At 39.8% G+C, this 144,179-nt stretch overlaps 1 protein-coding gene across 3 annotated transcripts; it reads left to right on the top strand.

The window, feature by feature from the left end:
• The first annotated feature begins 58,230 nt into the window (after positions 1-58,230).
• lnx1 (ligand of numb-protein X 1) lies at positions 58,231-143,751 on the top strand. 3 transcript variants are annotated; one of them, XM_057840857.1, is made up of 12 exons: positions 58,231-58,388; positions 73,526-73,883; positions 73,960-74,394; positions 112,981-113,228; positions 116,170-116,301; positions 125,040-125,248; positions 127,950-128,354; positions 134,379-134,513; positions 134,594-134,771; positions 138,231-138,477; positions 142,935-143,093; positions 143,158-143,751. In XM_057840857.1, exons 2-12 carry the CDS (start codon positions 73,600-73,602, stop codon positions 143,291-143,293), a joined length of 2,568 nt encoding a protein of 855 aa, XP_057696840.1. In that variant the 5' UTR covers positions 58,231-58,388; positions 73,526-73,599; the 3' UTR covers positions 143,294-143,751. The 3 variants fall into 3 exon arrangements, with proteins under 3 accessions (XP_057696840.1, XP_057696839.1, XP_057696841.1); XM_057840856.1 differs by having other exon boundaries at positions 112,981-113,234; XM_057840858.1 differs by lacking the exons at positions 58,231-58,388; positions 73,526-73,883; positions 73,960-74,394 and adding an exon at positions 91,901-92,068 and having other exon boundaries at positions 112,981-113,234; positions 143,158-143,738.
• Positions 143,752-144,179: the final 428 nt, after the last annotated feature.

The raw sequence follows: 144,179 nt of genomic DNA, 5'->3' as shown, positions 1-144,179 counted from the left end.
CTGTTAAACACCGAATAAATCATGGAATAGGAATTTACCATTGATCTACAAGATGAGCTAATCAAGCCTTTGATACTTAATGATGTTTTATTAATGAATATATACTGTAGCAGAAAATCCGAAAGGTGAGGGCTTATCTTTTTTAACAATTTTCAAGCCCAAATGTCCTCCAATTCTGGAATGATACATACATACAGTATATGTTTAAGAATAGAATATATCTACTGGGGTGTGAGGATTGAGGTCATGTTTTTGATGCCAGCGTGATAGTGAGACATGAGATTACTGACGTTGTTATCTAAAGCTCAACACCAGCAGCAGCAACAGCAGCTTACTCCTACAGAGCCAGTGGCGCACACTTTTCTCGTGTTTCCGCTTGGATGGGCATGTTTTTTTTTTCTTATAGTCAAGCAAAAGCCGCCAAGCAGTGACTTCAAAATATGGTTGTTGTGTGTCAGGCGTTATCGAACAGTTAGCCGCCTAGAACGTGCAGTGCATGATAGTTGAGTAAACAGCAATGAGGTTTTGGGCATCTAGCTTTTTTTTCTCCAGGAACTGAAAAAGGATGTAAAATCATATTTTCGTTTTTTTTTTGTTTTGTTTTTGTTTTGTTTTTTCTCGAGAAAAAAAGATATATCATCAAAATAACTTAAAAATGCATAAAAATGCTTAGCCCTTTTTATCCTATTATTATTATTTTTATATTATCCCCAATTTCCTTTAAAAAAAATACCAATTTCCTTTAAAAAATAAACACTTATTTTTATTTATTTATTTATTTTTATTTATTTTAAATTATACTAAATTGAACGTTTTCTAATGTATTTTTTTCACTTGATTAAAAAAAAAAAAAATTTTTCAACAAGTAAATTCTTAAAATTACCTTGCCGCATACAAAATTCTTTTCAGAAATGAAACCCTTCCTATATATATGTATATTAAATTATAATCATTTTGCTTGGTACTTTTAGTGATTTTTTTTTTAATATAATCTAATCTAATCCTTTTCCCCTCCCAAAAAAAATTGCATTTATTGCTCCTTTTTTTAAATAAAGAAAACATTTTAAATTGAAAATGTATCCTTTTTCTGAAAAAAATATATATAACTTGTAAATTATTTATTATAACAATAAGTTAATCCTCTTATACATTTATAAAAAAAAAAAATAAATAAAATAAAAAATAAGATTAGATTAAAAAAAAAAACATTTCAATTTACCGTATTTTTCGGACTATAAGTCACACCTGAGTATAAGTCGCACCAGCCATAAAATGCCCAACGAAGAGGAAAAAATATATATATAAGTCACTCCGGAGTATAAGTCGCATTTTTGGGGGAAATTTACTTGATAAAAGCCAACACATAGAACAGATTTGTCATCTTGAGAGGCAATTTAAAATAAAAATACAATAGAGAACATGCTGAATAAGTGTACAGTATGATAATGTTACATGATGCATGAACAACGAAATGCGAATGTAGCCGGTATGTTAACGTAACATAGCTATTAAGAGTTATTCAGCTAACTATAGCATAAAGAACATGCTAACAAGTTTACGAAAGCATCAGTGTCACTCCAAAACACCAAAATAAGATGTGAAATTATATAATAATGTGTTAATAATTTCACACATAAGTCGCTCCAGAGTATAAGTCTCACCCCAGCAAAACTATGAAAAAAACTGCGACTTATAGTCCGAAAAATACGGGATGTTTAAAAATCTACTCCTTGTGAAATTTCTTTGACTCTAATAGAGTGTTTCTTAACTCATTCACTCCCAGTCATTTTGACCGGAGCAATGCCCTTCGCTCCCGGCCGTTTTACTGGATTTTGACTGAATTTGCAAGGCCCACAGAAAATTCTGTTCTATTGCTATATAAACATGGAACCCACCAAAAGAAAGATTAGACTCTCTTCTTTCAGCAGAAAAAAGTTAGTTCATATCTTTTTCCATTCTTTAGGAATCAGCATTACAAAATAGCTTAGATTGAGCAATTTTCCAATTTCTGATGAAAAAAACGGAAAAGTTGAGCTTTTTGTGAAAGCATACATTTCAAACATAACTTTAACTTATACAAAGTTATTTTTTGCTTTAGTTACATCCCAAACATCTGAATAATGTTTTCCTTTCACAAAATAAGATAAACAACAAGACATATAGAGCTTTTGATCGCAAAGTAACAATTTATTTACACATAACTAAACTACTGAACTGTTGAACTATTTGCGCACATAACAACGGGGAAGGCTCTCGGCTGCTCCCGTGGCTAATCTGATGAGTTCGGATCAAGATCGGTCTCACTTTTTCATAATCATCATCTTCATCGTTGGTTTCAACCTCGGGCTAAGGAGTAACGCAACGTGAGCTCCACAGAACGCTTGTGGAACCTGACGCTGTTGTGGACGTCACCATCTGTCTCATCAAGATAGATTTTTTTTTAATCCTTCTTTGACGATGGTTTCGTTTTCTTTTCAAAACACTCCTCCAGTGTCGTTTGCCTTTTTTCCCCGACCGTTCTCCACAGTTTTCTCAAATTCTCTTCTACACAAGATCCCTCCAACTTCTGTTTCCTGACTATTTTTCTTCACTTCCGATCTTGACCCGAGACGAGCTCTTACCAAATGCGCTACTGACCTCCAGTGGCCAGTTTTATTGCTTTAAAATGGGTTTTGAGCTTTGTGCATTGTATTTTAGATAGATCGGAACCCATAGATGCCTCTTGTCAAAAAAACGCAAAAGACGAATAAATACGTTTTTGGGACACTGAAGCAATTAAAAATAGAACGTATTTATACATTTTTGGGAGCAAATGTGTTAACTGGGGTTCGTTGGAGGTTAAGAAACGCATAGCCCTATTTTGTACGCTGACTAATTCTAAGTAAAGTGGCGTTTTAGACTAGGTTTTCGACTGGTTTGCCCTCAATTTACAGGCTTTACTCTATTTCTTTCAACTACTAGCCTGCTATCTAATGGAAGTAGAGATCGATTTGATCAGTGGAAGGTTGACTGGCACATGGTATGAGGAAGTACAGTGGGGCAAATAAGTATTTAGTCAACCACTAATTGTGCAAGTTCTCCCACTTGAAAATATTAGAGAGGCCTGTAATTGTCAACATGGGTAAACCTCAACCATGAGAGACAGGCTGTGGGAAAAAAAAACCCAGAAAATCACATTGTTTGATTTTTAAAGAATTTATTTGCAAATCATGGTGGAAAATTAGTATTTGGACAATCCCAAAAGTTCATCTCAATACTTTGTTATGTACCCTTTGTTGGCAATAACGGAGGCCAAACCTTTTCTCTAACTCTTCACAAGCTTTTCACACACTGTTGCTGGTATTTTGGCCCATTCCTCCATGCAGATCTCCTAAAGAGCAGTGATGTTTTGGGGCTGTCGTTGGCCAACACAGACTTTCAACTCTCTCCTCACCCTGTTGCGCCAAAATGATTACTAGAACGGTGAGCGAAAATATCAGAACTACACGGGGGGGCCTAGTGAATGACCTACAGAGAGCTGGGACCACAGTATCAAAGGCTACTATCGGTAACACAATTAGCCACCAGGGACTCAAATCATGCACTGCCAGACATGTCCCCCTGGTGAAGAAAGTACACGTCCAGGCCCGTCTGCGGTTCGCTAGAGAGCATTTGGATGATCCAGAAGAGGACTGGGAGAATGTGTTATGGTCAGATGACACCAAAATAGAACTTTTTGGTAGAAACACAGATTCTCTTGTTTGGAGGAAAAAGAATACTGAATTGCACCATACCCACTGTGAAGCATGGGGGTGGAAAGATCCTGCCTTGGGGCTGTTTTTCTGCAAAGGGATCAGGACGACTGATTTGTGTAAAAGAAAGAATGAATGGGGTCATGTATCATGAGATTTTGAGTGAAAATCACCTTCCATCAGCAAGGGCATTGAAGATGAGACGTGGCTGGGTCTTTCAGCATGACAATGATTCCAAACACACAGCCAGGGCAACAAAGGAGTGGCTTTGTAAGAAGCATTTCAAGGTCCTGGAGTGGCCTAGCCAGTCTCCAGATCTCAACCCCATAGGAAATCTGCCGAGGGAGTTGAAAGTCCGTGTTGCCCAACGACAGCCTCAAAACATCACTGCTCTAGAGGAGATCTGCATGGAGGAATGGGCCAAAATACCAGCAACAGTGTGTGAAAAGTTTGTGAATAGTTACAGAAAACGTTTGGTCTCCGTTATTGCCAACAAAGGGTACATAACAAAGTATTGAGATGAACTTTTGGTATTGACAAAATACTTATTTTCCACCATGAGTTGAAAAACAATTCTTTAAAAATCTAACAATGTGATTTTCTGGGTTTTTTTCCACATTCTGTCTCTCATGGTTGAGGTTTACCCATGTTGACAATTACAGGCCTCGCTAATATTTTCAAGTTGGAGAACTTGCACAATTAGTGGTTGACTAAATACTTATTTGCCCCACTGTATAACAGACCTATGGACAGCTTGAACTGTGTCGATAAATTGATTTTTAAAAAATAACATTCGCGCCATTTTACGTCATCGTAATAGTGTTTGATGCAAGGATGCGATAATGAAATGAGAATGTAAATATGGGAAAAAAGGAAAACTGTGAAATAAATTAGTTCCTTTAATCAATTCCGAAAGGTTCGGTGAATGCACCTGTGAAACTCGTGGGGTTCGGTACCTTTTGCAAGGTTAAGAACCACTGCTCTAATACAAATATGTTGCAGCGAGCAGTGCAACACTTCAAGGGCCACCATGTTTAATCCTTCCTGATCATCCAATGTTTTGTAAGGTTGCATTTCAACTTGTTTTTGTAGCTTCTCGCAATATGCTCCCTTTTCATCCATGCTTGGCTCCTCCCCTGGCTGTCAAAGTTTGATTGTGGCAATTCCAGAGGTGGCAAAACTGTGTGTGCCCTGAATTAAAAGCCAACACCCAATGAGAACAAAGTGTTCTCTTTCCCCCTTCTCTCTCTCTCCCTCCCGCTCTCGCTCTCTGTCTCAGTGATAAGAAGGCAGGAGATAAACAGCCCTCTGGTGCGTGGCATCGATCGCTTGGGGCTAAAAAGCTTAATGGCAGCCCCCAGAGTAATAACACTGCAGGAGTTCTCTCATGTGATAGAGGTGAGCGGGGTGATCGGTCCGGTAGTGGGGTTGTGTGGGTGCACCTACACAGCAGCGGAGGGTGAAAGCTGGGACGTGAGAATGAGAAACACAAAAGCATTTCACACAGTCAACTCTATAGGTAATATCAGTGGCGGACTTGGCAATTTTGGGGCCTAAGGCGAACATATCCAGGGGCCCTCTTCATGGGTCAGGGGTTAAAAAGGTGAAAGGGTGTGGAGGAAATATGTTCTGGTACATTAGGGCTGTCCTAAACGACCAATTTTCTCCTGATTAGTCAGCCGACTAGTTTTACGATTAGTCGACTAATCTAATAATTTTCTTGTTTTTTTTTTTTTGTTTGTTTTTTTTACTAATTTAGCAATTAAATTTTTGTTGACGCGTATTAATTCACAAAATCATTTTGGAACACTTTCATTCTTTATTAAAGTACAAACAATCATGTAAATAACAATAATTAATCACAAATAAACAATGAGGTTAAATGCTGATAGCATTTACTAGTGCAAAAGAATGGAAAGTAAACAGATTCAGAACACTAATTTTGCCTTTCCAACATTATTCAAAACAATTCTTAAAAAAAAAAAAAATCTAGCATTATTGTTATTATAGTATACTACCAAATATAATAGTAGTGTAATAATTATAAGAATTATTCATTGCCAATCACACTTGTCATAAAGAGTGTCATTTGAAAGCTATTCTTAGTGTAGAATCTGTAGTATTTACTCTACATATTATAATATTAATTCTGAAGTATGCGTAAGTATTAACTCCAGAAATCGTTATTTATATGACGAACATGACGTGCTTTTATTTTGAAATGTTCGCTAAACCGCTAACCGAAAGCTTTACACTCCGTACAAAAACATTCTTCGTCACTGCTGTCACAAATAGATTTTTTTTTTCCGTTAGCAAATGTTGTTAACCAGCTGTTGAGTGTTATTGTATGACTGATTGGAACTGTACTGCATGGTTTCGCCACAGCATGTGCTGTCGTGAATTTTATGTTCGGTGTGAAGAAGAAGAGAGTTAAAAGAGGCATTAGCAACCTGTTCTCAGCTTCTCCCTCACTGCACTTTGGCTCTCATTGAGAGCACGTTTGCTCATGTGTTCGAAATAAACGATAGCCGATGTGCAAAGTAGCAAGTGAGCTGTAAAAATAGCGATCTTAGTGGCGTGAAAAACGCGGGAGAGCTAAGTGAAGCTAACGAACAGCTAAGCGGAGCTAAGCGTTGCTAAATGGAGCTAAGCGAAGCTAAAACGGCGCTAAATGAAGCTAAGCGACTGATACTCAGTCCGTCGTCGTGGAGCAGTCCATTGTAGTACGTGTGTGTGGGAGAGATAATATAAATGCAGCATTCAAATGGCTTTCTTTTTTGTTTTGTTATTTGTTTGTTTGGAATGCTGACATAATTATACATGACGAATAGTTGGGGGTGCTGCTGGCTCCGGTGGCCCAAGCCCTTGCTCGTTGGGGCAAGGGCAGCTGGTTGGGGGCCCCCTTCTGGTTGTTGGCCTAAGGCGATCACCTACTTCGCCTAAATAGTAGATCCGCCTATTGGTAATATTAATGGCAGAATTTAATGAATTGTAATATTTATTGTGATTAAATTGTTGTTTTTATTTATTGATTTTTTTTTTTTTTTTAATAAACCAGAAACAGGATTTGTACTAGAGTATTAGTAACTTAAAAAAAAAAAAAAAGAAAGAAAGAAAGAAAAATGATAACAACCAAAGCAAAAACACCTTAGTACTTCAAAAAACAAAACTGTATGCTCATGGAACTAGATACTGTATATATAGCTTGTTTTTATTTTATTTATTTTATTTTATTTTTTTTAATGATTAGTATTTTTTAAATTGACTTGTAATAAATTTTCACACCAAAATAAAAAAATTACAAGTTTAAACAAATAGAATTTTTTTTTCAAACATGCATTTCATTTAATGTTCATAAATCAAAAATAAATAACAAAAAAATAAAATTATGATCAAATTTATCATTAAAATTTCCACACATTACAATAAAAATGTACTAAATTTTTCACACGCGCACACTTTTGACCAAAAGATCACTGTTTTTACCATAAAGTAGCCGAAAATCCCCAGGAGTTTACCGGCTAACAGAAATGCCATTTTCTGGATGATAAAATTAATTAAGGTGAAACAATTAGGATTTGTTTATAACAGTAATTCATTCAGTCCGATTTCAAATGGCCCCATGCCATTTTTTTTAAAAGACAGTTCTCACTTGTGCACAAGAAAAACTAAAATGTTTTTTATCAGCGTGTCAATGATTTGGCGAAGAGACCCCTTCAACCCTCCTTTTGCTACTGTGGGAACAGGCTCGACCTTTGACCCTAACCCTTGCTGCTGTCCATCTCATTGCTTGACGTGCAGCCCCTTCACAAAAACTCACCTTAAATGCATCGATCCCGTGACTGACGGTAACCCCTATACGCATGTTGCCCTCTCGGGTTGGCCGGCTCCACCACGTAATCTGCTCCATGACCTCCCGTGTTTACATTGATACGTGTCGCTCATAAACAAATGATTACGTCTGCATTTGGCAGGGACTCATTAATTTGTGAAAAGTGAGCACACCCTGATGAATGGTTTCTCTCTTTAATAATCATCAAGCTACCTGATTAAATCTCTTGTCACATGAAGACAGAATATATTATTCTGAGTAAGACTCGTCCATTGACTGAGCAGTTGCATATTGCTTAGCAACCAGACCAGACTGCCAATTTTCCATTTGATGGAAATACACTCTACCCCCCCTTCTCCGTGTGTGTTGGTGCATACATCAATATATAGATTTGTGCAATGAGATATGAAAAAAAAACTCCTATCATGATACGGGCCAATTTATATCATGACATCCAGTGTTTTTAATAACGGTGTTAGAATATAACGGCATTACTAACGGCGTTATTTTCTTCAGTAGTGAGCAATCTAATTAATTACTTTTCTCATCTTGGCAACGCCGTTCCCGTTACTGAGGCGGGAAAGGTATGCGTTACTATGCGTTACGATGTTGGTTGACTGACGCGAGAAAAGTCTGAAAAAGAGGGACTCACGGAGACGAGAGAGCAGAGCAGTAGTGGGGAGGAGGCAAGGGAGTGTGACACCGTTGCAAACGCGATGCTACTATGCTAGGTGGCTCCAATAATACCTGACTGTAGCCAATAACCTTCAAACTACGCCCCCATGATGCTTCGGTAGATATACCATATATACAGAACTAGATGCAAATAACAGACACGGCAGCATTAGCAGCATGTATAATGAAGAACTAGATGCGTTAGTAAACAGCAGCCATCTTAAAGCAGTAGACTTCTCAGGAAGGCTCTGTTGTAGAGAATCTTCCTAGCGAACCTAAGTAACTTTTTATCTAAAATGCTCCTAAATCGGCAATGATGAAATAGTTTTAAAACTTACACATGTCGAAAATAGACAGAAGGGAACTAATACAATTACGGGAGCAATTTGGAAAACTATTGGTTGATTCACAACCTTAAATGTACACATAGCAAAGGTTACTATCTCGTTATCGCAATATCCGCAATACCCCTTTGTCTAGTTAAGTTTAGGGTAAAGAATTGGGTTAGGGCCAATTGTCCCAAAAACCCTTTAAACTTAACATTGTGTGACCTGTTTTTTTTGTTTTTTTTTTCTGAGAAAAAAAAACAACATGAAAATTATCACCAGTTATTTTGCCAAGTAACTAATTACTCTTACATTCAGGTAACTGAGTTACTAACTCAATTACTTTTTAGGAGAAGTAATTTGTATCTGTAATTAATTACTTTTTTAAAGTAAGATTTACAACACTGATGATATCGATATGTCACATCATAATATATTTTTTATTATTTGTGGGAAAATTATAAAACAAACATTACAGCTTTTCTCCGACTTGTGTTATTTTTTAATGTCAATTAAACTGGCCTGTCACAAATTTTAATGCATTCTTTGTTCATATAAACGAGCGATAGAGAGTTATATATCGTACAGCTCTATATACAATACATAGATCAGTGGTTCTTAACCTGAGTTTGATCGAACCCCAGGGGTTCAGTGAGCTAGTCTGAGGGGTCCGGCAAAGGCAAAGAAACGCAGAGTCGTACAGTGCCTTGCAAAAGTATTCGGCCCCCTTGAATCTTGCAACCTTTCGCCACATTTCAGGCTTCAAACATAAAGATATGAAATTTAATTTTTTTGTCAAGAATCAACAACAAGTGAAACACAATCGTGAAGTGGAACAACATTTATTGGATAATTTAAACTTTTTTAACAAATAAAAAACTGAAAAGTGGGGCGTGCAATATTATTCGGCCCCTTTACTTTCAGTGCAGCAAACTCACTCCAGAAGTTCAGTGAGGATCTCTGAATGATCCAATGTTGTCCTAAATGACCGATGATGATAAATAGAATCCTACTGTGTGTAATCAAGTCTCCGTATAAATGCACCTGCTCTGTGATAGTCTCAGGGTTCTGTTTAAAGTGCAGAGAGCATTATGAAAACCAAGGAACACACCAGCCAGGTCTGAGATACTGTTGTGGAGAAGTTTAAAGCCGGATTTGGATACAAAAAGATTTCCCAAGCTTTAAACATCTCAAGGAGCACTGTGCAAGCCATCATATTGAAATGGAAGGAGCATCAGACCACTGCAAATCTACCAAGACCCGGCCGTCCTTCCAAACTTTCTTCTCAAACAAGGAGAAAACTGATCAGAGATGCAGCCAAGAGGCCCATGATCACTCTGGATGAACTGCAGAGATCTACAGCTGAGGTGGGAGAGTCTGTCCATAGGACAACAATCAGTCGTACACTGCACAAATCTGGCCTTTATGGAAGAATGGCAAGAAGAAAGCCATTTCTCAAAGATATCCATAAAAAGTCTCGTTTAACGTTTGCCACAAGCCACCTGGGAGACACACCAAACATATGGAAGAAGGTGCTCTGGTCAGATGAAACCAAAATTGAACTTTTTGGCCACAATGCAAAACAATATGTTTGGCGTAAAAGCAACACAGCTCATCACCCTGAACACACCATCCCCACTGTCAAACATGGTGGTGGCAGCATCATGGTTTGGGCCTGCTTTTCTTCAGCAGGGACAGGGAAGATGGCTAAAATTGACGGGAAGATGGATGCAGCCAAATACAGGAACATTCTGGAAGAAAACCTGTTGGTATCTGCACAAGACCTGAGACTGGGACAGAGATTTATCTTCCAACAGGGCAATGATCCAAAACATAAAGCCAAATCTACAATGGAATGGTTAAAAAATAAACATATCCAGGTGTTAGAATGGCCAAGTCAAAGTCCAGACCTGAATCCAATCGAGAATCTGTGAAAAGAGCTGAAGACTGCTGTTCACAAACACTCTCCATCCAACCTGAGCTCGAGCTGTTTTGCAAGGAAGAATGGGCAAGAATGTCAGTCTCTCGATGTGCAAAACTGATAGAAACATACCCCAAGCGACTTGCAGCTGTAATTGGAGCAAAAGGTGGGAATTAACGCAAGGGGGGCTGAATAATATTGCACGCCCCACTTTTCAGTTTTTTATTTGTTAAAAAAGTTTAAATTATCCAATAAATTTTGTTCCACTTCACGATTGTGTCCCACTTGTTGTTCATTCTTGACAAAAAATAAAAATGTTATATCTTTATATTTGAAGCCTGAAATGTGGCGAAAGGTTGCAAGTTTCAAGGGGGCCGAATACTTTTGCAAGGCACTGTACTTTCCTGATTAAATCTAGGCAAAGTGGCGTTTTGGACTGGTTTGCTCCCAATTTACAGGCTTAATCCATTTCTTTTAACTGCTAGTCCTCGATCTGATGGGAGGAGGAACTGGTTTGCTCAATGGAGTGTTGACTCCCACTTGGTGACAGGGAATATAACAGACCAATGGGCAGCATGGTCTCAAATTTTGACCTGTTTATAAAACATGCTGCCAAAATTAGAATAATTTTAAAGGGCTAAGTTAATAGCTTGCTAGCTTAGATATATCGGTTTTGAATTTGGAAAAAAAAAATCTTTATTATCTAATTGTGAAGGGTTCGGTGTATCCACTTGTGAAACTTGTGGGGTTCAATTCCTTTAGCAGGGGTTAAGAACCACTGACATACAGTAGATACATATCGTCACCTTCTTAACAAAATTTTCTCAATACTTTTTCTACAAATATTATTAAAATTGTAAATAAACATTAATAATACAACAAATCTTTCAGTTCTTTGTCTCTTCCAAAAAAACAAAAAAAAAAAGACTGGCTTTTTTTTTTACGTGCTTTATAAATATTGCCTTAAAAATTGAATTTTTTTCATCATAAAAAGATCTCATTGCTCATGTGGGTGCACCTAATGATCTGGTTAACGTCTGCCTGTGACTCATTTTGCATTCTCAGGGAATCGGCTCTTGTCTGCACTAAAAGCTTCATTCATTCAAGTACTCCCCTTTTCTTTTTATTGTTCTCACAGTCTGTCACAAAGTGCACGTAAATGGATTTTGACTGCACACGGAGTTTTACGAGGCTTCATGGAAGTGGTCTTTATTTTACCTGACTTTATTTCTCTTCCATAAGCACAATAGTTTTATTTTGAGACGATGTCGGGTCACGGAAGCCAAAATGGCATTGCGAGATTAGATTATCAGGATGATTTGGAGGAGAGGAGAGAGGTTGGTTGCAGTTCAGAGAGTTAACGCAGTCTGAGGACTGTCAGGCTCGCCAGCCGAAGGGGTTCAGAGGTCACATATCGAACCATGTGTGGCACTGACTGAAGAGCGCTCGTACATCATGGTGGCGGGCCTCAGGGGGTTGGGCGTGTCAAAGCCAGACCTTGTGTCATTCCTGTTTATGTACATGTGTGTGATATGCTTTCCTTTCCTTGTTTGTTTCCAATTTTTGACTTTCACTTAAAGGGATCCATGGATAGAGAGACTTGTAGTTCTTAAAAGATAAATATTATTATGAGTTTAAAATTATTTGATATTGAAACACCTCTTGATGTTTTTGTTTTTATAGAATTTGTAAAATTAGTTTAACTAGTAGGTCGCCATTGTTGTTGACATCAGAGGGCGGTGACGTCACATGATTACGCTGCCAGGCGTCCTGAGTATGACTCTAGCAACATAAACATGTCATATGTTCAACCCTTTCAATTTGAACCCGAGAGGAACATTAATGAGCATGACAGCACTGTCGATATTTCACAAAATGAGCAGCAAAATCAAAATGAACAGGAAAGACAGGATGAGACGTAATGAGAGTAGGAAAAATTAAATGTGTTCTGCTAAAATTTGCAACACCAGCGAAACGTTCTACACGAGGCGAATTTGACACCAAAAGTACAGTGGTTCCTCTACATAAGAAGTTAATTCGTTCCAGGACTTTGTAAGTCGAAATGGTGGTATGCCGATCAGGATTTTCCAATAGGAATACATTGTAATTCCATTAATTCGTTCTACAGCCCGAAAACCTACACTAAATACTAATAAATACTGCTGGTACTATTACAAATGGCAGTTACACATAGCAAAAAAAATAAATTGTAAGTAAAAATCGGAATAATATACTAAATAAAATAATTATTACTATTCCTGTAATAATGTAACCAATCGGGTTCTAATGTGGCGGACATTTTTTGCTGTACCTAAACGCACCGCGCCCGAGAGCGGTGAGCTTGAGAGTTTCACTTTCAATATTTTCTTGAGAACACCGTCAACTTTGGCGGTCAGAGGGGCGTTTTGTGTGGAATAAGTTGTGAAATAAATAGAAATAAATAAATAAAGCTGGCGATTTATTTGGCGATGTTATCACAATAATAATTGTCAGCTTAACTTATAAAGACTGGCGAATAGTGGTCGGAGGAGGACCGTGGAGATGTATTGTTGAGCCAGTTCACGGATGCGCACCCCACGCCCAAATGCAAATTCTATAATTTGCATCTTCATTTAGCTAGTAAGCGTCACCTTTTTCCTTGTTTCACCACCTGTACCTTTTTGAAACCTGTGTTGATTTCCCACTCAAGAAAATCCGCCGTGCCTTCGTCTGCGGTGCTGTCATGTCGTCGTATTTGAGCATTTTAGAAACAAATGGCGAGTCAAATTTCACGTCAGATGTCGAAAAGATCGTGTGTCGAAGCGATCGTATGTCGAGGTACCACTGTACTGCCATGCGCTTTCAGCTTGTTTTGTTTAGACGCATACAGACAGAACATACTAAAGATGCCTTAAGAAAATAATGTAGTAATATCAAATAAGGGTGGTTTAAATATGCTACGTGACTAATGTGGTCAATAGATCAAAAATCTGCTTTAAAGCTACCACAAGAAAACACTATGCTTAAAGGTATGAGAGGGAAACACATGCTAAATTTATTTTGAGGCAATGAAAAGATAATAAAAGACTCAATAAAAACACAAATAGTAAGTACTTGCCGCTTTTAACCGATGAGCGCATGTGTTGGACGTCTTGCCGCGTAGAAGGAATTGCAGTTACCCCGTTGTATTCTTTGGCTGACAGTGACAATCTAAGTCATCACCCCGAGCATCCATAAAAGATAGCGCCTTCCGTAGGTCGAAACATTTACTAAATATTTTAGATTTTTAAGTCAATGGCAATATATTATGTGTTTCTAATAACATTACTTCTTACGTCTTACTAGAGCCTACAAGTCTTTAAGTCCAAGGTTCCCTTTTAAAAAATGATTTATCGGTGATGTGTGCCTGCAGTGACCTCAAATGTTAGTTAAAGTAGGGATTCTCTAATTAGGGTTTTATGCTGCCACTGATATGATACCAATCACATAGGTTGTTTTTTTTCTCTAGTGAGCATTAGTGTTTGCTTTTCTGTACAACGTTTTACATATCATGTTCTCTTCATGTAACCACATTGAGTTTTGTGTTAATTCTCTCACTGTCTAACACCCTCGATGCTTTCGCAGTCAGTTAGCGCCACGGGAAGTTTGGGAACTTAGTGATGTCTTTGCATGTGCTCTGTTAAATGTTTCTCCTCTCAAGAACATGAACTAACTTTCTGCTGCTCATCTTTCCACACAGAAATGTCAACACCTCTCTGATGATGATAATGGTGATGTTGATGCAGTTTAAACTAATGTCTTGTTTCCAAGATGTCTAAGATAACAATTAATGCATTCAGTGCCAGTTATTTTCAAAGCAGCCAACCATTATATTGGGAAGAACATTTAGAACAGTCCTCTTTTACTACTTACTTTTATATCATTAATTTTAATCCTTAATAATTTAGCATTTCACTTTTTCTGTAGATATCAGTGCCGTATTTTTCAGACGAAAAGTTGCAGGGTTTTTTTTCATAGTTTGGCTGGGGGTGCGACTTGTACTCTGGAGTGTGAAATTATTAACACATTATTATATAATTTCACATGTTATTTTGGTGTTTTGGAGTGACACTGATGGTTTGGTAAACTTATTAGCATGTTCTTTATGCTATAGTTATCTGAATAACTCTTAATAGCTATGTTACGTTAACATACCGGCCAAGTTCGCATTTCGTTGTTCGTGCACCATGTATTATTATCATACTGTATTTTCTTTTGTATTTTTATTTTAAATTGCCTTTCAAGATGACGTATTTGTTCCATGTGTTGGATTTTATCAGGTAAATTCTCCCCCAAAATGCGACTTATATTCCCGTTTTTTTTTTCCTGTTCATTGCGCATTTTTGGGCTGGTGCGACTTATAGTCTGAAAAATACCGTAATTAAACATGGTTTGCTAGAATTGAAACACCACCATTTCTCCTTAAAACTGGTGTATCGCTGCCATCTGATGGCATTTGTCTGTCAGTAAAATTGTTCACAACGAACCTTGAATTTCCCCAAGTGCAGAAGCATCAGACCTCCTCCTACCCATCCCAATGAAAAATGTAATTGACGAGTAAAACATGAAATAACACCAAAAATATTAGAACAAATAAAAATATGTTATATACCAATGAAGTCATATTTCGCTTTTAAGAATACAGGTAGTCCCCAGGTTACGACGTACCCGGTTTGCATGATTTCGACTTCACGGCGCCGGAGTCTCGTCTGCCATTTTCGCCCGGGTCAACTGAGACGGCGATGACACGGACATTAACCAAGTCGCGTCCTAGTAAAATGTCCGAGACACGGCATGTATGAAAGCAGCCGGTTAATTCCGGGTCACAACGCAAAGGCTGATGACATTAATATCATGGCGGGCCGATCGTCATTTTCTGTCTTTGCAATAAGAAGAAAAGCGGTAAACAAACTTCGCAATTCTCAACAAGCAAACTGGTAAGATGGCAAAATTAAATTGAAAACATAATGAAATAAATTGCTACTGGATCTTAGAGCCGAGGAAGACACAGTCCATCATCCATCTTTGAAAATATATGGGTTTTTTTGTTGCCGATGCCGATCAAAATTGTCGCAATGTAATAAAAATAAAATCCCGCCCCGCCCTCTGTGTTCAACCCGGGTAATTCCCTGTACATCTCCCCATGTCTGAAAACACACGTCGCATTAATTACATGGGAAATTAGTGGGATAAAATTCTAAAAGGGGCTTGAGTCTCCAGTTTTTTTTTTTTTTGGTAGTTACAGTATCTTATTTTGTACTTTATTTTATTAATGTGACATACAATACATGTTTTTGGACCATTATTTTTTAGATTTAGGGGGTATTCAGGGGTGCTTACATAAAGGGTTAATTCCGATTTACGCAGAAACTCAAGCTGCGTCTTCAGCATAGCAACAGAACTTGTTCGTAACCCGGGGACTACTTGTAATTTATTTGTACTTAATTCATGAAGCAGATTTTTTTATGCATTTATCTTGGTGGCCTCTATATTCAACTACACTTTTTAAAAATCCTTAAGTACAGTTTTTTCATCCTCCTAACTGCCTAATATTCCAGATGCAGTACTTATTATGCTGATCCCAACCTCCTCACGTTCCCTCTGTTTAAAATTCCCTTTCCTCCTCCCTGACTTTGTGGATTTTTTTGGGGCCCTCTCAGTTACATAACGCCACGCAAGGGATGGATGGAGGCACATCAATCGATACCTCAGACGGCCCCACCTCAGACGCCGGCGAGAGGATAACATCTGAAGACGTAGAAGCAAGATGATGAGCATCGGGTAAGAACAACGCACTCGCTCGGGGACGGCAAGTTATTTATGTGTCATGCAAACAGATTAAAAGCCGGCGCGAAAATAGAATTATTCATGATAGCGGAAACTTTTATTCAAGGGAGAAAACAAACACTTTGTCTGGAACTAAAAATGCCACCAAACAAAAAATTTAAAATGACATCACGATCATCGAAATAGGCCTACTGTCCATTTTTGTTCTTTTTCTCTTTTTATTTCCCAAATATCTACTCTTAATTATACTCTGGACGTTGAATTTTGCCACATTTTACCAGAACATATTATCTTTTATTTTGATATCCCCAGAAATTATATTTTAATGTGATATCCCCACTGAAAAAGTGGACCTGTCCTAAAGAGGACATGAAGTGGATGAGTCCTAGAAGAAAGAGTGCAAGTGGATAATGTTTTGGGTGAAAAATACCAAAAACAGGACATGCCTTGGAAAAAAAGGAAAAAAGCTACATTGTACACCAAAAAGACAGTTGTGACCAAATTAATAAAAAAATAAAAACTTTAAAGAGCAAGTGACTGTAAAAGTATACTGTGTGTGCGTGTAACTGGTGAGACTACTGCGCTCCATTTCCCATTTCAACCCCTCCAACAAGGTTTGAATCCACACAGTCACTGTGGCAGTGGAGCATGCTGACTACAGAGCCAAGAGCCCAGTTTAGCTCCTGCTCTCGACACACTCTTTTAAGTTCTCAGGGAGTACTGTTTTCCTAACATTTTACATGCATAACCCTTCCTTTGAGTAATCTTCAATAGCTCAGCAGTCAGGACGCTTGACTGCCAAGATGAGGCTGTGGGCATAGGCGGATCTACTATTCAAGTAGACGATCGCCCTAGGCCCCCAACCAGTAGGGGGCCCCCAACCAGCTGCCCTTGCCCCAACGAGCAACAGCTTGGGCCACCGGAGCCAGCAGCACCCCCAACTATTCGTCATGTATCATTATGTGAACATACCAAACAAACAAATAACAAAACAAAAAAGAAAGCCATTTGAATGCTGCATTTATATTATCTCCCTCCCCCCACACACGCACTACAATGGACTGTTCCACGATGACGGACAGCGTATCCGTCGCTTAGCTTCATTTAGCGCCGTTTAGCATCGCTTAGCACCGCTTAGCTGTTCATTAGCTTCACTTAGCTCTCCCGCGGTTTTCACGCCACTAAGCTAAACTTTCTATTTCGAACACATGAGCGAACGTGCTCTCCATGAGAGCCAAAGTGCAGTGAGGGAGAAGTTGAGAACAGGCCTCTAATGCCTCTTTTAACTTTCTTCTTCTTCACACCGAACGTAAAATACACGACAGCACACCCTGTGGCGAAACAATGTAGTACAGTTCCAATCAGTCATACAATAACACTCAACAGCTGGTTAACAGCAAAAGCACGTCATGTTCGTCGTATAAATAATGATTTCTGGAGTTAATCCCACATACTTCAGAATTAATATTATAATATGTTGAGTAAATACTACATAATACAAATTCTACACTAAGAATCGCTTTCAAATGACACTCTTCATGACATATATGATTGGCAATGAATAATTATTATAATTATCATACTACTATTATACAGTGCCTTGCAAAAGTATTCGGCCCCCTTGAACCTTGCAACCTTTCGCCACATTTCAGGCTTCAAACATAAAGATATAAAATTTTAATTTTTTGTCAAGAATCAACAACAAGTGGGACACAATCGTGAAGTGGAACAAAATTTATTGGATAATTTAAACTTTTTTAACAAATAAAAAACTGAAAAGTGGGGCGTGCAATATTATTCGGCCCCCTTGCGTTAATACTTTGTAGCGCCACCTTTTGCTCCAATTACAGCTGCAAGTCGCTTGGGGTATGTTTCTATCAGTTTTGCACATCGAGAGACTGACATTCTTGCCCATTCTTCGTTGCAAAACAGCTCGAGCTCAGTGAGGTTGGATGGAGAGTGTTTGTGAACAGCAGTCTTCAGCTCTTTCCACATATTCTCGATTGGATTCAGGTCTGGACTTTGACTTGGCCATTCTAACACCTGGATACGTTTATTTTTGAACCATTCCATTGTAGATTTGGCTTTATGTTTTGGATCATTGTCCTGTTGGAAGATAAATCTCCGTCCCAGTCTCAGGTCTTGTGCAGATACCAACAGGTTTTCTTCCAGAATGTTCCTGTATTTGGCTGCATCCATCTTCCCGTCAATTTTAACCATCTTCCCTGTCCCTGCTGAAGAAAAGCAGGCCCAAACCATGATGCCGCCACCACCATGTTTGACAGTGGGGATGGTGTGTTCAGGGTGATGAGCTGTGTTGCTTTTACGCCAAACATATCGTTTTGTTCAATTTTGGTTTCATCTGACCAGAGCACCTTCTTCCACATGTTTGGTGTGTCTCCCAGGTGGCTTGTGGCAAACTTTAAACGAGACTTTTTATGGATATCTTTGAGAAATGGCTTTCTTCTTGCCACTCTTCCATACAGGCCAGATTTGTGCAGTGTACGACTGATTGTTGTCCTATGGACAGACTCTCCCACCTCAGCTGTAGATCTCTGCAGTTCATCCAGAGTGATCATGGGCCTCTTGGCTGAATCTCTGATCAGTTTTCTCCTTGTTTGAGAAAAGTTTGGAAGGTCTTGGTAGATTTTCAGTGGTCTGATGCTCCTTCCATTTCAATATGATGGCTTGCACAGTGCTCCTTGAGATGTTTAAAGCTTGGGAAATCTTTTTGTATCCAAAATCGGGCTTTAAACTTCTCCACAACAGTATCTCGGACCTGCCTGGTGTGTTCCTTGGTTTTCATAATGCTCTCTGCACTTTAAACAGAACCCTGAGACTATCACAGAGCAGGTGCATTTATATGGAGACTTGATTACACACAGGTGGATTCTATTTATCATCATCGGTCATTTAGGACAACATTGGATCATTCAGAGATCCTCACTGAACTTCTGGAGTGAGTTTGCTGCAGTAAAAGTAAAGGGGCCGAATAATATTGCACGCCCCACTTTTCAGTTTTTTATTTGTTAAAAAATTTTAAATTATCCAATAAATGTTGTTCCACTTCACGATTGTGTCCCACTTGTTGTTGATTCTTGACAAAAAAATTAAATTTCATATCTTTATGTTTGAAGCCTGAAATGTGGCGAAAGGTTGCAAGATTCAAGGGGGCCGAACACTTTTGCAAGGCACTGTATGTATATATATATATATTTTTTTTTTTTTTTAAGTAACTCTTTCAGTGCCATTGCTGATCATGGGTGCATAATCATATGGCTCTTAAAACTCTTTAAATGAGTTTATCACGAGTAGACGTCCAACCCATTTGAACCGGAAACAATTTAAATAGGCAACCCTCTCTCTTCAAATGGATTAGACATCTTGTGAAGTCGATGGCAGTCAATGAGTTAACAAGCAAAATTAGCCTCTGTTGCTATCAAGAGTACTACAAAATCAAATTCACCCCATGACAACAAATATTCAGCAGAGTGGTGTCCTCTATTTGACATTCACTTTACAATAAGGCAAGAGCAGCCATTGCTCAAGTGTATTTGAGTCTAATTATCAATAGCGAGCAGTACATTTTGTACTTGGGCCTTCAAGAATGACTTAATCATAAGGATCCGTGACTAACTAATTAAAAGGACTCTCAAACATGTGCTAATCCCTTTTGTGTGGCCCCTAATCCAAGAAGACAGCATGTTTACGATGAAGCACAAATGAAGACATATAGTGGATCGATAAATCAATTAAAGGAGAAAGGAGAAAGCGGCCCGTACGTGCACACACTCACATATCATTGACAATTCAAGAGATAGGATGAGTTGATGAAGCAAGAGTAAAATATGACATTATTCAGTCCATTCATGTCATTTTCATCAAAGCTTCAGTCATTATGCTAAATTATTCAAATGAAAACGGCCGGCTACAAAGCCGTTACATAACACGGAGGGCGCCGCAAAGGTAAAAAATGGAGCGCACGTAAGCCATTTTTCTAATGTGTCGTCGAAATTATTAATTTACCATGAAAATAATCTTTAAAGGGTGGTAATTTTTTGGCTTTCATTGCCAAAGTCATTGACGAGTTACACGCTAGCAGGTTAGGTTGAGACAATGCCCAGTGTTAAGGATTCATTTCCAGTATACTCAGGGGTAAAAGTGGCTAGAATTTCTTGCCGGAACTCCCCGACGTGAAGGTCGCCACAGAGCCAGAAATTGTATTTATTTATTTATCTTCATTTTTTGTGGGGGGGTGGTTCAAACCTCCTAAAAGTACTGAAATGCAAAGAAAACTGTTTTGGCACAGTTATTTCTATAACACATACAGAACTGATTTTCATTCAAAATAGTATTTTTTCAATAATTTGCAAACTAAACTTAACAAAATCAGCAACAACCCCAACCTCCATCTCCTAATTTTTATTTCCCCTCATTTCCTCACATACTAAATGCCAAATCTCAATTTTAACTACTAAAGAACATAGGATGTATATTAAAATTGAAGTTAATGTAAACATTTACTTTTTTTTTTTCTTAAATAATAAAGATATAAGTAGCATAATTCAGACAAATAAGTACAACTGACTTATATCATGCAGAGTGACATGGAATATTTTTGAAGACCGCGCAAACATTGACTTTTTTAAATCATAAGGAAATGAATAAGTAGCCCAACATAAATGAACAAATAAAAGTCCAAAGTGCACATTGACAGCTAAGATATTCAGAACCTCCCCATCAGAGCAAATAAAACAAAATATGATAAGCCTCCTCAACTCTTTCCTTGCTCTTAAAGATTTGATCCATTTTCTGTTGCATTGCCCTTTTTTTGTCGCATCAATTTAATTTTTTTTTTTTTTGCTGTTCCAGAAAACATGCACATTTGAACCAATCAGCGCTAACTATCTCTGCTGATCACATGTCAGTATGTCAGCCAATTGAGCGGATAAATGAGTCCAGGTGTTTTGCTTTGCTGCGTGCATTGGCATATTGACGTGACTCATCATCGTCAGACTCTGATAACTGCAGCAGCTTGGGAAACCTCCATGCCGTCCATGGAATAAAGTAAATAATAAATATTGGTGGAAACGGATTACGCTTCACAAGCACTTTATTATGCTTGTTGTTAACACTTTTGTATGTAAAACTGATGTTAGTAGGTAGATGAAATGCATCTCTGGCAGCTTAGCATTTTTTTTACATAGTGTTTTGATAGTTGCCGTCATATTTTTGGAATCAAAGCACCGTGTACAGCATTCAGGCCCTGAATCTTATACCGGAACTGCGTTCCTGCCCTGAATCTTATACCGGAACTCCATTCCTGACCGTTCTGGCCCACTTTCACCCCTGAGTATACTTGGGCAGGTAGTGGCTCGCTATTCAGTGATAACGAGCCTGTGACCATGGCCATGTCTACAAGTAGCAGGGTATTTGGGAAAAACAAAGGATTTGTTCAACGGTTTGTACTATCATCCACACGCACACGCACATTTTGGGCATTGAAAACGAGTTCTGTTCTGAAAAACTCCGTCCAAAGTGAAGATGTGCGAATTCTGCCATCGTGCAATCATATGGACACTGATAACCGAAGCTTTAACTGTAGAAACATCACTGACTTCTACAAACTTTGTTCCTACTTCACATATTAGACTAATGTTTACATTTGGAGTAAACATGGATACCTTCGCAGTGGGTTTGGATCTAATTATTAGACAGGTGCTTTTTGCTTTCATTTATTTACAAACTCTTGCAGTGCTTTACATTGAAGAACAGAAGATGGGTGTATTAATGGACAATTATTTTTCGCGCATTGTTATGAATGTACTTAAAAACTAATGAATGCGGTTGGCTGTAGAAACTTTTTTTTTCTACAAACGTGCCGTTGTAGACGTAACTATTTTTTCCTAACCAATTAGGGCAGGATACTCGGTTTAAAAAAAAAAAAGAAAGAAAACCTGCTAGGTGTAGACACGGCCTCTGAGGCACGTCAATGAAGGCTTCGTTCATAATGGCAAGGGGTATTATGGACATTTTTTTTTTTTTTTTTTGTGCATTGTTATGAATGTAGTTAAAAGCTAATGAATGCGGTTGGCTATGGAAGCTTTTTTTTCTACAAACGTGCCGGTGTCGACGTAATTATTATTATTTTTATTATTAGGGCAGGATCCTCGGTTTAAAAAAAAAAAATCCTGCTAGAATTAGACATGGCCTCTGAGGCACATCAATGGGGGCTTAGTTCATAATGGCGAGCTGTATTCCTGTGCGACACATGGAAATGAAATGCAGAAGTCCAAGCTAACTCTGGAGGCATCGGTTGGAACTGGTTCCATGTTTCACCATTCACATGTTACTCCTATTAAGCCAAAATAGAAGACCAGAAGGTTGATGATAGTTCTTTGTCGTGGTGGTGTTGTTTATGCACCAAAAATTACACTTTCATTCCCAGGCACACATTCAATGTGTCAGATTGACATAATTCCCCATCATTATGGGTGTGTGCACCAAAGGAGGTGACCTTGAGGTGCCCCCAAATCAACAAAAAATTAAAAGTAATTTTCCCAACGGTACCCCGAAATCAACAATGGGTCCCCAAAAATCACTAAGAATGGCTTCCAAAGTAAACGAAAATGAACAGATCGTAAGCCTGTTGTGTACCATGATCAACAGGAACTGACCCTGAGGTGTCCCAAAATCAATAGGAAGTGACCATAAAAATAAATTACAGGTGTCCCCAAAGTGCCCCCAAATTAGCAGGTAATTAGCCTTAAGTGGCCGAACAGTCAATAAATAGATAACGACCATTGACTGTAAAAAAAAAAAAAAAAAAAAAACTGGGAAAAACCCCTTGCAACATCACCCATAGAGTTTGCTGGCTCCCATTTGAAGCTTGCTTTTCACTGGTTACGTGTGCGCTGCCATAACAGCCGCCATGTTTTTGGAGTTTGTGAATCCTATATTTAGGGCTTTTGCGCTGTACACATTCTCTACGTTTACGGGAACATGAATGCACCCACTCTGTAAACAACCAGAGAGATTCCGCAAATGCAAGTGACAACAACACCCCCACACACCTCTACACATCCCCATTAATTTATTTTAGAGATTGTGGTACAACCCCATCATACAGTTGTCTTGAAGCATTTTTGTCGCCATGCAGTCCAAAATCAATGTTTATAGACAAGTTTCCTAAGCGAAACATGGGCGACGCCAACTTTGATAATTTCTGCTCCGAACTGGTTTAGACAGAACAACATGAAGTGCTGTTGAAGTAAGCAGTATGTTGACAAAGTTAAAACTGCAAAATTAAACCAGAGGAACCCACTGAATCTCCAAAAATTGATTCAGCACAACGTAGATGAGACTCCATGGCTTTCTGCGCTGTACGTGAACTCCTGGAAATGCCTATATATATGGTTGGAAGTGGAAAGTTTTGAACAACGTCCAGCTTCAAACCGCTAGTGTGGATCTACCTCGCCATATGCCTTAAATCGAAACTAGCTGCTGTTAGGGTGTGCGACGAGGAGGGATCTAAGTGCAGACACACGGTGGTTGCGGTGAGTAATATTTATTTACAGACACCAGAGATAACGTGGCGGATGGGGGTTGCTTCGTGAGCCGGCGTGAGACGTGGGAGCTTGGGAGGAGACAGGCGTGGGAGCTCGGAAGGAGGCAGGCGTGGAAGCTCGGAAGGAGGCAGGCGTAGAATCCGACAAGGAGCGCGCAGAAGACAGGACCTGGGGCGAGAGCAAAGTAATCGTGAGCCGGGAATCAATGATATCATATAAAGAATGCGAGAAGCAACTGACGGCGAAACCAGACAAGTTGATCGGGCGACGAGGTGGAGCGTCTGCTTGGCTTTTAAAGCTGGCTGATGTTAATTGCCCTCAGGTGTGGCCGCTCCACTCGTCTGACCTGTAATCATTAAAAACATGCACACCTGCTGGAGGTGGGCATGTCTCAGAAGGAAGGGGAAGAGGACCTAACAGGACCTCCCCCCCTACGGGCGCCACCAGGCGCCCGACGGAGACGCCCCGGATGGGTGCGGTGGAAGTCCCGGATGAGCGCCCGCGACAGCACCCACCGGGCAGGGATCCAGGACCGCTCCTCCGGGCCATAGCCCTCCCAGTCAACAAGGTACTGGAGCCCACGGCCACGGCGGCGGACATCCAGAAGCCGCTCCACCCGGTAGGCCGGATCCCCGTCGACCGACAGAGGCGGCGGAGGGGGCGGAACAGGGGGGGCCAAAGGACTAGAGGACACCGGTTTGATGAGGGAGACGTGGAACGTGGGGTGGACCCTGTAATGCGCCGGGAGCCGGAGACGCACAGCGGCGGGGTTCACTATCTTCGTGATTTCGAAGGGCCCAACGAACCGCGGGGAAAGCTTCACCGACTCAGTCTTCAAAGGCAAGGACTTTGACGAGAGCCATACCTTTTGGCCGACAGTGTAAGCCGGCGCGGGCGAACGGTGACGGTCAGACTGGGCACGGGATCTCCCGGAGGCACGGAGGAGCGCTGCGCGTGCCTGTTCCCAGATTCCGGAGCAACGGTCGATATGGTCTTGGACAGACGGGACGGCGATGTCACTTTCCTGGGATGGGAATAATGGGGGCTGGTACCCCAAGGAGCACAGGAATGGTGACATACCTGAAGAGGCATTCGGCAGGGAGTTGTGCGCATATTCAATCCAGGGCAGTTGATCGCTCCAGGTGTTGGGGTGAGCTTGAGTGGTGCAGCGGAGGGCTGCTTCGAGCTGTTGGTTGGTACGCTCACACTGTCCATTCGTCTGGGGGTGGTAACCGGAGGAGAGGCTCACGCCAACGCCCAGGGCCGCACAGAAAGCCCTCCAGACCTGGGAAGTAAACTGGGGTCCCCTGTCGGAGACTATATCTGTCGGGATGCCATGCAAACGGAAGACATGGTTAGTGAGCAGGGTTGTAGTTTCCGTGGCTGACGGAAGTTTACGAAGGGGAATGAAATGAGCGGCTTTGGAGAATCTATCCACTATAGTGAGGATTACAGTGTTTCCTTTGGAAGGGGGCAAACCAGTGACGAAATCCAGGGCTATGTGGGACCAGGGTCGGCTTGGGACAGGTAGTGGGCGAAGGAGTCCAGAGCTGGGCTTGGTTGATGTTTTGCTGCGCGCACATACCGTACAGGCTAGGACATAGGATCTAGTATCTTCTGGCATGGAGGGCCACCAGAACCGCTGGCGTAGTACAGCCAATGTCCTACGGATGCCGGGGTGGCAGAACAGCCGGGATGAGTGAGCCCACTCCAAGACCTGGGAACGGAGACCCTGGGGCACAAACAGGCTAGACTGGGGACCGGCTCGAGGATCTGGGTGCTCACCATGGGAATCCTTTACTTTGCGTTCGATCTCCCATTCCACGGAGGCCAGGAAGCGGGTTTGAGGAATAATCGGCGCGGGTTCCTCCTTAGGTTCAATGCTTTGGAACTGACGAGACAGGGCGTCGGGCTTTGTGTTTTTGGAGCCTGGGATGTAAGAAAGAGCAAAGTCAAAACGGCAGAAAAACAAAGCCCACCTGGCCTGTCGTGGATTCAGTCTCCTAGCCGCCTTGAGGTACTCTAGGTTCTTATGGTCCGTGAGCACGAGGAATGGCTGTGGTGTGCCTTCCAGGTGGTGACGCCATTCTTCCAGAGCCAATTTTACTGCTAGGAGCTCTCTGTCCCCGATACTGTAATTGCGTTCAGCGGGTGAGAGCCTGCGGGAGAAAAAGGCACATGGGTGGATTTTGCCATCAGTGGGCTGGCGTTGGGAGAGCACCGCACCCACGCCCGACTCCGAGGCATCAACCTCCACAATGAACTGGAGTGACGGGTCGGGGTGGACCAGCACGGGGTCTGAGGTGAAACGACTCTTGAGTTCGCTGAAAGCGGCGTCTGCAACGTCGGACCAGAGGAACGGTTTTGCGGTGGAGGTGAGGGCCGTGAGGGGTGCTGCGATCCGGCTGTAATTGCGAATGAATCTCCTATAAAAGTTGGCGAAACCGAGAAAGCGTTGTAGTTGCTTCCTGTCAGAGGGGCGAGGCCAGTCCAGAACAGCAGTCACTTTTGCCGGGTCCATCCGCAGCTTCCCACGCCCCACAATGTAGCCAAGGAAGGCAGTTTCTGGAACATGAAACTCACATTTTTCAGCCTTTACATACAGTCTGTTCTCGAGGAGCCGCTGGAGCACTAGACGAACATGGTTCTCATGCTCGTGTGGTGTGGGAGAGAACACCAGAATATCGTCCAAGTAGACCACCACAAACTTATTAATCATGTCACCGAGTACATCATTAACCAAATTCTGGAAGACAGCAGGGGCATTTGTGAGCCCAAATGGCATAACCAAATATTCATAATGACCGATGGGTGTGTTGAAGGCAGTCTTCCACTCATCGCCCTCCTTAACACGGACGAGGTGGTAGGCACTACGTAGGTCTAGCTTCGTGAAAATCGTAGCGCCCTGGAGGGGGGTGAACGCAGAATCCATCAGCGGAAGAGGGTATTTGTTTTTAACGGTGATCTCATTCAGGCCACGGAAGTCTATGCAGGGTCTTAGGCCTCCATCTTTTTTACCCACAAAAAAGAACCCCGCACCAACGGGGGAGGAGGACGGGCGAATAATACCCGAGGCTAAGGACTCGGTGATGTACGACTTCATCGCCTCCCTCTCTGGAAGCGAGATGTTATAAAGACGACCCTTGGGGAGAGTCGCTCCAGGAAGAAGGTTGATGGCGCAGTCGTAAGGACGGTGGGGAGGAAGCGACAGCGCGTGATCCTTACTAAATACCTGCCCAAGGTCATGGTAGCACTCCGGCACCGCAGACAGGTCGGGCGGCCCCAATTCCCGGACCGGACCAGACAGCACTAGAGCAGATTTAAGACAGTGAGTATGGCAGTAGTCACTCCATGCAGTTACCTTAGGGTGTGTCCAGTCTATGGAGGGGTTATGAGTTTTAAGCCATGGGAGACCAAGGACGAGCGGTGTTCGAGGACTACTAAAAACCAAAAAGGAGCTCACCTCTCGGTGGTTGCCTGACAGGATGACGTCGACGGCCTCAGTCCGTCGGTTCACGTTAAACAGGGGCTGTCCGTCCAGTGCTGTGGTCCTTAACGGGGCAGGAAGTGGGTGCGTGCACAGCCCCAACTGGTTTGCCAGGCCTTCATCAATAAAATTTTCGTCCGAACCACAATCGACTAGGGCGGTGACTGTGTGAGACTGGCCCTTCCTGGAGAGGGTGGCTGTGAGCTGGAGTCTGCGTGAAGAATTGTGAGACATGTGGCTCACCAATAGTCCTTCCTCTATTGGCGAGCCATTTCCCGGACGCACCGGACAGCCACGAATAAAGTGCCCTCCCTCACCGCAGTAAATGCATAACTGAGCCTTATACCTGCGTGTGCGTCCAGCTCTTCTCTGCGTTGCCTTTCTCGCTCGCGTAAGCGATTGTCAATATTTATTGCCAAAAGAACCAGGTTTTCCAAGGAACTGGGCTCGTCCCGTGTGGCCAATTCATCCTTGAGGGATTCGTTCAAGGCGCGGGTGAACACTTCCTGGAGAGCCGCGTCATTAAACCGGCTTTCCGCGGCCAACGTCCGGAACTCAACCGAGAATTCGGCGACGCTCCGAGGCCCCTGGCGAATGGACATTAGCCGCTTGGCTGCCTCTTTGCCACGGACTGGATGATCGAAGATCTTGCGCATTTCCTTCGTGAAGCGGGAGTACGACACACACACGGAAGAACTCTGCTCCCATATTGAAGAGGCCCATTCCAAAGCCGCTCCGCGAAGGCAGCCGATGAGGTAAGCAATCTTTGTACGGTCCCCTTGATACATGGACGGCTGTAGTTCGAAAACAAGGCTGCATTGGACCAAAAAAGCCCGACACGTACCGAGGTTTCCATCGTAAGGTGCCGGTGCGGGAACGTGCGGCTCCCGGTCTGCAGCTGATGACACCAGGTTAGTTACGGGAACGTGGCTTGGCGAGGCGGCGGCGCGGCGAAGGGGAGGCGGGGAGAGTTGTGCTTGTATGGCCTGGAGTGAGTGGGAAATGTCCGTTACCTTATGGAAGAGGAAGTCAATGGCTTGGTGGTGGTCTCGGAGTGACGTGGGTGAGCCGGTGGGTTTGTCTGCGAGATCCATTATGGCCCGATCAAAACTGTTAGGGTGTGCGACGAGGAGGGATCTAAGTGCAGACACACGGTGGTTGCGGTGAGTAATATTTATTTACAGACACCAGAGATAACGTGGCGGATGGGGGTTGCTTCGTGAGCCGGCGTGAGACGTGGGAGCTTGGGAGGAGACAGGCGTGGGAGCTCGGAAGGAGGCAGGCGTGGAAGCTCGGAAGGAGGCAGGCGTAGAATCCGACAAGGAGCGCGCAGAAGACAGGACCTGGGGCGAGAGCAAAGTAATCGTGAGCCGGGAATCAATGATATCATATAAAGAATGCGAGAAGCAACTGACGGCGAAACCAGACAAGTTGATCGGGCGACGAGGTGGAGCGTCTGCTTGGCTTTTAAAGCTGGCTGATGTTAATTGCCCTCAGGTGTGGCCGCTCCACTCGTCTGACCTGTAATCATTAAAAACATGCACACCTGCTGGAGGTGGGCATGTCTCAGAAGGAAGGGGAAGAGGACCTAACAGCTGCAGACAATAAGTTAAGGATGTGCTTTAAACCAAGGATCTACCTAAAAGATTGTATTTTTGTTCTTATCAGTTCGTTGATCATTCGTGGACAAAATTATAACAACCTGTCAGCCTGTGTTGATGTGAGGTGTAGACTGATACGCCAGCCAATTGAGTGACCAAAATGAGGTGAAATAACAAAATATATTACAGTTGCCGAATGCAAAAGGGCTGACACAAGGAAATACTACAAGGTATGTACATATAAACAAAATAGCATATCATTCTTTTTTATTGCAGATATTCATCACAATAAAACATTTGGACTACATGATTCCATTTCTTGTTTAATTTAAAACGATTGGTGCATGTGCAAAACAGGTCAATAAATCACAAATCATAAAATGATTAGAAAAATATTAATGAAGATGGAGCATAAGTCGAGCCTTCCATCATCAAAGCAGAGCGCACGTAGTCTCGACATATATATCCATCGATGTACAGTAAGTGCTGTTGTGAGGCACATCAATTTGTCTTCCCTTGCTTAACAGCGTTTCCACCTGTAAACAAATGAACAGAAAACTTGTAACACCGGCATTTATGCCTTTACATAATTGCGCCATCCCACGAGTACTGATTAACAACAGGCTAGCAGCAGATAGCATGTGTTGCAGCCACAGCAGGAGAGTAGTCGTAGTAAATAATATTAAACATCATCATAATTAGAATCATCATCGTAATAACAATATCAAAGACAACAAGTCGTCTTATGCGCAAAATTTTAGCTTTAGTATTTTTGAGCACCGGACACATGAAAATGCAGGGATAGGAAGAACAATGGAGTCAGCATTTTTTTGGACCTAGCCAAAGCATTTGACACCATTAAGACCGATATGCTAACTAAAAAACTACAACATTATGGGATTAGAGGCCTAGCGCTAGAGTGGTTTCGTAGCTATCTATCTGGAAGACATCAGTATGTCAATATAAATAATAATAATTCAGAATCATCATACAAACTCATCAGTCATGGAGTCCCCCCGGGCTCCATCTTAGGGCCGCTCCTCTTCATCGTGTACATTAATGACTTTATCAATTCCTCATTCGTTTTTCATTAAGTACTCTTTGCTGCTGATCATAGGCGGATCTATTATTAAGGCGAAGTAGGCGATCGCCTTTGGGCCCCAACCAGTCGGGGGCCCCCAACCAGTTACCCCCTGCCCCAACGAGCAAGGGCCTGGACCACCGGAGCACCCCCAACTATTTGTCATGTATAATTATGTCAGAATACCAAACAAACAAATAACAAAACAAAAAAGAAAGGCATTTGAATGCTGCATTTATATTACACCCCCCCCCCCCCCCCACACACACACACACACGCACTACAATGGACAGTTCCATGACTACGGACTGAGCATAACCATACAGTAACAGGCAACATTTTTAGGGGGGGTGGTCGTATGTCTAACTAAGGACATGTTTTATTGAAGTTGCTAAGCCTGTCGCAATATGCAATGAGTCCATCTATCGCAAGGTAAATAAAAATGAGGGCGGTAATTTTCACGGCTGCGTTTTATCACCGCGTGTAAGCGTGCATACATTTTTGCGTGCGTGTAGATGACATATGAGACTCCAGTTCCTTTCACGCCGTAGAATTACAGTTCAGACATAAAAATTAGGAAACACATCTATATTAAACACTGTAAACGTAAGCACTGCTAACATAACTAACATTGTGGCTAATGGGGAAAAAGACTACCTACTTAACCTATATAAAACATTGTCAGTCTTCTCCAAAACGCAAACTTGCGGTCAAAAGGTGACACTTCAAACATGAAAAATCGCTGGTTAACAGTGTCATACGCTGGAGATGTGATGTAAAGAGCAGACATGATTTCTGCGGCGTATAATAACTTTTTTAATGCTCAACAATACTTGCGCACTTCACACTAGATATCATTAACAAGCAACCTAGATGCACTCCGTTAGATCACTCCAAGTCCCATGCCATTGGCTGCGTGAGTCCGGGTGATCATGGGACACGTAGTCCATATACTACAAACAGCATTTGCTAACGAAAAAAATATATATAATTCAAAATAAAAGCACGCCATTTTCGTCATATAAATAACGATTTCTGGAGTTAATCCCACATGCTTCAGAAATATAATATGCAAATACTATAATTAGGGTTGTTCCGATCATGTTTTTTTGCTCCCGATCCGATCCCGATCGTTTTAGTTTGAGTATCTGCTGATCCCGATATTTCCCGATCCGATTGCTTTTTTTTTGCTCCCGATTCAATTCCAATCATTCCCGATCATTTTTCCCGATCATATCATTTTGGCAATGCATTAAAAAAAAAATGAATAAAACTCGGACGAATATATACATTTAACATACAGTACATAAGTACTGTATTTGTTTATTATGACAATAAATCCTCAAGATGGCATTTACTTTATTAACATTCTTTCTGTGAGGGATAGACAGACGGATAGAAAGACTTGTGACTTTGTATATTGTGACTAAATATTGCCATCTAGTGTATTTGTTGAGCTTTCAGTAAATGATACTGCAGCCATTCAACCCAAATGCATGATGGGAAGTGGAACCATGACTGTGCGTAGTGCTACCAATTGATATATCTTCTCTGCGTTAGGAAATAACATAAGGTGTTAAGAAAAAGATCGATTGCTACCTTGCTTCCCCACATTGCTTCCCATGATATTTCTAATCGTAGGAGAGGGATTGTAAGGTTTTAGCCTATTAAAAATAGGCTCCAAAGGCTGCCAAAATTCACTCTACTCATTTTACGCTGCCTTTTATCTCTCTATATAGGTAAAACGGCGCCATTACAGATTGAGCGCGACAATGCGTGAGTGGGTCGTGCAACGCATGCATTAACTGCGTTAAATATTCTAAGGTGATACATTTTTTAAAAAATTAATTACCGCCGTTGTCAGGATAAATTTGATAACCCTACCTTAAGCCTAAACTAAAAACACTGGATGAGTGGAGCATATTATGTCTGAAACGTTAAATACAATTAGAAAACGATTTAGTTAAAAAATGTATATATATTAAAAAATGGCATGGCCGATATTTTTTTGCCGATTCCAATACTTTAAAAATGACGTGATCGGACCGAATCGATCGGCATCATCTCTAACTATAATACTACAGAATACAGATTCTACACTAAGAATACCTTGAAAATGACACCCTTTATGAAAAGTATTATTAGCAATGAATAAATATTATAATATTATTCACATTTTTTTTAAAGAATTGTTTTGAATGTTGGAAAGGCGAAGTCAGTGTTCTCAATCTGTTTACATACCATTCTTTTGCACTAGTAAATGCTATCAGCATTTAACCTCATTGTTTATTTGTGATTAATTATTGTTATTTACATGATTATTTGTACTTTAATAAAGACTTTGCGTGTTTCAGAATGTTTTTGTGAATTGATAAGCGTCAACAAAAATGTCATTGCTAAATTTGTAAAAATAAATAAATAAATAAATAAATAAATGATTAAATTAGTCAACTAATCGTAAAAATAGTCAGCTGACTAATCGGGAGAAAATTAGTCGTTTGGGACAGCCCTACTGTACCGGAACATATTTCCTCCACACCCTTCTCACCTTTTTGACCCCTGACCCATTTTCATGCCTGATTGTAGTTGTTCATCTTCAGCCTCAATACATACACACGCTCTCTTTCTCTCTGATATAAAATCTATAGGAAGCGATATTTCCTCACTCTTGTTCATTTTGTATTAATCTAGTGAAAGGTTGTATGTAGATTGGGGCCTTTGAGGCTGCCTTTCCTGCTTCTTTTGTGTTAAAGGAACATATAAAGAGGGCCCCTGGCTATGTTCGCCTTAGGCCCCAAAATTGCTAAGTCCGCCACTGCTGATGATACAAATTTATTCTTTTCCCATAAAAGTCCCTCTGAATTGGGCGAATAATAAATGTTGAACCAAAGAAAATAGACACATGGTTCAAATGTAATAAACTCTCTCTAAATATCAATAAAACAGATTACATTGTGTTTCGATCCTATAAAAAACAGCCTATCAAACAAATCTGCTTAAACATTAATGGAGAAACCATTTAAAGAGTCTGCTCTACAAAATTCCTGGGGGTCCATATTGATGAGTACCTAAACATTAAAAAAACATATTGATGAGCTCACAAATAAACTGTCAAAATATGCAGCTCTGTTTTTTAAACTGCGACATTATATACCACTCTCCGCACTTCTCACTCTATATAAATCTTTATTTGAACCACATTACAATATTGTAATATCATATGGTGCAACACATTTCCAACCTATCTAAAAAGCTTGAAGCACAACAGAAAAAAGAAATACATGCCCTAACATGGTCCGAGTTCAATGCTCCAACTAAATTAATATTTCACCACCACCACCACCACCACCTTCTGAGACTAAAAGAACACAACTACTTTCAAAATGCTTGCATAATGTATCAGGTCGTCCATAAACTCAACCATAAATTATGTGATCTCATCCCAATCTGTACTCCTCAGCACACATATACTACCAGAAGAAAAAAATCACATCACTGGGAAAAACTGAAGGCTAAAGTTTACAAGCTTTGGCATTGTGTGCTGAGGACCACAGATCTGGAATGAACTGGATGAAAAACTTAAAATGTCACACTCCATCTCCATTATTAAGAAAAAAACTGAAAACTCACCTCCTTGCAATGTATGCTTAATATGCTGAGTCTTTGAATAACATTAATACGGTATCACATGTCAAATCTGATGTAATCAGAATGTTGAATTTTTTCATAGTTAATTGTATGTATGTGTATGGGTGTTGGTATGTACAGTATGTGCTGTTTGACTGGGCCCCAAATAAAACCTTCAAATAGCTTATTCGGAATGTCCCTTTCATGCAATTTATCAGATAAACTGTTTGTATATATGACCATGTTCTTGTGTGTACCATGAGACAATGTGTGAATAAACTGAAACTGAACATACAGTGGGGCAAATAAGTATTTAGTCAACCACCAATTGTGCAACTTCTCTTACTTAAAAGATTAGATAGGCCTGTAATTGTCAACATGGGTAAACCTCAACCATGAGAGACAGAATGTGGGAAAAAAACAGAAAATCACATTGTTTGATTTTTAAAGAATTTATTTCCAAATTAGAGTGGAAAATAAGTGTTTGGTCACCTACGAACAAGCAATATTTCTGGCTGTCAAAGAGGTCTAACTTCTTCTAACGAGGTCTAACGAGGCTCCACTCGTTACCTGTATTAATGGCTCCTTTTTAAACTCATTATCGGTATAAAAGACACCTGTCCACAACCTCAGTCAGTCACACTCCAAACTCCAGTATGGCCAAGACCAAAGAGCTGTCGAAGGACACCAGAGACAAAATTGTAGACCTGCAACAGGCTGGAAAAGACTGAATCTGCAATAGGTAAAACACTTGGTGTAAAGAAATCAACTGTGGGAGCAATTATTAGAAAATGGAAGAAATATAAGACCATTGATAAACTCCCTCGAGCATTTGGATGATCCAGAAGAGGACTGGGAGAATGTGCTATGGTCAGATGAAACAAAAAAATTACTTTTTGGTAGAAACACAGGTTCTCGTGTTTGGAGGAAAATGAATACTGAATTGCACCATACCCACTGTGAAGCATGGGGGTGGAAACATTATGCTTTGGGGCTGTTTTTCTGCATAGGGACCAGGACGACTGATCTGTGTAAAGGAAAGAATGAATGGGGCCATGTATCGAGAGATTTTGAGTGAAAATCTCCTTCCATCAGCAAGGGCATTGAAGATGAGACGTGGCTGGGTCTTTCAGCATGACAATGAGCCCAAACACACAGCCAGGGCAACAAAGGAGTGGCTTCGTAAGAAGCATTTTAAGGTCCTGGAGTGGCCTAGCCATTCTCCAGATCTCAACCCCATAGAAAATCTGTGGAGGGAGTTGAATGTCCGTGTTGCCCAACAACAGCCCCAAAACATCACTGCTCTAGAGGAGATCTGCATGGAGGAATGGGTCAAAATACCAGCAACAGTGTGTGAAAAGCTTGTAAAGAGTTACAGAAATCGTTTGGGCTCCGCTATTGCCAACAAAGGGTACATAACAAAGTATTGTGATGAACTTTTGGTAATGACCAAATACTTATTTTGCACCATGATTTGCAAATAAATTCTTTAAAAATCAAACAATGTGATTTTCTGTTTTTTTCTCCACATTCTGTCTCTCATGGTTGAGGTTTACCCATGTTGACAATTACAGGCCTCTCTAATATTTTCAAGTGGGAGAACTTGCACAATTAGTGGTTGACTAAATACTTATTTGCCCCACTGTATGTGCTGTTTGACTGGGCCCCAACTAAAAGCTTTAAATAGCTTATTCGGAGTGTCCCTTTCATGCATCTTATCAAATAAACTGTTTGTATATATGACCATGTTCTTGTGTGTACCATGATACGATGTGTGACTTTATTGAAACTAAAACTGAACATATCTTCCATATCACCAGCGGCAACATGGCTACATAAACACCCGGTCTTTGTGGTGGCACGGGCTTGATTCCAAATCTGCCTTCATAAAAATTATGTGGCCCTGCCTAGTGTCTCAGTATTACAGTAGCAAGCCACCATCTTTTCGAACTCTTCTGTGACTTTATTTTCAAAGAATGTAGGTTGGGCCTTGAAAATGACCCAGAAGTGCCCTAAACATCAACAGAAAGTATTCACAAGATACGAGGCTCCTGGCTGGTGTGGCTCCATTAAGCGCCTCGTTGTCGTCCCTTAACAAGCAGGTGCAAGTGTAAGTGTAAGTGTAAAAGCCGAACATAACAGACAGCTTGTTGACAGATGCTTCTTGCTAGCGTGACTGCTTTCGAGTACTTTGTCACTATGTCATGGAAGAACCTTCGCAATGATGTGGTAGCCAACAGGGGCTTAAATCGAATATATTTTAAAAGCACTGTTGGGCATGTTGAAAGTGCTGCATCATTATTATATACATGACCTTTATCTGAGACATTTTCCAGCATCCAAGTAAAGCTGGTGCCGACGGCATTGCTCCAGGGCCTCACTGACAAACCATCTGACCTCACTGACAAACCATCTGATGTTCTTTTTCATTGTTCAGTTATGAACAAAATCAGACACTAAATTGTTCATAGCTTCAAAATGAAAGAATGAATACTAATATGTCTTTAGCGCACCTTGCGCTTACAAAAGGGGACACAAATATAGACTTATGCAAGAGATATGCGCAATTACACAAAGCTCTCTGAGGCCGAGGAAGGCTCGAAATAGCCCAAATGAGGCAGAACACGGAGAGATTTATGGAGCCTGCAGTCGTCACCTTCCTCAGAGGGGTGCGCCGCAAGCCAGCGAAGCCCAAGCAAATGGCTCGTTAGCGGAAGCCAGAGCACTACAAGATCCCTACATACACATGAACATCTGGATAAAGAAAAGTTTGATTATTTTTGCTGACCTTTTTTGGTTCTCTTTACCGGAGACATGTTAATTATCAGTTCTATGATGTAAAAAAGAAATTTACTATTAACTCACTGCCATTGACAGCAATAAACATCAGTTTAATTTTAATTGGGATGACTGACATTGACTGATCATGTTTCATATCGTGATCATGCCCCTTTGACTGCAACTACATACTCTCAATGTAAAAACAGATCATTTTTAAAGCAATACTGGTTCGTCTCTTATCGTCAATGGTAGCCAATTTGTCATAATAATGGAAAAACTGTTAAATACACATAAAGGTAACTGTGCTTCTTTTCTTGTTCTTCCGCCTTTTATTGGGACTCAAACCCACAGCCAGTGGCGGACTTCGCAATTTTGGTGCCTAAGGCGAACATATCCAGGGGCCCTCTTCACGGGGTAGGGGTTAAACGGTGAGAAGGGTGTGGAGGAAATATGTTCTGGTACACTAGGGCTGTCCTAAACGACAAATTTTCTCCTGATTAGTCAGCCGACTAGTTTTGCGATTAATCGACTAATCTAATAATTTTCTTTTTTTTTTCTAATGTAGCAATGAAATTTTTGTTGACGCTTATTGGAACACTTAAATTCTTTATTAAAGTACAAATAATCATGTAAATAACAATAATTAATCACAAATAACCAATTAGGTTAAATGCTGATAGCATTTACTAGTGCAAAAGAATGGAAAGTAAACAGATTCAGAACACTAATTTTGCCTATCCAACATTATTCAAAACAATTCTTAAAAAACAATTCTAGCTATATTATTATAGTATACTGCTATATACAGTGCCTTGCAAAAGTATTCGGCCCCCTTGAATCTTGCAACCTTTCGCCACATTTCAGGCTTCAAACATAAAGATATGAAATTTAATTTTTTTGTCAAGAATCAACAACAAGTGGGACACAATCGTGAAGTGGAACAACATTTATTGGATAATTTAAACTTTTTTAACAAATAAAAAACTGAAAAGTGGGGCGTGCAATATTATTTGGCCCCTTTACTTTCAGTGCAGCAAACTCACTCCAGAAGTTCAGTGAGGATCTCTGAATGATCCAATGTTGTCCTAAATGACCGATGATGATAAATAGAATCCACCTGTGTGTAATCAAGTCTCCGTATAAATGCACCTGCTCTGTGATAGTCTCAGGGTTCTGTTTAAAGTGCAGAGAGCATTATGAAAACCAAGGAACACACCAGGCAGGTCCGAGATACTGTTGTAGAGAAGTTTAAAGCTGGATTTGGATACAAAAAGATTTCCCAAGCTTTAAACATCTCAAGGAGCACTGTGCAAGCCATCATATTGAAATGGAAGGAGCATCAGACCTCTGCAAATCTACCAAGACCCGGCCGTCCTTCCAAACTTTCTTCTCAAACAAGGAGAAAACTGATCAGAGATGCAGCCAAGAGGCCCATGATCACTCTGGATGAACTGCAGAGATCTACAGCTGAGGTGGGAGAGTCTGTCCATAGGACAACAATCAGTCGTACACTGCACAAATCTGGCCTTTATGGAAGAGTGGCAAGAAGAAAGCCATTTCTCAAAGATATCCATAAAAAATCTCGTTTAAAGTTTGCCACAAGCCACCTGGGAGACACACCAAACATGTGGAAGAAGGTGCTCTGGTCAGATGAAACCAAAATTGAACTTTTTGGCCACAATGCAAAACGATATGTTTGACGTAAAAGCAACACAGCTCATCACCCTGAACACACCATCCCCACTGTCAAACATGGTGGTGGCAGCATCATGGTTTGGGCCTGCTTTTCTTCAGCAGGGACAGGGAAGATGGTTAAAATTGACGGGAAGATGGATGCAGCCAAATACAGGAACATTCTGGAAGAAAACCTGTTGGTATCTGCACAAGACCTGAGACTGGGACGGAGATTTATCTTCCAACAGGACAATGATCTAAAACATAAAGCCAAATCTACAATGGAATGGTTCAAAAATAAACGTATCCAGGTGTTAGAATGGCCAAGTCAAAGTCCAGACCTGAATCCAATCGAGAATCTGTGGAAAGAGCTGAAGACTGCTGTTCACAAACACTCTCCATCCAACCTCACTGAGCTCGAGCTGTTTTGCAAGGAAGAATGGGCAAGAATGTCAGTCTCTCGATGTGCAAAACTGATAGAAACATACCCCAAGCGACTTGCAGCTGTAATTGGAGCAAAAGGTGGCGCTACAAAGTATTAACGCAAGGGGGCCGAATAATATTGCACGCCCCACTTTTCAGTTTTTTATTTGTTAAAAAAGTTTAAATTATCCAATAAATGTTGTTCCACTTCACGATTGTGTCCCACTTGTTGTTGACTCTTGACAAAAAATTAAAATTTTATATCTTTATGTTTGAAGCCTGAAATGTGGCGAAAGGTTGCAAGGTTCAAGGGGGCCGAATACTTTTGCAAGGCACTGTATATATGTATACGGGGGAAAACACTCAGGTGACTTGAAGTTCTGCTCTGAGACCCCCAATTTGGCCAAATTTCAAAATTGTCCGCTATGCATGTGTGATACATCATTGGAAAGCTTAAAATCTCAATTTTCTCAGGGAAGAACAAATTGGAATTGGAGGGCATTTAAAAAATAAAAATGTTTTTTAAACAGCAAAACCCTATCTGGAGGTGAGAGCATCCGAGAGCAGAATTACAGACGCCATGACTTTAACAAGATATTATCGCGTACTTACCTTGTTTCGATCCAAAAATTCCATGTAGCATGTATCACTGAGTGTCAAGACACAGCTGTGAATGGCCACAGCTGGATTTCTTGGGGATTTTATGGGTGAAACATGGTCATATAGCAAGGGTCGCGATTCAGAAATCGCAGACATCAAGGAGTGGTCGAGATTTTCATTTTCCCTTTTAAACTTTTTTATTCAATTTTTCTTTGTTTGGATCAATGATTTATCATCTAAAATATCGGAGAAAATGCGACAGTAACAAAAAAAATTAGGGCTGTCAAACAATTAAAATTTTTAATTGAGTTCATTACAGCTTAAAAATGAATCAATCATAATTAATCGCAATTAATCACATTTCAAACCATCTATAAAATATGCCATATTTTCCTGTAAATTATTGTTGGAATGGAAAGATAAGACACAGGATGGATATATACATTCAACATACTGTACATAAGGACTGTATTTGTTTATTATAACAAAAAATCAACAAGATGGCATTAACATTATTAACATTCTGTTAAAGCGATCCATGGATAGAAAGACTTGTAGTTCTTAAAAGATAAATGTTAGTACAAGTTATAGAAATTTTATATTAAAACCCTCTTAATGTTTTCGTTTTAATAAAATTTGTAAAATTTTCAATCAAAAAATAAACTAGTAGCCCGCCATTGTTGATGTCAATAATTACTTACACAATGCTCATGGGTGCTGAAGCCTATAAAATCAGTCGCACCCAAGCGCCAGCAGAGGGCGGCAAAACTCCACAAAACACAATTAATATGTGGGCATTTCACTGTACTGTCATTTAAATCTGTCTGAGCGGGGCATGTGCGTTAATTGCGTCAAATATTTTAACGTGATTAATTTAAAAAATTAATTACCGTCCGTTAACGCGATAATTTTGACAGCCCTAAAAAAATACAACTACGCGATAGTTATGAGGTACATATCTGTGACTTTTTTACGAACACCATTTTTTTCATTGTGACGTCATTTGTTTAAAAGTTTAAAATATCCGAGTGAATAATTTTTTAAACTCGTTTTTTTTTTTTTTTTTTAAACGAAATATTAGACATCAAATAATGATTCTAAGCTAAAAATGACAGACATTTTGAATAATAAACATAATTAATTACCTTCGTTTTATGGCTGGGTTGAAACAAAAGCGGTTGGGCGACGTCTGTAAACGGGGGTTTCCAGGGTAAAGCGGACAAATTAAAATTGTTCGGAGGGTTAATGCGTCAAGAATCTGCTATGGCAGCATATATACATATTGTTCTATCAATCACAACAGTTGTTTTGGTTTAAAATACAGCAGTTCCTTTAAAAAAGTGGAGTACAAGAGCAGAAAATGCTTTTTCAGTCTTGTCTGTGTTTTCCGCCATATATATATTTTTTTCGTATCGAAAATGGTATTTAGTATTGAGTTGGAAATTTTAGTATTGTGGCAACTGTACTGGAATCTCTTCTTCTTTTTTTTAACAAAATGCACTAAAGAGATTATGTTAATGCTGCCGAGTTAGTGTTTTGTAAGCGTCTATGTCCATCGTCGACGTCCGCCTTGCATCACAGAGCCGCCTCAGGCGAGATCAAGGAAAGGAAAAGGATGAGAGAACGAGACCCTCCTGACCGGATCTAGCGAATGTTTGGTTTCCTGGAATTAGCCGCATTCGCACCGCTGTTCACTTTTAATTCTGCTCTATGTGCTGCTTATTAAGTCACTGTCTCATGTGGCCCTCAGGTTACAGCAAGATTGTTTCAGCTGGCTTGATGACGCAACCGTGTGAAGTCGCGGCAACGAGCTGAATAACTCATTTGCTGCCGGTGACGGACAATAGGTTTAGAATGGGCCTTGAAATCAACAGGAAGTGACCCGGAGCTGCTCTTAAATCTGGGAAAAATGCTGTCAAAGCAATAAGTGACCTGGGGTTGCCACTAAATGAACAGGAACTGCACCTAAAAAATAAGAAGGTACCCTTGAGTGCTTACAAATCAACAAAAAGTGACCCACAATTGACCCAAAATCAACTGGAAGGTGAAGGAATCCGCCCCCCCGACCAAGCTGCACGGAAACAGTGACAGCCGAATGAAGTGCCGCTCTGCTGATGTCGCTTCCGCGCGAGTCAACCGGTGGGGGTGTGATTCCACGCGTTCACTCCCGTTTTTAACCCTTTGACCTGACTCCATGTTCCAAAAGTCTGAAGAAGGCTCACCGTAAACAGGTTGACAATTTATTCGTCGACAATGGTCAAAAAACAAGGTAAAAACAGACGACGGAGGAACAATGCTGGATTATAAAACAAGGCTACATAGAAAATGTTTCCGAGCAGCGAACCGTTTGTTATCTCAGTGTCCAGTGTTTTTGAAGGCTACAGTGGAGTGGGCCGGGCCGAAGGTGTGCCTAGGTGTTGTTTTGGGATCATCCCTCTGTGGCCGGTTTTGGCCGGTTAGGTTTGTGCGTCCTCCTTCGTGGCTGGGACGTGGTTGCCACAGCGACCGACGCTGGTCTTGACGTCCCAAGCGCCCGCTATCAACTTTGTTATCCTCGCTGGTCGAGACGCTACTTGTTTTAGGATAGAGCGCCCTGCTCTTTATCCTTGGAGTGGCCAGGAAAACTGATTGCGATAGTTGGTGCGTCAATCTTGCTTGTGACGCACACGTTGGGCTTCTGTAATAAGATGGTGTTGTGTATCTATTCTGCTTCTTTTCATTAAACTATGGTGTGCTATTTATTTAGGTGTTTTAGAGTAGTACAAACAATCCTACAGTACATATGAGAAATGATACTATTCCCTGATTGATTGTATTAGTGTTTAGAGTAATGCAAACAGTTAGACAGTGCCTAGGAGAAACGGTACCATTTTTTAAATTTCCCCCTCATGAGCCCCGATAAGGTGATTCACTTTACTGTGTCCAAGGGCATGGAGTGAAGTCTGCCTAAACTATAGTTAGATGAATGTGTTAGACTAATGCAAACAATGATATGGTGTGTGCGAGAGCGGTACCACTTCCCTTCAAAGTGCAGCCAAAACAATGGAAAGTTACCTGTAGTGCCCCTAAATCAAAAGGATGAGGCCCAAAAACAAGAGGAAGTGCATCCAAAACAAGAAGTGACCAATGGAAGTGATGTCTGCATATCAAAAAGAAATGACCCTATATCAAGAGAAAGTGAGCCCAAAATTAAGTGACCCAAAGTGCCCCCAAATTACAAGGAAGTGATCCATAATCTAGAAGGAATTGCATCCAATACAATAGGAAGTTACCCAAATTCAAGAGGAAGCGCAACCAAAACAAAAGTAAGTGAGCCGGAAGTGCCTCCAAACCAGCAGGAAGTGTCACAAAAGCAATAGGAAATCTATATAAAAGTGACTCTAGAAGTGCTTCTGAATCAATAGGAAGCGCACGCAAAACAACAGGAATTACCTCCGTGTGCCACCAAATCAATAGGAAGTGACTCAGAATTAACCCAAAATCAACAGGAGGCGCACCGTCAACAACATGAATATCCCGCAGTGTCACAAAAATGAAAAGGAAATGCCCCAGAATCAAGAGGAAATGCCCTAGAAGTGTTACTAAAATGATAGAAATTGACTAAGTCAACCCCCAGTTGACAACAAATGTAAAACCACAAAAAAATAATAGATGTCCATCACCATAAATAACAGCCAATGAGAATGACTAGCTGACACATTCATTTACCTGCTTTTGTAAAGCATTCGACACGGACAAAGCGTCAATTACAATGCCCTCTGATGTCGTCTGCACTCTTTGTTCCAGGTTTCTCCATTCCAGATGCAATGCCAGGCTGCAAAAGTGTGCCCTAAGGCGTTGCTTCACATCAAAGGCGGCGCTGTTATTCACAGGTGGCCGTCTTCGGAAGGCCGCTGTCGCATCGAGGACAGAGAACACGAAAGCAACGTAATCACGTTGCCTTGGTGACACATGAATGTAATGTGCTTGTGTTACGTTACCATGGCCACAGATGCATGGTAATAATCAGCGTCGTCATTAAATTAGTCAGTGAATCATCACCTTGGAGTTCAAACCATCATTCCAATTCTCGGCAAAGTGAAAAATAATGATAAAATAATTTGCAACCGCTGAAACAAAAATAATCTTGACTGACTTCATATTATCTTTCATTTACATTTAGTCCATCTATTTAGGTCATTGGCAAGAGCATGAGAGCCATTACGCAGCAGAAACTTGGGTCAAGAAAAAAAACATGACATTTTCTGTTGTTTTGATTGTGCATTTAACAAACTTTCGAAAATTGCAAAGATATTTGAAATCCACTTAAAATTGGTGAACAGATCCCATTTTCTCTCCTTCAAATTTGTGGACATTTAGAGATCATGATAAATGAGTATACAGCCAAAGAAAATGAGACATGATTGCCTTTCAAAAGTCCTTAGCAGCCATTCTTTATTCATATCATAGATTTCACTATCAGTTGATGGGACACGGGGCTCGGGGCTGATCTGTAGTGGGCCTATTTTCAAAAACTTAAAATTTAAAGATTTTCAAAACCAAACCCGCTAGCGACCTAGAACCAAAACAGACACCTCCCTTAGGCATATATCAATCTCCATTGGCAGAGACATCAAAAAAATTAAAAGTCGTTCCCTAATAAAATCCCAGTTAATTATTTTTTTAAACAAGTATAACAAAAATTAAAAATTGCTATAAAATTCTCAAATTTTGCGCTAGATGCACAAAAATCACCAAATGCAGTGATAATAACCTATATTTTCAGGATCAATAGCAATATTTAACATTTTATTTAAGTTTTTACTCAAAATAGCAACTTTTTAGCAATTTTTTTTTTTAATTTAGTGCAAGTATTCAACAGCTAATAAATGACTCAATTTTCACATCAGAAACTTAATACTTGAGGAAAGCATGCAGAATCATCTTCATTTTACTCAACAAAAGCTGAATTTGCATTTTTCTATGAACACTCACAACTTGCTTAGGTTGGATTCCGCTATTGTGTAGAGATACAAAATCCAACATGCCGGCCGTCACAAAGAACTTTTTAAGTAAAAATTCTTGCAAATAAATGCCTAAATCGCGGAATTATATAGATATGAACGTAAAACAGTCTAGATTCTTGATTAAAAGCAAAAAACGGGCAGTTATCTTTCATTTTACGTAAATATATTCAGCCAAAGTTACGGTATTGTTTAGTCCAACGTGAAGGCCATCACAAAACAACGAGTTTTCTAAGTTGGAAAATTCTTGCAAGTAAATGCTTAAATCACGGAATTTCAAAAGATATGAACGTAAAACAGTCTAGCCTCTTGGTTAAAAGCAAAAAAACAGGTAGTTATCATTCATTTTATCTAGCTATTTCAAGCTAGAGTTAGGGAAATTTTTTCCATTCATTTCATTGTATTCGCAACGTTCCAAAGTGAATGCATGGTGCAAAAAATATAATAATTACCTTGAATCCTTGACCAAATCACTCTTGAGACAATCCTGCCTGCTTGTATGCAGTAAAATCTTCATCTTATTTCCACCTAAATCCGGCATTAGAATGCAGCGTGTGTTTGAGTTTATCACAGTAATTAGTGAAACCCACCTCAACGCTCTATGGGTTGGCCCCTTACGGGAAGGCGAGCGCAAAATCTGTGGGAGTTGTCTAGTCAACTGACGGTGGAGTCTATGATTTATTTAAACAGATTTTTTACCCATATTCCGGTCATTTCGGGAAAATTGGTTCCACCATCCTGCCGGTGCAATAAAATACATCTGTAATACAGTGAAAGCTTTTCAAAAAACACGCAAATTTGGAGTATTTTCAAGCTTTTTTCCCAGTACTTACTTTATGATGCAAATCTTGAAGTGAAAGTTTCTGAGGTGAGAATTTTATTCAAGAATCATTTAGAAAAATGAAATGCACATCTGCGCTGGCCTTCATCGTAGTACATCTATGAGCTCCAAATTGTTTCACCAATTTAACGTGTCCTTGGCATACTGTCAACTGACAGTCGTCGTAAAGCACTGTGTTAAACACTGACTGATGCTCTTAGCCAGAGTGTTCAAAGGTGTGTTTCTGACTCCATGAGAAAATGGCTTGATTCATCTTCATTTGCTGCCTGTCGTTAGCTGCCTCCCGAGGCCTTGCGACCACCGTTTGATACTTAAATACTGATCTCGACACACCACAGGTCTTTCTTTGCGCTTCCAATGCTAAATCAGGCTCAGCGTCCAGACTGTCCTTCGGGAACACATACCTTCCTCTTCTTGGCCGCGACAGGTGACAAATTGCCAAATAAGTGGCGCTGCTCATGTGTGACGGTGTTCACAAGCAGGAATTTTGACACTACTCCCTCCCTGAGTGGAAAGTAGACAGCTGGCTGATGAATCTTTCAATAAATACATTAGTATGATGCAGGAGTAAAATCGACCGGCCTAGTTTATCACCGTTACGCATATGAGATGATGAGAGCCAAGTAGGTTTTATTCGTAATTAGGGAAAAAAATACATGGAAAGTGTACAGAATGTAAAAGCAACACAAATAAACCAGTGGATACTAATTAAGAATGTAGATTTTCATCAAACTAAAGTTTTTTTTCTCCAATTGATGCTGATGAGATAACCATCAGGAAAACGTGAAATTAAATGCATTCAAACATGAAATATATCATATGGCAATGAGTCATTCAACACATTTAAATATGAAATTTATTGCCTGAAAAAGTTAATTTATGTGTTTAACATATTTATTTGTCATATAATAACTACAGGTAGGAAGAATTAATCTAATTAATAAGGGTCTTTGTAATTATTTAATTTGATTAACGTATTTTTCAGACTATAAATCGCAGTTTTTTTTCACAGTATGGCTGGGGGTGCGACTTATACTCTGGAGTGACATGTGTGAAATTATTAACACATTATTATATCATTTCACATGTTATTTTGGTTTTTTGGAGTGACACTGATGGTTTGGTAAACTTGTTAGCATGTTTTTTATGCTATAGTTATCTGAATAACTCTTAATATCTATGTTACGTTAACATACCAACCACCTTGTTCATGCATCACGTACCATCATACTGTACACTTATTGAGCATGTTGTTCTGTATTGTATTTTTATTTTAAATTGCCTTTCAAGAAGACATACTGTATCTGTTCTATGTGTTTGATCTTATCAAGTAAATTTCCCCCAAAATGAGACTTATACTCAGGTGCAACTTATATGTTTTTTTTTTCTTCTTCATTGCGCATTTTTGGGCTGGTGCGACTTATAGTCCGAAAAATACGTTAATCACATTTTAATCTCACAATACTATTTGTCCCAAATTTATATATATATATATATATATATATATATATATATATATATATATATATATATATATATATATATATATATATATATATATATATATATATACGTGTATATATATAAACACATATATACGTGTATATATATACACGTGTATATATATATACACATATATACGTGTATATATATACACGTGTATATATATACGTATATATATACATATATATACACACACACATATATATACATACAGTGCCTTGCAAAAGTATTCGGCCCCCTTGAATCTTGCAACCTTTCACCACATTTCAGGCTTCAAACATAAAGATATGAAATTTAATTTTTTTGTCAAGAATCAACAACAAGTGGGACACAATCGTGAAGTGGAACAACCTTTATTGGATAATTTAAACTTTTTTAACAAATAAAAAACTGAAAAGTGGGGCGTGCAATATTATTCGGCCCCTTTACTTTCAGTGCAGCAAACTCACTCCAGAAGTTCAGTGAGGATCTCTGAATGATCCAATGTTGTCCTAAATGACCGATGATGATAAATAGAATCCACCTGTGTGTAATCAAGTCTCCATATAAATGCACCTGCTCTGTGATAGTCTCAGGGTTCTGTTTAAAGTGCAGAGAGCATTATGAAAACCAAGGAACACACCAGGCAGGTCCGAGATACTGTTGTGGAGAAGTTTAAAGCCCGATTTTGGATACAAAAAGATTTCCCAAGCTTTAAACATCTCAAGGAGCACTGTGCAAGCCATCATATTGAAATGGAAGGAGCATCAGACCACTGCAAATCTACCAAGACCTTCCAAACTTTTCTCAAACAAGGAGAAAACTGATCAGAGATTCAGCCAAGAGGCCCATGATCACTCTGGATGAACTGCAGAGATCTACAGCTGAGGTGGGAGAGTCTGTCCATAGGACAACAATCAGTCGTACACTGCACAAATCTGGCCTGTATGGAAGAGTGGCAAGAAGAAAGCCATTTCTCAAAGATATCCATAAAAAGTCTCGTTTAAAGTTTGCCACAAGCCACCTGGGAGACACACCAAACATGTGGAAGAAGGTGCTCTGGTCAGATGAAACCAAAATTGAACAAAACGATATGTTTGGCGTAAAAGCAACACAGCTCATCACCCTGAACACACCATCCCCACTGTCAAACATGGTGGTGGCAGCATCATGGTTTGGGCCTGCTTTTCTTCAGCAGGGACAGGGAAGATGGTTAAAATTGACAGGAAGATGGATGCAGCCAAATGCAGGAACATTCTGGAAGAAAACCTGTTGGTATCTGCACAAGACCTGAGACTGGGACGGAGATTTATCTTCCAACAGGACAATGATCCAAAACATAATGCCAAATCTACAATGGAATGGTTCAAAAATAAACGTATCCAGGTGTTAGAATGGCCAAGTCAAAGTCCAGACCTGAATCCAATCGAGAATCTGTGGAAAGAGCTGAAGACTGCTGTTCACAAACACTCTCCATCCAACTTCACTGAGCTCGAGCTGTTTTGCAAGGAAGAATGGGCAAGAATGTCAGTCTCTCAATGTGCAAAACTGATAGAAACATACCCCAAGCGGCTTGCAGCTGTAATTGGAGCAAAAGGTGGCGCTACAAAGTATTAACGCAAGGGGGCCGAATAATATTGCACGCCCCACTTTTCAGTTTTTTATTTGTTAAAAAAGTTTAAATTATCCAATAAATTTTGTTCCACTTCACGATTGTGTCCCACTTGTTGTTGATTCTTGACAAAAAATTAAAATTTTATATCTTTATGTTTGAAGCCTGAAATGTGGCGAAAGGTTGCAAGGTTCAAGGGGGCCGAATACTTTTGCAAGGCACTGTATATATACGTGCAAGTATATATATATATATATATGTTAGGTCAAAATTATCGCGTTAACGGGCGGTAATCAATTTTTTTTTAATTAATCACATTAAAATATTTGACGCAATTAACGCACATGCCCCGCTCAGACAGATTTAAATGCCAGTACAGTGAAATGCCCACGTGTTGTGTTTTATGGAGTTTTGCCGCCCTCTGCTGGCGCTTGGGTGCAACTGATTTTATAGGCTTCAGCACCCATGAGCATTGTGTAAGTAATTATTGACATCAACAATGGCGGGCTACTAGTTTATTTTTTGATGGAAAATTTTACAAATTTTATTAAAACGAAAACATTAAGAGGGGTTTTAATATAAAATTTCTATAACTTGTACTAACATTTTTCTTTTAAGAACTACAAGTCTTTCTATCCATGGATCGCTTTAACAGAATATTAATAATGTTAATGGCATCTTGATGATTTATTGTTATAATAAACAAATACAGTCCTTATGTACCGTGTGTTGAATGTATATATCCATCTTGTGTTTTATCTTTCCATTCCAACAATAATTTACAGAAAAATATGGCATATTTTATAGATGGTTTGAATTGCGATTAATAGCGATTAATTATGATTAATTAATTTTTAAGCTGTAATTAACTCGATTAAAATTTTTAATCGTTTGACAGCCCCAATATATATATATATATGTTATGCTATAACAAATTGTTCAACAATGCAAAAAAGTGTTAAAGAAATAACTATGGATCAAAATTCAGGACATATACATTCATCCATTCATTCCTTCAGCTTCTGTGCTGCTTATTCTCAGGTAGGGGTGCTGGAGCCCAACCCAGCTAACTTGGCAGGGCACACCCTGAGTTGGTTGCCCACCAATTGCAGGACACAATGAGACAAACAACCATTTATGCACACGCTCATACCTGTGGACAATTTTGAGTGGTAAATCAGCCTAGCATGCATGTTTTGGGATGCGGGCGGAAATCTACACAGGCACAGAGAGAAGATGGAAACTCCAAAAGGTAAGCCAAAGCACTGGTTTGAACCATTGATCTCAGAACTGTGAGGTGGACGTGCTAGTCACCTGAAGAATGCATATTTTCAAAAAGAAAAAGGAAAAAAAATGGAAGGAATTTCCTCAACATTCAATTTATGAAAAAAACAGCCAATGACCACTACGAGGTCCAAACCGCCTGCATTGCACTAATGGAAGACGAGCGTTTTCTTGGTGTCTTTTTTATTTTATTTTATTTTTTGGCAGTGGATGGTTGATATGACATTTTTTGGCCATATATATAGAGAATATGGCTGTGAGTGTTGTTATATTTCTTGTCTATGACAAGAAATGTGGTGGGGTTTGTTAATATTTTGGTCTTTTAAGAGTTAAATACGGCGGATTTCTATTAGCTCTTCATTTGTGTCCGTTGTGTATTACCATTAGTTTAGCGGGGAAACATTTGGAAAAATAAATATATTTTGTATTTTAATCCTCAGTATTTGAAATGTCCTTGTTTTGTTTGTTTAATGTCGTGGTTGACCTCAGTTGGAGTGTAATAAACATCTTGGGCCTCATAGGATAATTGGTGTACCAGGAACTGTGCCAACAGTGACAAAGGTTCCACGTTGCTTGGTCAGAACGCAAATTGCAATTAAATATGCGTGTTTTTCTTTTCTCCAACGCATTTTTTCTTTTTTTTTTTTTTTTTTTAAATGAATCAACATTAATGTGGTAACGTCCCGTCATTAATAGTCATTAGTAGTTGCCTGAAATTGGTAATTTTTTACATTAAAACAAGAAATGTATCAGGGTAAAATGATGAATTCATCACATTATAACATTGTGAAAATGTTCACATTCTTGCATGAAATGTAGCGTAAAACTAATCAGTTTATCACATTAATATATTGTGAAATATATCACACTAAAACAAGAATTTTATTGTGTTCAAATTATTATTTTTTTTCTGATAAATTATATAAATCCTTGAAAATTACAAATGTATCCTTTAAAAATATATATACCGGTATATTTTTTTTGCATCGTAATGTGAAATTCATCATGTTACAATATAAAATTCATCATATTAAAAAGTACCTTACACAAATGAGATGATAAGAGACAAGTAGATTTTATTAACTCATTAGCTTCCATTGTTGGCGATAGAGATCTAAACCATTTTGAATGGAAGGGGCCAGCAGCGAGTCCCAGTTAGTATTGTTTTCGGCAGCCATTTTAATTTTCTTCTTAGTCTTTTGGACAAAAATACTTATTAGTCTTAGTCATATTTTACTCATTTCAAAAGATGTTTGTCTTCATCTAGTATTACTCAGACAAATTTCGTCTAGTTTTAGTCGACAATTCTAAAAATGTTTTTGTCTATAAACCTCAAAAGTTTTAGTACATTAATAAATAAATAAATAAAAGAAGGTTTCCAACAATTTTGAATGAACATGACAGACGAGCACATAACTGTAGTCTACAAGGACGTCACCATTTTCATGATGATAATACACACTCAGCTGGAAAACAGCACATTATTTGCAATTAATTAAACTCAACTGGACGCCACAAACTGTATGTTAATTTTTTTCCAAGAGTTTAAGAATACACCGAGTCACAGATCTAAATGCTAATGCTAACGCTATGCTAACGCTACATGTTAGTTTAGTGTGTGATGATTACTCAGCACAAACCTTTAAAGGCTAAAGCAACATGGCATATCTAGCCAAGATAAGAAAGCAAAACTTAACAGGCAGCACCTGACACATATTTTTCACAAAATGAGCCTGGAATGGGTACAGGCTTACTTACCAGCCGGTGAGTAAGCCTGTGTATGGGGCGGGGGCGTCGGGGTTGAAAGCGTAGCTCGTCACATGAGTGACACGACCAAACACTGCTAAATGCGTTCTAACTACACATACAATAAGAGAATATCACATATTGTGAATTTATGAAGGAAACTATGCATACCTGTCAAGTTGTACGGTTTCGGCGTAATTTGTACAAGTGAGGAATGATTTTTAAATGTGTACGCCGTATGTTCAAAATTTGTATGTTTTTTGTGCATTACGTTTTTTTTTTTTTTTTCCGTTTGGATTTTGTCCCCATTTCGGCAACGAGACAATGCGCGTTACTATGCGTTACTACATTGGTTGAACGACGCGAGAAAAGTCAGAGACACGGAGAGAAGAGGGTTTGTTGTAACGCTGTAGCAAACGCAATGCTTGGCTAGGTTCCTGACTGTAGCCGACAGCCTAAAATCTATGCCTACATTTCACATTCATATAGAACTACATGCGAAATGATACACCCGGCGGCGTTAGTAAAAAGCCGCCATTTTAAAACAGTACACTTCTCAGAAAGGCTCTGTTGTAATGAACCTTCCTAGCGAACCTAAGTAACCTTTTATCTAAAATGCTCCTAAATCAGCAAAATCTTGACTTGAATCTATCTTTAGATGATGAAACAAGTTTAAAACTTTCACGTCGAAATGAAATAATAAATAAATGACTTCCAAACCTAGCAAAGGTGTTTTTTGTTTTGTTTTGTTTTTTTAGGAAAAAAAAAAAAAAAGAAAGTTAACATCAGGTTAGCCTACTTTGCCAAGTAACGAATTATTCTTACATTCAGGTAATTGAGTTACTAACCCAATTACTTTTTGGGAGAAGTAATTTGTAACTAATTAATTACTTTTTAAAAGTAAGATTAACAACACTGGTCATAAAGATGAAGTCTGCAGAATGAAAAGTGACGAAAGCGGAGATTTTATTCTGCCAATTTGTTGCCGAACTACCTTCAAGTCGAACTGAATTGCGAGCTGAAGTGCCATGAGTGCAGCCATCAAGACATGATAGAAATTGCCAAAAGTGCTACATACAATTATAACAAAAGTCACTGTTAAATTTTAGTACGGTAATCATGATGTAGTTGAAAATATTGATTGTTCTTTGATTGCACCAGGTTATATGTTACAATATTACCAATATATTCATATTATTTTAAAAATTGAGTTTTTTTTTTTCATATTGCACACTGTATACAACATTGTAAGATTAGTCACCAATTTGTAAGGGCATACGTCACTTTTTGTAAGATTGCCAACGGCCTCGAGTTGACAGGTATGTCTATGGCAAATTTCATGTCGTTCTTGTGTCGTCAAACAACAACTGGCATCGATCTCGTTATGTTTTAACATAGACTTTAGAATGGTTTTAGTCTCCCAAGACACGTTTTCAGCGCGTCATCATCATGAAAAAAATTGTTCGTTGACGAAATATTTTCGTTATCGTCATCGTTGACGAAAACAACACTGGTCCCTGTCAAAATGGTTTGGACGTTTATTGCCGTCAACGGTACTAAAACATGATCATTTACAGCCAGCCGTTTCAGTCAGAACAGGAACCAAAAGCAACATCAAACAAAATTGGACCGAGTAAGATGCTTGATTTCTATGCATAAATCACATTTTTCATCTTTTTTTAAATATTCTTCATCATCCTCTTCGCAGAGATGGACAGTGTTTACTCACTATCTGTCTATGAAAACTTTATCGTTTGCTTTCCAGCCTCCTTGGACAAAAAAGATTTTATCGCAATGTGACCTTAAATGATTCAACCAAAAATGAAAATTGCTCACTGGATTCAAAGTGATAAGAGGAGCCTTATGTTCCTGGAACTCAATGAAAACACCACACACACACAAAAAAAAAAGTCTGTGAGCTTTTACGTTGCACTTTGAATTATAAGCGAATAAGGTGAAGTCACGAGTGTGTGAGATGCTAAGTGTCATTGTATAAATCACGTAAAGATGAGTAATGTAACACTGTTGTGGTCTCGATTGCGCGGTACTGCCGTTTCCAGATGTGAAACATTCATCAATTTGGCACCTTTATGAGCTTTGGGTTCCCGCCTATCGTTTTGGATGCACATTTTTATGCAAAAATGGCTTACTGACATAATGTAGACACATTACTGCTCTGAAATGGCTTGTAAGCAAATCATCTGCAATGGCATTTGCGAACAAATAGCACAGGTTTGTTTATTTAGGTGGATATGGGAGCAGAAAAGAAATTATACATGCAAAAAAATGAAATTTTAATAAATGACTTTAAATTACACTCAAAATAACAGAAGACTGAGGAGTCGCTTTCGTATGTGCTGCATTTATTACGAATTAAAAGTGGAAGTCAGCCAGTGAGAAAATTGTTATTGTTTTGTTTGTTTTTTAACAAAGTAATCAATACAATTTGTGCATTGTGATACAAGTAATCGGACTTGCAAGTTAGACCAGATATGAGATGTCATTTAGGCATTTTTTAGCTTTCACTTACAAGCAAAAATTTGATACTAGTGCCTCTATAGTGTAGACTAGCACATTTATTTTAAGAAAAAAAGAAGAGTATGAGTTGATGTTTACTGTCAAACTAAGCATCCAATAAGGAGCATTATGATGATAATTAGTCACTAATTAATAAAACTTTTTCCCTCAAAAATAAAGCATATGTACATAAGTATGAATTACGGTATTCTATTTTTTTTTAAAAAGTGATTTTTAAGATTGTAGGAATTGCACGTTTACTTATTTACACTTCCAAAAATAAGATTACCGTCCCAAAATACGTCTTTTCTTGTCAAATTATAACTTGTCCTTTTTTTTTCAAAATTGATTTTATATTTTGTATGAAAAAACAGTTTTCAATAAACATTTTGTTGTGCTAGTTCTGACAGTTGTTTGTAGCAATTTTTGGGTGCAGAATCCAAATTTTTCTCCTTCACATCAGTTTTAACTATCGCATCGCTCTTTTCTTTAAAAACAAATGTGATACTTTACTTAACAAATGTGCTTCTTTAAAAAAAAAAACACACAGAAATACAGACAGAAAATGATATATAAGAAAGCATGACAACTTGATTGATCAACACTATTATTTTCTACAAAGCATATGGCTACTTATAGCTGTAAGTTAGTAACAACATTGTAGGTAAACTGTGGGGGGAAAAAAATAACGTGACTGGCTTCAATTTTGCAATCAGCGTGAAAATTTTAGTTTTAACCAAAATCTAACTAAGTTCTGGGGGTCAAATCTGGCCTGCCGCATCTGACTATAACCGCTTTACCAGTTAAGGAACTATCCACAGTTCCCAGAACATTTTGGAGGACGATGACGTCATTTTGCGTGTTTGCACATGTAGCAACTAGGGACCAGGAACTCGAGTTCTGAGAACCATTTTAGTTCCTACCATAGACTTCACTATCAGTTAACAGGAAACGGCGTTGGGTCGCTCTGTAGAGGGCCTATTATCAAAAACTTAGAATTGAAATATTTTCAAAACCAATATCGTTAGCGACCTAAAACCAAAACAGGCACCTCCCTTAGGCATATATGAGTCTCCATGAGCAGCGGCATAAAAATTTTTTAAAAAGTCATTCCCTAATAAGATCTCGATTAATTTTTTTTTTTAAGTATAACAAAACTTAAAATGGCTTTTTAATTCTCAGATTTTTACGCTAGATGCCCAAAAATCTCTAAAAAAAAAAAGATAATCCTCTATAGTTCAGGATCAATAGAAATATTTAACATATCGTTTCAGTTTTTGCCCGAAAAAGCCACTTCAATTTTTTTTTCGTGTAATTTTGACATTAGTTTTCAACAGGTAATAATTCTTTAAATTTTCACATCAGAAACTTAATACTTGAGGAAAGCATGCAGAAACATCTTAATTTTACTCAACAAAAGCAAATTTTTCATTTTCTATATACAGTCACAACTTATTTAGGTTGATTTCTGATGTCACTATTGCCTCAGCACGTCTTGTCCTCTTCCTCGTTGTTTTTAGATTGAAAAAGCCAAAAAAAAAATTTGTATGAATGCAAAAATGTCTAAATTACTAGTTTTTATGCAAAAAAAAAAAAAAAAAAAAAACAGCAGTTGGACGAAAAGTACCTTATTATTTGAATGTAAAGGTACGCTTTTGTGTTTAGATACAAAATCCAACATGGCGGCCATCACAAAAAAAAAATTGATTTTAAACTGAAAATTCTTGTAAATAAATGCATAAATCCCAGAATAGCTACAGATTAGAACATAAAACTGTCCAGATTCTTGGTTAAAAGTAAAAAAAATGGGCAGTTTTCATTCATTTTGCACAAATATTTTAATCTAAAGTTACACTATTTTTTTCCATTCATTTCAACGTTTCAAAATGCATGCATGGTGATATTTTATACAGTATAATAAATACCTTGAATCCTGAACCGAATTATTCTTGAGACACTCCTGTCTGCTTGCATGCACTTAAAATTTCGTCCTGTTTCCACCTAAATCTGGCGTTAGAACGCAGCGTGTGTTTGAGTTTATTGCAGGGAAAACTTCCATGACATCTCGTGTAGGGTTGTTCCAATCATGTTTTATTGGTCCCGATCGTTTTAGTTTGAGTATCTGCCGATCCCGATATTTCCCGATCCGATTGCTTTTTTTGCTCCCGATTTAATTCCAATCATTCCCGATAATTTTTCCCGATCATATACATTTTGGCAATGCATTAAGAAAAAAATGCGTGGCTGTCGCGCGCCCGGTGGGGCTTGCGTGCTGCTGGATGTGGTAGGGCATGCTCGGGTTGGGGGTTCCGGTGCCGGGATTGGCGATGCGGCGGCGTAGGGTTGGTCGCCAACGGGCTTACACTCATAAGAGATTCACACGATTACTGGGTTCTAGATCACAGTACTGATTTGTGTACACTCTACCCCTTTCAATCACTTAGCTTATAGTCTTATAGACACCCCCACCCCCATTCTCCTCTTTCACTGGCCAATTGGCCGCCACATGGTGTAAACCGGAAATACATCTCGCTGACGATAGCACCAGCATATTAGTAACTAGTTTAGATGTTCAATGTATTTCTTGTTGTTGTTTGTGTATGTTTCTTTTCTTTCTTCTCTTGTATTTCTTTTCTTCTGTCCCCCCATAATCCCTTCCTGTTTGCTGCTTTGTCATAATAAAAAGGTATTTTGAATGATCACAATGGGAGTATGTCAGACTCTCCATGTGAAACATTAAAACTGTTCAGAATCCGGGCACTTAGACTTCCATTCTCTGTGTCAAACAGCTGAACAGGACAGGTTTTAAAAAAAAAAAAAAAAAAAAAAAAAAAAAAAAAGAATAAAACTCACGCATATATACATTCAACATTACATTACATTACATTACATTATTAACATTCTTTCTGTGAGAGGGCTCCACGGATAGAAAGACTTGTGACTTTGTATATTGTGACTAAATATTGCCATCTAGTGTATTTGTTGAGCTTTCAGTAAATGATACTGTAGCCATGCCAAAATGCATGATGGGAAGTGGAACCATGACTGTGCATAGTGCTACCAATTGATATATCTTCTCTGCGTTGGGAAATAACATAAGATGTTAAGATAAAGATCAATTGCTACCTTGCTTCCCCACATTGCTTCCCATGATATTTCTTATCGTAGGGAGAGGGATTGTAAGGCTTTAGCCAATTAAAAAAAGGCTCCAAAGGCTGCCAAAATTCACTCTACTCATTTTACGCTGCCTTTTATCTCTCTATATAGGTAAAACGGCGCCATTAAAGATTGAGCGCGACAATGCGTGAGTGGGTCGTGCAACGCATGCATTACAGTAATTGCGTTAAATATTTTAACGTGATACATTTTTTAAAAAATTAATTACCGCCGTTATCGGGATAAATTTGATAACCCTACCGTAAGCCTAAACTAAAGACTCTGGATGAGCGTATTATATTATGTCTGTAACGTTAAATACAATTACAAAAACGATTTAATTAAAAAATATACAGTATATATATTAAAAAAAGGCTATGCCGATATTTTTTTGCCAATTCCGATACTTTGAAAATGACGTGATCGGACCCGATTGATCGGCACATCTCTAGTCTCGTCAACTGATGGTGAAGTCATGATCCTACCCTGAGGTAGGGACTTTTAGTGGAGCTGTAGGAACTTGATTACGTAGGTGTTTGGTGATTCGCTGAAATAAGCAGCTACGACCCTTCCTTACTCATGTGTCTCGAGAAGCTGCCATATTTAGAAAAACTATACTGCACTAAATCTGCTCTTCCAGTCTCGTCGTTAGACTCTGGATTTGCTAGCCGTTGGAAACTATTCCCTTCAAACATGAAGGAATTGGCGCTGTGTCCTAAACGGTCTCCATTTCGTTGTTTTCCGTTCAGCTTAGTGTTTGCAGTTTTATTTTGCCAGAAGTGGTTGTGGCATATAAATAATGCGTCACTGGCGCAGACTACGTTTTATCAGTTCGTATCAGGTACAGTACCCATGTGCGAACACGACTGCTTGGCCAAGGATAGTTCCTATAACTACTGGAAAGGCCTATATGTGTGAAATCCATAAATTTGAATAATAATTATTTTTATTTTTAATATGATGATTATGATTTCAAAACCAACTTTCATAACGTTTCTTGAGTATAAAATAATATCTTAAATATCTTATATCTTAAATTCATATAATTTTCTTTTTAATTCCTCAGTGAATTAGTGAACAGATATATCTTTTACGGTATTATTCAGTTTTATATTAACAAAGCTGTTTTTTTTTTGTCAAATGGAAAAAAGAATTTTCGTATAATCTCACTACATTTAACAAGAAAAATCACAATATTTTCTTAGAAATGTTTTCACTTTTAAGATCCCGACTTTTTTCCACGGGAAAAAAAAATCTGCCATTTTTTCTCCTAACATTCCTCAAGTCCAGTCACTCAATGCCTATATTTTTTTCCCCATATCTCTCCTCTGCTTGATAATCAGGTCAATCCAGTTCTTTTCTTGCTTACGGTATCACTAGCCACACCCCTGTTAGTGCTGCCTCTTCCTGCTTCACACACACCTTGCCCTGTCGCAGGTGAGCCTCCGCCTATGAATTCACTGCCGGTTTTAGAATTACCTCTATAGAGTAGCGCTGCCGGGATAAAGTTTCCCATCCGTCTTCGCGAGACTCGGACAAAGTCCTTCCTTTCTTCTGCGGTTTAGTGTTACAACTTTCTACCTGTTCAGGTGAACTACATTGCTCATGAAGCCATGTAAGTAGATTCTTTTTGCCTGTTCTTGTACAAAAAAAAAAAGTTTCTGTTCAAAAATAAGTTTTGCGCCGTCTAAATGGTCTGGATTTGAATGTCCTACTGCCACTGACGGCAACAAATGTTCAATCCAAGGGCTGGCAGTGGTCGTTTGAATGAGTTTATCACTTGCAGACGCCTAATACATTTGAACTGAGAGGGTGGCAGTGAATGAACGTATGTTCATTCGCTGCCAACCCTCCCACCTAAAATGGAATGGACGTTTATCGACGTCAATGGCTGCAAATTAGTTAATCTGGGAGACTCATATCTTGTTCTAATTTATGGAAAAGTAAGAAAAGTGCCTGTCTGCTTTCCTAGAATTTTCTGTGATTCAGAAACATGCCTGAACAAAAGTGACTTGATTGCGTTTTGGCATGCTCAATGTTAATTTGTTGCTCCGAGTAAATGTTTAGTTCACCGTCCGAGCAGAACTGCTCGCTCATGCATCAAATACACTGCCAGTTAGTATAAAAATGTAGTTTTGCACAATGTTATTTTAGCGCAACTATAATATTGTAGTTTTAAAGAGTTTCCGCAATGATCTTATTAGTTTCATTTTGCAGTAAATACCTTTTAACCCCTTCAGACCCGCATTTTTTCTACATAAAACATAAAATCTGAGCTGATTTTTACTTTAGTCAAACACCAGAACAATGTGCAATTTTTTGGTTAGGGATATTTCATGCTTTTATTGGGTATTTTTGGGCTAGGTTCATACCGCAGGTCTTAATGTACAAATCCGATTTCTTCGTGTTTTTCCGAGGGAGGCATTAACTTGACGGTCTGAACATGACAAGAAGTAGACCATTTCAAATCAGTTCTGGGTCACTTTCGTATGTGGTTAAAATCCGATCCGAGCCACATTTTTCCAGAATGTGGCGGCAGTCTGAACTCTCAAGTGTCCCAATTCGGAATTCATGCAGCAATTACGTTAGCAAAGAGCGAGAGCAGCAGGCAGGAAGGCAGCAGTAGCTGTGCGTTAGCGGTATAGCACCTAGCTTGAACTCGGCTTCTACACTGGAGGCAAACTTGATCACAGTCATAAAAAAATAAATAATAAAAAGTAAAGGATAAGCCGGATTAAGCTCGGTTATCTCTATGTGCGCCAAATGAGCAATATTTTAGTATTGCTTACATGGCCAAGTCGGGGCAAACTGACGCACACACATAAGGCTTATTTGTCCGTCATGCATGCGTGTGCATGCGTTCTATCAACCCACATAATCTTTGAATATACAGTGGGGCAAATAAGAATTTAGTCAACCACCAATTGTGCAAGTTCTCCCATTTGAAAATATTAGAGAGGCCTGTAATTGTCAACATGGGTAAACCTCAACCATTAGAGAATGTGGGGGAAAAAAACCAGAAAATCACATTGTTTGATTTTTAAAGAATTTATCTGCAAATCATGGTGGAAAATAAGTATTTGGTCAATACCAAAAGTTCTTTTCAATACTTTGTTATATACCTTTTTTTGGCAATAACGGAGGCCAAACGTTTTCTGTAACTCTTCACAAGGTTTTCACACACTGTTGCTGGTATTTTGGCACGTTCCTCCATGCAGATCTCCTCTAGAGCAGAGATGTTTTGCGGCCGTCGTTGGGCAACACCAACACACCACAACTTTCAACTCCCTCCACAGATTTTCTATGGGGTTGAGATCTGGAGACTGGCTAGGCCACTCCAGGACCTTGAAATGCTTCTTACGAAGCCACTCCTTTGTTGCCCTGGCTGTATGTTTGGGATCATTGTCATGCTGAAAGACCCAGCCACGCATCATCTTCAATGCCCTTGCTGATGGAAGGAGATTTTCACGGCCCCATTCATTCTTTCCTTTACACAGATCAGTCGTCCTGGTCCCTTTGCAGAAAAACAGCCCCAAAGCATGACGTTTCCACCCCCATGCTTCACAGTGGGTATGGGGTTCTTCGGATGCAATTCAGTATTCTTTCTCCTCCAAACAAGAGAACCTGTGTTTCTACCAAAAAGTTCTATTTTGGTTTCATCTGACCATAACACATTCTGCCAGTCCTCTTCTGGATCATCCAAATGCTCTCTAGCGAACTGCAGATGGGCCTGGACGTGTACTGGCTCCAGCAGGGGGACATGTCTGGCAGTGCAGGACTTGAGTCCCTGGCGGCGCATTGTGTTACTGATAGTAGCCTTTGTTACTGTGATCCCAGCTCTCTGTAGGTCATTCACTAGGTCCCCCCGTGTGGTTCTGGGATTTTTGCTCACCGTTCTTGTTATCATTTTGACGCCACAGAGTGAGATCTTGCATGGAGCCCCAGATCGAGGGAGATTATCAATGGTCTTGTATTTCTTCCATTTTCTAATAATTGCTCCCACAGTTGATTTCTTTACACCAAGCGTTTTACCTATTGCAGATTCAGTCTTCCCAGCCTGGTGCAGGTCTACAATTTTGTCTCTGGTGTCCTTCGACAGCTCTTTGGTCTTGGCCATATTGAAGTTTGGAGTGTGACTGAATGAGGTTGTGGACAGGTGTCTTTTATACCGATATGAGTTCAAACAGGTGCCATTAATACAGCTAAGGAGTGGAGCCTCGTTAGACCTCGTTAGAAGAAGTTAGACCTCTTTGACAGCCAGAAATCTTGCTTGTTTGTAGGTGACCAAATACTTACTTTCCACTCTAATCTGGAAATAAATTCTTTAAAAATCAAACTATGTGATTTTCTGTTTTTTTGTTGTTGCTTTTTTCCACATTCTGTCTCTCATGGTTGAGATTTACCCATGTTGACAATTACAGGCCTCTAATATTCTCAAGTAGGAGAACTTGCACAATTGGTGGTTGACTAAACACTTATTTGCCCCACTGTAACACTAAACAGGCATTATTAATATCTGTGACTAGTGTCCTCTTTTTGGAAATCAAAATGTGATCACCTTGGAATGACAGATGACAGCCAATATTTGTAGTCATTTGTTTTGATGCTTTTGTGCATGTGGCTCAGCTTTCACAGCGCCTGTCAGACTGAGAATTAGTGCGCATGCGTAATACTTCAATGAGCTCAATGGACAAAGGCAGTCCGAATGGGCACGCCACAAAAACAGATATGACAAAAAAATCGGAATTGTGCATTAAGACCTGCAGTATGAACCTAGCCTAATGTTAATGTGTTTTTAATGAGAAATGAGCACTTTACGTTATTCCTTTTGAAGTTGCCTTTGGTCAGCCATTTTCAAAGAGCCAAAAATAGCGAAGAGGGCGTGCCAAACCTCATGATTTCCTTTCAATGGGTAAAGTTTCATCCAATCATCGCCCAGAAGTAGCAATAGCAACTAAATTCAGTGTATTTATCGGTTCATAGATGGGAACGCGCCATGTCCTACAGCAGCATGCTTAGGTCTGAAAGGGCTAAAATGCGCTGGTTCCAATGTTTACATCCATGCCTCATTTTGTCTCACTTTGGAAAAGCTGTGGGGACCATAATACTGGTGATTTTTTCTGGAATGGCTGCAAATTGTACCTTTTAGCAGCAAGAGTAAAAGGTGTATTTTCCACCCGCTGCAGCTATTTTAGCAAAATAATTGCGTTTTGCTTTGGGCTCACTGGTTTAAAGTAGAACAATGTTTGTTAAAAAAAAAACAGCAGAGAAAAGCATTAATTAGTTGACATGATGCAATTAACTTGTCAGGTCGTTTCAATTCCCATAAACAAAAACATGGTTGACTTAATGCATGAATTTTTTTGAGTTTAGAAAAAATATTCGAATGATTTTGGCATCAGAGGGGTGCAAATTAGTATCCTTATAGCAGGGTATATCCTAACCAATTTACACAGTAACAAGGGGGTCAGGGGGTGGGGGTCATTAAGTCTTTGCTAGAACAGGTTTAACATTTACCATCGTGAGCCTCACCACTTTCAGGGTCGATCATAAGAAAAAAGTTTGTTTGAACACATAGCACACTACAGGATAATCATTTATGATAATGACTTAGACACAACTGACAATTGGGCCTTTGATGTAAAATCGGGGTGGAAGAATGACTCTTGTTGTACTGCAAATCACAGGATGATCGCTTATGATAGTCTTTTGCAATCAACTGACAATCGGGACTTTTCATACCTTTCATGTCTTAACGCATTTTTACACCGTTATGAGGGAAAGATTTTGAGGTTAGAGAACAAAAATCTGTTTGAACACACACAGCAGCACAGGATAATGACTCATAAGCACATAGACACACTCAACTATCAGATCTTCGATAGCAAATCGGGGAGGAAGAATTGACTCTTAACACACCCCTAATCACAGGATAATATAGTATGATAATCTTTTGTAATTAACTGAAAATCGGGCCATTTAATATCTTTTATATCTTATTCAATTTTTTACACTGTAATGAAGATAGAAATCATTAAGTGTTTGCAATAACAGCTTTAACATTTATGATTGTTGTGCGTCACAATTTTTTAGCGAATGGGAGAGAATAAAATTCTTTGAACGCACGCCACACTACCTGACAATCAGGCCTTTAATGGCAAATTTGGGGGGAATAATGACTCTTAACGTACCGACAATCGAGCCATTTCAGTCTTTGATCTCAAGTTGGTAACATGCCTCAATTCGGCTCGATTATGAGGTTGATTGCAACCTTATTCTGAGTGAGAAAATTTACTTTTAACACACTACACATTGCAGGATAATCACTTAGGCAATAGGGCTGCAGTATTTTGTACCTCATTCCTTCATTCTTTGAACAACAAATAGCTTGTGTCTGCTATTTATATCATCAAATTCACGGTCTTTTTGTAAAGCACACAACAAACGAGGCTGAATAACAGCAAAGCACAAGAGTAAGCATTCTTAAACTGCAACATGAGCCTGTCGTGCCGAGAGCATTTTCCTCGTTTTGTTATTACAAATAACAAAGCAAGGAGTGATTACTTTGCAGTCTTTAAGTGTTTGTGTATTACATTGTAGGGTGAGTTATTGATTAAACGTCGCAGTTCAAGCGCAGGTTGAACAACCGTCTTATCGGACCACACCGATTCCCTTCCCTCTTCACCCCCCGCTTGGGAGTATGTGCTCTGTGTAGGCATGTGTGTTCCATGTGCGTGTCCCTACTTGCATGTGTGTGCTCGGGAAAAAGCTTTTATTGCTTTATCTTCATTCCACACGCAGCTTATTTGTCATTAAGCTGACACTTTTGTCTATTCCTATTACTAGAGTATGTGACGGCGTGGCATGGGCATTGAGTACTCAAATGCAGGAAAACGGGGAGGCAAGGCAAGGTGGTGATCAACTCAAAAATGTTTTAAAAATCGTAACAAAGAAAAAAACCAAGTACAAACAAAAAGACTGGGTATCAAAAAGGGAAGGTTCAAACAGAAATCTGGAGTACTAACGAAAAGTGGGGATCAAAACTTACTTAATCTACGGTAATCAAAACAGAGGACCAGGAAAATGAGGGCTTGGACAGGATATTGGCATAGGATAAACACTTGGATAGGGCTGAAAACACAGACAAGACTGAAAAAGCAGTTTATGCTCTTGCACCCCTCTTTAAAATAAACTGCTGTATTTTAAGCCAAAAGAACTGTTGTGTTTGACAGAACATTATGTCTATATGTTGCCATAGCAGATTCCTGGCGCACTAAGCCTCCGAACTATTTTTAATTTGTTCATTTTACCCTGGAAACCCCCGTTTACAGACGTTGCGCAACCACTTTTGTTTCAAACTAGCCATTAAAAGAAGAAAAGTAATTATATTTATGATTCAAAATGCCTGTCATTTTTAGCTTAGAATCATTAATTGATGTCTAATACTTAGTTTAAAAAAACAACAACTTTAAAAAACTATTCACACGCATATTTTAAAATTTTAAACAAATTACGTCACAACGAAAAATTTGGCGTCTGTAAAAAAGTCACGGATAGCTACCTCATAACTATCGCATAATTGTATCTTTTTTTTTTTTTGTTACTGTCGCATTTTCCCCGATAAGTTAGATCAGGGGGTGCCGATCCGGCCCGAAATGGAGACGATTGCAGGAGTGCCTAAATGTAAAAAATTATTGTTTTTCAGAATGCCACAATCAAATAACTCATTCTGGATTCTTCACAGAACAAAAGTAGATAAAATAAAAATAATAACATAACATATAATATAATTAAAGATGCACCGATACCGATACTAGTATCGGCAGGGGGCGCCGATCCGGCCCGAAATGGTGGTATCGGTATCGGCGAGTACCAACAAAGACGGCGCCGATACCATTTACCAGTCCATTATTATGAAATTTGACCGCAGCCTTTTTTTTTCTCCTGGCGCTCACTACACTCTGTCTCTGTGTTGTGTGATGACACGTGAGCACCAAGTAGCTATCGCTATTGGCCTGCTCCAGACCAATGAGAACGGGCCAATAGCCACTCCTGACCAATGACAAGGCCGCTTGGCGGCGCCGACATGGCGGCGGTCGGGAAATATTTTAAAATTGAAATCCCGTCAATTAAAATCAATGGCTGCATGCAAGATTTGCGGCCTGAAAGTTTTGAGATGTGGAGTTAAATCGGCCAGTTTCAATACCTCAAACTTGATAAAACATTTGAAGACGAAACGTGAACGAACACAACGAGTTTGAGCCTGCAAGAGCAGGACTGCTATCCAGAGGAAGGGCGCTGGACCGGTGCAACAATCTCTGGTCAGTTCACTACGTCAACTTTACTTTGTCTTTTACTTAAAGAAATGCTGCAGTAATTTGGGAACTGTTTCCAAAGTAGGGTTGCCACCTTTCAGAAATAGAAATAAGGGACTCCTCAACCCCCCCCCCCCCCCGAAAAAAGGAGGCTAATAGAGAGACAGGATGCTGTGGTCAATTATTATTACTTATAATTGTTTGCGTCCGCAAATGCGGAAACAAGGTTGGACCTCGAAGCGGACAACAAGCGGGGGATACGTACAAGGGTTTAATGATTGCAAACAAAAAATAACACGCGATCGCGGGATAGTAGAAATAACAAAAGGAGTCCGTGACAGCAGGTCGACGGAGCTCAATACTATAAACTCGAAGGTTTACTAAGACGATAGGCAGCGTGCCAAAAAGCCAAAATAAAAACACTCAAATACCTGCACAGGGTAGAGGTTACAAACGAGTGCAGCACACTAACAGAAAAAACCCAATGCAGGGGCGTAACAAGCAAATGTAGCGAGACTATAGTGCGAGATGTCAAATGGCGATCAGCAAAGCAAATATCTCGGCAGCCTTCTCTGAGCTCACCCGTGCTTAAATGCTGCGTTGATGAGCCTGCATTGGATTCAGGTGCGACGTCAGGAACGCCCCCACTAACAGCCCAGCAACAAAACACAATCTAACCAGCAGCAGAATGTGACAATAATTTCATGAAAGTTGCACTGTTTGGCCTTTGAGAGGTTTTAAAAAAGTTTACTCAGTTCATTCAGAGTTTATTATTATGAACTTTCATTCATTCATTTTCCATGCCGCTTTTCCTCACGAGGGTCGCGGAGGTGCTGGAGCCTATCCCAGCTAACTACGGGCAGTAGGCAGGGGACACCCTGAACTGGTTGCCAGCCAATCGCAGTATTATGAACTTATTTTTACTTTCTTACTGTTGGGCTAGTATTATACTTTGTACTAGTCTTTTTCCTATTTTGCAAAGGTAAGCAACAGCCTGAGACAAAGCCTTGATAGCAATGATTTCACATCCAATTATGTAGCTCTTTGGGGAAAAAAAAAATTATATATATATATATAAACGGGGTGGTATCGGTATGGTATCGGTATTGGCCGATACTGCACAGCCAGGTATCGGTATCGGGGCCAAAAAATATATATATAATATAATATAATAAATAATAATAACACTATTAATTAAATAGATAATAACCAAATAACCCTCTCTGGGTTCTTCACAGAAAAAAGTCGGGAAATGAATAACACTATTGAAAAAAATCAATCAATCTGGTATTGTTCAGGGGGCCGGACCAAATGTGGAGGCAGGCCGTATCCGGCCCGCGGCCCATAGTTTGGGGACCCCTGGGTTAGCTGATAAATAATCAAACCAAAAAAAGAAAAATTGAAAAATAAAGTTTGAAAGGATAACCATATCAAAAAATCTGAAAATCTCAACCGCTCCTTGTTGTCTGCGATTTCTCCATTTCAACCCTTGTTATATCAACGTTTCACTCATAAAATTCCCCAAAAATCCGGCTGTGGCCATTCACAGCTGTGTGTTGACACTCGGTGATACATGCTACATAGAGTTTTTGGATCGAAACAAGGTAAGTATGCGATAATATCTCGTTAAAATCGTAACGTCTTTAATTCTGCTCTCGCGTGCTCTCGCCTCCAGTTAGGGTTTTGCTGTTTAAAATTTTTAATTTTTTTTTAAATGCCCTCCAGTTTAACCCTTTAACACCGAACGTGTCGGCAGCGACGCGTATACGCATATCATCTTTGAAGCTTCGTCACGCTGTAATTATATCACCCACGTGCTGCTGGTTGGTCTCGTTTGAAAGTGCGGAAGTTGATGTCCACACCAGTTTTTATTTGAAGTCAATCGGCCAAGAAAAACGGGAGATAATGTCATTTGAGTTTTATAGTTTTATTGCACTCATAAATATGCATTAAAACGCTGCATGGACCATGTATCCATCTCCATATTTCCATCATTTCTTGTCCTTTTTCAAAAGCGAAAGCAGCACAAAAGACTACTTATCCCAAGAGTCGTTGTGATGTCAGGAAGGACGAACCGAATGTGATCATTTTTAATAAATTTCCGAGCGAGGCGCCAACTATTGAAAGGGAGGCATGCGAAGCAAGCAGCGGCCGGTGTCGTGCCGAAAAATGCGCAACACCGGTTGGTTTGAGGGAGCGACTTTGAAACGTGCAGAATGAATCTAAAACTACATTTAGCACAAGCTAATGCATTATTTCATTAACTCAAGGAAGAAGATGACTCGTATTTGTCGTTGTTTTCCTCTGATGAATCGGCGTCTCGGCGAGTAGAAGTGACAGTAGAGCGCAAACGGCGAAAGAGTAGGCTGTGTGACGGACGCAGCTCCGTGACCTGTCGAAGAAGAAGCTTTATTGAGTGCGCAAAAAAAAAAAAAAAAAAAAAAACTTTATTGGGTCGCATGCCTGAAAAATTTGAACTACTTGTCAATATTTTTTAAAATACTTTTTTTCAATGTTATATATATTTTTTCTTCACTATAATCTTTTCAATTTTTATGTAGATGTGTGCGCGAGAAGCTTGATTGCATGTACGTACATACTTTTGATAAGGTGATGGGTACAACACCTAACTTCACAAAGAGATATCTTCCTAACCCCTTTTTGTGTTGGATGATATTTTTTTTTTTCTCACTATTTTGCACACTATATAGACGGTTTTGACCATAGTATGTGTAAAGGCCAAAAACGCCTATGACCATACCTGCTGTTTGTGTTGAATTGTCAAACATAAAACTATTCAATCTTATTTTTTTCTATTGAATGTTTATCCTAACAAGTTGAATAAATATTATCAAGCTTCAAAACGGTTGGTCGAGCATGTTTGGTTGTCAATGGGACGTCAACATTACAAATTTTGAAAAAAGATTTAGGGATTTTTTTTTTTGTCTTTTTGGGTCCAAAATGTGGATTATAATTGGTCAGTGAAGAAAACAACAGTTTAGACATGAAGTTCAAGGTGTCCTGAAAAAAGGGACCCAATTTGGCCATTGTAAACATTCTTTTCTTTGAAATATAAAGGCAACATCAAATGCATGCAAATTCGGCCAAAATAGGCTTAGGTGTTAAAGGGTTAAATGTTTTCTTCCCCCAGAAAATTGAGATTTTAAGCTTTCCAATGATGCATCACAAATGCATATAGGACAGTTTTGAAATATGGCCAAACTGGGGGTCTCAGAGCGGAACTTCAAGTCACCTAAGTGTTTTCCGCCATAGACATTGACCAAACAAGAACAGACAGCACATGGGAACTTAAATACATACATGGGGTAACGAGACAATGAGACACAGGTGGTTGATACAAGAGGAAGCGGATTGGTCAAGACAAAAGGAAGAGGCCACAACAGGTGAAATCAATGGGAAATCACATGACAATACACACTAGGGCACAAACCTAACAACTCAAGACATGACAGAGAAGTGTTTTTAGGGTAGTGTTTTTAGGACAGAGTTGATATACTACAGTTCTTCATTAACCGTTTCAGGGACTGGTGTCACTACAGTAGACATACTGTATATTCAGAAGTTATCATTAGCTTAACCCATTCACTTTCAGCCCAGGTCATAGAGTATGTGTTGACGTAATTTGTAGAAATCCAATCCATTTCAACTGGGAGGGGCTGGAAGCGATCATTTGATCGCTACGACTACAAAACAAAAATGAATCAACATTTTACTGCCCATCGCAAAATACATACAACACTAATACCAAAACTGGTTATCAAATGAGGGCTGCAAAATATTGGCCCATTGGCTACAGGTTTTACACACCTGTCTGTCATATATAAAAGTGATAAAAACATAAGAAAAACATGTTTGAAGTTTTAAACGGGTAGCAGTAGTCGAAGCAATAGTTGTAGTAGAATGTCCCCAAACATCATGAGATTAAATCCATTTTATTTCATGTTATTATTTGTGTTATTTTATTTTTGATATGTTATCTTAACTTATTTCTTCTGTACAAACTGATACATTTAATTTGATAAATGAGAAATAAAGATTCTAAAATATATATATACCATAGGACAGTGATTTTTCATGGTTAATGCGGACGCGAACCCGCCGCAATAAGTGAAAAACCGCGAAGTACACCCATCCCCCTCAAAAAAAATAAATAAATAGAAACAACTTTTTTGGAGTATAGGCCTACATATATTTTAACTAATTCATTCCCAGCCATTTTCACCGGTGCAACCCCCTTTGCTCCCGGCCGTTTTACTGGTTTTTGACTGATTTTGCAAGGCCCACAGAAATTCTGTTCTATTGCTATATAAAAATGGAACCCACCAAAAGAAAGATTAGACTCTCTTCTTTCAGCAGGAAAAAAGTAAGTTCATATCTTTTTCCATTCTTTAGAAATCAGCATTAGAAAATAGCTTAATTTGAGCAATTTTCTAATTTCTGATGAAAAAAACTGAGAAATTGAGCTTTTTGTGAAAGCATACATTTCAAACATAACTTTGACTTTAACACAGCTATTTTTTGCTTTAGTTACATCCCAAACATCTGAATAATGTTTTCCTTTTACAAAATAACATAAGCAACAAGACAAATAGAGCTTTTGATAGCAAATTAACAATTTATTTACACATAACTAACTGAGAGATGACGCTGTTGTGGCCGCGACAGCTGTGTAAACTTTTCCCTCATTGCCGCCTGTCTCATAAAGATGGATTTTTTTGAGTCTCTACGGGGTCTGCTCGGCGAGCAGCATGGCCTCAAAGGCATCATCCGCTGCACTGGTTGTCCCGGTCGTTCTGCTCAGTCGTCCAGTGCCTGGCATCCCGGGCGTCCTCTAGGTTGTTCTGCTCGGTCGTCCGCCTCCTGGACGTCCTTTCGGTCATCTTCCGCCGGCTCCCCGGCCGTGCGGCCCGGCCTTTCGTTGCCGTTGAATCGGGTTGCGGGTTTTACCAAATGCGCGACTGCCCTCCAGTGGCCAGTTGTATTGCTTTAAAATGGATTTTCAGCTTTGTGCTTTGGAGCTAAATTGAATCAGAACCCAGAGATGTCTCTTGTAAAAAAAAAAAAAAAAAAACGTAAAAGACGTATAAATACGTCTTTGGGACACTGAAACTATTAAAAATAGAACGTATTTATACGTTTTTGGGAGCAAATGAGTTAATAAATGGTTTTTAAGCACTTCAAATCTAATAATTATGATAAGTTTTCAAACATTTTAGTGTCCCACCGAATTATTTTTAAACAAGAATAAAGTAAAAACAAATGTTTGGTGCTTCATTGAGTGAGTCCACTCAATTTCGCTCAAGCTGCTCACTTACACACAATGAGTTGCCACCGCAACTGTTTAACAAGTAAAACAATGATTAACGCTGCGGCGCTGTGAAGTAAGGGTCTCTGGCAAGATCAAACCTTAACCGTCTGTCAGTAATTGTTAACTTAAAAAAGCAAATCCAGTGTACTGCCTGACCAACAAAGAGCAGGGAAGGGGTGGGAGGGAGAGTGAGACTACTCGATCGGCTCGGACAGCTCATTTATAATTTTTATTTTTCTTTAATTGGAAAAAAAATTCCGCGATGGACTGAGGTATGAAGGGAAGTTTGAAGCGCAAAGTAGCGAGGCATCACTGGATATAAAAAGAAATATGTTTAATGTTATATTCCAATTTCTGTATTTTAATTTATGTATGCTTTCAGTTTGTTGCACAACAACAATTTGAATTGAAAAATAGGTTTACTCAAATGAAACAAAAAAAATGTACTTCTTGAAGCTATTCTAATGAAACCTAATTAGATACAAACTGTAACATGGAACATAATGTTTGTCATATCTATGCTATCTTTTTGAATTTAAGTGCTATCTACTCATTAATGTTTTTATTTGATTTTTTATACATATAAGATTTGAAGAGAATTGTTGCATCTTGATGGATGAAAAAATGAAATGTACTAAAAATAGCTATATCTGAAAATATATTTTAAAAACTACCCGATATAGCTCATTGACTGCCATTGGCATTGATAGACATTCATTACATTTTGACTGGGAGGGCTGGCAGCTGTCAATCAATGCCAGACTTCCCAGCTTAATTGATTTTGATCTCTATCCCTGTCAATGGCAGTGAATGAGTTAACATTGATTGTTATATTTATGTTATTACAGTACCAATCCATACCACAATGGCGATTTAAAAAGATCTTGTCCTGTGGTTATGGGCTTTGAGCTTTTTAGGTTCAAATTGGATCGCCTCCCGTTTGCACATTTGGCAGCAATTGAATTCAAACACGGAAAATCCCATTTAGCGTTTCATGTATCATCAGATCAGGCTGTAATTTGACAGCTTAGAGTAGGATCTTATTACATTTGCTTCCTTTGGTCTGTCGAGTGTTGTATGTGTCGCGTTGACAGTGTGACGCTGTGGCCAAGTCCAAATGATGGGGTCCTAAAACCAAGCGGCATCCCGTTGTTCGAGCCCCGTCGAGATGCCCGTTGCCAAGGTGACGTTTGTCTGGCTGAGCCCATCTGTTCGCAGCCTGCTTTCTATATGACGTAAAGCCATGTGAACACACTGAATTGGCGTGTTGCGTACAAACATGTTGCTTGGTGGCTTAGCGGAACAGTGAGCCCTCACAGCGAGAATCTGTTGCTGTTATTTTTATATTGGGTCATGGTCTTCACGGTTGAATTGATGTGAGCCGTACTGCACTATTGAGACCACTTGAAAAATGCGGCTTGTGAGGGCCATGAGAGATAAGAAGATGTGCTGTGATAAATTATCCAATGTCACTTATTTGGAAAGAGAAATATTGTGTTAATTTATCTATGCCAATTGATGAATAGTCACAGATGGAGTCTGAGTTGGAAGAAGGTATCATATCAACCTGTGAAGTTATGCAAAGTTTTTGTTCAGTAGTTGTTTTTTTTTCTTTCTTTCTTCACTCAAATAGGATTAATTCCTGTTGATTTCGGTTCACTCCCTCTTGATTTTGCCGCAATTCCGGTCACCTGTTGTTTTCAAGTCAATTCTTATTGATTTTTTTGAGTCAAAGTTAATGAACAGCCATAGAGATTTTTTTTTTGGGTACACCCTTGGTGATTTACTGCGGGTCCAAGTTGAAAGTCAATATGAGCGAATGGAGAAGCTTCTTTCTGTTGATCTGCACCATGCGAATCGAATGAGCAATATCAATAAATACAGCTTTTTAAATGAACTTTTTTTTGTTTTTTTTTTTCTTTTTAATTCCAATAAACTGCATTGCAAATTCATAACGTCTTAATCAGATTATTTTTCTTAAATCTAGTCAAATAATTTTCTCCATGTTGTTTTGGGTGTTAAAGACTAGTAAACAGATTAACGCGTCAGATTAGTCCATTTACTTTTAAGTAAAGCCCATACATCTAAGAGTTGGTGATTTTTCAAGAAAAAATTGCACTCAAATAATGTTTTGAACACGATCTGTTTTTGAATTAAGCTTTTTTTTAAGAATAAATATACAAATTCATAGCTTATAATACCGTATTTTTCGGACTATAAGTTGCACCTGAGTATAAGACGCACCAGCCCAAAAATGCGCAATGAAGAGGGAAAAAAAAGTCACACCGCAGTATAAGTCGTATTTTGGGGGGGATTTACTTGATAAAATCCAACACATAGAACAGATATTTCATCTTATAAGGAAATTTAAAATAAAAAAAAATACAGTAGAGAACAGCATGCTGAATAAGTGTACTGAATGATAATACTACATGATGCATGAACAATAAAATGCGAACGTGGCCGGTATGCTAATGTAACATAGCTATGAAGAGTTATTCAGATAACTATAGCACATAGAACATGCTAACAAGTTTACCAAACCATCAATGTCACTCCAAAGCACCAAAATAACATGTGAAATGATATAATAATGTGTTAATATCTTCACACATAAGTCACTCCAGAGTATAAATCGCACCCCTAGCCAAACTATGAAAAAAAAACTGCGACTTATCGTCCGAAAAATACGGTAAGTCTGTTTATTGTATTTTCACCTTGCAATTTTTCCGATTTCAGCAAATCTGAGTAAAATGTAATTGAAGCACTGCCTGATAATTTCACTTATTTCTAGTATTTACACTGAAAATAAGGTAATTGAACTAGATTTAAGGAGGTGTGTTTCTGCAGTGTAGGTAACCATAAACTTTTGGATAATAAAACTACAACCCTGTGTCGCCTGAATTTTGGGAACGTTTTGGAGTCGGAATGGTGTAAATCGGGTGTAAAGATATATGTGCCAAAGTTTTGGAAACAAAAAAAAGGGTTCAATTACAGGTTCGCATTCATCACAATGAATTGAATTAATTTTTTTAATGAGCCGTGACGGCTTTGATATATAGAAGTTATACATATTGCTTCACTAATGGTTCACTTTTCTTTTCCTAGCAAAGTTACCCATCAATGTCTCCCACTTGTGTCTACCTGACTGGATCTAACCTGAACCACAGCCTCAAATCACAATGGCGGAGGCCTCCGCACCGCCTCTCGACAATGCCATTTGCCACATCTGCCTGAAGCCCCTGGACCAAACTTCAGACACACCCTGTGGGCACACCTTCTGTCGGGCCTGTCTGTCAAGCTGCCTTCTCGAGAGCGACCTTTGCCCGGTGTGCCACGAGCCATTCGTGCTACAGAATGGTGAGAAACCCAGGCTGCTGGTGCAAAAATTGCTGGACAGGTTGACTGTAACGTGCCCTGCCACGAATGCCCTGACCGCTGCTGACTTGGAAGACCATAACAAGAGGTAGAAAAGTCTAAAAACTAGTGGTTTTGGTGTGTGAAAATGAGCTCCATCCCAGCAATGATTCTTCTACTTTCAGTGGGCTACCAGAACCTGTCGTGGCGATGGAGGACACCCCACTGCCACCCGTTACCTCAACAGATCCAGGGCGTCAATCTCCGCGACCGGACTTGTGCGCTTCGTGCGGCCACAGCCATCAGCTGGAGGAGAACCACGAGTATATATACAAAGACGAGGTGGACAACGACCTGATGTGCCACATCTGCCTGCAGCCGCTCATCCGGCCACTAGACACGCCCTGCGGGCACACCTACTGTCAGGAGTGTCTCACCAACTTCCTGCTGGAAAGTGACTTCTGCCCAGTGTGCCGAGCATCCCTCATGTTGCAGAGCTGCAGGAAGCCGAGCCTGCTCGTGCATAAGCTGCTGGACAAGCTGACGGTGGTTTGCCCCTTCAAGGATCACTGCACTGAAGTCCTGGCCCGAGGGGACATGGAGGATCACATCAAGTGCAGGTGAAGAGTGAAACGCTGTCATTCATCGAAAGGTCTTTGAGGTCAATTACTACATCAGTAAAATATTTTTTTAACGAATATTTTATATAATGCATCTCAAATAATACCAGAAATGCACACGTTAAATACAAAAAATACAAAAACGAAAATAGAAATAATTAAGATGAAAAATAAAACACATTTTTAATGAAAATAACAATACAATGCATCCATGTACTATAGAAAACATAAGTATAAGAATAAAAAGTTAAGTGGAAAATTAAAATAAAACAAAAATAAAATACATTGAATACATAAAAATACATTAGATAACTTTACAGTGACAGTAAAAAAAAGTAGGAAACTAAACATCAAAATGAAGATCGAAATAAAACATTTAGATACACATATTAAGATACAGAAAGTAATATAAAATTTAAAATAAATAAATATCTTACACAAACAAAATTTCAAATATAAATTATATAGCTATGGAAATAAAAAACAACAATCAATTAAAATAAAACTTTAGAATAAAAATAGTAATTTAAATAAAACCAATTAAATGAAATACAAATTAAGAAAATGCTACTGTACATGAATAAAAATACACAAGTATAAATCAAGATGATTAAATTTGAGATGTGAAAATGCTTAAAAAGATGGTATAACTAAAAAAAAAAAAAAAAAAAAAAAAAAAAACATGAAAGACAACACAAATTAAAATTAGATTTTGAAAACCATAAAGACAAGTTTCCTGAGCGAAACATGGGCGGCGCCATCTTTGACATTTCCTGCTTAGGACTTCCGGTTTGACAGAACAACATGAAGTGCGGTTGAAGTAAGCAGTCTGAACACACAGTTAAAACTGCAAAATCAAACCAGAGGAACCCACGGAATCTTCAAAAATTGATGCAGCACGACGTCGATCAAGCTCCAAGACTTTCTGTACCTTGCGTTTGTTCTTATCACTTCGTTGATCGTTCGTGGACAAAATTCTAACAATCTGTGCAGCCTGTGTTAACATGAGGTGTAGATTGATACACCGGCCACTTGAGTGGCCAAAATGAGGCGAAGTTACAAATTTTACAGTTGCCGAATGCAGAAAGGCTGACACGGATTTTGTTGTTACAAGAAAATACTACAAGTTATTTGTTTCATCTGGTTAGGTTATAGTTATGGTTTCATGAGCTCATCACAAATGTACATATAAACACAAATAGTATGTCATTGTTTTTTATTGCATATATTGATCGCAAAAAAAAAAAAACTGTTAGACAACATTCTTGATTTATTTAAAACAATTGGTGCATGTGCAAAACAGGTCAATAAATTATCATTCATAAAATTATTAGAAAAATATTAACGAAGGTGGAGCATAAGTCGAGCCTTCCATTATCAAAGTAGAATGAAAGTAGTCTCAATATATGTCCATGTACAGTAAGTGTTGTTGTGAAGTACATTAAGTTGTCTTCCCTTGCCTAACAGCGTTTTCTACCTGTAAACAAATGAACGAACACTTGCATTTATGCATTTATGGTAAGAAGTAGTGTTGCACCGATACCATTTTTTGGCCCCGATACCGATACCTGGCTGTGCAGTATCGGCCAATACCGATACCATACCGATACCACCCCGTTTATATATATATATATATATATATATATATATATATATTATATATATATATATATATATTTTTTTTTTTTTTTTTTTTTTTTCCCCAAAGAGCTACATAATTGGATGCGAAATCATTGCTATCAAGGCTTTGTCAGGCTGTTGCTTACCTTTGCAAAATAGGAAAAAGACTAGTACAAAGTATAATACTAGCCCAACAGTAAGAAAGTAAAAATAAGTTCATAATAATAAACTCTGAATGAACTGAGTAAACTTTTTTAAACCTCTCAAAGGCCAAACAGTGCAACTTTCATGAAATTATGGTCACATTCTGCTGCTGGTTAGATTGTGTTTTGTTGCTGGGCTGTTAGTGGGGGCGTTCCTGACGTCGCACCTGAATCCAATGCAGGCTCATCAACGCAGCATTTAAGCACGGGTGAGCTCAGAGAAGGCTGCCCAGATATTTGCTTTGCTGATCGCCATTTGACATCTCGCACTATAGTCTCGCTACATTTGCTTGTTACGCCCCTGCATTGGATTTTTTTCTGTTAGTGTGCTGCACTCGTTTGTAACTTCTACCCTGTGCAGGCATTTGAGTGTTTTTATTTTGGCTTTTTGGCTCGCTGCCTATCGTCTTAGTTAACCTTCGAGTTTGTAGTATTGAGCTCCGTCGACCTGCTGTCACGGACTCCTTTTGTTATTTCTACTATCCCGCGATCGCGTGTTATTTTTTGTTTGCAATCATTAAACCCTTGTACTTATCCCCCGCTTGTTGTCCGCTTCGAGGTCCAACCTTTTTTCCGCATTTACGGACGCTAACAATTATAAGTAATAGTATTTGACCACAGCATCCCGTCTCTCTATTAGCCTCCTTTTTTTTGGGGGGGGGGGGGGGTCCCTTATTTCTATTTCTGAAAGGTGGCAACCCTACTTTGGAAACAGGTCCCAAATTACTGTGGCATTTCTTTCAGTAAAAGACAATAAAAGTAAAGTAGATGTAGTAAACTGACCAGAGATTGTTGCTCCGGTCCTGCGCCCTTCCTCTGGAGAGCAGTCCTGCTCTTGTAGGCTCAAACTCATTGTGTTCGTTCACGTTTCGTCTTCAAATGTTTTATCAGGTTCGAGGTATTGAAATTGGCTGATTTAACTCCACATCTCGAAACTTTCAGGCAGCAAATCTTGCATGCAGCAATTTGATTTTAATTGACGGGATTTCTATTTTGAAATATTTCCCGACCGCCGCCATGTCGGCGCCGCCAAGCGGTCAGGAGTGGCTATTGGCCCGTTCTCATTGGTCTGGAGCAGGCCAATAGCGATAGCTGCTTGGTGTTCACGTGTCATCACACAACACAGAGACAGAGTGTAGTGAGCGCCAGGAGAAAAAAAAAAGGCTGCGGTCAAATGTTATAATATTGGACGGGTAAGTGGTATCGGTGCCGTCTTTGTTGGTACTCGCCGATACCGATACCACCATTTCGGGCCGGATCGGCGCCCCCTGCTGATACTAGTATCGGTATCGGTGCATCTTCAGTAAGAAGCCCGTGTATGACCTGTAGTCAGGGATGAAAGTGGGCCAGAACGGTCAGGAACGCAGTTCCGGTATAAGATTCAGGGCCAGAATGCAGTTCCGGCATAAGATTCAGGGCCAGATTGAGTTCCGGCATAAGATTCAGGGCCGGATTGCTGTTCCGGTATAAGATTCAGGGGCGGAATACTGTTCAGGTACATGGTGCTTTGATTCCGAAATTATGACGGCAACTGTCAAAAAGCTATATTTTTTTTAAAAATGCTTAGCTGCCACACATGCATTTCATCTCCAAGAAGAAAACAATCTACCAACGTCAGATTTCCATACACAAGTGTTAACAACAAGCATAATAAAGTGCTTGTGTAGCGTAATCCGTTCCCACCGAAATTTATTATTTATTTTATTCCATGGACGGCATGGAAGTTTCCCCAGCTGCTGCAGTTATCTGAGTCTGACGATGATGAGTCACGTCAATGTGCGAATGTACGCAGCAAAGCAAAATGCCTGGACTCACTTATCCGTTCAATTGGCTGAAATATCGACATGTGCTAAGCAGGGATAGTTAGCTCTGATTGGTTCAAATGTGCTTGTTTTCTACAACAGAAAAAAAAAGGGCAATGCAAAATAAAATGGATCAAATCTTTCAGAGCAACGAAAGAGTTGAGGAGGCTTATTTATCATATTTAGTTTTATTTGCTCTGATGGGGAGGTTCAGTACATCTTAGCTGTCAATGTGCACTTCGGACTGTTCATTTATGTTAGGCTAATTATTCATTTCCTTATGATTTAAAAAAGTCAATGTTTGCGCGATCTTCAAAATATATTCCATTTCACTCGGCATGATATAAGTCATTTGTACTTATTTTTCTGAATGTATGTTACATACTGTATATCTTGGTTATTTTTAAAAAAAAGTAAATGTTTACATTAACTTCAATTATAATATACTAGTACATCGTATTTTCTTAAGTAGTTAAAATTGAGATTAGGCATTTAGTATGTGAGGAAATGAGGGAAAATAAAAATTAGGAGATGGAGGTTGGGGTTATTGCTGTTTTTATTAACTTTTATTTTGCAAAATCATTGAAAAAATACAATTTTGAACGAAAATCAGTTTTTGTATGTGTCATAGAAATGACTGCTAATACAGTTTTGTTTGCATTTCAGTAGTTCAAGAGGTTTGACCCCCCCCCCCCCCTCCCCCATACACAAATAAATAAATAAATACAATTTCTGGCTCCGTGGCAACCCTCACGTCAGAGAGTTCCGGCAAGAAATTCTAGCCACTTTCACCCCTGCCTGTAGTAGATGAGTGTTTGTTTTCCATTTCTTTATCGTTGTATAACTATAATAGCAAAGCTAATGCCTCAGCTTTGATGCAAAACACAGAATTGTAGTCAAATTGAAAATAATTGTGCCATTCGAGTACACGTACTGATTAGCAACAGGCTAGCAGTAGATAGCATGTGTTGCAGCCACAGCAATACAGTAGTTGTAGTAAATAATATTAAACATCTTAATAATTAGAATCATCATCATAATTACAATATCAAAGACAACTAGTCGTTTCATGCGCAAGATTTTAGCTTTAGTATTTTTGAGCACCGGACACATGAAAATGCAGGGATGGGAAGAACATACCTTCCATAACACCAGCGGCAACATGGCTACATAAACACCCGGTCTTTGTGGTGGCACGGGCTTGGTTCCACATCTGCCTTTATGAACATGTTGTCCTCCCAGGTCGTGATGATTGCAGATGGATGCGGTATTTCCAAATTGTCTTTTTTGCTGGCTTTTGATGAGTAAAATTACTCCAGCTCCAAAGTTGTTTTGGATGGAGAATGTGGAAAACGGAAGTCTCGAGCAGAAATGCGGAAGTACCCTCGGAAACTTGTCTGTAAAATGGAATACAACTTAAAATTGTAATATAAATTCAAAATAAAAAATACAGCCGTTAAATAAAACTATGAAGAAAATACTTAAATTAAAAAGAAAAAAAAATATTATAATGGTAATGTATTAATATATTATAATTTTAGCTTTGAAGAAATGATTTGATCAGCTTCTCTAAAATCTGTATCTTTTTACTGTACAATTTCCGGTAGCATCAAATCTTATTGAAACCTTACAAAGCACACCCAGCAAATAAACGTTTCATCAAATTCTTCTTGAAAAAAAAATATAAACAGATGGTCTAACGGTCCCAAAAAGCTGACAGTCCTTCCAGATAAAATCAGGTCATATTTCTTCCTGTTTTGCCTGTGTTGTACTGACTAACCACGTTCTACTAAATTGTTCTACTCCTACTTCTGTGCCTAAAAGGGAAAGCTTTCATCCAAACTAACACAGCCCCCGTGTTTATCCAACATTAAGAGCACTGTGTTTTGGTTTCCTCTTGGTCGGGCTGTGTTTTCATTAACGCTCATTAGCACTCGGCTGGCCTGAAGGCCTCGGAGATGATTAGTATAATACATCTCAGCAACTTTATCGCACACGAGGAGCATATCCAACGAGTCTGCTCCACTGTTCATTGGAAAATAAGATTATTTTGTGGCTTTGTTAGGGCTTGTTGTTTTTTTTTTTTTTTTTTTATATCTTGAATGATGATGTTTCAATGCCACTGACGGTGATAGACGTCCAATCCATTTTGACTGGGAGGGCCAAGCAGTGATCGTGCGCTCTCATTTCTGTATTCCAAAATTTTTCATTGAGCACTACAGAAATTTCTTTTAGTGAGAAACATCAACTCGACGCACATGATTAACTTACGCGGGCCACACAGAATAATGTGATGGGCAGTATCTGGCACGTGCACATTGAGTTTGACACCTGTGTTTTACACCTTGTGTTGCTATTCACAAAGTGACTTCAAATAGAAAGCAATTATAAACCCTTCCTGCATATGACACCCCCCAATCTCTCACAGAGGGTGGAGCTGACGCCACTGTCAAGCAGCAATCTGGCAGTGGGTCAAGTGTTGTCATGGCCGAGACCGCCACGTCGTGCCATCTGGTCATATTACTGCTTTCACGCTTGTTGAGTTCTGCTTGATACTGGGGTGTTGATGAATAGTTAGTGATTCACCGCAGAATCGATGCAAAATGGATGCCATGTCTCCGCCAGTTTTGAAGGTAGTTAATCATGCCAGGACTTGAATGGAATTCAGTCTAATGTACAATAGCTTCGAGTTGACAACAGGTTTTCTTTGGTGTTATCGCACTATGTGTTGTCAGACACTTTATCCTGTCTGTTTGGCTGTTTGGCTTGGCAGTCGTGCTTATTCTGGTGAAAAGTCTTTGATATTGAGAGGACACACATAAGTCCCATGATCAAGGGCATAGCTTTGGTCTCAACATTGGTAGGGACAATATAACAGCATAACCTGCATATACACTGTTTTTTGCTGGAGATGGGACATTAAAGCTGTAATGTGAAGTAATTTCATAACATGCCAAATAGGGTCACAATTAAAGTAATTAAACATTGTCCAACAAATAAAGCATGAAAAAATCATTTATATGTTGTTTATTTGACAAAATAATCGCGTTTCCGAAGTTCGAGCCTGAAAGGGGACGAACCCGGAAGCGATACGTCACATCGAGAACATCGATGGCACCGCTCCATACGGCCGCCACACAAAGCCCTTCAAACAATGATTCAAACAGCGATATAAGCAATAGATCGAGCACAAGGGAGGAGATCTGGAGGAAGAAGAGGAGCTTGGAATTTTATGTTGGACCTAACATGTATTAGCCAGACGCTAATCAGGATGCAAACAATGTGCCTAGACTACCTGACATGGAATGGAGACAAGACCCATCGAGATTACAAGATTGGTAAGATATAGGCTATTATTACTTTCATGATTTGAAGATGCAGGCATTTGCACATAATTTTATGTTTTTGTCTATCTGATGACATTGTTTAAAAAAATAATAATCAGACTGCATGTTCATTTTGGCAGATCCGGCAGCTCTCGTGCATATAAAATAATAATATAAAAACGTTGGGGGGAAAGAAGGAGATGAGTCATTGATGGCTTTCTCCACTTTATTGTGGCAACAATAAGAAAACAAAATAATAGCGAACTGCCGCCACATTCGACCGCGAAGTTTTGCTTGTCGCTCATCTCCGCCTCGCCTCGTACTACCAGCTACTACTACTTCCTGGGGCTATCGTCAGGAAGTGGCGTCTAATGGCGTGAGGTTTTTTTACACAAGCGAACAGATTACAAAGCACCACTTCAGTGTTGTCCCGAGACTACATTTCCCATGATTCACTGCGGGACTTGAGCTGTCAACGTTCACATTTGACAGCATTCTGCCGCGAGCTGTTAGCTCGCCATTCACGCTCGTTTGCATTTGATCGCTAGTCTGATACACTCCCGCTTTTTCGGTGAGGTCTTTTGTGTTTATTTGTTATTGGATCGTTTTTGTTCACCACTGTAAATAAGAGCACTAAAGCAAGAAGGGTTAAGTCGCAATTTCTGTTCAACCCGTTTTCTCCTGTTTTTTTTAGCGTAAGAAGCTAGGTTAGTGGCTGTCTTTTCTTCGTTCTTTTTCACGATCAGGGTTTAGTTAGCGGTTGAGGTTCAAGTGTAGATTCCTTTTGTTTGTTGTTTTGGCCTGGGCTTACCCTGAAGCCGCGCTTCATCTACATTTTGTACATATTGCCTTGAAAGGTGAAAAAGCGCTATATAAGTATAACACCATTTACTATTTACCATATTCATTGCGAGTTTGTTGTGTACATTTTGTGCCACTTGTGAAATTGTGTGGCTCGTTTTATGTTACGCCCTTCGCGAGCCGTCCTTGGAACGTAACGCTAGCGAACACAACAACAACTATGCCACGACTATTGCCACGAGTTGGCTTCTGGCTAACGTCGATAGCTTCTACTGTGCATTCCACAGCAGTTGGCAGCTCTGCTTTGACAAAGTCATAAGTCATCTATCCAAAAATCACACTTACTTTTTGGCAAATCCTTGATCATAAGCAGACCGGTTAAGGAAGCAGGCATCTTCGAAGTGTTTGCAGCAGAGAACACTACTCGATGATGGCGTGAAATTCATTCGCTTCGTGCGAACGAAAGATGTCCATTTACGTGCCCTGCTATCCTTTGGCCACTCATACAACTTTTCGTTTGAGTGAGAACAAAACATCGCCACACACCGCCGTGGCATCTTACCGAGAAGCAATGCAACAAACAATACTGTTCCATGGCGGACTTCCCTCGCACTTCCCGGTGTGACGTAATTTCCGAAGATTGCCGAAGAAAAGCATTTTCGTTTTCAGGGGCGTTGCTATGGGTTAAACAAACAATCTGGAAGGGTTGCGTTAGAAAAAATAATGAAAATATGCTTATAATTGTTTAGCCATTGATATTATTCAAAAACATGGTTGGCCAACCTTAGTTCACATTTCCCCTTTAATAAGACCAAACAGACTGGATGAATGGCTACATTTCTCACCAATATGAACCTAATTAATTGATAGGCTAAATGATCAAGGCAAAATAAATCTGTATTGACTTATACTAACTTTCCTGTGTATTAGTTGAGGTGATACACTGTTCGATTCAAACCTTTGTCTTCAAAAACTACTCAAGAAACATTTTGAAAACTTCCAGAATAAATGTCTGGATTTTATTTGCAAATTTAAATTGCAATATTTGAACACAAATTATGTTAACATACATAAGAAATACAAACTTGTTAATTATCAAGTCTATAATCCATCTATAAAGGGGTAATCCTTCGTTCACTACATTTCTTCCAGTTTGATTAACGTTAACAGTAGAAAACATACAGGAGGATATTTCTCTCAACACAGCTTCCTCCTTGAGTTCGAGAAATTCACACAAATTAATGTAAATGGTGTGTTCCCCGACCTCCACAACATTGACATCTTTTTACATTACTTACAGGGGCTTCTGCTGGCGGGAATGACCGAAATAACTGAAGCTAGGGTTGTTCCGATCATGTTTTTTTGCTCCCGATCCGATCCCGATCGTTTTAGTTTGAGTATCTGCCGATCCCGATATTTCCCAATCCGATTGCTTTTTTTGCAATTCCAATCATTCCCGGTAATTTTTCCTGATCATATACATTTTGGCAATGCATTAAGAAAAAAATGAATAAAACTCGGACGAATATATACATTCAACATACAGTACATAAGTACTGTATTTGTTTATTATGACAATAAATCCTCAAGATGGCATTCACATTATTAACATTCTTTCTGTGAGAGGGATCCACGGATATAAAGACTTGTGACTTTGTATATTGTGACTAAATATTGCCATCTAGTGTATTTGTTGAGCTTTCAGTAAATGATACTGTAGCCATGCCCAAATGCATGATGGGAAGTGGAACCATGACTGTGTGTAGTGCTACCAATTGATATATCTTCTCTGAGTTGGGAAACAACATAAGGTGTTAAGAAAAAGATCAATTGCTACCTTGCTTCCCCACATTGCTTCCAATGATATTTCTAATCGTAGGGAGAGGGATTGTAAGGCTTTAGCCATTTTAAAAAAGTCTCCAAAGGCTGCCAAAATTCACTCTACGCATTTTACCCTGCCTTTTATCTCTCTATGTAGGTAAAACGGCGCCATTACAGATTGAGTGCGACAATGCGTGAGTGGGTCGTGCAGTGCATGCATTAATTGTGTTAAATATTTTGACGTGATACATTTTTTTAAAAATTAATTACCGCCGTTATCGGGATAAATTTGATAACCCTACTTTAAGCCTAAACTAAAGACTCTGGATGAGTGTAACATATTATGTCTGTAACGTTAAATACAATTAGAAAACGATTTAATTAAAATATATATATATATATTAAAAAAAGGTATGGCCGATATTTTTTTGCCGATTCCGATACTTTGAAAATGACGTGATCGGACCCGATCGATCGGGATGATCGGGACATCTCTAACTGAAGCCATTATATAATGCAAATAGGGTTGCTTAAAAGTTGGTGGGAACAATTTCAGCATCCTGAAAAGTTGGTAGTGTTATGTCCCTACCGTCCATATGCAAACCTACGCCCTTGCCCATGATTGAAATTGGACAGAAAATGAGTTGTTTTGACTTAAAGTAGACATTTTTGTCAAGTTGCAGGCTATCTAATATGCTTATATGGCCGTGGTATCAAAGATTTTTTTCAAGGATTTTTTTTTTTTTTTGGTTGCTTATGTGCTGTATTTAATTTTTTCCCCCTAATTCCACACTCTGCTCTCCTAACCATTGGAGCACAGTCACGAGTTGTCTTTTCCCGTTTTCCACCCTTTTGTTTTTCCTTTTGCCAGCTAAGGAACAGTTACTAATGGCGTTATTTTTTTCAGTAGTGAGTAATCTAATTACTTTTCTCATTTTGGCAATGCTGTTACCGTTACTGACAATGTAAAGGCGTGCGTTACTAAGCGTTACTACATTGGTTGAATGACGTGAGAAAAGTCAGAGACAACGGACTCACAGAGACGAGAGAGCAGAGCAGGAGTGGGGAGGAGGGAAGGCAGTTGTGACGCCGTTGCAAACGTGATGCTAGGTGGCTCCAATAATACCTGACTGTAGCCGATAGCCGACAAACTACGCCCACATGATGCTATGGTACGATGCAAGATATCACATGTATATAGAACTAGATGTGAAATGACAGACACGGCGGTGTTAGCACATGTATAGAGACCTAGATGCGAAATGATAGACTTGCCGGAGTTAGTAAACAGCCGCCATCTTAAAGCAGTATACTTCTCAGGAAGGCTCTGTTGTAGAGAACCTTCCTAGCGTTCCTAAGTAACTTTTTTTTATCTAAAATACTCCTAAATCTGCTAAATCTTGACTTGACTCTATCTTTAAATGATAAAATTTTGATACTTTCACATGTCGAAAGTGGACAGAACAGAACAGAACTAATGCAATAATACGAGCAATTTTAACAACTTTAACGGTTGATTCGCAACATTAAATCACTTTCAAACATAGCAAAGGTTAGCATTTTTTTTTTTTTTTGTTTTGTTTTTTTTTGGAATGAAAAAAAAAACATCAAAGGTAACACCAGTTTCATTTCCAAGTCACTAATTACTCTTAGATTAAGGTAACTCAGTTACTAACGCAGTTACTTTTTGGGAGAAGTAATTTGTAACTGTAATTAAATACTTTTTTAGAGTTAGATTAACAACACTGCTAAGGAATCAGTTGAACCTGTCAGTTCTCAGATTTGCCAGATTTAACAAACTCATTTTTGTCAAGGGCCGTATCGTAGTTCTGGTTTCCATCCGAGGGCCATTATGTCTGCCAATTTGTTCTGCCATGATGAATCAACAACTATTTTGACAGTTGGTGAAGAATTCGAAGACATTGTTGGTCTAAAAATTGTTCAAATGCTCCTTTTTGATCCTCTTAATAGCAAATAATCTCTTATATTTTTCATTTATTTACATTTTTTTTCTAATAATAAGAAAACACAAGGGAAACTAAACAGTAAAAAATGTGATCATTGCCAGCCTCTCCCAGTTCAAATGGATTGGCCATCTAGCGCTGTGAATGGCAGTGAAATTAGACCATTCACTGCCAGACCATGCCAAATTATATATTCCCTGTCATTGTTCAACTCATATATTTCATGAATGGCTTCAATTTCCATCTTTTTTGTCAAATTGATGGTAATATAGCAACACGGCAGGGTGATTATTACAGCGAAGTAAATTAGAGAGGGAATCAAGCTGCGGTGGGTGAGAAATTAACACGAAAATTGGGACGTGAGCACCTCCGTGTCGTGTTTCGGAGCGTTAATGTAGAAAGCTATTAAACAGCTCCTCAAGGGGCCGCACGCAAACTGTGTCCCGTCGCAATTTCAATTTCCCCGCGTACCCTGCGGACTATTCAAATAGAACGGGAAAATGGAATGTACACCACAGCCACACATCCAGCCTGTAAGCAAAGCACGTCCATGCGGACTGGTTTATTTACCTCCTGCTGAAAGTCGCTTGAGCTAGAGCATGTGTGATATCTAACTGCTCATAAAAAAAATATGCTATGTCTGATTTAAGTATAGCAATTAAAAACAAACGGCTGTTATTGGACACTTTAAGCATGAGAAATGTAACTTCAGCTTTTCAAGCCGTCACATTATGTAGTATGTTATCACTGCATTTATATTTTCCAGGAAAAGCTGCATAATGTGTGCGTTAATGGCTTTCAATTAGCTGCCCGATTTTAACAAGAGTGCATCAATCACCTGTAGTTACAATTCGTCATGCAAGGTTTTCAGTCGGTTCACTATAATAAAAATAACAAGTCACATTGGATAGAATCAGGGAATGAAATGCAAAAATACTCATATTTTTGATCTGTTAAAAAAGAAAAAAAACTCCCAAAGTGCTTTGCAAAACAGAACAATGGATTGCTATCAATGACAGCAAATGAGTTACGGAAAACGATGCGTGGCAAGTAACGATTTCAAACCTCTTTTGACAGGCTGAAGGTCATGTTGTCGCTCATATGCTGTACTGTAGTTGCTGTTGGGGGGTTGCACACGAATATTTTTATCTTTTCCTCTGTTGTTTGTGGTCAGATCGCGGTAAAATTTGTATTTTAAGTAGGGCTGTCCCGATCCAGGTTTTTGCACTTCCGATCCGATACCGATATTGTTTTGCACTTCCGATCTGATACCGATACTGGCCGATACCGATACAGGCCTATCTGAGCATGTATTAAAGTTTAAAGTTATTTAGCCTCCTTACTTAGTTGTCAGACTCATGTTTAAAAGGGTTTTAGTACTCTTGATAACAACTAGCCAGCTGAATTAGGCGAGTTTGAATAACACACAATGGTTGGTAACAAGAAACTGACCTGTTTATTCAGTGACAAACACAAAACATTTTAAATGACAAACAGAAATGGCATAGTCAGTCAGTAAAATGTGCAAATAATATTGTAAACTGTCAGTGGAAAATCCCACAAACCCCCCAAGCTATTAGATGCTTTTAATGTTTCGTGCATTAGTTACAAAAATTGTATAAAAAGCCTCTCAGGTTTAAATAAACGACTATTTCAGTATCAAGTTTACATTTTAAAACAGTAAATAAAATACTCCAGTCCCCATTCTGTGTCAGCAGCTTTGAACTACATTCAATTAATTTAATTTTGCAAATCAACTGTTTAAGTTGTTAAAATTTTTCCCGTTATTCCATAATTTCCCTTCTGTCTACTATTGACATGTGAAAGTTTTAAAACTGTTTTGAAGATAGATTCAAGTCAAGATTTTGCCGATTTAGGAGTATACTGTTCCCTTTGTGTGTGTAAGCGGACACAAGTTCGCAGCAAGCCAAACTCCATTCAAAAATGAACGCGGGAGTCAGGAAGTAGCATCCAAGCTCCAGGTGCTTTTATTTAGCTGCACTGTCACATCCAAAAATGAACCCAGGTGAAACTAAAAGAAATAGAATGTACAGAACGAAAATGATTGACAGGTTTGACTATCCATATGCTATATATGTCAAATATATACGAAGCCAATTCCCATACAATGCCTCTCAATATTCTAATATGCAAATGAAGCATGCACCAGGTGCCAAAGTTTACAAAGTGGTCAAAACGCTCCAAATATGGCACATAAATCGCTAAATACTATATATAAAAAATGTTGTACTTACAGACGATGCCTTCGAAGGCGCAAACAACACGACAAGTTTAGGATAGCGTAAGCACAGTAAACAATGCTGCCAAGCTCTAGTCAAACGGCGGACTGACGAAACGACTACAAACATGGCCGCCGCGCTACTTCTTTCCTGTCGGACGGCTGTCAAAATAACAGCAGGAACGAAAAATGCACATGGTAAATCGCGAAATGAAGGGCAGAACAAGTAGTATTTTAGATAAAAAGTTAATTAGGTTCGCTTGGAAGGTTCACTACAACAGCTTACAAGGGAAGTCTCCTGCTTTAAGATGGCGGCTGTTTACTAACACACCTAGTTTTCAATGCATGTGTATGTCGCTAAATGCTTGATTAGGTTGGTTGTATTAAAACTTCTTATAGCTTTACCACCACGCTTGACTTTATTGTGGCATATGTTGGATTTTCAAAAAAGACTGGATCGGAAGTCTGGATCGGAATTTTTCCGTGTCGGCCGATCCGATACCGATCCGCATTTTTTTGCCCATATCAGCGTCCGATCCGATCCAAATATCGGATCGGGACATCTCTAATTTTAAGGATGTATATGCATTGATGTTCAGAACCTCATTATGTTTTTTTATCAAGACTGATTAATTAATTGGAAGTTTAGTTGTGCCTACAGGTTGGAAACTAGCCAGTAGAGGGCATGCTTATGTTTTCTCACATCCTTCAGCCTATAGTAGCACACTAGTATAAACTTAAACTGAACTGAACACTAGTTCTTGTCTCAATAGTTATATCTGTCAAATTACAGCTAGTTGTGAACGGAATTGACTCTTGTGTAACTAAAAACACACAAAACAACAGGACAACAATTTGTATCTAAAAAAAAAAAGAAAAGAAAAAAAGAAAAAAAACACTCTTAAGTTGGGTCACTCACATTGGAATGTGCCTTTTTTATTTTTAGTCCTTAAAATGCAATAAACACTTGGTGCAAATTCACCGTGTCCTGTCATACCCTAATCTTTCCTGTCTTCCCACCAGTGTTGATTTGGGCAGCCTTTTTAATTTTCCTCTTAGTCTTTTGGACGATAATAAGTCTGAGTCATATTTTAGTCATCTCAAAATAAGTTTGTCTTCTTGTAGTTTTTGTTGACAAAAATTTCAAGACTAATTTCGTTTAGTTTTAGTCCACATTTAATAGAAATGTTTTTCGTCTGTAAAATTAAAAAAATATATACCTTCCTGGACGCCACGAAATATATGTGAACAAAAGTTGTCAGAGTTTAAGAGGACGCTCGCCGTTAGCAATAGCCTGATGCTAACGTGAACGTGAATGCTATGCTAATGCTAGAAAGTTACATTTAGTGTGTGATGATCACTCAGCACAGACCTTTAAAGGCTAAAGCAACATCGCAAACTCTCTTTTGCCAAGATAAGAAGACAAATATTAGCGTGTGTCTCTCAAAACAAGCAATGAGGACATTGGAGAGGACTCTAGCGGTTGAGTTGGGGGGGGTGCAGCACGTCACATGAGTGACACAACCAGACACTGCTACGATGCAGGCTAACTACACATAAAATGTCACAAATTGTGAACATGTGACAGAAACTAGAGGCCTTTTCGTCTCGTCCCTTCAGATGAAAACCGGCATTCGTGTCGTTATGTTAGTCTCCCATGACACATTTTTAGCTCGTTAATCGTTGTCGTAATTGTCATGGAAAATTTGTTTGTCGACGAAATATTTTCGTTACAATCCCCGTTGACGAAAACAACACTGTTTACCTCCTTCTATCAGTTAGTATGTAGATGTAACCCTCCTCACTGGTTCTCGCCTCAGTTAATGAAGCCATTATGCTCTTGTAATGCTACTTAAAGCAAGGTACCATTTTCAATCATGTTCCTATGTCATAAGTCTTAGGGTTAAAACCTGTTCCATCCAGCTGAAAATGCCACATTACAAACAACCATAAAGCGAGAATACCAAACTCCCATGGGGCACATTATAACTATTCCAGCAATAAAATGCATTCAGATCTAGCATTCTGTGTGTCCAAGCAGCTGAACAGACCTGTAATAATAAGACTGAATGAATCCAACAAGATATTGTGGTATTTTGGAAGTGAAAGAACAGATTCACTCACTCAGTACCAAAGACATGTTTCTACTAGAGTTATACAGATACTGATACTAAAATCAGAAGTGGCCCTGATACAGCGGTAAAATGCTGGCATCAATCTCAAGTGCTAATGAGTACTAACAAATAACATGCCAATGTCATCTTAACTCTTTGAGTTTAATCTTCAACTGCCAAAAATCCACAGAAAAAGAAGGAGAAGTAAACTTCTACTAGCACGTAGAGTTGGTTACCGAAACGCGGTACTAGTAGTGTACCGTTTTCAAACTAACCGCTAGTAACCAGACAGAATAACAACAATTTGGTACATATTTTTCCTGGTATTGGCACAGTTTTGGCATCTGCCTATTGGAATCAATATCATATGCGAAGATTTGTATTGGAACAACAGTTCCAAATCACCAAATTCACCAAATGATACGATACAGGTTCTTTAGACAACTATGCAATATTTGCATATATTACAAAGTCTACTATGATTCCTGTTGATTCAAAGGCCTTCGATCAATTTAACCTGATATTGTGTACTCAAATAACACAGTGTCACCTAAAGCAATAAAAAAAAAAAACAAGGACATTTGAATATTTTCGACATTAACATTTTAGAATTTTCAATGAAAACCATTACTTTTAACAGAAAAAAAATGTCTAAAATAATGACAATATTAATCGTTGTTTTGTGTTTTGAACGATTTTATTTGATTAGTGTTTTATTATAAAATGTATCGATGCTGGAATTCTCAGACAGTGATAAACATCAATCCGTTTTCAGAGGGAGGGGTGAATGTAATAATGGTTTGGACATCTATCACCGTCAATGTCATCCAATGATTTAATACCATTTCAATTCATTTTAAACTGGGATTCTAACACCTCACCTCCCCATCTTTGCCTTTGTGTTTCACCCCTGTCGTCTCTTTCACACATCCACTCCATCCAATAGGCAGGTTCATTCCTGCCATCAATCCAATCTGCTGCACAGTGAGCAGCCCATCGATGAAGAGGCTGCGGGGGGGGGCTGATTCCCTCGTCCTCGTGCTCTCTCTCCTCCCCTCTGGAGGCCAATGCAGAGGTTGTACACGTGTGTGCGTCTGCCTCCGTGAGTGCGTACGTGTGTGAAGAAAGAACCAATAGCGGCAGCGTAGCAGGTAGCCCCCCCTCTCCCCTCTTGCCTGGTTTTGGTCCGCTCCATCTCTCCAGCGGTACCCTCCCTTCTCCTCATTGGTTTCTGCTGCAGTATAAGTCACAGCCTGCGCTCTTGTCTCTAACACACACAGACAAACACACACACGCATACGAGCGCAAATCCTCTTACAACTGGCCGCTGCCCAGAGCAGATTAAACTGGGGGGCTGCACATCCCCGATTGTAGTCCAAATGTGCCACCTTCTTTCTTCTTCTTCTTCTGTTTTCACTTTGTCCTCCTTTAACACAGTGGGACCATCTTCTTCTTCTTCATCTGGCATCCTCTGGCCCGCCTGAGGCAGAGGAGCACCCTGTCCGGCTCTGCGGGAAGGAAAGGATTCATTCTGGCGAGATAAGGGGGCAGCGGAGGTTACAAAAAGGGGGTCTGGTGTAAAGTAGTGGAGGTGGAAGAGGAAGACGAGGAGGGGGGGCAGGAGGGTGGCAGCTCGGGGGGGCGGGGAGTAGTAGAAGACGAAGAGGGAGCCAGCGAGAGAAGGAGGCGACCATGAAGGCTCTGTTGCTGCTGGTTCTGCCCTGGCTCAGTCCGGCCAACTACACTGACAATTTGGGCAACCTGCATATCCTCTATTCTGAGCTGTGAGTACAAACCCCTCATAACATCAACAACCCAACCATCACCCATCCATCTTTCCCATTCCATGCCCGTGTGACCGTGTGACACCCACCTGGAACGTCCTCTCATCCATGCAGTTCGACCACTAGAAGCGGGGTGCATACAGTAGACGCGCTTTTGAGCCTGCAGGTAGCACAGCGTGCTGTCAGGGATTGTTTGGATGCTGCAGATTTTGGCAGTGACAATTCCTAGAACAGGAACCCTTCATGATACGCTTTTGAAAAACAGCAGATTTGTTTTCGAGTCATTTCAACACAATGTATTTGCAACATTTAAAAACAAAGCCAGAAACACATTGGGTGAGTGGTTTACCCGTTAAAGTGCAAGTGACTATTTCGGGAAATTAAGAAAAAACTTACCCAGATCAAGACCTACCGTCCACAATGTGATGTTGACATATGTGGAAGCTATGTCTCAAGCACAGTTATACATATTTCTATTATTCATTATTTATTACAAACTTTTTATGAGTAAATACAATTATAATTTAATAACATGCCAATAAAGAACTGAAATTGAATAAAAACAGAAATGCACTCTGCGTATGACCCTTTATAATACTCTAAAGTTGATTTTTGCTCATGTTTTTTTTTTTTTAACTAATTGCCTGCCATTGACAACTATTGACGTCCAATTCATTGAAACTGGGAGGACTGTCTGTAAATGCTTATCTTTTAGTGCCATTGACAGCTAAAAGTCCAATCCATTTTGACCGGGAGATCAAAGTACACATATCGCAAATTTCTTAGACCTTGATAATGGAAGGAATAATGATAAAACAAAAAACTACACATCTTCAGGGGAGAGCCATTTTGTGACGTCAGTTAAACCCACGTAAATACACAATAATAGATTCAGGCAAAGATACATGTGATATAGGTTATTAATTACATAATTAGAAAGGGGTGGGTAATTTATCCCAAATTACCCACTTTTATGTACAGTATTATGTTCTCACATACTCACATTTGATTGGTACTGATAAAATATTTTGCCCTCATGTTGGGTAGCCACTACTGAAAATACTAGCTTTGATCTGTTTTTCTCCACTATTACACATCAGAAAAATGAAATTCTTTATTTATTTATTTATTGGTATGTTTTTTAATTTATAAGGCAATATTCCTTCCACCAACCGGTTAAATAAGTTCCCTCTAAAGGGCTAGCAGGGTTAGGGTATGTTAAATCAAACACATCTTTGACATGAGTGACATTGAAGTTATGATTTCATTTGAAGGATCATTATGTATGTCCACAAGAGCTGCCACAATTTATCAACTAATTGACAATTAATCAATTATCAGATGGATTGTCAACTATTTTGATAGTCGATTAATTTGTCCGAGACTTTGTTGACCTCCTAATTGTCTAAATCCCGTTTTTGATCTTTGTAATTACAAATAATTTTTTTATTTACACTTTTAATAAAAAGCAAAAATAATAAAACCGTATATTTTCTTTATTAAAAGCTGAAAAAAAGAAAAAATGATAGTCTTTTTTTTTTCAGAAAAAATGTTTATTTCTTATTTATTTTTTAATTAAAACACACACACACAAAGTCTTTCATTGAGTACTGCAGAAATTTTATGTTAGTTAGAAACATATAGTCGATGCACATACTTTTGTAAGCCACACAAAATGATGTTGGGGGGTTGGACCTGGCCCCCGTGCTGTTAGTTTGACACCTGTCAGTTAGTGTTTGAATCTCGCCTCCAAGTTCATTCCACATTGCCTTAAATGCATGTTAGTTTCATATAAGGATGATCCCTTCCTCTCACACAAAGTCAGATGAGATGATTCAAGCCCACCCATGGCCCTAATGTGAAAATGTACTGTATAAAATAGTTCAATATAATATAACACATCAAACACTGTTGTACTCTTGTCAATTGCCAGCAAATGCGCTCCAAGTGTCCAAATGGTATGCCAAATGTAGGCATATTGCCTCTTTTTTTACATCTTGGTAAGGTCATTTTTGCTGTTCAACGCCGTTGTCAATGTTTTGGAGAACCAATTAATTGCTTTAGAAAAAAGGCAGCATCGTAAATGGGTGTGTATATTATAGATTTAGTCGTCAGACCAGCTAATTCTCAGTCAAAATATGAGTGTTTGACTGTCCATTGGTGCGTCTCTGTGTTGGGTTTTTCTCTAGGTACTCTGATGCCCTCACACATTCCAAAGTCATGCATGTTAGCTTGATCGAAGATCATCCATAGGTAATCGTCCATAGTTGCAAATATAAGCATTAGTCCAACCAAGATGGGAGTGTACTGGCGGATTGTTTTCAGAAGAAGTCTAAATTCTACTCCAACTACAGTACTGTATCCTCAGATGAGATTAGACAGGAGGCTGTAAGGTCACTTCCTGTGCTTTTTACCCTCCATCTGCCCGCACACACACCCGCTTGGCTTCTAATGGTGCCCGCTTACTGTATGTGGGTCAGTTGGAGCAATGCAAGCTTCGGGGCAAATTGTCATAGTCGGCAGGGGAAGCGTCTGCCTCTCGTGACAGCCGCGATCGGTCGATTATGATGTGACGGACAAATGCGGACGCCGTGTTTTTCCGGCTGGCTTGAGAGAGTGACCACGCTCCATTTTTCTTCATCGTCCGAGCTGACAGGAGGGGGTTCGCTCTGTTTTCCTGCTTGGCTTTCGGCTTTGATCCTCAGGGGTGTGTTTACATGTCCAGGGTGGTGTGAATGCAGTGTGGGATGTTATACACTACAGACAGGTGGACCTAAGATCCAGGGGATCCCCAGCGCAGGGGTATGGGAGTAAACGAATTTCTGCAATGGAAAAATTATTTCTTTAGAAATTACCATTTAAGTTTCAAGAAAATAACAGCTGAATAAGGATCTCACTAGGCTCTGCGCCAAAGTGAGGTACAGTCTCTTGATTCACGGGAAGCAATTATTACAGTCATAAAGGAAGTCTTAACAGTTACATTCTTGTTGTCAACCAATCAAGTCAAGTTATATTTGGTTTCAAAATCACAAGTGGCATCAAAGCATTTGCACTTGAAGCTACACATGACATAACAATCCCAACAATCACAAATCTGTGTACTTCAAAGTATTGCACCCAAAGCTACAATGGCATAACAATCACCCTCAAAATAGTCTCAAAATTTAGTATGGGATAACAATCACAAACTGGCATACTTAAAAAAATGCACTCAAAACTGCATAACATAACAATCACACTCAAGTTAATTTCACTTAAAATAGTGTGGAACAACCTTTACAAACCAATATATTTAAAGCTATTGTGTTTAAAGCTGCACATGGCATACACATCACACTCAAAGTGATAACTCAAATATGTGGCATAACAATCACAAACCCATGTACTGAAAACTGTTGCACTAAAAGCTACACATGGCATATAATCACACTCAAAAACAATAAATCTTTTAGTGTGGTGTGACAATCACTATCAAAACAGTAACTTTGAAAATTAAACTCGCATAATTATTATATGCAGACACACTCAAAGCTAAACGTGGTATAACATCACACTCAAAAACAATAACTTTCAAATTTAAGTGTGGCGTAACAATCGCATTCCTACAGACCTCAAAACAACACGTGGCATAACAAACACACTCAAAAAAACAACTCAATGCAAAGTGAGGCATTACAATCACACACCCATGTAATGAAAAAAATAATCACTGTCAAAGGTAGATGTTGCAAACAACCTCATGCTTGTATAGTGATAAACACAATCAAAGCTACACCTGGCATAGAAACCATTTGCTTGTGTATGTGGCATAACAATCACATGCATGACAAACTCTCACTTGTGTAGTAAAACAAAATCACTCCCTAAAATAGGTGTGGCATAACAATCACACACTCAGGTAGTAAAATGATTTACATTCAAATATACTGTCGGTTTGTAATGTGCATTACTGCCACTAACAGTGCCATAGTCTTGCTACAACACCCCCCAAAATCCAAATGGGTTTTTTTGCTCGAAGGCACAACTTCTTAAATGCTACCATTAACTTGGCAACTGTCGACCCTTCAGCCTGCATCTGCAGGGCGTTTGATCACATTCAGCATGGACGCACCCGAACGGGATTAGTAACCCCAAAGGCACGCGCTAGCTGGATCCTGACTGTACGAGTCACTGGTTCTACTGCAGAGGTTCCGAGTCATAGGGTGAGGGCAACTCATGACTCAATCTCTTAACTAATTGGACTTTTTGCCTGGAACTGTCTCATTCTATCTAGATGTATGGAGTGATAAAAGGTTATGAAATCCAGTATAAAAATGAAAAATGATTGAGCAAACCTCAGTGAAGGAATGCGATGGGATTTGCCTCACGTACAAATCTAGTTATTTTTCAGTAGACAACTACTTGATGACGTTCAACTGCCGTATTTGCACATTGCTTGTCAAGAGTACTGAATCATGTATTCTGCACACCGGTAAACCTCAGTGAGGGAATCCGATGGGATTTGCCCAACGTACAAATCTAGTTACTTTCAGTAGACAATCACCTGATGACGTACAACTGACGTATTTGCACACTGCTTGTCAAGAGTACTGAATCATGTATTCTGCACTGATTTATTCATGGAGCCGAGTTGTCCTCTTTCTCTCGCAAAGACACATGGCAACAACGTATCAAAACAGTAATACCTTTCCCCGATTCATTTAAGTGCTTTTCGTCACCCGGACGGCTTAAGAAGACTAAATCTGTCGACCCCCGCCTGCGAATGTCGTCTCTTTGCGGTCGGTCAGAGCATTTTTGGCAGTGGGGAGTAAGTGACAGCGGCGGCGATAATCCCTCACGCGAGTCCCGTGAGCGCTGGGACTTCAGGGTCAGGGTTGGCTGGGACTAGCCGGCTGTCAGCACGTGGAAGAGCGGTAAAACCAGGATGCTGCCGGGAGGGCAGTAAGAGGTAGCGATGAAGGCCAAAGCATTCCCTGCAATGGGTCTTTCTCTGTTGAGAGGATTACAACAGTTCAAGTCTGGGTAATTAGCCACTGTGGAGTGGATGGACTGGACAAAAAGGGTTTGACAAGGGGTATGATGGATGGAAAAGGTTGTGAAACCAAAGAGTTTTGTTGCATAGTATAGAAAATAAATTAATGGATAGTTTTACATTTGTCATGATGGTCAGTTTTTATCTCATCTTACATTAGTGATGGACCATTAAAACATTTTCTCATTTCATTTTTGTGGCAGTGGTGGAGGTTTACGATGTTTTCTTGCTTCACATCAGTGACGATACAAAACTGCAAAAGATATAATGTCGCCTTTTTGCAGTTTTGATTTGATTTAATTTGATTTGATGATGTCCTTGATCGTAAAAGCCAGAGTAGTTAGTTTTTCACACAACAGACTGGGATTGATTCCTACCCACTCCCAAAACCAGGCGGCAACTAGTCCACCGTGTGGTCCCTAGAACAGGATTAGCAGGAACTTCCCGTACTTCCTGCACTTTTCCATGTGGTTGGCTGTAAGGCGACACCTTTAGCACTTCTAGTACAATGACGAGGCCAGCTCCGCTCATGATCGGACGTATTGATTTGGCCGGAAAGCCATGAGTCAGTTGAGCAAGCACGCCAAAACTGCTGAGCGCACAAACATCAGACCTTTTGACAAAGACTGCCTTCATTTTTTTGCATTGTAAGAAGACAGAAAACAGGTTACATTTATAGTAAAATACTCCGCAACTGTGGTTTCCAGACTTTAATGAATTATTAAAAGGGAAAAGTGTAGAATGTACGTGAGAATTCTATAATATTCAATGACAGTAAATTCTTCAATTGATTTTTGTAATTTTTTAAAAATTGAAAATCATGGTAGGGAAAAAAAGCTATTGTATTTTTTGTATCCTATAATCCATGTTTAACTGGTCTTGACTTTCCCATTGACTCCCTTTCCAACCATGATTTTAACCAACACACATTGGTAGTTGAGCATCTTGACTAGTGAGCTAATGAAGACCCGTTGGAGAAGGTGCGGCGCGTGTAGTTTAGGAAAACCTTACCCCCCAAGAATGTAAACGAGGATGCTGCCGGCTGAAGCTACACTCAGCTATTAGCTCAGTAGTCAACACGATCGACTGCCACATTGATGTCATGGTTTCAAACCCTGCTTAGAGTAGGAGGAGAACAGCTAACAAAAATGTAATGCTTTTTTACGATAGTTTTTTGTAAATGTGGCTGTAAACCAAGGGTCTCCAAACCGGTCCTCAAGGGCCACTGTGAGTCCTGGTTTTTGTTCCAACCGATCGAGTACCGACAGTTTAACTAGAGGCATGCGAAATTTCCGATTCTTTGATTATTCGCGATTCGACCGTGGAAGATTCGAGAACGATTCACAAACATCCAAATTCTGATTATTGAATTATATCAGGTAAAGCGGAAATAAAACACAGTCTTCAGGTCTTCAGGACGCAATGAGGAACCGACCGAGAGTAAATATCATGTTCAACTCATACCGCTAGATTAAAAAAAAAAAAACAATAACACCTGATTGCGGCCGTCAGCCGCTACAAACAGCGCCCAGTTGCTAGTTGCTACAAACATACGGCAACATATGGCTATGGTAGATATCACATACAGTGCCCTCCATAATTATTGGCACCCCTGAAAAAGATGTGTTTTTTTAGCTTCTAATGTTTTTTTTTTTTTAAATTCAAATAATATGGGACCTTAATGGAAAAAAAGAGAAAAATCCAACCTTCAATACAAGTACATTCATTCAGTGGGGAAAAAATCCCACAAAAAGAAAAAAATATTTGTCATCAAATAATGTGTGTCACAATTATTAGCACCCCTGGTGTTAATACTTTGTACAACCCCTTTTTGCCAACTAAACAAGGTCTGGGGACTGAGATGGCCATGGGAGGAGCTTGATTTTGTGTCTGGTGAACCATTTCTGTGTAGATTTGGCCATATGTTTAGGGTCATTGTCTTGCTGAAAGACCCAGTGACGACCCATCTTCAGCTTTCGGGCAGAAGGCAACAGATTTTGATTTAAAATGTCCTGGTATTTCAAAGCATTCATGATGCCATGCACCCTAACAAGGTTCCCAGGGCCTTTGGAAGCGAAACAGCCCCACAGCATCACTGACCCACCCCCATACTTCACAATGGGTATGAGGTGCTTTTCAGCATGTGCATCTTTCGTGGCACGCCAGACCCACTTAGAATGTTTGTTGCCAAAAAGCTCAATCTTGATCTCACACAAAAATACACATGGTCCCAGGCTTCAACTGGGACCGTGTGCTTTGGTCAGATGAGATGTGCCAATAGTTATGGAGGGCAATGTATATCTAGAACTAGATGTGAAATGACAGACGACAGCCGTGTTAGATCATATACCAAGAACTAGATGCAAAATGACAGACTTTCCCGCGCTAGTAAACAGGCGCCATCTTAAAGCAGTAGACTTCTCGAGAAGGCTTTGTTGTAGCGAACCTAATTACTTTTTATCTAAAAAAAAAAAAAAAAATCAGCAATATCTTGACTTTAATCTATCTTTAAATGATGAAATAGTTTTAAAACTTTCACGTCGAAAGTAGACAGAGGGGAAATTATTGAATAACGGGAGCAATTTTAACAACTTTAACGGTTGATTCACAACATTAAATTAATTGATTTTTTTAAGATACTGAAATAGTAGTTTGTTTAGCCTGGGAGGATTTTTGAACACTTTTGGAACTAGTGTACAAAAAATTAAAAGCAGGGGGGGGTTGTGGTGCATCAATAATCGATTTACAATCGAATCAGAGCCTCTGAATCGTAATCATAATCGAAGCGTTAGGTGCCGTAAGACTCCCACCTCTAAGTTTAACCAATTACGTTTCTGCTAAAACAAGCAGCACCTGACTGCAATCAACTGATTGCACTTGTAAGACACCAGATTGGTGCATAGGTGTTGTCTTGTTTTGTTGGAATGAAATCCTGCGCCCACTGCGGCCTTATGTGGAATAGTTTGGAGACCACTGCTGTAAACCTTTTACATTTTTCCCGTTTTTCTAACGGTACAATTCTGGCAACCCTAGCTGCCAGTGCTATATTGTAAAGTTAACGATTAGCGCCTTATTTTCATTCTCGGAGACCAAAAACAAAAGAGCAATTAAAGAAGATTCTCAGTTCTCTACCTGAAGGTCGCCTGTCTGATTGACGCCCAAAACGTCAGCCCAAATACCAGCTGCTTCTTGTGCAGCAGATGGGACAAACGTGCACGTCGGGCGGATCCGATCAACGCGGCGTCCTCCGATTAACACCTCCCTAATACGCCATTAACGGGATTACCGTGCCGTTATCTCACTCCCAGCGGCCGTCCCAACGCAACTTCCTGCATCTGGTGTGTAGCCGTGTCAAGTGCGTGATCAAGAACGAACTACGAATCTAATCCTACCAAGGTTGCTTTTTAACCACCTGCAGTCTTGTTTTGCACCTTTTAGATGAGGTTGGCAGGTTCTGCCATGCATATTCTTTCACATTGTTTTTCACACATTTTGAGTGAGCAATTGCTGCGGGCATCCTCCAGGCTGGCAGAGACACTGCAGCTGTTTTTCCTTTTTTTCCCATTCAGCATTCTACGTGTCAGGTGTCGCTGATGTATTCTTTGGGAGCTCCAGAAAATTGGCCGTCAAAGTCCTAAATTGGCAACGACGGGCGCTGATTTTTCTAATCAATAAATGTGAGACAGACAAAGTGGTGGACTGCTCTTAGAGGATTTGTGTGTCGATTTGTTGTCGGCTGTTGGTGAACAAAAGACGCCATTTTCTTTTCAGACGTGAAGTCATGCGGAAAAAGTGGAAGGTATTGATGGGAAAACACAATGTGAGGTGAATACACCGGAGACAAACAAAAAAATAGTAGAGTCATCTTGGAGCTCTTTGTTTCATAGCTCTTATTTGCCTCAGCTGACTCAGAAATGTACAAATATTTGTTAAAAATGTAAAAAGAATATTTCGTGTTTTTTTTTCCTTTTCGTTTTTTAATAGAATTTTTGAAAGTTTATATAGTAGTACCCGTATTAGCCTGAATATAAGACGGTGTTCTTTGCATTGAAATAAGACTGAAAAAGTGGAAGTCGTCTTATATTCGGGGTCAAGACATTATACCTATTCACGACGCTAGATGGCGCCAGATATCATTGAAGCGAATGCTGAACTTGAGGAGTAATGTTCTGTCATGACAGATCTCAGCTATCAAGTTTAACCAGTTTGCATTATTTTATTGCAATGTTTTTCCTTATTCATATTTGTTTCAAGACTACTGTTACAGTTAGACCTCACTTTGATGGTTAATGCAGTTATTGCAATGTTGTTGTTTTATCTTAATAGATTGGCTTATTTACATTTCAAAAACCAGAAGCCATTCATTTACGAATGTGATCATACTTTAGTTTTAGTTTACATATTTAAATGTTCAGATATTAAGATTTGAATGATGCAAAATAACATGCTTTTTCTCTCAAATATATTGTTATAATCATCTGTTTCAGATATACTGTTATTTTCTGTATAAAAACTAATTTGGTGTTCAAAAAGTCTTTTTTCAAACTCGAGTCTTGAAAAAGAGGGGGTCGTCTTATAATCAGAGCCGTCTTATATTCAGGCCAATACGGTATTACAAGGTTAAACTTTAGATTGGAAGCCTATCGCCATCAATGGCACCTAATGAGTTGAGAGAGTTTCAAGAAACTAGCTGTGCAATTCTGAGCTTGAAAATGTCTCTAAACGATTAATCGACTCTCAATCGTAGTTTGATGTTCAATTATCGATTAGTTGCTGATTAGTTGATTAATCGTGGCAGCCCAATCAACAAGAGACTGGAGTGTATCCTCTTTTATTGACAGTGAATCAATTTTCTCACCCTAAAAACTGACATACTTTACTTTTTTAACTCCTCCGCCCAAGTACAGTAAAGACCTTTCCAAGCATTCCCACAGCTGTGATCCAGGAGGCGGGCGGGTAATTTGCAACGTGGTGTCGTTCGTCAACCGAAGAGTGAGAGTATGTGGGTTAGGACGGATAATCCATTCGCGCCCCAAAGAGGATTGGAAAGTCTCACAGGCTTTGATGACTTGTGAGCCTGGTGTTTATTTCCCGTCGCAAGAACACAACTGCTTGTGTCGCATCCAGGCACGCCCCAGAGCATTGTGGGTAATTGTGACTGCACTCGAGGGGTCGCGCAGGGTAGCTTTTGAGCCTTATCTCACCACACATCTCAGGGATGATTCGATAACGAAGCCAGGACAAGGATATGCCAGCTCTAACAAGCATCCGCTGATTCGCCGGCAGGGAATGCAGGATGCTTGTCGTGCGTAACGCACACATAAAATTTTATTTTAATGAGGTGTAATGTTCGAATATACGCACCCTTCAAAGTGACTGACAAGCAAACACTATCAGTCAGTCATGCGTTCATTCTGACTGGCTGTGGCCTTAAAATAGAGAATACAAACATCAATATCGCTGCTTGAAAGACCCTTTCTCTCCCCTTTAAGATACAAGACAAAGCTATTTATAAAGCGTTTTCATACAACTGCTAAGGAGTCAGCCACTTTGGCGGTGTTACATGTTTGTATCTTTACTGATTTGAGACATGTACTTTAACCCTTTAATGCCTGAATTTACATTTAACATAGGCTGTACTAGTATACATGGCGGCACGTCAGTGGTTAGGAGGTCTGCCTCACATTTCTGAGATCAAGGGTTCAAGACCAGGCTCAGGCGTTCCTGTGTGGGTTACTCCCGGGTATGTTGCACCCCCCCCCTCCCCCCCTCCAAATTTTCCATAGGTATGAGTCTGTGTCTGAATGGTTGTTTGTCTCATTGTGCCCTGCAATTGACTGTCAACCAATTCAGGATTTAGCCCACCTACTGCCCGTAGTTATCTGGGATCGGCTCCTGCACCCCCGTGACCCTACGCCGTCGTAGAGCATTTGAAGCTCAGTGTTAAAGTGACGCAGCGACTGTCGTTTTCAATTACCCAATCGTCAGAGAACCAATTAAGGAAGGGCCGAATGACAACACGCTTCCGCTTGAAATACGCAGTAAACCACAAAGGGCAAGACGTTTTAATTAAGAAGCTATCATTTAAATGAGGGAGAGCGTATGGAGTGCTGAGCAAATGTTTAAGACCACCCGTCGTAAGATTGGGGTGGGGCGCTTGCAACTGCATGAGGTACTTTCATGCGGACCCGTTCAATTTACTTGAGGTCATGACTAGGGGTGTGACAAAATATCAAAATGGTGATATATCGTTATACTTTGTATCCCACAAGGTTATCGATATGCTCCCGCCAAGAATCGAGATATCATTTTAAAAAGGTGTCACTGTTTAAAAAAAAAAAAAAAAAAAAAGGGAACCAACAAGTTGCTACCAAAATCTTACAGCATAATTGTGTCTCAGTTAACTCTAAGGCTGCATTGATGGTGCTTGTCGCCCAATCAATTTAGACTGGGAACGTTTGTTCATTCGAAACCAGAACATTTACAGTTATTCTATCCGATTTTCAGGACATTTACAGGTCATTTCCTGTTGAGTTTGAGTCACTGCCTATTGATTTGGGTGATTCCCAGGTCACTTCCTGTTCTGTGACTCAAAATAAACAGAAACTGACCCATAAAATACCCCAGAATCATCAGGAAGTAACTGAAATTCAACTGGCCCAAAATTACCTCATTGCCTGGCATTGGCTGTCACTGACGGCCATAGACGTTCAGTCTTTTGAACTGGGAGGGATGTGACCCTCCCAGTTCAAATGGTTTGGACATCTACTAGTGATAAACTCATTCCAATTCACAGCAGAAGCTTGTTTTTCTGTTCATTAGTTGTTTGTAGAATATCCTAGAATGATTTCCTGACCAATGTATTGATAATCATTGTATCACCATATCGTCAGATCATCGTTATCGTGAGCTATCGTATCGTCTCGTGAGGTACCAAGAGGTTCCCATTCCTAGTCATGACCTTTTATGTTTTTTGAGTGACGGTAAGAAATTTCTGGCAATATGTTTTTTAAGTCGGAAGTGAATCAAGGATAATTTCCAACCACGAACGCATATTTTTTGGCAGAAAGTTTTGCTGGTTAATTTTGTCATCAAATTGTTGAGAACCTCCATCCAATCCAAATAAGCCCAATTACATCAGTTCTCACTCACAAAAGTGCTATATTTACCCAGGCAATGCAATATTTTCACACAGAATACTATGTTTAACAACAAAAATGAAATAATTTTCTCACAAAAAAAAGTTCCAATTTTCCCCATAAAAGCATGTTCCATACTGTATTCTTCCACAAAAATGCAATTTTTCTCAGAATATTTTAGACCTTCAATCAAAAATACTATGTTTACATGAATTAATCATTTATTTTATTGCGGAAGGACTACCCACAAAAGCGGAATTATTTTTCCACGCGAAAATGTCACACAACACAAATTCTACATTTTCCCTTAAAAAAAAAAAAAAACCTGCTTATAAAATAATAATATTAAATAAAATGCTTTAGTTTTATCACAAAAAAAATCCACTGAAAAGCTTCTCCAAAAAATGTATATATTGCCACAAAAAAATGTTACTTTTACACAAAATACTACATTTTACTTTGGGAAGATAACACATGAATAGTTTGTACTGTATTTTCCACAACAAAAATCTAAACGTTTTACATAAAATTGTATGCTTTAATTTAAAAAAAAAAACTGTTTTTACTAACATAATTTCTATATTTTCATACATCCCGAAAAAAATTCATATTCCCCCCCCCCCACTCCTCTGTTTTCACATACTATGCTGTCATTTAGTAATGTACAATCAGCTACAAAACCTGAATGCAGGTAGTCCCCTGTAACCGACGTAACCCGGATTTCCGCGTAAATCGGATTTAACCCTTTAAGTACCCCTAAATCTCAAACTAACTATTGAAAAACTTGTATTATATATCATATTAATTTTTAAAAAGGGAAAAATTAGGATACTGTACTTATCAATGTTGAGAGGTGTTACTGTTATGCAACTAAAAAAAAAAGAGAGAAAAAAAAACGACTGGAGACTAAAGCCCCTTTCAGACATATATCCCGCTAAATTCCTACTCATCTACTCATGTAATGGCTTTCAGACATGGCGAGATGTACCGGGAATTACCTGGGTTGGACACTTCCAGACTTTCTGTGCAGCGAGGGCGGAGGACAGGATTTTATAACCCGGATATTGTGTAATTTTTGGTCGGCATCGGCAACAAAATAAACCATACATTTCTATATCTCCCCAGTCTTCCTCCAAACTCTGAGACCTTGATTTCCGAATGACATGCAAAATAAACCATACATTTCCAAGATAGACGATGGTTTGTCTCTTCCTCGGCTCTATGATCGAGTAGCAAGTTAATTTCGTTATGTTTTCAGTTTAATTTTGCTATCTTTCCAGTTTGCCATGTTGATAATTACGGTTTGTTTACCGCTTTTCGTCTTACCGCGAAGAAAGAAGAAATGACGATCGGCCTGCCATGACATTTACGTCATCAGCCTTCATGCTGTGACCCGGGAATCAACCCACTGCTTTCACACATGCACTGTCCGGTGAAGTCCCGTACAGTATACGAGGACGAGACCAGTTAATGTCCGTGTAGTCTCTGTGTCAGTCGATCAAGGCTAAAATGATGGACGAAACTCATGCGTAAAGTCGTAATCAAGTAAGTCGGATACATCGTCACCCGGGGACTACCTGTATTTTCCACACCAAAATGCAAGACTTTTTAATTTTGAAAAATTCTTTCACAAACTAAATTTTCCTTAAAAAAGGCAACAGCCACCATATCCCTCTTCAAATGGTTGGACATTTATCACTGTTAATGGCAGCCACAGAGTTGAAGCTGCTTCCATGCAATGTCGAGAGCTCTTACGCCCTACAGACAAATAAAACTGTGCTGCGCACCCCTTCTGCTCTGAAGTGGATTGACATATTGCTCTATTCAACCACTTTAGCGGGTTAACTTCCATGTTGGCGCACCGACATGCTTGATGGCATTCAATTTACTAACTGAACGAGCAGGAATAACTCTCGCAGGCAGGCCCGGCGGTGTTACGTAAGAGTGCGGCGGCTCGATGGGATCGATGGCGACTCAGGGAGGGGGGCTTTGTGTTGCGCTCCCTCCAACCCGCTGTGATCTCTGACTGAAAGTAAAAGATGTTAGCGATATATAGAAGCAACGGAGCATTTTTCTCCCTTTGAAATATAGACAGTGTCAGGTCAGCCAGTTCTCCCCCGGCCTTCGCTTTCTCTTACTTTTTCTGTTTTTTATTTCTCGTTGAGCCCGTAGAATGGCCTTTTTTTTCTCCCAGCCTGGTTTTGATCCAGCTCATTAGGGCCTAGTTAATGTCCACGCTGATGGCTCCGCAGGGACGAGTGGAGGGAGCGAGGCAGAGCTATTTTCTGTCTCAGATGAAGCAGAGATGGAGAAAAAAACAGTTCCACTGGGACAGTGGAAAGCCTTTTTACACGCTGTATACATGTATGAGTTGATTACTGTGGAGAGGCCAAAAGACATCTGTCGTTTAATTGCTTGAACACTTTCAATTTCTTATCATTTCAAAACAAATGTACCCGTAGGAAATCTCGGAGCGGTCACCATTATAAAACCTTGAATAACTGTACAGGCTTCACTCTTCTGTGTCACCTATCTGTCAAGGAGACCTGCTTTCAATTTAGAATCATTTGGCTGAACTCCCACAAAAAAGTTGGCGAAAGTATGAGCCTCGGCATACTGTATGTCTTAATAGGCCAAGTTTTCTATTTTGGGAATGGATCCTTGAGACTTTTTTGCACGTCCTATTTAGTGTTTTACAAATATCATTTTTTTTGCTTCCAATACCAATTCCGATCAGCCGATACAGAGATTGTAATTACTATCATGGCTTGGTCAGACACTGCTCGACTAATTGGCTGCCATTGACAGCGCTAGACATTCAAACCATTTTCAAATCAAAATCTCTTTATTTATTTTTCGCAATAGTAATGCATGGGTTTCCAGTTAAAAAAAAAAAGAGAAAATGGGGTGAAAAATGGGAATTACATCCAACTCACACACAATAAAGAAATAATAATAATAAATTTAAAAAATAAAATAAAATTAAAAAAAACGAAATAAACCCAAAATAAACCATAAAATTAATTCCCTTCATTCAAACCATTTTAAGTGGACTTCAATCTTCAAATGGATTGGACATCTACTAGTGATAAGCTTATTGAAATTCAGAGGATGACTGGACGCCACACGATTGGATGACTATCAAGTGTTTCTTTGCGGTGTGCGTAGCAGGTAGCAAGCTGTCTACCAGCAGTTGGAAACTAAGGCTAGGTTCACACTGAAGGTCTTAATGCACAATTACGATTTTTTTGTCATATCTGTTTTTTTGGCGTGCCCGTTCAGACAGCCTTTGTCCATTGAGCCCGTTCAAGTATCACGCATGCACGCTAATTCGCAGTCTGACACGCACAGACCAAACTGACCCGCATGCACAGAAGCATCAAAACAAATGACTACACATGCTGGCTGTACGTCATTCCAGGGTGATCATGTTTTGATTTCCAAAAAGACGACACACTCCCAACAGCATGTAATAAATAATTTTTCTTCCTTCACAGTTTAGTCGGTCAATGGGCTTATTTTACAAGGATACTCATAGACAATTTGGTTTCCAGCTACTGGGGATCATATGCAACTTTTTTTGGAACACCCTATATATTACTTATCAGACTTGGAACAATTAAGGAACTATGCATAAATAAAACACTTCACTGGTCCTTGGCATACATCTAATGGTGTTTGATAAACCTCTTCTTCTATCAGCTTTACAGGTAGAGTTTGTTGGCGTCCTGCCCTGGGCCGTCCCGCCGCCGGTCTTGGCCCCCGGGATTTTCGGCCGGGGCTTGTCTGGTTGCGTCTGGCTGTGCGGGGGGTCCCGTCGGGCGCGCGCTGGTGTCGTGGGCGGGTGGGGGGGCCGCGCGGGTGCCGGTCCGGGGCCGCGGCCCTTCCCCGGCCGGCCGGGGTGGGGTGGAGTTGGGGTGGGGGCCGGGGGGTGTATGCGGCAGCCATGGTTCCCTCCCAGGTCCGCCCGGCCGGAGCCGCGTCTCCCTGTACCGGGTGCCGGGGAGGTGCCCTCTGGTGCCATACCGCGCGCCCCTCTTGGCCCGGGGGTGGGTTGTGGGGGGTGCGCTTCCCTCCCCTTGGTCTGTTTCCGGCCCTGTCTGCCTCCTTAGGCCGCGGCTGCCCCCCGGCCAGCGGGGTCGTTGGCGGGGCCTCTTGGGGCCCGCGGGGCCTAGGGTGAGGCTTGCTGTCCCTTGCCGGTGGGGTGGACGCCCCCTGGTCGCCGGCGCTTGGTGTGGCGCCTGCTCGGGGTGCGGGGTGGGTGCTTGGTGGGTGGGAGGGGGGTGGGCGGTCGCGGAGGCGACGTGGGTGGTCTGGGGCGGGGATTGATCGGGGCCCTGACGCTTCTTCCGCCCTGGGGCCGGTGGCTCTGGTGGACGGGGCCACGCCCGCGGGAGCCTGCCTCTTAACTCACGCACTTCTCACTTCGGCACTGTAAATATTTTTCACCCTGGCACTTACATGATCATACATTTCTCCGGGGAGAGTTGGGACGGGGCTTTACAGTCCCAGCCCGACTCCCCCCTGTTTTTAATGCACCACACACCAAGGTTGTGGGATGGTTGGGACCTGTTGGGGGGGGGGGGGGGGGGCCTCACGTCTGCCTCCTCACCACAGGCCCCGCCATCCCTGCACCTTTTTTAAATGCACCACACACATCATACTCCACAGGAGAGCTCCGGCAAAGGGCGGTGGGACGGGCGGCTGGACAGAAACTCCATGCTGCGGTCCCACTGCCCCAAGCCAAGCTCTCCTATTTTAATGCATACATTGCACTACCCTCCCCTCACAACCCCATCACGGTGCTGGGTGATGGCTGCCAGTCGGGAACCTGGCAGCCACAGTAATAGGGTGGTAGGTGGGTCCCACACTTTTTCTATATGGCGTGGCTCCCGGGGTGTGGCCTCCCCTCTGCCTCGGCTGCCGGCCGCGGGAGTGGGTTGGGGGGTCGGGTCTCCGATCTTGCATCGCCCCATGGCAGTTCCTGGGCGTTCTCCTGCCTCCGCCTTCCCCTCTCTTCTCTGGCTGGGCATCCGCCCTGCGCTCCGTCGCGGGTCGCTGGCTGGGCGCCGGTGTATCAGCGGGGTGTCGCCTGCACCGGCTAGGGACCCTGCCTTGCCTGGGGCTTGGTGGGCCGCTGGGGGTCCCGTGGCGTGCCGTGCCGGTTGGGGGGCTGTGGCTGTGGCTCGTGGCCCGGGTGGGCGGGCGGGGGTGGGTGTAGGCGTGGGGTTGGTGATGCGTCCCCTCCTGCCATCCCTGAAGGCCGGTTGGGTCCCGGGGGGGGGGGACGGTGGCTCCTTTGCTAGGAGGAGGGATGGGCTGCGCCCGTCTGCGTGGCTGTCGCGAGCCCGGTGGGGCTTGCGTGCTGCTGGATGTGGTAGGGCATGCTCGGGTTGGGGGTTCTGGTGCCGGGATTGGCGATGCGGCGGCGTAGGGTTGGTCGCCAACGGGCTTACACTCATAAGAGATTCACACGATTACTGGGTTCTAGATCACAGAACTGATTTGTGTACACTCTACCCCTTTCAATCACTTAGCTTATAGTCTTATAGACACCCCCACCCCCATTCTCCTCTTTCACTGGCCAATTGGCCCCCACATGGTGTAAACCGGAAATACATCTCGCTGACGATAGCCCCAGCATATTAGTAACTAGTTTAGATGTTCAATGTATTTCTTGTTGTTGTTTATGTGTTTCTTTTCTTTCTTCTCTTGTATTTCTTTTCTTCTGTCCCCCCATAATCCCTTCCTGTTCGCTGCTTTGTCATAATAAAAAGGTATTTTGAAGGATCACAATGGGAGTATGTCAGACTCTCCATGTGAAACATTAAAACTGTTCAGAATCCGGGCACTTAGACTTCCATTTTCTGTGTCAAACAGCTGAACAGGACAGGTTTAAAAAAAATAAAAAATAAAAAAAAAAGACGACACGGATAGCAGACATTAATAATCCCTGTTTAGTCCTTTATTCAAAGTTTACTAGTCCTTCTCAAAAAATTAGCAGATTGTGATAAAGTTCATTATTTTCTGTAATGTACTGATAAACATTGGACTTTCATATATTTTAGATTCATTAGACACAACTGAAGTAGTTCAAGCCTTTTATTGTTTTAGTATTGATGATTTTGGCAAAAAAGTCAAGAAAAACCAAAAATCCCTATCTAAAAAAATTTGCATATTTCATCCGACCAATACAAAAAAGTGTTTTTTAATACAAAAAAAGTCAACCTTCAATTATTATATCAGCTATGCACTCAATACTTTGTCGGGAGTCCTTTTGCAGAAATGACTGCTTCAATGCGGCGTGGCATGGAGGCAATCAGCCTGTGGCACTGCTAAGGTGTTATGGAGGCCCAGGATGCTTCAAGAGTGGCTTTAAGCTCATCCACAGTGTTGGGTCTGGTGTCTCTCAACTTCCTCTTCACAATATCCCACAGATTCTCGATGGGGTTCAGGTCAGAAGAGTTGGCAGGCCAATTGAGCACAGTAATGCTATGGTCAGTAAACCATTTACCAGTGGTTTTGACACTGTGAGCAGGTGCCAGGTCGTGCTGAAAAATGAAATATTCATCTCCATGAAGCTTTTCAGCAGATGGAAGAATTAAGTGCTCCAAAATCTCCTGATAGCTAGCTGCATTGACTCTGCTTTTGATAAAACACAGTAGACCAACACCAGCAGCTGACATGGCACCCCAGACCATCACTGACTGTGGGTACTTGACACTGGACTTCAGGCATTCTGACTTTTCCTTCTCCCCAGTCTTCCTCCAAACTCTGGGACCTTGATTTCCGAATGACATGCAAAATTTGCTTTCATCTGAAAAAAGTACTTTGGACCACTAAGCAACAGTCCAGTGCTGCTTCTCTTTAACCCAGGTCAGGTGCTTCTGCCGCTGTTTCAGGTTCAAAAGTGGCTTGACCTGGGAAATGTGGCCCCTGTAGCCCATTTCCAGGTTTCTGCAGGTCCCCCAAGGTCTGGAATCGGCCCTTCTCCACAGTCTTTCTCGTGGTGCCGTCACCTCTTCTGGTTGTGCAGCGTTTCCTGCCACACTTTTTCCTTCCCACAGACTTCCCACTGAGGTGCCTTGATACAGCACTCTGGGAACAGCCTATTCACTCAGAAATGTCTTTCTATGTTTTAGCCTCTTGCGTGAGGGTGTCACTAATGGCCTTCTGGACAGCAGTCAGGTCGGCAGTGTTGCCCATGATTGCGGTTTTGAGTAATGAACCAGGCTAGGAGTTTTTAAAAGCCTCAGGAATCTTTCGCAGGGGTTATGAGTTAATTTGTTGATTCAGATGATTCGGTTAGTAGCTTCTTTAGAGCACCTTTTCATGATATGCTAATTTTTTGAGATAGGGATTTTTGTTTTTTCTTGACTTTTTTGCCAAAATCATCAATATTAAAACAATAAAAGACTTGAACTACTTTAATTGTGTGTAATGAATCTAAAATATATGAAAGTCTGATGTTAATCAGTACATTACAGAAAATAATGAACTATATCACAATGTGCTATTTTTTCGAGAAGGACTAGTATATGGATTGATAGAACGCATGCACGCACTATGAATACTGTGCATTAACGCACATAATATTTTGGCGCACAGAAAGAAAACCGAGCATTATCAGGCATATCCTTTTCTTCATTTAAAAAAAAAATTTAAAAAAATTTATGACCATGGTCAAGCCCGCCTCCTGCGTAAAAGCCGAGTTCAATCTAGGCGCTAACGCTGATGCTTATCTTGCCTGCCGCTCTCTGTCTTTGCTAACGTAATTGCTGCATGTTTTCCAATTTGGGAGACTTGACAGTTGATACCGCCGCCACATTCTGGAAAAATGTGGCCTAGATATGATTTAAACCATATATCAAAGTGACCCAGATCGGATTTGAAATCGTCCACTTTTATGCAACTTGTCCTGTTCAGACTGTCAATTTAATGCCTTACTCGAGTCGGGAAAAACACAAAAAAATCGGATTCGTGCATTAAGACCTGACATCTGAACCTAGCCTAAGTCTCGACGAGTAGATATTGTGCAACTTCAGTGCTTTATTTCTTATTACACCCTCGTACTGATGTAAACATTTTAAGGCCCTATCGGTACCGATACTAGTATGGGTATCGGTGCAACAGCATTCCTTTTATGAGAAAAATGTTTCTGAATTATCGTATATTTATTTAAAGCGTGCCCGCCCTGAATTTCAATATTTTTATAACACAGGTCAAAATGAGTGTCTGACTAGGTTGAAATTTCTGTTTATAATCTTTATATGATTGTAATCACTTTCAAACCATGCCGTAAACAAGCAGATTTCAAATTGGTGACAGTGGGATGTCACACGCCCACTCGCCAATGGCCACGTGAGGTCTTCACTCATCGGCTGCTATTGACGTCTAATCCATTTTAAGTGGGAGGGCTGGCAGCAAATTAATGATTGAAACCAATTTTGTGTTAGTGTAACGGGTTTCCAGGGTTAAAATTTCTCTAACCTTGCAGTGGAAACTAAATTAATTTGGAGAGGTTATGTTCAGCACCTCCAAAATGCAAAACAGGAACTCTAATCCCACTCATTTGTAGATTGTGACCTTTTCAGTCTCGCTCATGAATTTGTTGACTTTTACTCAGAGCTGCTCGCTGCTTCGACACATTGTTCATTACAAAACCTTCATGAAAATACCACCCAAGCATAATTTGCCCAACGTGCTAGTCTCACACGCTTCTTTGCCCCCTCTCGCTTAAGGTGTAAAGGCGCCTCTCACTATGGACTGTCGGCGGAAAGAAAACGGCGCTCTCAGGAGGGCGAGTGCACCGACAGCACATCAGAGCTCACCATCGCCACGCTGCCAGGCGATGGGCCCACGTCCGCCGCCGTAGCCCTGCTGTCGGACGAGGCGGGTTTGGTCAACCCGGCCTTCGACGCTAGCATGGAGGAACACAGCCAGTCTGGCAGTACCGGCAGTTTGGCAGCCCGCTGCGGCAGCAAGAAGAGTGAGTGTGAGTTGTGGATTTTCAAAAATTCAGTCACAGAAGGTTTCAATGGCGTACCGCAAGCAACACGTCACTTCCTCTCATTAATATTCATGACATTAACTACTGTTGCTAAGGAGGGACATGCCACTGTTTGTCCCTAATGGAGGAAGTCGGTGTAATGTCACGATGACGTCACCTCACTTGGCAACATATCGCCATTTTGTGAAGGGGGTAAGCACAGCTAAACATTCCGTAGACAAACGTCTGAAATTCATATATTTCGGGTGTGTTTTGCGTCTTTTTTCATAAAAACGTCTTAAACTTGGCTTACTATTATCACGAGTCACTGCCGACAGACGCGAGAAGGCGATACAACTTAAAATTAGCGTTTATTGGCTTACAAAGCTGCCCATACAAAGTCGCAGCTGATAGCTGGATAGACAAAGGAATGGCCTGCAGTGGAGTTCGGAAACATCTACAACTACCTCATGAAGTCACCCAGTAAGTTGACCTTCATCAATTACGTGGAATATGTACTGTGTGGAACTGAGAAAATTGGTAGTATATACGAAATTATTATTTCTGCCGTAACTGGTAATTTGCATCCAAGCGTTATTTAGCCGTGAACACGTCACGGCAAAATAACCATTTCCCACCAGGCTAATAATATACCGATTGACTGATTAGAGCTAAGCATTGCCTTAGCTTTTTTATCGACGCAACTGACAATTACATTCTCCTTTTTCAACAAGCTATCCTTTACCATCAGCCCTGTCTTTCTTATATATCCTCTGGTTGTCCTACGTCTCTGACCGTTCTTGGGGGTAATTTAGGTAGCTTTGTGTAGCGATCGCAAATGCTACTCAGTGACAGCCAACGAACACTTTTAATTTTTTCATTGATAACAAACATTAATTCTATAATTTATTTACACTTCCCCCATACTAAAGTTTTTTTTTTTTTTTTTTTTTTAATAACAGAAACGGTAACAGTGGCAGTCATATACCATTGTAATTCTTTTCAGGTCATCCATTGTCAGACAGAAGCAGTACGGCACAACATTATGCTAAAAAATAAGTTAAAAATATAAAAATGGCTTACCTCTTTGTCCTCTGAAAGACCATGCCAACCCAACAAAATGTTTACTGCACATGAAATGTGAATGGATTCACTGAGCTGGTGTTAAAGTCCGCGCAAGTTGATCCGGTCTTCACATTTTTTCCTCCCGAGTTTTTGGTTTCCGGAATGTATGAAGAAAACATCCTTCATATGTCGTAATGTCTGCGACGTCACGGTCTAAAAATAGCATGCGTGCGGTACGCCATTAGCAATTAACTTATTGGCGCCCATTGACGGCGATACATTCACAGCCAAGCGGACACCCATAAAAAAAAAATCATAATTTTTTTTTTTTTTTTTTTTACAAGAACAGCTTTTTTAAAAGTACATAGAACCATATAATAATGACATGTTGCTAGAAAGCTATTGACTTTAAAGGGAAAGTTCAGAATTTTTGACATAGGGCTTAATTTTTGAGTTAGTGGGGTTTTGAGTAGACGGTGGAGTTGGTTTCAACAAATTGGGTGCAGTTTGTTAGTTATTTGTTTATTGCAGGGCTGCGGAGTGGCTAAGCTAGCGCAAGTCAATGGTGCTTGCTAGCATTTTTGGTGTAGTGCCTCTTATGAATCATTGGCATGCCAGTGACAATTATAGACGTCCGATTAATTTAAACTGGGAGGACTGGCTTATGTTTCAGTGTCATTTATGGGTGTACATTCGTTCATCCACCCCCTCCCAGTCAAAATTGTTTGGACGTCTAGCACCGTCAATGGCAGCCAATGAGTTTTTAGTTTGACAGCCATTGCTAAAGCAACACATTATGCAGTCAAGGAGAAATGGAAGTTGATGGAGATGGAGTTTAAATATAGCCAATGCTAACATGCCTTTAAAGTGCCAACATCTCCCACCTGGATGCGATGAAAACTCCCAGCCCATAACGTGAACGTTCAGTCATCGGGGAGTCCAAATGACGTCGCGCAGCACTTTGGACCGCGGGTCGTCGGCACCGCGCGCGTCACCAACGCTGAGCAAGCTGTCACGGCCAGAAGCGACTGCAGCTTTTAAAGAATAATGTGCTTGTCAAGAGGCATCGCATCTCTTCGGCTCCATGGAGGGCAACTGGGGGAGTGGCGGTGTCGAGGCCATGGCAGGAAGTGGGATGCTTCATTTTATGTATTTTCTTTTTTTGTTTTTTGTAAAGTCTTTGAATAGTTCAGAATACACCTTTTTCCCCAAACTTCTGAAATCAAATCTACTAAGGAGCCGTACTGTTGAAAGAGTAAAATTGTAAAATGCATCACTGCGGGTGTATTTGAAATCCTGACTGAGATTCCTCTTTCATTGTGGGTTAGACAATAAATAAATAAAATAAATAATGATGTAGCTGCAAAGATGCAAACAATCTCATAAGAATTGTAAGCCTACTACCTACTACTGAGGAACACCGACTCTCTCCCCCTTTTTCAATCCACACTCAAAGCCCACCTGTTCAGCCTTGCCTATCCACAATAATCATTATTTCTTAGTCGTTTTAGTTTTCCACTATTTATTTATTTTTTTATCTATTATTATTTTTATTGTTGCTGTTTTTATATCTGTTTAGTATTTTAAATCTTAAATGTTCTATACTCTTGTTTTTGCCCTATTTATTTTTATTGTCTTTTAACCTTAAATCTGTCCAAATGTTTTTGATATGATTGTACGATGACTATGAGTGCAAGAAAGGTGCCTTCACATAAAATGTATTATTATTATTACAAAAATCATTGTTTCTTGAAAGGTTACCCAATCAGGTGCAAACCACTGCTGGACCTTCAGGACATGTCCAGACATGTTGACACCTCTTGTGTATAAAGTGCGGTTCACACCCTCACTCTTCAACTGGCTTTTCCTTTTCCAGTGCGTAGCCGTTCTTTCCGAAAGCTCAACCGGGCATTCAGTGTACTGCGGAGGACCAAGAGCGGCACCGCCTTCAACCATGAGACATCAGAGGAGCGGGACAACGCTAGGAATTCCAGTGTGCCGCAAGGAGGTACGGATCAGCAAGGTGTCTGTTTGATTGGCATGAGTTTTTTTTGTTTTTTTTTTACTAACCTTTAGGCATGTTTTTTTTCCTGTTTTTAGCTACAATCAGTTAATGTCATCAATATAAAGCAAGTTAATATGCTCCCTCTAGTGCAGGGGTCTCAAACTCAACTTATCTGGGGGCCACTGGGGATAGACTGGATGATCATGGGTCACAAGAATTTCACAAAAAAACAAAAGATTTCAAGCGTAGCAAGCAAGTAATCCAATCTTTTCAATCTTTTTGAATAACAGTTGAGAACATGAACATTTTTCCAGAACATAAATAAGATTAGTGACCCACTCTACTTTCTCATTGCTCTGCTATTTACAAATTCCTCAGGATGTCTAGTTGAGTAATGATGTCGTAATCTTGAGTATTGCAACTTTTTCTGAGTTGTGAATACACATCAGGGTGCTCACATACTCAACAACTTACAGTGAGGAAAACAAGTTTTTGAACACCCTGCGATTTTTCCAAGTTCTCCCACTTTGAAATGATGGGCGGTTTTGAAATTTTCATGGTAAGTGCTTGTCCACTGTGAGAGGCAGTCAACAATTTTTTTATTGGGCTTAGGTCTGGAGACAGGCTTGGCCCCTCCAGAGCCTTGATATGCTTTTTACTAAGCCACTCCTTGGTTATTCTTGGCTGTCGGCCATTGTCATGTTGGAAGGCCCAATCACGACCCCTTTTTAATGCTCTAAGTGTGGGAAGGAGGTTATCCCCCAAAACCTCACAACACATGGCCCTGTTCATCCTCTCTTTATGACAGTGCAGTCGTCTAGTCCCATATGCGGAAAAACACCTCCAAAGCATGACGCTACCAACCCCATGCTTCACATTGGGGATGGTGTTCTTGGGATGGTACTCATCATTCTTCTTCCTTCAAACACTATGAGTTGAATTAAGTCTAAAAAGTTCCATTTTGATCTCATATGACTACATGACTTTCTCCCATGACTGCTTTGAATCATCCAAATGATCATTGGCAAACAAAACGGGCCTGGACATGTGCTGGTTTAGGCAGGGGAACCTTCCGTGCCATCCATGATTTTAAACCATGACGTCTTCCCAGTTCCTTTCAGGACATTGACCAGCTCCTCCTGTGTAGATCTTGGCTGATTCCTCACCATTCTTAGGATCACTGAGATCCGACGAAGTAGATCTTGCATGGAGCTCCGGTCCAAGGGAGATTGACAGTCATGTTTACCTTCTTCCATTTTCTATTAGTTGCTCCACTGGCGTATCTTATATCACCAAGCTGCTTGGCATTTGCCCCGTAACTCTGTCCAACCTTGTGGAGGTCTACAATTCTGTTTCTGGTGTCTTTGGACAACTCTTTGGTTTTGACTATGTTAGGATTTAGTCTTCCTGATTGTATGGGGTGGACTGGTGCTTATATGCAGCTAATTGCCTCAAACAGGTCAAAAAGTCAGACTCAAAAAGTCCACCTCTACTCCACTTATTCGTTGGACTTTTTGGACTTAAAGGCAACTAAAAGGTCTTTGAGGCTCACAATTTGAGCTAATTGACAGGTGCTCAAATACTTATTTGCAGCAGTATAAATCAAATAAATTGTTTAAAAAAAACATACACTGTGATTTCGGATTTTTTTTAGATTGTCTCTCACTGTGGACAAGCACCTACCATGAACATTTCAAACCTGCCCATCATTTCTAAGTCGGAGAACTTCGCATGGTGTTCAAATACTTATTTTCCTCACTGTATATACTGTATATCGCTAATGGGTCCAGTCACGTCATTTTCAAAGTATCGGAATCAGCAAAAAAATATCGGACATGCCTTTTTTTATTTATTTATTTATTATTTTTTTTTTTATTAAATCGTTTTCTAATTGTATTTAACGTTACAGACATAATGTGTTACACTCTTCCAGAGTCTTTAGTTTAAGCTTAAGGTAGGGTTATCAATTTTATCGCGTTACCGGCGAGAATTAATATTTTTTACATTTATCGCGTTACAATATTTAACGCAATTAACGCATGCGCTGCACGACTCACTCACGCTTTGTCGCGTTCAATCTATAATGGCGCCGTTTTACCCACACAGTATATAGAGCTAAAAGGCAGCATAAAATGAGTAGAGTGAATTTTGGCAGCCTTTGGAGCCTTTTTTTTAAATGACTAAAGCCTTACAATCCCTCTCCCAACGATTAGAATAATCGTGGGAAGCAATGTGGGGAAGAAAGGTAGTAGTTGATCTTTATCTGATCACCCTATGTTATTTGCCAACGCAGAGAAGATATATCAATTGGTACCATGACGCACAGTCATGGTTGCACTTCCCATCATGCATTTGGGCAGAAGTTAAATGGCTACAGTATCATTTACTGAAAGCTCAACAAATACACTAGATGGCAATATTTAATCACAATATACAAAGTCACATTTATCCTTTAAGAATTACAAGTCTTTCTATCCGTGGCTCCCTCTCAGCGAAAGAATGTTAATAATGTAAATGCCATCTTGAGGATTTATTGTCATAATAAACAAATACAGTACTTATGTACTGTATGTTGAATGTATATATTCGTCCGAGTTTTATTCATTTTTTTCTTAATGCATTGCCAAAACGTATATGATCGGGAAAAATGATCGGGAATGATTGGAATTGAATCGGGAGCAAAAAAAAAAAAGCAATCGAATAGGGAAATATCGGGATCGGCAGATACTCAAACTAAAACGATCGGGATCGGATCGGGAGCAAAAAAATATGATTAGAACAACCCTAGCTATCACTCATCTGCTACCATTTATGGCAATCGACGTCAAATCTATTTGAACCCAGACTGGCGGTAAATGATCATTCAATGACTTAAAAGAGTTGAAGTTACAGAACCTGAAAAACTTTCACACCATTTGTAAATTCCATTAGATCTCCATTAACAAAGCTGAAATGGCAGCTGAGGTGTACCCAAATGGCCAGCACCGAGCCCAGAGGGTTAACTGCCTCATCTGCACTTTACCGTTCCCCAAAGAGCGTGTTCATGTGTATTTGCAACGTTCCCCCAGCTGAAACAAGGACGGTGACACGGCTCCGAGCCCAAGCAGATGTTCCTTTTAATAATTCAGATGCACATTGCGTAAGAGTTGTTTCGCGGGAGGCCAGAGGCGCGATAGGCGGCCAATGCATTTCAACTGGGAGGGTTGGCAACACTTCCAGTTGAAATAGATTGGATATCTATCAACGACAATGTCAGCCAGTGAGTCAAGAAACTTATTAACTATTTTAAATTGTGGGGGGAAAATGCATCTCATCTCCTCTTGATATGCACACCCTCGCAACGGTGCGGCAGAGTCAATTTTGAAGAAGGGATGACAAACGAGCAGGGAATGAATTGTCAGCGGAGGCACACATTAAACATTCATAGGCAGAGAGGAGACAAGCAGAAACACAAGAGAGATAACTGTAGTATGAGAGATGAGCAGAGTCGGGAGCCTTACATAATCGCAGCCAATATACTGTACGCGCTCCACATTCAAAGCGCAGACAAAATATTGACTCTGGAGAAGAGAAAGTGAAACGCGTGTGAGGGGGGAAAGACATTTTTCATCTCCAGTTGGCAAAATAAAAACTAAAGCAGGGATACATCATTTTTGTTGTGGCGGCTAGCCAAAAGTCGCCTCCGTCACGCCGTTCGTGGCAGTTGGAGAAAAGGAACAATTCAATTTTGGGCAGCAGCCATATTTGTTTTCTTCAGGGCAAAGTACATCATCAAAAGTTTTTCTTCTTTTCAGGGAATTGTATAGTATATTGCATATTGTTTTTTAGGGAAGTTTTGTATCAATAGTTGTTCCTCTTTTTAAAAGTCCTACGAAATGGTGACCATGTCAAAAAAGGAAATTACTGCTCAAATGTAATTTTTTATGTAGAAAATGAATTTCGCTCTCAAATCTCACTGCATTTTATAATGTCATAGTTATTCCATACAAAACATTGCATTGGGGAACTTTTTTTTTCAGCAATTCTGGTTGTGCTGTCATTAACAGAATTGATGGTCATGCCCAGTGTTGTTAATAACGGCGTTACAATATAACGGCGTTACTAACGGCGTTATTTTTTTCAGTAGTGAGTAATCTAATTAATTACTTTTCTCATCTTGGCAACGCCGTTACCGTTACTGAGGCGGAAAAGGCGTGCGTTACTATGCGTTACTAAGTTGGTTGAATAAAAAAAGTCAGAGAGACGACTTACGGAGACGAGAGAGCAGAGCAGGAGTCGGGAAAATGCCGTTGCAAACATGATGCAAGGTGGCTCCAATAATACCTGACTGTAGCCTACAAACTACGCCCACATGATACGGTAGATATCACATATTATAGAACTAGATGCAAATGTTAGACACGGCTGCATTGGCAACATGTTTAAGGACTACATGCGTTAGTAAACAGCCGCCATCTTAAAGCAGTAGACGTCTTAGGAAGGCTCTGTTGTAGAGATCTTCCCTAGTGAACCAATTTAAAAAAAAAATTTTTTTTATATCTAAAATGGTCCTAAATTGGCAAAATCTTGACTTAAATCTATCTTTAAATGATGAAACAGTTTTAAAACTTAGACATGTTGAAAGTAGACAGAAGGGAACTAATGCAATAGCGGGAGCAATTTTAACAACTTTAACAGTTGATTCACAACTTTAAATGACTTCCACACATAGCAAAGGTTACTATTTAGATATCGCAATACCCTTGTGTCTAGTTAAGTGGAGGGTAAAGAATTGGGCTAGGGCCAATTGTCCCAAAAACCCTTTTAACTTCACTTTGTGTGACCTTTTTTTTTTTTTTTTTTTTTTTTTTTTTGAGAAAAAAAAAACATGAAAATTATCACTAGTTACTTTGCCAAGTAACTAATTACTCTTAAATTCAGGTAACTGAGTTACTAACGCAATTACTTTTTGGGAGAAGTAATTTGTAACTGTAATTAATTACTTTTTTAAAGTAAAATTAACAACACTGGTCATGCCTAGCTTTCTAGTGCCGCGCTAGCCAGTACATGTTGACAGAATGGTCACACAGTAACAGTAGAATAGAAATCCTATGGATAGCTTGTTTGAGAGGATTTTTTTTCTCTGGGCGGGGCGAAGGCAGCTCAAAAAGAAAGAATAATTAGGATCTACTTTCATTATTAAGCCATTTGTGTCACTTTTTTAATGGATTTGTGTGAAAGAATATGATCTGCTATCATTTAAAGTTACTTGCTTCAGTGCTTGAAGAAAATGTAAAATCAATAGTTTGTCTTTTTTGTGTTCTCGATCACTGTTTTTCAACCTTTTCTGAGTCACGGCTTGTTTTTACAATGGAAAAAAATCTCGTCGCACACAACAAATCAAAAATATTCCAAAATAACTTTCAGTACAGTACATTAAATTTCTCAATATTTAAACTGACTCTTGAGCTTGTTTAGATGATCACAAAGCTGATATCCTGGCAGGAATTTTCTTCAACAGCTCTGAGTCATTCTCTGTTTTTATTCTTTATAGCAGTTAGGCTTGAAAAGCTCATAATTAACAGACAGGGGGACTATAGCAACGTCTTTAACCGCATCAGGGCCGAACATCTTGCTGAAAATGGCTTTGCGGGCATGTAGTCTTAAAGTGCAAGTGACACGAAAAAGCATGTTTATTTCATAATACACGCGGTATTTTATGCTCCTGAATGATATGGACCGCTTGGATGTGTGTGGAAGCGATCGCTATATTTATTTTGTTTTTTTTAATCCTGCGCCATGAGTGACTTCCGACTTCGGTCTTGCATTGAGGAGGAGGGCGCTGTGACGTGTACGGGAGAAGGACTCCTCTTCACTATACAGCCTACTGTTGTGTATGAGGACTAAGGATTCAGCTGATTTTTCAGATATATACGTTTATTTTTCGCATCACGCCAGCCAAACGGCTGCAAAAAGATCTTGCTGTATGAGGGAGAGGCGTGTGCGCCTTTTTGGAGTTTCAAAAGGTTCCCATTCACCGTGGATATTGGCCAAAACAAGCCCTACTACTGTGGGACCATTGGACTTACGAGGAAGTGAGTAAACATCTTGTTTTGTATTATGTCAAATACGAATGCAGCGATTACAAAGTAAACACAACAAACTTTCTTTAAATAAAGGACTAAATTTTGTTTGATCATTGATAGGCATGTAAAAAGCTCTCCTAATGTACATTGGCTGCACGTTAGCCGCACAACAACTACAGACGCCCTCCTCCGGGGAACGAGCTGTAAACTGCTCTCCGCCGGGCGGTTTGCCGATCCACGAATGCAATCGACAACCCAGTCGTCATGTCAAATAATCCGGGCTAGTTATGTGTGATTTTCCGCTTCGAAGACTTTGAAACATCACTCGGTTCGGGTTAGCATGTCGGCTAGCTGTCACGCCTCTTGGTTTGTTTACATTTTCCAAAGCCAGGGAAGTGAAATGACATATGTTCGATTTAGGTGTCATAAAATTTTGTTCGGGAGGTGCGACAGTAAAGGGGAAGTCGACAGTTTTGACAATTATGGAGTAATTTTGCCATGTCGTCCTGAATAAGTGCATTTTTATTATTTCATATTCCATTTAGCACAAGACTGTTATTTGTCATGACCATGCCATTTATTTAGCAGTTGGGGAAAATACTTGGATAAAAAGAATATCCTGTAAAAATATTGAAGTAGAGAGACAGAAACAATGACATTTTGCAGGCTCTTTGTCGCGTTTTCCTCGTTGTGAATAGTTCCCCCTCAACAGGCTGACTGGTCCTTCTCAAACCATTTATTTAGCTATTGGGGAAAAATACTTGGATAAAAAGAATATCCTGTAAAAATATTGGAGTAGAGAGACTGAAACAATGACATTTTGCGGCTCTCTTCGTCGCGTTTTCCTCGTTGTGAATAATTTCCCCTCAATGGGCTGTATAGTAAAACCGATGAGCCCAATCTCCCGCTGACGTCATCCACCTGTTGGGGACGCTTGAGCCCTATAATGGTAGGCGTGGCTAACTGGCAGATTAAAAGACTAATTCTCGTCATCTGCGCTTTGCTAAATTGTTGTATATAGTCGAATCGTCTCAAAATATGATTCTAATTCACATAATAATGCTATTTAAGACTCTTTTTTTCTCCTGTCGTATGCTCTTTAATGTCTCTGCCATCGTGTGGTACTTTTTGGATTTAGCAACAAGGTAACTGGCTTTGAGTGCTTTCTCATTTACCTTTGTAGTTTTTCTCAAAAAAGTTGTCTGTTTCTCTGTTTTTACGAAGGCTAACAAAAGAGTCCATTGACTTGTTTTGAAGCAACAGGTGTTTCGTTTGGAGATGACGTATAAGCTTGCTTGGCACCATGGTGCTGTTGGCTAGTTGCTCGTGTTGCGTTCAAGAACTGCTCGGATTTCTAGCCATCAGCCACCTTGCTGTTGTCGACAATGTGTTGGAATAAAGCACAGGGAGAGGATTGGCGGTCGTCACATATGGAAAAAATGGAAAGGACACTTTCGTGTATATCGACTCTTGACGAGTCTAATGAAATGATGTACAGTAGATGTGCTGGGGTCCACATTGTCGCTGACAGCGAGGTGGCTGATGGCTAGAAATCCAAGCAGTTCTTGAAAGCGAAAAGAGCAATACCTCGCTTATCTACACACGACCGCAATTTTCTACCTACTCCTTTCTTCCTACTGCAACTCCGCCCGATGACGTAAAAAAAAAAAAAAAAGTTATTGGATAATTTCTCTCACACCTGACGATCTCTCACTGCAGTGCCGTGGCGCACCGGTTGAAAAAAGCTGTTCTAGAGCAATATTTTTATAGGGAATTGAAACAGTTCAGCTTTTAGGAAAGTACATCAGACGTTTGTGTTCTTTTTGGAAAGTGGCACACTAATAGTTGTATTTTCAAGGTATTAAAACAGTGAAGCTATGTTGATGCTTAAGGGAATTGCAACTACACTTTGTCTTCATAGGAAAGAACAACAACAAAAGTTTGTCTTCTTTTTCCGAACATGTGACATGAATTGTTTTACTCAGCCAAGTCGAACAGTAGTCGATTGTTGTTGTTAGAGCAACAAATAAAACTTGGTTAGCTCAACAGCAATATTTATCCTTCACTTTAGGGATTTTAACATCATCAATAGTTTCTTCTTTTCAGGAAAAAAATGATATCAGTAGCTGTAATTTCCTCCAATCAGAGGTTGAGCTGCCATATATTCATTTGCAGATTAGCTGTGTGGTTGGGGCTTTGAAGCAGTTATACTTCCCACCGAGAAATATTCGGCCAACATTTTGATAACAGATTTCCAATTTCTTAAGAAATGTACAAAACATCCTAGTAAATGGCATCCAGAGTGAAGTGTTGCACGCAAAACCGAAGGAAGGATGTCTTTGTTGCTTGCCGTTCAGGGCTTGCAAATGCTTTGTTTCACAACAACACTGGCGTGTAACAGCGGCAGAGATTTGTAGTTAAGCTCGTTCCCATGCACATTGCACACAGATGTATGTGACTAATCGCACAAACATCAAGCGAGGACAATCAGCCAAGCGCCTTTTCCTTTTTCTTGGCTCGTACCGCTTTGTTTGAGCAACCTGAGGGAGTCGAGACAGCTGCTCCGCCATCTTCTCAAACTTCTCCTTGTTACTTCCTCTCCTGTTTAACTTGGCTTTTAAAATGTGGTGCAGCTGGACTCCAACTTCGCCTCTTCCTTATCTTCTCTCTCGTCAGTGTTGGCTCTGCCGCAGCTGCATCACCTGATCCCCGACGGGGAAGTAACCAGTATTAAAATCACACGGGCGGAGCCGGCCGAGCCGCTCGCCATCAGCGTGGTCGGTGGCAACGAGACGCCGCTTGTGCGCATCCTTATTCAGGACATCTACAGGGAGGGGGTGATCGCCCGAGACGGCCGCCTGCTGCCCGGGGATGTCATCCTCAAGGTATCACAGTGGTGGGACATGTTGCACTACACTCTTTGACTGCCATTGACGGTTATAGACGTCCAATATTTTGGCTATTTTCATCCTTCTGCTGTGAATTGAAATGCGTTTGTCACTTGTAGACATCCAATCCGTTCGAAATTGGGATATTTCAAATGGATTAGAAGTCGTGCGCTGTCAATCGCTGCCAATGTTTTAAAGAAGTGAAAATGCAGTGGATTTTTTTAGGTGCTTCAAGTTTAGATACAAGCTATCACTGGCCAAAATTTTTTAATCATGAGCAAGGGTCAGCTATGTCGCCACTTGGTTGAAGTGGAAAAATATAAAGGAAAGCAACAACCGCTATTACACTTTCAACAAAAGGGGCACACAGTTATGAACACAAAAAAGAAACGTGTGAAGCATGGAAGAGACTTTAACAGTGAACATAAGCCAAGTGGTCAAAGTGGTTCATGAATAAATATACTACATTGATGAATTCATAACATTTTATTTATTTTTTAAAATGTAGAATGTTGAGATAAGAAGAATATAGAATATTATATAAATTAAATATATTTCCTGCAGCACGGTGGCTGAGTGGTTAGCACGTCCGCCTCACAGTTCTGAGCTCAAGGGTTCAATCCCGGGCTTCGGCCTTCTTGTGTGGAGTTTGCATGTTCTCCCCGTGCCTGCGTGGGTTTTTTCAGGGAACTCCGGTTTCCTCCCACATCTCAAAAACATGCATGGTAGGCTGATTGAAAACTCTAAATTGTCCATAGGTATGAGTGTGTGGGTGGATGGTTGTATGTCTCCTTGTGCCCTGCAATTGGCTGGCAACCAGTTCAGGGTGTACCCTGCCTACTGCCCGTAGTTAGCTGGGATAGGCTCCAGCCCCTCCGCGACCCTCATGAGGAAAAGCGGCATGGAAAATGAATGAATGAATATATTTCCTACAGAAATAACATCTTCATGATTATTTTATGTATGAATACATTTCAACTTGTTTTTTTAATAATAGACATGAAATCATGATCATGTTTAGTCTAAAAAATATAGTGTATATTCGGGGGCGGAACTTAAGGGGGTTTGTGGGGGTGTGACCGCACCCGGGTCAGGGCCCCTAAGGGTAGGTTCATACTACAGGTCTTAATGCACAAATCTGATTTTTTCGTGTTTTTCCAACTCGAGTGAGGCATTAACTTGACAGTCTGAACGGGACAAGTCGCATAGAAGTGGACCATTTAAAATCCGATCTGGGTCATTTTCGTTTGTGGTTTAAACCGATCTGGGCCATATTTTTGCAGAATGTGGCGACGGTCTGAACTCTCAAGTCTCCCAAATCGGAATTTATGCGGCAATTACGTCAGTAAAGAGCGAGAGCGGCACGCAAGACGGCAGCGATGCAACTGTTCATTAGCTTTAGCGCCTAGCTTGAACTCTGCTTTTACAACGCAGGAGGCGGGCTTGAACACAGTCATAAAAAAATCCAATGAAGAAAAGGCTAAGCCTGATAATGCTTTGTTTCTTACTGTGCGCCAAATGAGCAATATTTCAGTATTGCTTACATGGCCGAGTCAGGGCAAACTGATGCACACACATAAGGCTTATGTGTGTGTGTGTGTCATGCACGCACAGTGTGTAGCTAATTGTTTTGATGCTTCTGCGCATGCGGGTCAGTTTGCTCAGCGCGGGTCGGACTGCGAATCGGTGCACATGCGTAATACTTGAATGGGCTCAATGGACAAAAGCAGTCTGAACGGGCATGCCCCAAAAAAAAACAGATATGACAAAAAAATTGGAATTGTGCATTAAAACCTGTAGTATGAACGTAGCCTATGGGGGCCCTGTTTGCGAGTGGTAAGTCGGTGTGGTTGGGCGGTAGGGTCAAAAAGAAGGGTAAGATGATGAGCGGAGCTGTAATATAGTGTTTTAGGTGTTCAAATATTTCTGTCAGCGCCCAACCCACGCCACCACCCCTCCTTCGCTTGGCCAGTCGTCTGGAGGGGCCCGCAAAAAAAAAAAAATCACCTGCCGGACACATGCCGGACGATCGTCTTGAGGGGCCAGCGAATAATTGTCCACTACCATCCCTTCCCCCCGTTGCACGATATCCATTCGATGGGGTCCCGTTTATGGTCATCGGGCCCGGGCCCTGTTCACATTTGTTCTGCCAATGTATATATTATGATTTATTTTGTATATTTGAATGGTTATGGTTAAATAAAAGGTTATATTATATACATTTCAAAATATTTGATAACCTGTATAATGATTTATTATCATTTTACATTCTTTTTTTTCTCGGTTGCACAATAATTTATTTTCAAAACATAGGAAACTATACCTGTATAACTGCAAATTTTTTTAACAAAATCAATTTTTTACATCTGATGAATATTAACCATTGTATTGATTTAATATAATAATTTCATAATGAGTAGTTTTAATTCATAATAAAATATCAAATTAAAAAAATAGTTTGTGCATCCTGCATTTCATACATTTTCAAAATGAAGTCTAATAATTGCCAATAATTAAAAAAAAAATATTAAGGTTCCAAACATATATATCAGTATTTTTTTTTAATATGTCCTCTAACTTAAATATAGTGATCATAATGATATATAAATATTAATAAATTATAACTGATAGATATAATAATAATAATAAAATATGACACAAAAGTTTTGCTGTAATTTATGAACTTTGACTTTGTCAGGTGAATGGCATCGACATCAGCAATGTGTCCCACTGCTACGCGGTGGCCACCCTCAAGCAGCCATGCCAGCTGCTGCGCCTCACCATCCTCCGAGAGCAGCGCCACCGTTACCGCCACCCACATGTGGCGGGCGTCGCCGGTGGCCACCCATCCTACGGCCAACCCCATCACCTACCCTTCCGGGATGACAGTGTCCACGTGGTTTTGAGCAAAAGCGCACCCGACGAACAGCTGGGCATCAAGCTGGTGCGCCGGCCCGAGGAGCCCGGTCTCTACATCTTTGACCTGCTGGAGGGCGGGTTGGCGGCTCGAGACGGACAGCTGTGGGTCGGAGACCGCGTGCTAGCCATTAACGGACACGATTTGCGCTACGGAGCTCCCGAACATGCTGCTCTGCTTATACAGGTTAGTGGATGCTAACAGTGAAGAATATTACACAGTATCAAGGGGTAACTTGTTTCACTAATTTCACTGCCATTAGCAGCAATAGGTGTCCGATCCATTTGAACTGGGAGGGGCTGGCCAGCGATCATTTGATCGTTGCCACCCCTCCCAGTTCAAATGGATCGGACACTCATTCTCTGGCAGAGAAAGAGTTAAAACTAAAGAAATGTAGTGACATGGTCAATACAGCCACCCAAAAGTTACTGGACATTTTCCTTTTCATCGTTTGACAACAATTGTACAATTCATGCTTTCTACGTCAAGTTTCTCAAAAACAGACTATGTAACTGAAGTTCTGTTACTACCAAAATTCTGAACTCCTACCGCAAGCATTAGCACAAAACCAAGCATTGCCTACAGACTTCAAGATGTTACACCCCATAATCATCTACCAAAGCCTGTTGACAATTCAAATCTCCAAAACATTCCTCAAAACAAAGAGTTCATTAGCCTAATCAGTAGTGATGGCCCTCCAAAAGAATATTGTTTGTTTCATGAATACCTTAAATGTATATAAAGCATTGGAGCACTATTGCCACGTTTACATGCAGCCAATAACCAATTCAGCCATGTAAAAATGTTCGAAAAACAGAGTGTGTCCATATTCCGTTTTTAAAAATCAAATTACAGTAGTACCTCAACATCCGATTGCTTCGACACACAATCTTTCTGACATCTGACGTAAAATTTGACTCACCATTTGTTTCTACATCCGACGACATGCTCGAAATACGACGATCTATGATAGCAGCGTAGTTTCTTTGTTTTCCCACAAGAAGGATGCAAGGAAGATTTTCTTGTGAGAGCAATCAACAAGGGTTCCAATAATGTTAGTGCAGGTGGGGAAAAAAGCTGGTTCTTACCATTGAAATGAAGTTGGAAATAATAGAAAAATATGAGCGTCGTGTGGGCATCCGTGAACTGGCTCGACAATATGGCCGTAGAATGTCTACTCTCGACGGTCCTCCTCCGACCTCCGTTCGCCAGTCGTTATAAGTTAAGGTGACAATTATTATTGTGGTAACATCGCAAAACAAATCTCCAGCTTTGTCAGTTTTCTAGTCATTTATTCCATCAACTTGTGCAACACAACATGTCTACTGTTCCCCGAAGCTGAGTGAAAGCGAAAGTAAAGTCCCATCTCACTCTGTCAAGTCAGCAACGCGATGCGTTCAGGTACACTACGCAAAATCAATCACCACATTAGAACCCCATTCGTTACATTATTACAGGTGTCATTATTATTATTACAATTAATATAATATTATTCAATTTTTTTATTCACAATTATCTTGTTTTGCTCTGTGTAAATGCTATTTATAATAGTACTAGTAGTATTTTTTATGGATTTAGTGTAGGTTTTCGGGCAGTGGAACAAATTAATGGAATTATAATGTATTTTTAAGGGTAAATCCTGCTCGACATACAGTGTATCACAAAAGTGAGTACACCCCTTGCATTTCTGAAGATATTTAAGTATATCTTTTCATGGGACAGCACTGACAAAATGACACTTTGACACAAGAAATGGTACACAAGAAAGCCTACATGTCTCGTCAGACCAGAGGACATGGTTCCAGTAATCCATGTGCTTTGTTGACATGTCTTCAGCAACCTGTTTGCGGGCTTTCTTGTGTACCGTCTTCAGAAGAGACTTCCTCCTGGGGTGACAGCCATGCACACCAATTTGATGTAGAGTGCGGTATATGGTCTAAGCACTAATAGGCTGACCCCCCACCTCTTCAATGTCCGCAGCAATGCTGACAGCACTCCTGTAACGAGCCACATGACATTTTGGAGGGAAAATGACAAGCAATACTCAATTTGGACATTTAGGGATGTATGTTTTTTTCATATGAGTGTTCTCACTTTTGTTGCCAGGGGTTTAGATATTGATGGCTATATTTTGAGTTATTTTGAGGGGAAAATAAATGAACTCTATTATATAAGCTGCACACAGACTACTTTTCATTGTGTCAAAGTGTCATTTTGTCAGTGTTGTCCCGTGAAAAGATGTACTTAAATATCTGCAGAAATGCGAGGGGTGTACTCACTTTTGTGATACACTGTACGACCATTTCAAGTTACAAACGAGGTCCTGGGACAAATTAACTTCGTATTTAGAGGTACCACTGTATTTCCACTTGGTTAAGCATTTTCTGAAGTGAATCATTTAAAGGCGGTATTGGGATAGCCCCTTTGAATCTTAACCCTGAGCACAGGAAGAAAATGGGAAGAAAAACAACTGAAACGCCTTTCACGTAATGATGAAACTCATGATTAGAAACGTCTTTTAATGGTAGTAGAAAACACCAGGATTTAGAGATTTTTTACAAAACAAGTGAAAGCAAAACGAGTTTGCGGGGTTCGGTAGATTGCAGAAATGACCCAATTTTCACGTAAACATATAATTATGAATGTCGGAATATTGTTCTGAACCTGAATAAGACATTTTTTTAAATGGTTGCATGTTAAAGGTGCAATGAAATAATACAGCAATTAACTTTCAAATAAAGGCTGGCCATATTTTTGGTACAAATCCATCACAAAAACAGTATAATGAAAGCATATCCTGTCTACTCGTCAGAGTCCTTCCTTTCTCAGCTACAGTGGGGCAAATAAGTATTTAATCAACCAATTGTGTTAGTTCTCCTACTTGAAAAGATTAGAGAGGCCTGTAATTGTCAACATGGGTAAACCTCAACCATGAGAGACAGAATGTGGAAAGAAAACACAGAAAATCACATTGTTTGATTTTTAAAGAATTTATTTCCAAATTAGAGTGAAAAATAAGTATTTGGTCACCTACAAACAAGCAAGATTTCTGGCTGTCAAAGAGGTCTAACTTCTTCTAACGAGGTCTAACGAGGCTCAACTCGTTACCTGTATTAATGGCACCTGTTTTAACTCATTATCGGTATAAAAGACACCGGTCCACAAACTCAGTCAGTCACATTTCAAACTCCACTATGGCCAAGACCAAAGAGCTGTCCAAGGACACCAGAGACAAAATTGTAGACCTGCACCTGGCTGGGAAGAGTGAATCTGCAATAGGTAAAATGCTTGGTGCAAAGAAATCAACTGTGGGAGCAATTATTAGAAAATGGAAGGCATACAAGACCACTGATAATCTCCCATGATCTGGGGTTCCATGCAAGATCTCACCCCGTGCCGTCAAAATGATAACAAGAACGGTGAGCAAAAATCCCAGAACCACACGGGGGGACCTAGTTAATGACCTACAGAGAGCTGTGACCACAGTAACAAAGGCTACTATCAGTAACGAAATGTGCCGCCAGGGACTCAAATCCTGCACTGCCAGACGTGTCCCCCTGCTGAAGCCAGTACACGTCCAGGCCCGTCTGCGGTTCGCTAGAGAGCATTTGGATGATCCAGAGGAGGACTGGGAGAATGTGTTATGGTCAGATGAAACCAAAATAGAACTTTTTGGTAGAAACACAGGTTCTCGTGTTTGGGGGAGAAAGAATACTGAATTGCATCCGAAGAACACCATACCCACTCTGAAGCATGGGGGTGGAAACATCATCCTTTGGGGCTGTTTTTCTGCAAACGGACCAGGACGACTGATCTGTGTAAAGGAAAGTATGAATTGGGCCATGTATCGAGAGATTTTGAGTGAAAATCTCCTTCCATCAGCAAGGGCATTGAAGAGACGCGGCTGGGTCTTTCAGCATGACAATAATGCCAAACACACAGCCAGTGCAACAAAGGAGTGGCTTCGTAAGAAGCATTTCAAGTTCCGTGAGTGGCCTAGCCATTCTCCAGATCTCAAACCCATAGAAAATCTGTCGACGGAGTTGAAAGTCCGTGTTGACCAACGACAGCCCCAAAACATCATAGCTCTAGAGGAGATCTGCATGGAGGAATGGGCCAAAATACCAGCAACAGTGTGTGAAAAGCTTGTGAAGAGTTACAGAAAACGTTTGGCCTACGTTACTGCCAACAATGGGTACATAACAAAGTATTGAGATGAACTTTTGGTATTGACCAAATACTTACTTTCCACCATGATTTGCAAATAAATTCTTTGAAAATCAAACAATGTGATTTTCATTTTTTTTCCTCCACATTCTGTCTGTCATGGTTGGGGTTTACCCATGTTGACAATTACAGGCCTCTCTAATATTTTCAAGTGGGAGAACTTGCACAGTTAGTGGTTGATTAAATACTTATTTGCCCGACTGTACCTTCACCCCGCCCACCGAAAAATGTCCAAACTGAAATTGACATCACAATCAGTTGCAGATTTTTGCACTCTGCTAGCATGTTATGCAAAGGTTTTCTATTATGTTGTTGACGTGTGATTGTTCATTTGTCGAGTATTACATGTACTAGAGCATCACTAGAAAGCTAGGCATGAATGCTCCTTCTGTTGAGACATCAAGATAGGCCGACTATTGGATTATAAAATTTAAATAAATCTTCATTGATGAAATTCTTTGGGTGGAATAACTATAAAATTGAGTGACAAATTTGTTTTCTTGATGAAAAATTACAAAAATTCAGTCTCTCTGATGATTTGAAGTGCTCTTCATAGCTTAAACACCTTTAACGTAGACTTGGAAAAAAATGTCTTGCCAGGGAACAATTTCACAGCACTGAAACAATGTTGTCGATGACAAGAACTGCAAAGCATAAGCTGTCAAATTGTGATGGCCTCACACAAGTCTGAATAAAACCCAGGAAAAAATACGGGGGAAAACCTTAGATTAGGAGAGTTAATTTGTCTAACTGGGGTTTGGCGTCAGCTATTTCAAGATCTGCGATATTTTTCCAAAAGTTCTGTTTCCTAGTGGTATTATAAGTAATTGTAGTGATTTGTGACAAATGCGTAGCTGTCATCTACACTTGATTGCGCCGATTCCCTGACGGACCCGCGCCAGTCGTCGGTGGTGCGTATGCAGGCTAATGGCATTTAATTGCCGTTAAGTCGTTCGGGGTCTCTGGGCCTGAAAGTTCCTGCCCGAGCAGACTGACTGACTGGCTCTACTAGATCTCCCCGTTGGTCTCTTTCTGACAGAGATTAACAGCCAGCGGGTCTGAAATTAAATTAGGCCAATTAAGGCAATAATGGGCCAGGACTGGCTAATTTAGGGAGTTGAGCTCTGCTCCGCTGAGGCGAAGACAAATCTTTGAAGAGGAAAAGAGGCGACATTTTGTTTTTTTAAATATCTTATAACATGTGAAAGAAAAAAATCAAACAAAAAGAAGTGAATCTAAAAAAAAAAATACAGGTTTTGGCAATAAACAGACAAAAAGCAGAAAAAATATGTTTTAAAAATAAAATCTCTCAAAAAAGATAACCCCTTGATATAAACGGGGATAATGAAGTGAAAAAACAGTTCCATTACCGTAATACCAAACTGTAAAACGGTCAAAAAAAAACAAAAAAAAATCCAAGCTAAAATCCTAACATAATTGCTAAAATGAGGACAAAAATGTATCAAATTTGCTAAAAATAATAATAAGAATAAATAAACAATTTGGTAAAACAAAGTCAACAAAAAATACAAATATTTGTCAATAAGAGAGGGAAAAAAATCTCTAAAACCTGAAAGAAAAGTCACAAACATGGCGAAAATTGGTGTTGAAATCCAAGATTAATAAAACATTTTTAAAAATCCAACAGGCAAAACAAATTGAAGGGAAAAATATGTAACAAAATTGCCAAAACATGGGGAAGAAACATCAGAAAAAGAATTGCAAAATACTAAAAATAATAATAATTACAATTCAATAAAAAGAAAAACCTGGAAAGAGAAACATTTAGTTGACTATCAGGCAAAAGTGTAATTGACGGTAGACGCCCTGCCGGTCTTCCCATTTCAAATGGATCGGACATTTTTTGCAGTCAATGGCAACCATGATAATTCCGTCAAAAGAAAGTGCACTGGTTTAATGTTTCCAGATAATTTGAATTGCCCAAACAAATTGTACTTAACAGAACTCATTTCGTTTGGTCAGGCGAGCGAGGAGGGCGTCCACTTTGTTGTGTCCCGTCAGATCTGCTTGCCAACGCCGGATATCCTCCAAGAAGCTCCATGGGCCATGGATGGCCCCCCGCCATATTCCCCTGTGGACATTGAGCAAACACTGCTGGTCAGTTCACACAAAAACCTTCCAAAAATTACAATATTTAATGTGAACTTGGGCTTGATATAATATTGCTGTGGTGGTAGGACTCGTGCCAGAAGCCAGCCTGCTATGAGAAGACGGTGACGCTCAGCAAGGAGCCGTACGACTCGCTGGGCATGGCGGTGGCCGGCGGCATGTCGAGTCGCGGGTGGGACCTTCCCATCTACGTCACCAACGTGGACCCCGACGGAGTGGTGGGCCAGGAGGGCTCCATACGTAAAGGTAAATCTTGGGAGTTGAAAATAGGATAATAAAATATTCTGAATGTCATGCTTTCACCCTGAAATTGGATGGTTAGGTTTTGTAAAATACATAAAAAATGAAATAACTACTTTCTTTGAGTGAAGGTTCAGCAAAGTTCTGGATCTAAATGAAACTGTAAAACTGGCCCCGGCATAAATGTGTGTTGTTACTGTTGGTTTTTTATATGGAACAGTGGTAAAATTTACCAAAGATTAAAAGTATCTATTCCCTCTCTTTAAAAAAAATAGAAAAAAGAGAGACCATTATTAACAAAATTACAAAACAAAATAGATTTGGATATGAATTTAAAACATTTTACAAAAAATGTAGACTAGCCCGCCAAAATTAAGGAAATTACAAAAATAAGTACGATTTATCGGGGGGTTATAATTATAAAGTTTAAAAAAATGTGCTGCAAATAAAATAATATAAGTTTAACAAAAATGTAACATCTCTGACAAAAAAAAAAAAAAAACCTAGCATAACGCTAATTGTAATCAAAACAAAATTGCCAAAACAAGGACAAAAAAATTGACAAACCTTGCAAAAATGAATATAAGGCCCCAAAATGTCAGGGAAAAAATTTGACAAAATTTCAAGAATTTGCCAATGAAGAAAAGGCTAATGAAAAGAAATGTTTTTTTAAAAAAGGGAAGAAAAGACAAAAATGTAATAATTAAAAAAAAAAAAAAATTATAGCTCTATACAGTATTAGTCTGTCAACAAAGAAATAGACTATATGCACAAAAAATACTGAGAAAAGCTTAAGAAAAATGACAAAATGTATAAGTACCGCAATTTTCGGACTATAAGCTGCTACTTTTTTCCTTCATTTTGAATCCTGCGATTTATAGTGCAGTGCGATTTATTTGTTGATTTAATTGGGTTAATAGGTAACACTTTATTTGACAGCGACGTCATCAGACCATCATACATATGCCATGACTCTATCATGGGCATTACTGAATGCTTATGACATATGTCATTTAGTATCATCTGGCAAATTTTGTCAACTAACCCCATTTATGTCTAGCTCGGATCTTTTACATCCATTCAAAAGTGAGATAATTTGCAGGATAACACTAAATTACATCTGTTATAAGCATTCATTAATGCTCAAGCAGTCTCATGTCATAATTATGATTGTCTAATGACAGTCTTATGGCACCACTGTCAAATAAAGTGCTACCAAATACCATAACTAGCAATTAAGGAAACAACTGGAACAGTAACTGAAGAAATAATTAGCACAGAACATGAATTTGATTGATATTTACATCTTTAGCGCTGCAATGCATGTTAGGAAGCATGTTGGACAACAGCAGTGTTGACAGCAGGTGGCAGCAGAGGTTGACTGTCTCTCCCAAGGGAGCAGTGATGGCCAAATGAAGCATGGTGGTTCATTTGGTCTTATGACAGTCGTATGGTGCCACTGTCAAATAAAGTGTTACCTGTTCATTTCTTTTTGTGTAAATATCCCATAATACAGTGAGGACAGCTGCAGTTTATAGTCCAGTCCAGCTTATCTATGAACAAATGTCGTTTTCATGTTAGATTTGGTAGGTGGCGGCCAGTGTTGTTAATAACGGCGTTAGAATATAACGGCGTTACTAACGGCGTTATTTTCTTCAGTAGTGAGTAATCCAATTAATTACTTTTCTCATCTTGGCAACACCGTTACCGTTACTGAGGCTGGAAAGGCGTCCGTTACGATGTTGGTTGACTGCCGCGAGAAATGTCTGGAAAAAGACAGACTCACGGAGACGAGAGAGCAGAGCAGGAGTGGGGAGGAAGCAAGGGAGTGTGACGCCATTGCAAACGCGATGCTATTATGCTACGTCGCTCCAATAATACCTGAATGTAGCCGAAAGCCTACAAGCTACGGCCACATGATGCTTCGGTAGATATCACATATACGCAGAACTAGATGCAAATGACAGACACGGCGGCATTAGCAACATATATAATAAAGAACTAGATGCGTTAGTAAAGAGCCGCCATCCTAAAGCAGTAGACTTCTCATGAAGGCTCTGTTGTTGAGAACCTTCCTGGCGAACCTAAGTCACTTTTTATCCAAAATGCTCATAAATCGGCGAAACTTATCTTAAATCTATCTTTAGATGATGAAACAGTTTTAAAACTTACACATGTCGAAAACAGACGGAAGGGAACTAATGCAATAACGGGAGCAATTTTTAACAACATTAACGATTGATTCACTACATTAAATGACTTCCACACATAGCAAAGGTTAACATCTAGTTATCGCAATATCCGCAATACCCCTGTGTCTAGTTAAGTTTAGGGTAAAGAATTGGGCTAGGGCCAGTTGTCCCAAAAACCCTTTAAACTTCAAATTGTGTGACCAGTTTTTTTTGTTTTGTTTTTTTAGAAAAAAAAAACATGAAAATTATCACCAGTTAATTTGTCAAGTAACTAATTACTAACGCAATTACTTTTTGGGAGAATTAATTTGTAACTGTATTTATTTACATTTTTAAACTAAGATTAACAACACTGGTGGTGGCTTCTAGTCAGGTGCGCCTTAAAGTGCGAAAATTACCGTGTACTGTATATAACCATTCGCAGAACAACCAAATTATTCATCACGAAAAGGACAAGCAAAAAAAGGCAACATCCAGGGCAAAATGACAAAAAACTATCTTGACATTTGCAATTCCTATAGAGAGATGAACCTGTTGTTAAATCTGTTAAAAGGTCATGAGCAGTGGTGAGTATGTCAATAGGGGAGCTTGAAACAGTACGGAAAACTGTTTCTCCACCTCATTTGCACAGCAACAGAAGCGTCTAATGACGAAAGATCGTAACGTGTTACATGTAGAGTGCCTGTACTTTGTATTTGTGACAAATAAAGCACATATCCAATTGATGTTGTGCGGCAAGCCGAGCTGATGGATTTGTGCCGTCTGCTGATTGACGAGCCCATGTTTTAATTATGGGAGTTAATCGTGCGTCGGTGGCGGTTCAGCGCTTTGAAAATTGTCTCCAACCCTGAGAAAACACAGAGGGGTTTGGCCGCGCCATCATTTTATGTCATGGCAACAGTCGGGAGGGAGATTTTGCTGACTCGGCTGTCTTGAATGCATATTAAGCATGTCATTGACCCTCCGTGTGAATCTCTCTTTATGGGATTATGAAGGCTGAGTGCTTTACAATGCCGTAACACACGCGATTGTTGCTCTTTCATCATCCTGTTATGTGCGTTTTAAACCATTTGACTATTTTTAACACTTCGGACTCAAATCCCTCAATTTGACCTACAGCACAACAGGAGGCTGGATACATATTCATGAATGTTTGCATATGCACACGCAGCAAAACCATCAAAGCACCTTTTGTTCTTTTGTCAAAAGCACAGGTGGTGCTTTGGTCTATTGGTTGTCGGATACTCACCTTCAACCTCATCTCCCTCCGTAGGCGACATCCTACTCAACGTGAACGGCGTTGATCTGACAGGGGTGACGCGGAGCGAGGCAGTAGCCAACCTGAAGAACACGTCATCGCCCGTGGTGCTAAAAGTCCTGGAGATGCGACCCCCCGATGAGAGCCCTCCAGAGGGCGAGCCGCCGCCCTGCCTGTCGTCCTCGCCCGACGGAAGCGCCAAGAACACACCACCCAGTAACGACTACTCTCCACTGTGGGTGTCGTGGCTGCAGCTGCCCAGGTTTGTTTTGGTTAATAGCTGACATACAATGACAAGTAGCTGCCAGAAAAATAAAGAAACATACAGCATACTGACATTTTCACACCTGCAGACAACAGGGAGTCACTCTATTTGAGTTTTTCACGTAAAGCCAAGGAAAACCAGAGATGGTTAGCGTAGCCAAAACATTTACTCAAGTAAGAGTAGCGTTACTTCAAAATAATATTCCTTAAGTAAAAGTAGTCGCCCAAAAAATGTACTCAAGTACAAGTAAAAATTGTATCCAGTGAAAAGAATACTGAAGTAATGAGTAACATTGTGAGTAACTGCTTATTTATTTATTTTAAACATTTTTAAACAATGGTATTTGTTTTGTCTCGGCACCAAGTTATCTAAATGAACTCTTGTTGTAATGATACTGTACAATAACCCATTACATAACCACATTAAATACAAAAAAATTAAAATGATCCAGCGAGAGAAAAAAAAGACAGAAATGAAGCATTATTCGTCCAAAGAGAATGAGCGCCCTCTAGTGGAGTAAATAGCTCCTAGTTTGAATAGTGAATACTTCCCTCATAGTTTCCGTGGTCAATCAGTTCCAAATAAAAAATGGGAGAGAATTTTAAATCCGCGCTTTTGATTCATGTTGAGCGCAGCGCTCTACGGCAAATACCGTATTCGCCCGAATATAAGACGGTGATTTTTGCATTGAAATAAGACAGAAAAAGTGTGGGTCGTCTTATAATCGGGGTCTAGACATTATACCCATTCACGATGTTAGATGGCGCCAGATATCATTGAAGTGAATGCTGAACTTGACTCCCCAGGCCAAAGCAAACCCCTGACACGAAGAATAAAAATAAAAATAGCGGGAGCACGAAGAAGAAAGTGGTAAGAAAGAAAAGAGAAGAAAATACGGGTATATCAAATGTACTGGACGGCAGTGGAGATGATGTGCTATGGTCAGGACAGTGACACTGAGCACAGCGAGGCAGAGGATGTCTGTGAGGAGTAATATTCTGTCATGACCAGGGGTGAAAGTGGGCCAGAACGGTCAGGAACGCAGTTCTGGTATAAGATTCAGGGCCGGAACGCATTTCTGGTATAAGATTCAGGGCCGGAATGCTGTTCCCGTACACGATGCTTTGATTCCGAAAATATGACGGCAACTGTCAAAACGCTGCCACACATGCATTTCATCTCCAAGAAGAAAATAATCTACCAACATCAGATTTACATACACAAGTGTTAACAACATGCATAATAAAGTGCTTGTGTAGCGTAATCCGTTTCCACCGATATTTATTATTTATTTTATTCCATGGACGGCATGGAGGTTTCGCCAGCTGCTGCAGTTATCTGAGTCTGAGAATGATAAGTCACGTCAATGTGCGAATGCAGGCAGCAAAGCAAAACGCCTGGACTCATTTATCAGTTCAATTGGCTGACATACATGTGATCAGCAGAGATAGTTAACTCTGATTGGTTCAAATGTGCATGTTTTCTGAAACAGCAAAAAAAAAAAAAAAAAAAAAAAAAAAAAAAAAAAACAGGTTGTTGAATTGATGCGACAAAAAAGGGGCAATGCAACATAAAATGGATCAAATCTTAAAGAGCCACGAAAAAGTTGAGAAGGCTTATTTATCATATTTAGTTTTATTTGCTCTGATGGTGAGGTTCAGAACATCTTAGCTGTCAATGTGCACTTCGGACTTAGTATATTTGTTCATTCATGTTAGGCTACTTATTCATTTCCTTATGATTTAAAAAAGTCAGTGTTTGGGCGATCTTTAAAAGATATTCCATTTCACTCTGCCTAATATAAGTGATTTGTACTTATTTTTCTTAATGTATGTTACTTATATTTTTGTTATCAAAAACAAAAAAAGTAAATGTTTACATTTACTTCAATTTTAATAACATCCTATGTTCTTAAGTAGTCAAAATTGAGATTTGGCATTTAGTATGGGAGAAAATGAGGTAAAAATAAAAATTATGAGATGGAGGTTGAGGTTGTTGTTGTTTTTGTTAACTTTTATTTTGCAAATCATTGGAAAAATACAATTTTGAATGAAAATCTGTTTTTGCATGTGTTATAGAAATAACTGTGCTAAAACAGTTTTCTTTGCATTTCAGTGGTTTAAGAGGTTAGAGGTTAAAAAAAAACAAAACATAATTTCTGGCTCCGTGGCGACCTTCACGCCGGGAAATTCTTGCCACTTTCACCCCTGGTCATGACAGATCTCAGCTACTCTCAAGTTTAACCAGTTTGTATTATTTTATATTCTATTGTAATGTTTTTCCTTATTCAGATTTGTTTCAAGACTACAGCTACAGTTAGAATTTACTTTGATGATTAATGCAGTTATTGCAATTTTGTTGTTTTATCACAATAGATTGGTTTACTTACATTTCGAAAACCAGAAGCCAATCATTTACGAGTGTGATTGCACTTCAGTTTACATATTGAAATGTTCAGGTATTAAGATTTGAATGAGGCAAAATAACATCCTTTTTCTCTCAAATATATTGTTACAGTAATTTGTTTCAGATGTACTCAGGGGTGAAAGTGGGCCAGAACGGTCAGGAACGCAGTTCCGGTATAAGATTCAGGGCCAGAACGCAGTTTCAGTATAAAATTCAGGGCCGGAATGCTGTTCCGGTACACTGTGCTTTGATCCCGAAAATATGAAGGCAACTGTAAAAACGCTATGTAAAAAAAAAAAAAAAAAAAAAAAAAAAAACTAAACTGCCACACATGTATTTCATCTCCAAGAAGAAAACAATCTACCAACATCAGATTTACAGGCATAATAAAGTGCTTGTGTAGCTAATCCGTTTCCACCAATATACCGTATTGGCCCGAATATAAGATGGTGTTTTTTGCATTGAAATAAGACCGAAAAAGTGGGGTCGTCTTATATTCGGGGTCTAGACGTTATACCCATTCACGACGCTAGATGGCGCCAGATATCATTGAAGCGAATGCTGAACTTGACTCCCCAGGCCAAAGCGAACCCCTGACATGAAGAAGAATCTCAGCCACTCTCAAGTTTAACAAGTTTGCATTATTTTATTGGTTTTTTTTTTCTTATTCAGATATGTTTCAACAGTTACAGTTAGACCTCACTGTGATGGTTAATGCAATTATTGCAATTTTGTTGTTTTATCACAACAGATTGGTTTATTTACATTTAAAAAATCAGAAGCCATTCATTTACGAGTGCAAATGCACTTTAGTTTACATATTTAAATGTTCAGATATTAAGATTTGAATGAGGCAAAATAACATGTTTTTTTCTCTAAAATATATTGTTATAGTAATTTGTTTCAGATGTACTGTAATTATTTTCTGTATAAAAATTAATTTGGTGTTCAAAAAGTATTTTTTTCAAACTTGAGTCTTGAAAAAGAGGGGGTCGTCTTATAATCAGGGCCATCTTATATTCGGGCCAATATGGTATTTTTTTTATAATAAAAAAAATAAAAAGTAAATGTTCACATTAACTTCAATTTTAATATACATCCTATGTTCTTAAGTAGTAATTGAGATTTGGCATTTAGTATGTGAGGAAATGAGGGAAAATGAAAATTTGGAGATGGAGGTTGGGGTTACTGCTGTTTTTGTTAAATTTTATTTTGCAAATCATTGAAAAAATACAATTTTAAATGAAAATCAGTTTTTGTATGTGTGATAGAAATAACTTTGCTAAAACAGTTTTTTCTGCATTTTAGTAGTTTAAGAGGTTTGACCCCACTCCCCCCACAAAAAAAAAAATTTGGGAGGGGGGGTCAAACCTCTTTAAAAAATTTTTTTTATTTTTATTTATTTTTTGTTTATTTCTGGCTGCATGGCGACCTTCACGGAGTTCCGGCAAGAAATTCTAGCCACTTTCACCCCTGGATGTACTGTAATCATTTTCTGTATAAAAACTAATTTGGTGTTCAAAAAGTCTTTTTTCAAACTTGAGTCTTGAAAAAGAGGGGGTCGTCTTATAATCAGGGCCGTCTTATATTCGGGCCAATGCAGTACTTCATTTTTTTGCGGTGCTTTAAAGAAGCCACGTGATTGAACAGGCTAGCGTGATCATAGAACGCCAAGCTTGCGTCTGTTTAGTGTAATGGAGTCATGTAATTATTGTTGCGACATCTCATTGGTGAAATTGATAGAGCTTCTCTTGGCATCGCTGGCAAAAAAAATAATAAATTTAATATGTACTGTAGAATAAAGAGGAAAAATGTAACAACTCTTGTGAAGCCCAAAGTAGCGGAGTAAGAGTAGCGTTTCTTCTTCACAAATCTACTCAAGTAAAAGTAAAAAGTATGTCTTAGTAAAACTACTCTTAGAAATACATTTTTCTCAAAAATGTTGTTGTTCACACCTCAAATTAAAAGCAATGATTAAGAATTTCCACCTTTGCCATTAGAATCCCAATAGGTCCTTGTTTGATGAGATGATGCACTTGGCTCCACAGGCACCTGTACAGCTGCAAGGACATCGTGCTGCGACGGAGCATGTCGGGCAGCTTGGGCTTTAGCATTGTGGGCGGCCAGGAGGAGGTCAACTGCAACCAGTGCTTTTTTATACGCTCCATTGTCAAGGGCACGCCGGCCTACAACGATGGCGGGATAAGGTAAGATACAAGTCAGCTTGTGTTTTTTCTGGCGTGTTATTTAGTTGTGTGTGTGTGTTGGTAGGTGTGGGGACATCTTACTGGAGGTGAACGGAAAGAGCACGTGGGGCATGACCCACATGGCGTTGGTACGTCTCCTCAAGGAGCTTCGGGGAAGGATCACGTTGACCATCGTGTCCTGGCCGGGAAGCCTGATGTAGGAAGACGAAATGGACTTTGGAGTGGCACCCTCTAGAGACTGGACTTGTTTGTCTATGGGGAAATGGACACTGAACCATCAGGGTTCTACTGTTGTAAATGTCGGGTGTGTATAGAAAAAAAAACTACTGATTGAAGCACTTGTACTAAATCTGTTTATCATACAACACATTGCCAAGTAGTCGTCTATGTGGTTTGACTCATGTGTTCATAAAATGTTTCAAGATACTATTTAAATAATGAGGTGACTTTGTGGAGGCCTTACTCATTTTCTTACTTTGAAAAGAAAAACTGAATTGGTTGCTGTATATCCGTCGGCGATTCGCCGTGGTTGTTTATGTCCGCTTCGGCCCGTGTCGTCGTATATCTGATATCGGTACACTTGGTTCAGTGGTCAATAAAAGTCTTTGAAAAAAAGCATCACTTGCTGAGTTCATTTTAGTTAGTTTAGCTGTGTTGGGCTTGTTTAGAATATAAAATAGAACATCATGAAAGCCTTTTCTTTTTTTCTTTTTTTTTTTTTTTAAATAATTTTCATCACACTTAATTTATGTACAGTACTTATCAATTCATATATCATTTCAAGCCAAAGGTGAATCTTCAGCAATAGTCCCTGGCAGGTCAGAAGTGACAAATACAAATGAAAGGAAAGAAAATAAAATTTAAATAAATAAATAAATAAATATACCATCATTAAACAAATTGGAGAACTAACTTTGAAGAAACAACACAATGAATGTTCATGTTCCATCGCTCCTCCCAGTCCAAACGGATTGGCCATCGAGCACCGTCAATGGCAGTAAATGAGTAAATAGTGTCAGATGAACAGTTTACTGATTTTTAATGACAACTACCCAAAAACTAAGAACACCACTGTCTTTGCAGTTC

Source organism: Corythoichthys intestinalis, chromosome 7, assembly GCF_030265065.1.
Source record: "Corythoichthys intestinalis isolate RoL2023-P3 chromosome 7, ASM3026506v1, whole genome shotgun sequence".
Lineage (NCBI taxonomy): Eukaryota > Metazoa > Chordata > Actinopteri > Syngnathiformes > Syngnathidae > Corythoichthys > Corythoichthys intestinalis.
This window is presented reverse-complemented; position numbering and strand designations above follow the sequence as displayed.

What these genes read in the sequence shown, in the direction of transcription:
- lnx1 (XM_057840856.1), top strand. Translation starts at nt 73,600, where the DNA reads ATGGCGGAGGCCTCCGCACCGCCTCTCGACAATGCCATTTGCCACATC. An exon ending in CGGCAGCAAGAAGAGTGAGT is followed by an intron (nt 113,235 to 116,169) that starts GTGAGTTGTGGA and finishes TTCCTTTTCCAG; the next exon opens with TGCGTAGCCGTTCTTTCCGA. An exon ending in GGAGGGCTCCATACGTAAAG is followed by an intron (nt 134,772 to 138,230) that starts GTAAATCTTGGG and finishes CTCCCTCCGTAG; the next exon opens with GCGACATCCTACTCAACGTG.